Genomic DNA, 144,179 nt, shown 5'->3' on the forward strand with positions numbered 1-144,179 from the left:
GACGTGTGAACCCTAAAGGGATGCCTGAAGATGAACGGATGGCACTGCAAGTCAATGGGGCTGTTGTGTTAGTCTTTAGATTAATAGTTGTGTGTTTGTATTGTTCTGTTATGTAGATAGTGGGGGGAGGCTTTTCATTTGATATTTTTTAGCTTTATTTTATTTAGCTAAATCATTAAATCTGTGGTTGTTCTGATCAAAATACAATATAAAAATTCCTATTGGGACCCTCCATTCCAAACTTACTTTACTCAAATGTTCTCTTTGAATTTGCTTTGTGGCTGTAATGTCAGCATTACGTCCAGCAGGGGGAGGAGTGCTTCCATACTGTCATGCTCTGTTTCTTTTCCCTAGATATCAGGTTTAAACCTCTTTTGAGTCTTTCTGTGTGTGTTTTTCTGCAGTAAGAAGTGACAATCCAACTGTTCTTTTTTAAATAACTCTCCATGTCAGTTACTCCAGCTAAAACTAACTGCAAACACGATTAGGTCCAAGCAGCCTCTTCAAACCACCTTCATCTCTTTAAATGATGAATCCTTCCATGTGGCCTTAATGAATTGCCAACTCTGCACGTTTAATAACTAAAGCTTGTTTATTTCTGTCAAAACGAGCAGTGCCAGCTTCTTGAGATGACTTGCAGGCGTGCGCGTGTGTTCATGCATGTGTGTAGATGGTTAGCCAGCTGCTTGTTTAGTCTGCGGCACACTCAAGCTCCTCACGCTGTCATAACTCACCTCTGTACAGAAAGCTCAGGTTAGCGCTGCTCCTGGGTAACATCGCTTTGTACCAGCTGGGGTTTTTGCTCCGAGGTGTCCTTTGATTGATTTATTTCCATGAAGGTAATGCAGGGGGACACGCATAAAGAGAGGAGCAAGTAAAAATGTGCAGGTCAGATGTGCCTCCATAATGGAGGCTTTTTAGACGTTGATCTATCAGAAAGAAAGGAGTCGACACTTTGAGTCAGATAGCAAAACCTCTGGAGTTTATGAGCTGATGAACATTTGACAAATGCTGAATATAGACAGACAAGATTGCTTTTTCTTTGAAAGAGTCTTTTAAAAAAACTGAATGCAACCACATTAGGTAGTCTGACATTCGGGAAACTTTTGTTTCTTTTTTGTGTTTTTTTTTTTAAGCAAACTTGAAACCAAATGCAGTTCTCTCATACTTCCACTTCAGTCAGGTGTAATTTTCACCTTCACTGCCTCCCAGACATCAGACTTCAGCTTTGTGCTACAAAGTTGTGGAAACTCAACCCATCTGCCAGCCATTTTCCATAGGATTTGGTTTTAGAGGTCATTAAAGGTCATGCGATGCGTGGCACCTCTTCCCATCTGGCTGCTCCCTGTCTGAGCCGACCTCCGAGCCTTTTCCAGGAAATCTGTGGTCTGATCACCCGTGAAGAAACGAAGGGCCGCTGCTGGAGACTTTTCCCTCCATAAAAACACCATGTGAACAAATGCTGAGACGGCCAGACCCCGTGAACGCCAAACTGCGGCGCATGTCGGTGTTAACAAGTCACCCCGTCCAGTGGTGAGTGAGGGTTTGTTTCCTCCAGCAGAAAACGCCTGCCAGAGGATGGAGTCCACACAAAAAACCTTTCTTTTCATTCAGGGATTTTTTTTCAGTCACTTTGCAGCTAAATGATCAGAGTTTGGACCACTTTCACATTTTTAAAAGATGTTTTTGTGCTGAAGAGCAAAAGTGGACATAAAAATGTAACATTTGCAGCTTTTTACAGTTGGAAAAATGAAACTACAAGACTTTTCGAGGCACTTCAAAGCCTGCTTGAAGATGAAAAATGATTTGTTAGTCTCTTATTAGACAGGAATAAAGCCAACTTTGTTTTATTTTTTTCAGTGAATGAGGTGGTATTTACTTCAGTCTGAACTAATGCGGCAAAAATATTATTTTAAACGTGAAAGAAGAAAGAAATGCCAGTAAAAGTGGAAAATTTACATCTATTGAAGATCTGGCAGCAGCATGAAAGAGCAGATTACCACTGTGAAGGGTGTCTGCTTCAACAGAACTACCAAAGTCTTTAAATCTTCACCTGAACCGAACAGAGAGGCCCGGCTTACATGTTGTGGAGCAGCTGTGTGCAGAGAATCCAAACAGGCCTGCCTGGATCCTCCAGATGCAGATGATGAATGGACGGGCGGCATGAATAACCGCAGTGTTAAATCACGTCTTCATGCTGCTGCATCTTCCTACTGAGGTGTGAGACGATGAGTTGTACCATGCACTACCTTCACCAGCCTACAGAAACTATGCGTGTTTGGTTTATGTCTCTGCCTTCCGTGAATGAACAGGCCTGGCTGTGTTCCCTCTTCTTTTCTTCTTTTTTTATTTTAAATTTCTTTCCACTGACTTTAGGAGAACGCCGGCTACAGTCGGCTTTTTCTTTCACCTGCCTGCTGCCGCCTGAACGCCCTGAGGCCTTTCACCACCCAGAGGCTGGTGGTCAAACCAGAACAGTGCAGGTCTCCAAAGAAGGTGCAAACCTGCATCAAACCTGTAGTGTAGTGAGTGATTGTATTTATTTATTTTTCCCTCCTGGCATATTAAAACTCCTTCAGTGACGGAAACCATCAGGCCGTCATAAACGTTTGGATCAAAGTGGAGCTGTCGCCTTCTTTTCCTCAGATTTGACATAACACTTGCATTGCTGTTTAGTTATTGCAGCATGTTGCCTCCATTCTAAAGTCAAAACTGCATATTTTCCTTCACAGAAATGCATTTGTTTGTCATTTGGACCCTTTTCATTATAGAGACTTTTGGAGATAACATCAAATGTTAAAAAAGCCACAAGGGTTCCAGTTAACTGTCTTACCTTTCAGTGGAATCTAACCTTTCTTTGCTAAAAAAAACTGCATTGGAAAAGCGGGTCAAAGTATTGGCTCTGTCTTCCCGAAATATGTTTAGATTTAAGTTTAGTTTACAAAAAGACCCTGCGATGAATCAGTCCAAAAGGGATTTCAAAACCATTTCCAAAGCTTTTGGACTTCACTGAACCAGAGGCTTTATCCACATATGGAGAAAACCCGGGACTCACGAATATTACTTACAATGTATGGCCAATTCATCTAGGAGCTCATCAGAAAAGTCATGGTTTAACCTCCAGAAGACTAATCAAAAAGGTCTGCTAAAGGAGAGTTTCAAATCCTCACTGATGAAAACCGTGTTTTTGGTGTTTTAAACATGTTCTTGCAGCATTTTTCTCATGATGGAGGACATATGGAAAGAAAATTAAGACTAAAATTGCATTTTGGAATATTTCTTCAATAAAATAGTTGTGAATCAAGACCAGACAAAGAAAGGCTGTAAGAAAAAGTCTGTAGGTGTGACGTAGAAGCTACAGTCAGCGGGGCCACAAGCTCCCTGCTCTGCTCCATTCTGATGCATCCATTTGCAGACAAACAGATCCATGTAAATCTTTGTTTTCCTCATCTGAGCTCCCATCTGGCTCAAACTGTACGGCTGGATTGCTTGAATATTGCTTGCAATTTTTTGTTGCACTGGTAGTATTAGCTTGGGGTTGTGAGGGGCTGTAAGCTAGCTGGGGAGTGCAGCAACAGATGGATGGGCGGGATGTGGGGACGGGTTTACTCTGCGCCCCAAAACACAGAGGAGAATTTCTAATGTATGACTGCGGCTCTGCAGAAACTATTTCCTAGAAAATGACTTCTTTTTTTTTTTGCATTAAAAACGGCATAGTGATAATTAAGAGACCACTGGGAACGATTTTAAAGTAGATCAAAAGATGATCGGGGAGGGTATTCATGGTAAAAGATACTGATGGATGAGCAAAGACTTTCAAAAAGAAAATATCTCCTGGAAAAATATTCTATGGAACTAACTAGATAAAGGTTAAACCATCTGAAAGGTGTGAGTCATTCTACAGTTAGCATAAATTCAATATCTAATCAAAAAAGATGGCAGAAAATCATAGGCATGTCGGTAACAGGAGAACATTCAGTGCAGTTCTTCAACCAAAGCTGAAGAATGAAGGTTGTGAAGTAAACTAGTCCAAGTGTGGCCGTAAAAACGTGTTTGAGCTTCTAAAACTCTGCATCGAATCAGTGAGACTAAGATATGAAAACTCAACAACAGTAGTTGCTAATGCTTGATTCCAATTGATGCTGCAGAGAGAGGGACAGCTGGTAACTTCAAGGGAGGCAAATACTTTTTTCTTTTTTCCACACGTGGCTGATTAGATTTGGGCATCCGTCAATCATCTAAATGAACTTCAATCCCATATGGAGGTCATGGGGTGGCTGGAGCCTTCCCAGCCACTGAAGGTGGGGTACATGCTGGATGGTTACCATCACAGACAAACACCATCACACTTATACCTAGAAAACATTGTAGAGACACCAAATCACCTCTTTTTGTGGTGTGGGATGAAGCTGGAGTGTCCCACACACTCCAGCTTCATCATCAGATCATGCAAACTCCACATAGTGAGGACCCCCAGACGGGTTTTGAACCAGGGTCTTTAAGCTGTGAAGCAAGAGTGCGTACCACTACACCATACACCTCTAGGTTTTGACAATTTTTTATGTTTCCTCAATCTTAATGAGAATTTTGGGAAAATTGAACTAATGATTTCATCTTAATGTTAAAAATTCAGCTTTATGTGGTAAAATTCTGAAATTGGTGTGGTAAAAATGAAAAGTTAAATAAATGTAACTTTAGGCTTTAGACAAATCAGGCAACAGAGCACATACATCTAAAAACGTTCTTGTGTGGACATTTCAGTGAAAGCTAGTGTAACTCATTTTTTTCTTGAATCTTTTCTGATGGATGTTCTTGTTTAGTTTGATGCTGGTCTCCTCCGAGTTTCCTCCACACAGTCGACGCTTCCCTTCCACCAAGAAGAAAAACCGTTTGCAGGTTTTAAGCAGCTCGCCAGCTGGAAAACCGAAGTTCACAACAAAGAAGCTGTGAAGTTTAGCTCTCTGATTGAACACAGAGCTCACTGCCACGTGTCCTGCTCTGCTGCTGCAGCTGAAACGCACCGTCTGCAGAACGCTCCACATCCTGGAGCAAGCCTCACCTGTCAGGAGATCAGAGAGGTCAGGTGATGACCTTTAGCAGCATCGGACGCGAACGACAGGGTTTCGAACAACCGATGACTTCCTGCAGTCAGACAAAGGGGACTTTCTAGTCCTGACACTCTCACCACTTTAAAACTTGCTTCTGTCAAAACATTTGTATAACATTTAACAACGAGGACAAACTCCCTCAAAAAGTAAATCCAGAGCACAACTCACTAAATCCAAATATTTTTATATTTTTGCTGAATCGAAAGAGAGAAAACTCACTGTTAAAGAACAAATGTCCTTGTTGTATTGGGTTTATTTTAAAAAATGTAAGAAAAATAAAAAAAAATAATGTTTTGATACAGTTAAAACATTTTAGACGTATAAAATGAGAACAAAATAAAAACCGATGGAAACATATGAGAAATTTCTAAATACGCAAGGACATTGAGCAAAACAAATAAAGTATAAATAGTATTAGAAATATGGAATTCAGACACACACACTGAGAAGACTCCGGTTCAAATCCCAGCTCGGACATTTTTATGTGGAGTTAGCGTGTTCTCCTCCTGCATGCGTGGGGTTTCTCCAGCTTCCTCCCAACGTCCAAAAATATGCCTCAGAGGTTAATTGGTTACTCTAGTGTCCCTTGGTGGGACTTGGAGTGTGTGACCCAGTGATAGACTGGCACTCTGTGAACCCCACTTTTGCCCAACAGGAGCTGGGATAGGCTCTAGCCACCTTATGACCTTAACCCTTGTGCTATCTTAGGCACCTAACATTGGAAGTTGGGTCATTTAGACCCACTAGACAGTGCACTGAACCTTTTTTCTTCAATGATTTGTGATCTTCACTGGTGTCCATGGATTACATGAAATTTTTCCACCTTTATCCACCTTTGTCATGGGAGGGAGAACACGTCAATGGTCATCTTGACCCCATAGGATAGCACAGGGGCTACAACAGTATAAAACAAAATGTTAAGAGATAAGAGAGAAATATAAAATTATAAAACACCATAAAGACTCACATTTAGCAAAAAGCCCAGTAACGCAAAAAGGTCTTTAAATGCTTAAAACCTCAGCTGAGTCAGTGGAACGCAGGAACAGAAACAGAACATTCCAGAATTTGGGAGCCATCATTTGGAACAGTCCATCCCCTTTAGTTGTAACCCTTGTGCTATCTTAGATGACCCCACCCTTACATTGACGTGTTCTCCCTACCATTACAAAGGTGGATAAAGGTGGAAAGATTTCATGTAATCCATGGACACCAGTGAGGTTCACAAATCATTGAAGAAAAAAGGTACAGCCCACTGTCTAGAGCAGGGGTCACCAACCCTGTGCCCGCGGGCGCCAGTGCGCCCGCGAGCACCCCTTGTGGCGCCCGCAGGGAATGCACCCAAAAAAAATCTTTTTTTTTTTTGTTGAAGCAAATATTCAACAAACAACCACGGCATGTCTGTCAATGACAACAATATCAATTCTGAGATAAAGGTAGACAAAGAAAACCCAAATATGTAAACAAATATAACTTAAAAAATAATCACTAAAAGTAAGGGTCTATTAAAAAAGTTTAAATAGATCAAATAAATTACACAATTTCTGGACATTCTTATGATTCATGTAATGTAAAGATTTTGAGAATAGGTTGAGGTGGTTGAGTAATCCATTAATGTGAGGATTAATATTGCTGTCTGTTTTTATTTACATTTATGTTTAAAAAGTTAAAATGAAGTTAAAGTTCTAAAGGTTTAAAAGTTTAGCTTTAGCGTGTTCAATAAATATTTATCTTGTTCGGCTGCAACCTAAAGTCTGTTTTGAAATTAGGCTCCCTCTGCAACTGAGTTTGACCCCCCCTGTAATACGAGTCTAGAAAATTCATGCATGTCTTTGTGTGTAAAATGAGCAAATAAAAATAGGGCACACAAAAGGAAGTCCTCAAATTGTGTTGTTTTTTTTTGGGGGGGGGGGCTAGGAGGTTTTTGTGGCGCCCTTCATACCACTTGGTGCCCATGAAATAGCCCTCGGTCTCAAAAAGGTTGGTGAACCCTGGTCTAGAGGGTCTAGATGACCCAACTCCCAATGTTAAAGTGCTTAGGATAGCACAAGTGTTACATGAGATTTTAGTCAAAATTATCCACAAAAAAGTCAGCAAATACTGTGACTATTATGACATTAGGATTTTAAAAATATGGATAAAACAAGAAGGTATTTAAAAATCCAAAACAATCAAAGGTCATGTTTTCAGAAAACTAATTTTATTCTTATCCAGGAATAAGAATCTATTTAAACATCTGTTTCAAGGAAATGGGAGCAGCTGAGCAGTAACATGGCTCCCAGCTCAAAAAAAAAAAAACACACCTCGAGGATGAATGAGACAAAGTGGAAGAGGAAAAAATGCATATTACACAAAAATTCTACTAGAGATTAGGAAAAATGGATTATCTGCTGGAGCCAAAGTCCACAACCTCTTGGGTTTGTTTGCAGATAACGTCCAGAGCTCCCTCATGGACCACCGACGCATCACCGGTCAGCCAGTCCTGCCAGGACATCTGCAGGACCTTGACCCGGTCTGCGCGCCACACACCAGCTGACCTGGAAGCCCTCCGGTTGGTCTTTTTGTTTACTTTACCAGCAATGCTAATCCTTCGTCCTTTCAGCAGTCGCACAGGGGCATCCGCAGACGATGACCGCATGCGTCTGCTCAGCCCGCCGCCTCCTCGTCCCTTTGTCCTCCTTACAGCGCCTGCACACGTCCGGATAACCGCTTTTTTCCTTCTACGGACATTTCTGGTCCTCAGTAGTGCGGCACAAGGACAAAAAGTAAACATCTTTGCTTTTTACTAGAAAAAAAGATTACAGGAATCGTAATAAATCGGTGAAGTCAGAAGCATGAATGAAGTTTGCGTTTTTTTTAAGAGGCCACACATTCATGCCGGAGTGGAAAAGTCAGGAAGAGACCGGCCCTCCGTGTGGAAAACATCTTCCCAGCTTCCAGTTTGAGGGATTCATGGCAGCAGGTGGAGAGGAAAGCAAACGAGGAGCCTCTCACTCCATCACACAGGAAGAACGGAAAGTCTGACGTGTGCTTTGAGCAAAGGCAGATGTTCCACATAGCTGCAGCTCAATCCACCTGAGATTTATTGGGATGTGCTGGAGGTGAAGGATGAGGCAGACAGCAGCTTGGCTGGACTTGGGGCTGCGAGCGTGACCCAAGTTTCCTACTTGCCTGAAGAGACGGCGCTGCAGAATCTTCAGGAATGTTGTCCCAGAAAAATGGAATTTTTTTTTAGGATGTGAAGGAGGTTCTCGTTACTTCAGGGTAACAATGGATCTCAGGAGGAGCCGTTTTCCCTCTTCTGGGTTGGGACATGAACTTGGAATAGTGAGAAGAAGTCACAGCATGATGATAAAGGCAGCTGCTCTCCACCAGGTTTACACACGGAGCGTTAGACGACTGCCGTTCCAGAACATGATGCAAAAAATAAAAAATGTCCACCGTTTTATCCGCCGTCCCCATAAACCACTTTTCCACAGGAAGCTGGTTTTGCCCAAACAGTCAGGTGTGGGAGCTGGCCCTCAGAGACAATGAACTTGTTCATGTGTGGAAAACCAAAAACCACATTCCTACTCAATAAATTCCTCTGCAGCTCAGGTTCTATTTACAAACCGGACGGTTCGACATTTTTATTTGCCATGGATTTCTAGGAAGTTTGGCGCAAACTAAAAATCCAATCCTAGATTCTGTTCAGAACACAGAAAAAAAAAAAAAAACTAAAATCCCATTTTACTAAGAAAAACTCTTGCAGAAAGCAAATCCCTCACAGTAAACCCGTCCATACCGAAGCACTTTAAAATGAAGCTGCTTTGTGAGATTAAACCTACATTTGACCTTTGGTCCTGAAAGCAGGCTGATCTGAATGGATGATCAATGTTCAGGCAAACAAAAACTCACACCTCTGTAACATGTATAGTTTTTTTATTGAATAGACTGAGAATTTTACATTAGAAGATTATAAAACAAAGCTAGAGTGACAGAGGAAAATCCAGAACAGAAGGGGGGCGGGGCTTGGAGGCTGATACAGATGCTGAAAGGAAACCAAAGTGTTGGATCCTCCATCTTCTGATACCTAAAGAGAAGAAAAAGTCTGTAAAAAAAACACAAAATCAAAAGACATTCAATTCCCGCTCTGAACATTTTTGTTCCATTTGCGTTGGTCTTAAATACATTTGCCTTTTCTACTCAATCAGCGTAAGGTTTCTGCCTTCAGGCTCTCAATTCTATATAATGGAGAAAAACCATCATTGACAGAAGAAATGTGGACAAATGTTTTTCTGAATACTTTCTTGCTGAGCAATGCTCCCCTCATATCAGCTGGGAGCATCCCTCCGTGAGCCCGGCTGCTCCTGCTGTTTGTGTTGGACCTAGGCAGCCATGCACGTAATGAGATGGATGAGGTGTCGACGACCAAAATTAAGGCCTCGGCGTTCACCGCGTCTACCCCCCGCCCCCCGAGACTGAAGAGGTGTGTGACGGACGAAACGCTGCACAGGCCGACTACAGGGCGTCAGTTTGGGAGCTGCAGACGGCAGAAGCTGCTCTGATGATGGACTGTTTGCTCTGAACTCACAGAAGTCAAAGTGTTTCCAGAGTTCCCGTCGCTCTAACTTCATGACTTGCTGACATGAACTTCACTGCTGCAGGTATTTGGAATAATTGATGGGATTCTGGTTTTGTTTTTGTATTACAGACAAATCTAAGAAAAGTGGGAGGAGTTTCTGTGGGCTGACCTTTGCTGAAGGAGTGTTTCTACTCATCGATGTACTCAAACGGCTCCGGAGGCTCCGGCTCCTGCTCTTCCTCTTCTATTTTGGGCCCATGTGCCGAAACTGGTTCCACCAGCTCTTCTTCCTCCTCACTGGTGTCCTTTAGGATGATGATCCCACCAGTGTGCAGCTGGAGAAGAACAGGATCAATTAGACACGGTGAGAAAAAGAAAGACCAGGATTTCTGTGAAATGTGATGCTTGTGACGAAGCAGAAACGGCTCTTTGACAGCTGGGGTTTCAGTAAATCAATAAGTGTCCCGACAGTGAGCAGACTTCCACACTAGTCAAAAACAGGCCCTTAAATCAAAAACAAACCCATAAAAGGAAACTCAACTTTAGACAAACGACAGCAGCTTTCTAGCGCTCGACTGAGATGGCCGTACGATGTCAGACTGAGCACTCTAACAGGACCCAAATTCAAACATTGCCTCCTTTTTATGGGGCAGGGCGGGTGCTAGTGGAGGACAGCGTGGCGTCCTGCACAGAACTGTACACATTACCAGCAGAGCTCTCTGTTCAGGCCCACTGGGACGATCTGGGCCAGAAAAAGAAAAGACTTCCACCAACGTGAACCCTTTAGGAAGAAACCGACCAACTTCCTTCTACTGGGTTTTTAGTCTTCCCTTTTGAAGGCCTTTTCAGTGAAGGTGAACAGTTGCAGGCCGGATCAAAGCTGTGGGTTCTGTGTGGGCCTCATCTCACTGGATCGTACCGGTTTGAAGGGCTGGTAGCGGCAGGCCTCCGGCATGGTGAGGACTTTGAGCTGAGCTGGCATCGCTCTGGCCGGGTTCTCCATGAGCTGGAAGTTGGGCTCTGCCTCTTTTTTCTTCTCCTTCTCCTTGTCTTCATCTTTCTTTTCTTTTTCAGTTTCTTGGACTTCCTGTGAAGAAGAACAGAAAGCTGAACTTTTCTGCATCCACATTTCTAAACCTTGACAAAAAAAAAAAAAAAAAAAAAAACTATTGTCAGAACAAATTTCCATCTTTTGCAGGATTCTCCTTCTGGTAATAATACTGACTCGTGCTAGTAAATGCTTGAGTTTAAGATGAGTCAAAATGTTTGGTGAAAGATTTGCTGTCTGCTTCTTAAGCAAAAGGAAAAAGCAGAGTGGAGAGTGAGCTGCCATCTCTCAGCGCCCAGCTGGGACAGAAAAACACTTACGGACTGACAGAGTCTGTTGGAAAAGCCGGATGTGTGCGAGTGCACAGATGAAGAAACACGTGGAACAAAAGCAGGCCAGAAACTCAATCATGACAATACCCCAATAACATTCAGCTTAGCGCCGTCTGTGCTTGATTGTCAGAAGATCCTAAGTTAAGCCATCAAAGCTGTTCTGCAGCCAGCAGAGTGTAAAGACACTTTCAGGTTTCCACACTGCAGCTGCTTTTGGCTGCAGCCTCAGAAAAGTACATTTCTGTGTGTTGTGAGGGTCATGGAGTGTGTGCTGGTTCACGTCCCTCCACAACAACAATAAATACACTGAGAATAAAATTCTCAAAAGAAGCTTTTAATTTGAAAAGACCACCCACAGAAGGTCAGACCGTTGTTTTTTCCATTAAATCTTTAAGTTTCAGAAGAAGAAGCTGCTTACTTCAAGCTTTTTGTGCTTATTTAAATACACAAAAACAAATGCATTAAAAAATGAAAGGAGTGAAAAGAAGGTTGGAGGTTGAGGGCTTTTTCCACTCACCACTTCCATCCTCTCCTCCTCCTTCTCCTTCTTCTCCTTCTCCTTTTTCTTGGCTTTGGCTGTGATGGAGAGAACGGCGGTGGATACCTGCCATGTCGAGACACGTTTCAACAATGTAAGTTAATACTGTCGACATTTGGGCCTTCTGCTTACATGAACTGTATGTAAAAGACAGTCAACCACAACATAAACAACTTGTATTTTGTTCTTCAGGAGTGGGGAAAGTGAAGCAGCTGAGAAAAAGGCTAAAATAATAAATAGCACCAGCCAGAAAGCGGGTTGAAATGATTCACAAATCAATTTAATGAGGATTTTCTCTGAGAAAGAGGCTAAACACATGTTAGCTCTCACCTTCTCCTTCTCTTTCTCCTTGGGGACCTCCAGAGCAGGAGGGTAGGCGAAGGTGGACGGCTTACAGTTGGAGCGGTACTGCACCTTTGGCATCTAAACAGAAAGTGGGACATGGCTGTTCAGAAGCTCCCTGGGACCTGAAAATACTAGTGATCATGAAAAGCCCTTAAATCGTGAGCAGAAACCTTAGAAATCCACTTTGAGAACTCCTTTCCTCTCACAGCCACAGACTCCTCCTCATGGAGTTGTGACGAGCCGCTTTGTCAGCTCTTTATAGACAAATGTAAAAGAAGATCTCCAGCTACGGCTGCAGCGGTGCAGGCTTTATGTTTGGTGTATTCTTTAAGTTACGACTCTCTGCTGAAACTGCATGATTTAAGGGACAACGACCAGGAGAACGCTGAAGATTAGAAGCAGGAATATCATCCTAAAGCTTCAACTACACCTTCACTTCTTCAGTTAAGACGATGTAAAGATTCATTTGTAAGACTGTAAAAGGTCAACTGCATTCAGATCAAAGCCCAGCTAATGTTAGTTTAAGGTTAATGCTTTGTTCATGCCGCACTTCCAATGGAAGGTCTTTGTAAACGCACGTATATGCGTGTTTCAGGCTCGCGTTCAAAACTCATCACAAATTTTTGAAGCTCTACGTACTAAACAGCAGCCATTGAAGGTTAAAGCGGTTGAACTTTGACCAATCAGGGACTCAGATTTGGTAGTGACGTATGGGTATCATTCCAATTGTTTGAAGATTTGTCAGGGAAGAGAAATAAATGACTGATTAATGATTTGACACCAAGTCTTTCGAATATCAGAATAGAGCTGTAAAATAAAAGGCCTGAAGCAGGATTCATGAGATTTGCACCTACAGTATGGTGTGGACACTGTGTGCTAAAAGCGCGTTCAGGAACATGTGTTCAGTGTGTTTTGAACACATCCCCGGTGTGAACTTAGCATAACATTAGCTGGGGGTGTTGATCCCACAGCTACACATTTTTGTCACTAAAATATTGACTGGTCGTTTCCTTTTACTCAAACTGTTTTTTTTATACCTTTAAAAAATGTCTGTTTGCCTTGGGGAAAGCTAAAGACCTTTCAGTACCTTCAGGTCCTTGTTGAGGCCGATTATAGCCGTCGGTGTGAAGGACAGTGAGAGGAAGTGGGAGAGGGGGAACCAGAACCAGAACTGGGTGAAGACCAGCAGGCCAACCACAGATGGCATGTGAGTATGCCCGGTTCTGGACTGCAGAGAGATGGTCACGTTTCTTCCACCTGGAGGGCAGACAGGAAGTGAACAAACAGAAACATCAGAAAACAGCTTGGAGCTTGAACAAAGCACCAAGAAACCAACAGCTTTTGACTAAAGAGGCCTCTTTTAGTTTGAAGAAAAACTAAAAAGCTCAGCTTTTCCAAGGAAACGAGGGTGTGGGGGTCAGGACATTCACCACCCTAGGTATACTGACTTCAGTCTGAGCTGATATTTTTAAGGCGGGATTTGAAAAGACAATGAAGGGAGACCGTCCCACCCAGCAGCACATTGTTTCTCTTTGAATGTGCATGTCAGCTCTCATTTATCATGGAGTTCTGGATCAGACACGACTTCATCAGGACATGAATCAACCAAAACGCATCATTTCCCAGCTGCACCATAGTCGCAGATGACATTGAACCTAGTTTATAAAAACATATTTAAAATCTGGATTTACGTGTCCAGTTTGATTTGCCTGAACTGGATATAAATCAATTCTGCAAACAGTAGCATTTCAGTTAATGATTTTAAAGAGTGTAATCATTTTGTTGTGTATCACATTGTCCACGTTTTCTTTTATTATAAACCGAATGTATTAGCTTGGGCGTCCCAAATTCTATTCAAACCTTTCAGATTGTATTTATACACTAATAATTAGGAATACACATCAAAACAAAAAGGATTTTTTTTTTACTTGTGAAGAAAACTTCTAAAAAGGTCTGCATGAAGTGACATTTAGAAAATGTGGTTATTTATGGTGTCGGGGGGGGGGGGCATTCGTGCGTCTGTGCTGATTAACGGGGGTCAAAGTTGCAGCAGAGAGAAAATGTTCTCCACCCGGCTTCCTGGAACTGAGGACAGGACAGAAAGCAGATTCATGAGGCATCTCTACAAAGGTGAAACAAAACAAAAAAAGAAAAGAAACACACACCCAAGGAAAAGCTGCAAGGGAGTAGCTCCAACTAAAGAGGAATTCAGTCCAAACAATCCAATCTAAATCATCAGCTGTCTTCTTGATTTGGATCCACTTTGATCTGAGAAGGGTCCCGACTTCATCACGGGAGCCTCATCTCCACAGCTAAATCAGAGCTTAAAGCCTCCACGTCCTTCAAATTAGCCGCCGGGCCGAGTGACTAAAGAGCAGCCGACTGACGGAAAGTCTTTTAAATACTTAGAGAGGTTGAGTGCTCTTGACCCGCCACCCCCACCTTTCCCGCTGTTTTTGCCAACTCAAAGCATGGTGGTGGGCCAATTTTCATTCCAAGGAGTTGTCAGGATAGCTGCGATCCCTCTGAGGTGTAGCGTGACTATAACAACAACCAGCTTGCGTGCTCAAACAGAAAACACCGGAATTTAAAAGAAACCCACCGAAGAAAAGATGTGAATAAGAAAGAAAAGACGAGGATGAAGAGAGAGAAAGAGCAGAGACAGATATTTCCTGTGTAATGAGCAGCGGTGGTCATGGAACTGGGCTCTAATCGCTTCCGCCAGTCAAATGAAACACAATTACCGTGCACCTCTAACACTCCTAACGCCCTGCAAGAACCAGGCTAGTTACGCATTCGTACAGAGGGAGTTTGAGAATGTCTGACACATAACTAAAAACCTTCAGCGTCATGCCTAATAACCCGTAAAGACGCAGATGACCACCAAACAGTGGAGTTTCAAAACAGACCAACCGTGGGGTTTGTACAGGGTCACCTTAGAATAAAGCAAATCTGGGAATCCAGAGTAAACAGATTCAGACAAAAGACAAAAAACGACCACATACATCTCACAGAAAGCTTTCAAGAAAAGTCTTAACGCAAATTATTGGGTTGTTTTTTTGTATGAAAAAACAAAAACAGTGATGGAGACCGCAGTATAAACTTTTTTTCATGACATCTTTGTTGTTAACAGGTGTTTAAAAAGTCTCTGAACTTTTGATATTCATATGAATCTAAGAGCTTAGTTATTCATTAATTGCATATGTGGCCAAAAAAGAAAACAAACATTTGAAAACCGTTAATATCCTCTGCTGATGATTTTGTTTATTTTTTATTAGCTGAATCATTTCTCTAGATATCATGACAGGACCACCTAACAGGAAACAATGGCCAAGATACACAGGATCTGGATATTTGCTTTCTTATTCAGAGGCTTAGAGACATTGATAATTATCAATAAATAATAAAAAAAAAAACTAATGGATCACCAAAAGGGAGTAGAGGACAAAAAGAAAATGTAGACAAAAACTAAAAAAAAGACATCATAAAAGGTTATGTTCTCCAGAAGCAGGAACCAAGAAAGGTTTTTTTCCATGTAAACACGGGGCAGCAACCCAAAGTGTTTCTGCACACGTGTGAATGTACAGTTTGTGTGCATTAAGTGGGAAAGCCTAGCTCGGCCTGGGAGGGTGTGCAGCTCTCTTGGACCTCACACACATTCACACACACCGCTTGTTTGAGTCCACAAACAGCCACGCAGACACACAAACATAGAGACAAACAGTAATCACCAGGAGGCCAACAGGCCATGTTGTGGAGAGCAGAGCGGCGCTGAGGTAGGACCGCCAGGCGCTAATGCACCTTAGCATGATCTGTTCCAGAGACTGAGTTCACGGGTGGTCAACCTAAGGAGGTCTATCTGTGTTTGCATGAGTGTAAAGGCGATCCACTTAGGGTGCAGACATGTACACACAAAAACCACAAACCCACATAACATTTAGAGGAGTTCACTTCAATTACAGAGTAATTCAGAAATACAGATCTCCTCATACTCCACTGAGGAGCGGGGGTCACATGGGCCGTGCAGGACCACATACCCGCTCTATCTGGTGCTCTGTGACAGACAGGGTAAACCCAGCGTTGCCCTTTTCGGAGACTGACCTGCATCCAGAATTCCCTGGGCCAGGATGGCGCCAAACTTGGCCATGACATCATCATGTTTGTCGTTGATCACTTTCGAATACAGTTGCCTGAACTGGTTGACCTATAAATGAACACGAGCCGTTTAGATATACCGTAAAATAAGCAAGTACTGGATGATCTGCTGACAGAAACTAACAACACAAAAGCCCCAACATGGCAATGATTCTGGGGTGTGTGTGTGTGTGTGTGTGTGTGTGTGTGTGTGTGTGTGTGTGTGTGTGTGGGTGTGTGTGTGTGTGTGTGTGTGTGCACTAAGCAGTTCCTCGGTTCATTAGGGTAAAGTCCAACACCTCCCACACCGTTTGGTGTAGAAGAAAAAAAACAAAACATATACACTATTACATAACAACTTGAGCTTTAAAGGCAATTGCTGGGCAGATTGAAATGCTTCTGTTTGTTTTTTTGACTACCTGTGTCAAACTATGAAGTTCTGTGAGTGAAAGCATGCAGGTTCGACTGATCTAGGCCCAAGTGGACAACTTCCATGACAAAAACGTTCTACCTTTACAAGTCTTATTCTCTTTTAGAAACGTCTCGTGATCCTTCTCATATCTTAATCAGAACATTGTGATTTGAGAGGCATCAGGAATCATTAAACATTCACTGAAGCATGTTGGTATTTAGCACAGAACCAGACGGGGAACATGACAACATTGTTCTGAGCTCAATGCTTTGTTATATAAAGTCTGGATCGCATCAAAAAAAAAATCCTCTACTTTTTCATGGAATCTACAGGAAAGTCTTTGATCCACGATGATGACCGCACAATGCACTCACCTTGGGACAGGTGACTTCAGTCTGTTGGATCATGATGAGCGCTGAGGCAATGAGGGCACCCTGCCTCACATAATTCACCGGATCGTTGGTCATGGGCTCCAACAAATTGATTGCTTCCTGCACAGCAAACAAATAAAAGCAAAGTTAAAAAATTCATCTAAATTTAGTCCTTTGTCCAGAAACTGTAGGAAGCTAGAAATATATTCAAAGTTGTGTGAACTTCAGAAACGCCAGATTGAATGCTGGATTATTCATTCAAACACATTGGAAAGTATTCCTGCAGAAACACAAAAACAAAGATCCCTGATTTTACAGATTCTGTCTCCTTTTGGTGCTTTGCACTGCAACCATGTGGCATTTATGTGCTTTTAGAATGAACAGCTGCTGCTCTATTTACCAAGTATCTTTTTAGGTAATGTTTATTGTGATAATGGAGTCTGGGTAATTGAGTTTTTTTTTATTTGGTTTAACCTTAAAAATATAAGCTTCGTACAATATTTTCAGTTCAACTAGGAATTTGTTGTAATTTAAATATTTAATCAAAAATTAGTTTTATTTCCTTTAAAAAAAAATTCATTTATTAATTAAAAAACTATTTTATTAACATTTTGCAAAGAATTCTTGGATTATTTTTTTTTTTGTAAAATGCACATTTTACAAAAAAATATCTCATTTCTGTGACAAGTCAAGGTGGGAGTGTCTTGTAACTGTGTCAGAATGTAAAAGTCAATGAAAACAAAGGTTGTTTTTCTTTTCAAATCAGGAGATGACTGATGATGCACTTCTGTCTGGTTAAATACAGGAAAAGAAATTATCAACAGAGGCGAACAGAGCTCACAAATTAATTACATTACTGTCATCCATATCTGGTTGCCGCTGACAACAGAGTTAACAATCGCCATCTTCCCATGATTACAGTGAAAGGAGGAGAGATTAAAGGAGGACCACCTCCTGGTCTTTTCTGTCTTGGCTCATCTCTGCTGCTCTGATTTGAGCAGAGCTGGAAAGAGCCGACAGGTTCAGAGGGAAGTGTCATCTGTGATAGAAGAGTGATAACGGCGGAGGGAAAAGGCAGCAGGTCTCCAGGATAAGTTAAAGTGTAAAGAAAGTGTTGATAAAACCACATCCCTTCTACAATGGGCTCGAGGGGGGGGCGCAAATGAGGGTAAGAAAATGCTGGTTCAAAAGCCTTTCTGGGGTTTTCCGTCAACTTTCTGCCCAAAAGTGAAAAGACCTTTAACCTGGTGTTAATTCAAGATGTCTAAAATCTGTCTGGAACATTGTGTAAATAAAGCTCTCACTCTGAAACAAAGCAGAGAACGTCTAACCTCAACATCATTTCCATTTAAATGCACATTTATAAAAAGGTATCAGATGACAGGTTTGTGAAACAAACATTTCATTTCCACAAAAATGTGTTTGGGAAAATTGCTTCCATTCAGTGAGCTGGGCTGAGATGACTTTTTTAATGTTATTATGGAGCAAATATTAGGGCAAAAGTGCCAGAATAATGAGGAGGATCAGTGAAGGTAAACAGAGTGCGGTCCTGCTCCACATCTCTTTTCACATCATCATTGTCACTGAGGGACGGCTGTCCTGAGAAAACCAAGCAATGCAGCACTGGAACTATCTAGCTGAAATATAAACGTTAGTGGGAAAGAGTTCAGATTACAATGGTTCAAAAACTGTGGCTGGGACTTTGTCGTGTGACACTCAAGAGCCAACTTGACTGAGATAACACTGGAACTGACAGCACTCTTGATTTCTGCCCCTACACACTAATATTTAGACTTCACTGGGCTCGAATGCAAACACAACAACTCTGACCAGTTTCTAAGAAAACCTACACTGAACTGTTAGATTTCAAGGTCCCTGTGCCTCCATAGGTTTATAATTAAGGCAAATGTGTGTTCATGAAGAATTAAAAAAAATAAATAAATAGAAAATATTTGACAATCTGCAAGGGGTAAAAAGAAGGTTTTGGGGTTTATTTAAAAGGTAATAGGGTTAAAGCTACATTTGTTCTCTAAAAATGACCCAAAAATGTCAAATAGAGCTTCTGATAATTAATTTAGAACCAACAACCTTCTTCTACAGCCCTAAATTAAACTTGATCCAAGAGATAAATGCAACAATGTAAAAATATGTCTTGAAAACCGTTACACTTAGAAAAAAAGCCTTACCTTGTTGCCAGTTCCTGCACAGCAGATTCCCAGAGCCATGGCAGCTCCACAGCGCACGTGAGGGTTGTAGCTCTCGGACAGCAGAGACACCACACTGGGACACTGCTCCGGGGTCCTGGAGAGACACGAAGAAAATAATCAGAACTGGAAAATAAAAACACACCTGTTACTCATGCTGATAAGCTCTGTTTTCATTAAGGGAGCAATTGGTGTAAGCCAAAATCTTATATATTAAAAAAAAAAAGACTTTAAACATCTGATCATGACAAAACTACTTCAGGACAAAAGTAGATTTAACCTTTTTCCCTTTCTGCATTTAGATGAAAGAACAAAGAAGTCAAAGCTTTGCTTGTGAAAACACTCCATACAAATAAATGAATTCAAAGTAGAAACAAACACACAGCATGTAGTAGAAAAAATATACATAAGAAGCAAAACATTAGTGATGATAAAAAAAAATGCATAATATTAATACTGATGCATGGATGCAATAAAATAAAATACTAGTATTATTTTGTAGCCATTACGACAAAAATGGAGCTCAGTTTTTCCTTTAAAAAGCAATAGTGTTGGGGCTCCATGTTATGCATTTTAATTACAATTTTGAAAATACAAAAACATTTTTGAGCTTAAGTCCAAAATCTTTGGTCGGATGATCTGGCGGTAGTGCCAATAAAACAAGATTCTGGAAAAAAGAAATTGGACGAGGATTGTGTTCAAATGTACAAGTATAACAAAAATCAGATGTCAAAATTGTGTAGATGGACGTCACGTCATCCATACAGGACAACGTCCACATTCACCACAAGTTTTTGTAGACCAGCAAAGATAAATACTCTTTACTTCTGTCCGTAAAATCTTCCAGCTCAGATCCTCGCTTCTTTATAAATAGAAAAAAGTAAAGCAACAATCGCACAAAAGGGTTCTCCCCATGAACCATTTCTACCTCACCCATAGTGTCTGGTTTCAAATGGGGGAGAGAACAGAGAGTGACAAATGTAAACAGTGGGGTGGCTGTGTTGAAGGAAATTACCTCCCTGAACTGCTGGCATGTGGCCAGCGAGAAGACATTCATCTGTTTTGTATAGAGCCTGACTCACTGGTAGGACAGAGGGGAGGGAGTTGAGGAAAGAGTGAGACAGCGAATGAGACAGGAGAGAGTGAGGTGGAGCGGGCTGTGAAGAAGAAGCAGTGATTAGGAATGGGAGCGAGCTGGAGGCGCCACAACATCTGAAAGTTTTAAACCTGTGATTGCAGCAAATGATGTGAAGCAAAGACTCCAGTTAGTTCCGACACGAGGAACCAGAGCGCAGTGCACGTGGACTCCACCATCTAAAGAGATCTGAATGCAGCTACTGCACAACGCTTAAGAGAATCGGGGTGCGAGCAAAGAATAGAGGATGTGGAGTAAATAATTAAATACAAAAAGTGCAAAAAGATTGAAACGGACCGAGCTGTTATCGTATTCACCCCAAGACTGTAAACATCAAGGAAAAAATCTTAAAAACAAAGACAATTGAGAGGCCCGACACACAAGAAGGTAAGAATTTGTTTTAATAAAGCTTTTTTTTTTTTTTTACTTTAAGCTAAGTTCTTGATGTTAATAAAACAAACAGGTAAGAAGTTATCATTGTTCCTTTAACAGACCTTTTCCTAATGAATGGATAAAAGCTCCAGCTGCATGGAAAATAAGCGACGTGCTGTGGAAGTACCACTCTGGCTGGGATTATTTTAGCATTGGACGGCTTTATTTTTGACCCTTTCAAACGGTGAATCTTCAACCAATTGTGAGCTATTCATTTTGGTCTGTGGACAGTGCAAAGGAAGATGCATCTTGTGCTCAAACCTTGAGCCATCCCACTACACTCTGCACCCTTGCCTGTGGGACCCTGTGACCATGCTGACCGCCTGTCCATCACCACAACAATCAGAGCCCCAAACCTCGCTCAGGCCCGCTGGAATTTCAACAGCAACATGTCTCAGCCAGTCGTGGCACAACTCAACACTAACAGCTCACGAGCGGCTGAAGCGCCTGAGATTCAGCTGAAATGGGCCGCCCTGCTCATCATCATGGTCATCATCCCCACTATCGGAGGAAACATCTTAGTCATTCTTGCAGTGTCACTTGAAAGGAAGCTGCAAAATGCCACCAACTACTTTTTGATGTCACTAGCTGTAGCTGATCTGCTGGTGGGACTCTTAGTGATGCCGATCGCCCTGGTCACGGTGCTCTACAGTAAGTAAAGTCTGGGACTTTAAGCCCTGACAAATGAAATGCTAAAACATATGCAGTAAAATAGATATCAGCCGCTATTTCAGATATTAGTTGCCATGATTAAGATAAACACCAACAAACCTGATGCAATGGATAAAAAAAACAACAGTTACATAAGTGATTTCTGCAAAAAAAAACATTTCATATGTTTGCATAAAAAATATCATTAAGGAAGCTTTCTAATTTAATAATTCTATGGAGCACAGGTAAAATAAAATGTTGTCAAACACAAAAATAGAGGTAAATGCTAATAGCTTTTGAGTTGTAGTAGATATAATCAAGGCCAAACGAATTACCATTAATTGAATGTAACAAGGTAGTGGACCTTAATTGCTCTGGTAATGGAGCAGCAGCTGCACAGCTTGCACTGGGCTCATGTCTTGGGACTTATAATAAATGTCGACAAAAATGCAAACAAACAAACAAACAGAAGACTTTTGTTAGCTCTTGTAGTTGTGCTGTGTATAAACACAGGGATTCAAGTTTGTTTCATCTTTGGAACGGTTGATTTATTACAACTACACTTCTCTGTGACAGCGAAGCCATCATTCTCCATTCATTTAATTAGAGGAAAATGAGCCCGATCATTATGAGGTCTCTAACAACAGGCGCACAGGGGTGAAGGATAGTGTATTGCAAACTCATTTGTAGTCATGCCTCCTTCACTTTTTAATGGTTTTCACAAGAACCGCATGAAATACTAAAGCTGTGGCAAAGTTTTGTCATCACAACAAATCTGTTTAAAATTAGGCTGAGAAATCACAGTTATGTAGAGCAAAATTATTTGTTATAAATCAACCTAAAGTATCTTACACAGACTTTTTTGTCAATTTTTATACAATCTACCAATTTTTTAATAGACCCTCCTTTCATGGAGTAATAGGGCTTATAGGAACAGATTAAATCTGTTCTGGTGCTCGTATTAAACTTACACAGATGTCATTATTAAACGGTTAACAGAGATGAAACTAAAAGGACCTTTGTAAACACACAGAGTAAATTATCAGGAGGTGAAACAGCACAGAGTACATGAGTTACAACACAGACGGGAGCAGGAGCAAAGGCAGCGCCTCATCCCTTAACTGAAGGACTTCAGACACTCCCAACCATACACACGAGGACAAAGTATGACCAGATTTCAGCCAAATATATGCCGCTTGTGTGAAGCTATGTGAGACAAACATAAAAAAATGACATGATACATTTAAATTTAAAAATAAAAGTGTCCTTCTATGCAAGTCAGTAAAATTTTTGACATCCTCCCTCATGCTGCTCGTCTGGTATCACCATTCAGGCCTTTGTAACTCAATGTGCTGCAGGATCCAGTTAACGCTGGCTATCCAGGATGCTGTTAACTTATTGACCCACCTCCCTGTAGTCCTGCAGTCATCTTTAGGTTTTGATAGTAATTACCAAAGATGATAGTCATGTCCCTTGACAGGAATTTGAAAAAAAAAACTGCCTTTATCACTTGTGCTCTATGGTAAAAAAAAAATTCCCAATAATATTCTTGGTTAAACGTTTCTATTTTTTGATTACAACATTTAACAAAAACTGCTTTGTTCACATTAAAATGTTAAACGTTTCGCAAAGTAGTGCAGCAAAGTAGGACTAGTGTAGCAAAGTAGGACTAGTGCAGCAAAGTAGTACTAGTGCAGCAAAGTAGTGCAGCAAAGTAGTACTAGTGCAGCAAAGTAGTACTAGTGCAGCAAAGTAGTGCAGCAAAGTAGGACTAGTGCAGCAAAGTAGTACTAGTGCAGCAAAGTAGTACTAGTGCAGCAAAGTAGTGCAGCAAAGTAGTACTAGTGCAGCAAAGTAGTACTAGTGCAGCAAAGTAGTGCAGCAAAGAAATACTAGTGCAGCAAGGTGCACTAGTGCAATAACCTTTCCTTATGCTGTTTGCAGTAACTGAATATTAGCGATCCCTTAAAAAGAACCTGTTCCTTTTCTGTCACTGCCTTGGTAATGCTGAAAACAACCTTTATGTCTTTAACAAAAACATTCAAGGAGGCAAAAAACCTCCATAATAACATTTTCAGGCATAAAAACATTCACTTTTTTTCATTTACTACACACAGAAACTTTCATTTATTCAACACTTAAAATATGTACAAACCATAAATGTTTTTTTTTGCTCTTTGATTGACTGGGCAGCCACAGGTATAAAAAAGCTGAGGAAACTTGAGGACTGCATCATTGGGATCCCTTTAACTCATTTCTTTCACTTCCCAAACTAGCCAACATGAAGATGCTTTTCTCACCATCAGCAGATCTGCATTAAGCATCAAATCTGTTTATAAGAAGGTTCTGCACTAATCCAAACTCATCTACAAATTTGACCAGGTTCTATGGGAATTCATTTTAAATATACACAAACGGCTGTGCTTACATGGCCTGTTAGAAGTTACACAACTAATACAATAACCTCCATTTTACTAATGACACCTAATGGAAAGAACTTCTGCTCATGAGTCCCATTTTTATGCAAAACTATTCTATTTGCCACTGACTGGTTTTTGCAGTTAACCAGATAAGCTGCACATTGGCAGGAATAACAGAGGAAAATATCTTTCCACACTTGTAAACCAAAGGATTTCTGTACTTAAAAAAATCTTAGATATCAGCTGGTCCCTAAAGATGCTTTACCTTCATACGATTATGTAAAGAAACAGTTTCTAAGCTCCAACAATTAGAGCCTTTTTAGCATTTCATGAAACAAACTTTTACAATTTCTGAAGAATAAAATGACATGCATTACATTGTTAAACCTTAGAGCTAAAAAAAAAAAAAGATCTTATTTGCAATTTTCAAAGTAATTATTCCTAAAAAATGTATTCTTCTAAACTGTGAAAGATTACATAAATGTTGTGGTAATTTAAAACACTGACAATTTAAGTTGAACAAATTTAAATGTAATGGCACTAAAAAATAAATGAGATTATTCAAAAACCATGCAAATTTATTCTATAACCTATAAAATAAAATAAAAAAATTTAAAGAAATTATATTTAGTGTAAGGTTGAGTTTTTACTTAACTTTGCATACAAGTCATCTTTTAGAAAACAGATCCAGAAGGTTTCTCTCGAGACCAAACTCAATTGTTTGTTGAATAATCTTCACAGAAACATTAAAACTGTGGCTCAGAAGATAAAGGGAAGGGAAAAAATAGTATGTTGAAAGCCTATGAAAAGAGGACGGGGGAGAGAGGCAACAACAGAGTAGTATTTTATGAAATATTTCCAGCCACAGCCTTTTGCAATGTTAATAGATGGGAGACAAAAGCCAGATTTCTTGCCAGTTTTAAGCCTGAGACTCAAAAATAAACATTACTGTTGAGGATCGTCTCAGCCACAATCTACATAAAGAGCTTCTAGTTCCATAAACAGTCAGTGAACCCTCTTGTTTCCAGTAAAGTCATTCCTCACAGAGATAAACAAACACCAATCTTTTGCACGACTGCTACTTCTAATCTCCTGCCATTCTGCTATACTTAAGATCAAGTTCTCTGACATATAAATCACCTTTACAAACTCAAACTGAAGAAGTTACCACTATAAGATTTGTTGACCGATTTCCGTCTCATCTTCTCTGCAGACTCTGGATGGCCTCTTCCGGATTTCCTTTGTCCCATTTGGCTTTTCCTTGACGTGCTTTTTTCTACAGCGTCCATCATGCATCTATGTGCCATCTCTCTAGATCGTTATATAGCCATCAAGAAGCCAATCCAACACAGCCAGTACAAATCCAGAGCCAAAGCAATTGTCAAGATTGCATTGGTGTGGCTTATATCCATTTGTAAGCATCAACTAAGAATTCTACAACTAAGTTCTGAATATTTTATTAAATGTTTTTGGTTTTCTAACGCGAAAGCACACAAATATAGTTTTCCTACTGATCACCTGTTTTCGTCACATTTCAGGTATTGCAATTCCCATTCCAATAAAGGGGCTTACAAACTACCATCCTTCCAACAACATCACTTTCAACAGCAACCACACCTGCCTGCTGAAGACGGACACCTTTCGGGACTTTATTATATTCGGTTCCCTAGCAGCGTTTTTCATCCCACTCATGATCATGATGGTCATCTACTTACTTACTGTGCAGGTGTTGCGTAAAAAGGTGTATTTGCTCAAGTCAAAAGTGACTCAGCGCTTTAACTCCCAGATAGTCTCCTCAGTTTTCCAAAGGGAAGCAGCTACACCACCACTTCAAATGGAACCAATGGACATGCTGGATACCAAACTTCCAAGGATGCAGGACAAACTGAACGAAGGGATGGGGACCCCCCCTACAGAGGATGAACTGTCTTTTCGGAGAATGTCCACAATGGGAAAGAAATCAATGCAGACTCTGAGCAATGAGCAGCGGGCTTCAAAGGTGCTCGGCATCGTCTTCCTGTTGTTTGTAGTCATGTGGTGCCCATTTTTTATTACAAACATCACATCTGCTTTGTGCACTAGTTGTAGCGCGAGCATCGTTTCTCGCCTTATGGAGATCTTTGTTTGGGTGGGTTATGTGTCTTCAGGTATCAACCCGCTGGTCTACACACTTTTCAACAAAACCTTCAGGGAAGCATTTACCCGTTACATCACCTGCAATTACAGCAACAGCGCAAGCAGCAGGACAGGGCCACATCTAGCAGCACCACAGGGAGACTGGAAATTAACAGGGATTTCATTCAAATCTTCCATGACGGAGAACTCGAAACTGCTGGTGAAACAGGGAATGAAGAACGGCATTGGAGCCATGGGCTGCCAAAGTCCACTAAGGTGTCGCCACACGCCTGTGAAATCAGCTAGCTGTGTTATGTTAGACACATTACTGCTGACAGAAAATGAGAATTCTAAGGAGGAAGAACACATAAGTTGTGTATAACGATTAGAAATTTGGAGAACTTGACGTGTATCAGATTAATGGTGCAAATTTAATATCCAAAGCCGAAATATCTCCTCACTTAAAATAAAGATGATGCCAACCCTGAAGGCAATAATGTGAATCACCGGCATGACAGATCACACAAAAAGACAAAAATGTCAGATGCTATGAGGAAATAACTTAAAGACTGGTCAAAGAAAAACTGTCATGCGAGCTTTTCTTTAATCCCCAAAAAAACTCAAGCTGCCAGACACGATTATTTGAAAAATCTGTTGTACATAAAATATGCTCTTCTGATATTTGAAACTTTACCTGCCTGTATGCTGTAAACCATCTCAGACCACATGCTCCTATTAACTAAATCTTTTAAGCAAAATAAAAAATAAAATCTTGCACTTTTGAAATGATATTTCTTCCGTCAGCTGGATTGTATAAAAATATTTTTGGGTTCATCAGCGTGGAGTTTTGACATGTTCTAAGAGATAGAAGAGGAAAACAACCTCAACATGCATATTGTTGATGTTTTTAAATACTTTAAAATCGAAGAAAAGATTCAAGTAAGTTTTTAAAATCCAGTGTAACATAGCTAGTGGTAATATTATTGTGATATGGGCTCATAATCAAATGGTGGCACAGGCAGAAATAAGAGGGTAAAAAAAGACAGAAAAGGATTAAAAAATCTCTTGTTTTAGTTGGTTACAATTTGTATGGACTTACATTTTACACATTAAATTTGAACAAATTAAAAAAAGGAAACATCACATCTGAGGAGGGTTATACAAGCTCAGAGTACAGTATGTCATTACTGTATTTTGGTTTGAAGCCATTCAGTCCTAAATATATTTTGGGATCAACGGTGAAGAATGACAAAAAGTTTGAGATAAAAATTTGGTGGATGTCCAATTTTTATGTCGATGTGCATGAGCGGGAAACGTAAGGGGTTATTCCTGAAGCCATGAGCACTGGAAAGTGTAGACAAACTGTATTGCTCTGGTTCACGAGTCTTTCTAAACAAAGAAGATTTACATAGAGTTTATCCAGCAGCCAATTGATCAAACGGCCCATCAAAGCCTTTTTTGGTTTAAACATGTACACCCTGGTATGGTGTAATGGCTGAGCTGTTCATGAAGCAGAGCTCAGATCTATGATGAGTAAAGTCACATTAAAAGGGATAATACTTAAAAATAAAAAAAAGGATGGGAAAAAGAAAAAAAGATTGTAAAAATTATGCAAAAAACGTTTTTAAGAAAAGATATTTCCTTCCAACAGAAAAACCCTGGAGGTTGTGAATATCATTGCATTTATAGTGATACTTTTTTTTCTTTGTAAAGTCACAGTTTATACTCTGCTGATTTATGCAAGATGAGTGTAAAGACTGATGACCAAACTGGTAGCAAAAGTGAACTAATCAGAACAAATCCTTCAGTATTAAATCTAGGATACCTAATAACCTTGAATACATCTATGTCAACCTTTTGCACAATATTTGTACAAAATTAGATTAAGCATGATGAGTATAATGAATGGATTTTTTTGTGTGTTTTTTCTGGGATGACCTAAGGTGGCTCCTACCTGAACAAAATGAAGCCAATGGACTCCACAGCAGCTCTTCGGACATCATCATTGACGTCACTTACCTTTAAAAAAAAAAAGCAGGCAGACAAATGAGAAAAGATTGCTCTATGGCACATATGTCAAACTCAAGGCCCGGGGGCCAAATGTGGCCCTCCATGTCATTTTATGTGGCCCCCGAGAGAATAAAAGTTTTTGATTTCTTAAAATAAAAAATAAAAATTGGTGTGTATTTATATATATATATATAGGGGGAATCTGCCTTGAAATATCAGATTGGGCAACTATACATTAGGACTTAAATACTGTCCATATAACCTAACCTGACAGAATCAAATTTAAAAGGATTTATGATAGAGTAACAAGCAAACATATGTTTTCTATGCAACTGTAATTGTCACTTTCAAAAGTTATAATAAATAAATAAATTAGTTGTTTAACATTAAGGAGTAGTTACATGTATGTTTCATTACATTTAGTTACATGTATAAGTTATATCCGGCCCTTTGAGGACAGCTGCTATACTGGTGGCCCTCGGTGGAAATGAGTTTGACACCCCTGCTCTATGGCCTCCTGACACTGATGACATCGTATGTTTTAGATGCTAAAGGAATGGCATCCTCAAAAACAGTCTCTCCAATTTAGTTTTGCACACAGTGCCACCTACAGGGCAACAGGTAAACACATTCAACAGAAAACAAAGTTACTGGAAGAGATGTGCTTTTACTATTACTTAGCTTGTCTGAAAAGAAATAATAAATGGTAAACTCAAAGAAAGGAATCTAACTTTGAAACATTTTTTCATAAATGTCAGGAAGAAATGTACAAAAAACTATTTTATGACAGAACTTTTTTTTCCAAGAGTTAAAAAAGTTCAAATAAACGATGAAAGCAATTGTAATTCAACAACAAAACAAGAATTATTAAATAGGAGGGCATATTTATCCTGCTGGCATTGCCAGCAGGATAAATATGCCCTCCTCATCCTCCAATTGATTATACTCTACAGAAGGGTAAAAGGAAACACTCACAGCGACATGGAGCAGACGTCGGATGGCCTTGTTGTTCCCAGAGCCGCAGTAAGCCATCCCAACAGTGTACATACCAGATCGCCTCAGAATGGGGTCCTATGAAATACAGTGAAAGAAAGCAGCGCTTTGAGATGGTGTGTCTGGATTCACAGCAAAGATCAACACAGGCTGAGTCATTTCCCACGTCTCGCTCTTAAAGAATAAATCCTGGCACCCAGAACAGAGAAGCAAGCTCAAGTTTGACATGGTATAAACACAACTTGCTTTTGTAAGAATACTGAGAGCACTTAATACATAAAACATTTTCACATTACAACTGTAAGCATAATGAGGATTTTCTTTTTTTGGTGGATATCAACTAAGCTATTTTTTTTAAATAGTAAAAACATTTAAGCACTTTTCCTACTGAAGACTAAAACAATTTTGCGTTTATACTGTCACAATATGACAATCTGTAGCTTGCAATAACAGTGATTCTTCTTCCACTTTCGGCTTCTCCCATCAGGGGTCGCCACAGCGAACAAGTCGCATGGTAAATTTGGCAATGTTTTACGCCGGATGCCCTTCCTGACGCAACCTTCTCAAACCGGGCTTGGGACCGGCACAGGGGTAGAGAAGGGAAAGTTGCAATAACAGTGATTAATAATGTAAATTAAAAATGCATTACTGCATTTTGTTTCCAAATTTCTTTTTGTTTATACCTTATCTCTACAGAGACTTTCAATTAGAGCATCCGCCTCTTCCATCCGTGCATACATGACCATGGCAATTCCCACAGCCAGGCCACGCAAGATTTTCTCATGTTGGGTCTCCTGAGCATAGCCCACCATGTCCTCGATTGCCTGAGCTGATTTGGAACCAAGCATCACCAAACCCAGAGCCAAACCTGCAGCCTCACCTGGAATAAAACATCACTAAATGTCACATATTTGTTTTAATATTCTTGTGCAAAAAATGAAAGAGAAATAGAAAGTCATTTCTTTCGAGCAGATTTTAACAAATTGAGAAAGAATTATTTAAATGCAGACCGGTGACAGCATCGTCCTGGTAAAGGTTTGACTTGAGCAGGTCATAGACATCCTGCCTGGCTGTGCCAAGGGCAGCCAAACCCAGACCAAGGGCACCACCATGGCGAACAATCTGTGACAGAAAACCAAACCATCAAGAAAAGCAGCAGTGTGTTTAGCAAAAGAGATATTTAAAAGTTAGACAGTCTCAGATAAACCACCTTATGACATTCCTTCTAAATTGGGCTGTAGAGAACTTTATTTTGTAAACCTGGCCTTTTTATTATGGGAGCCTTAGAGAAATTTCTCCGCAGTGGCCAGTGCAATGTAGACGCTTGGCAAAAAGAAGAGAAAGATTCTCACGTCATTGCTTGCATTCTTGAGCTGGCTTAGCAGGTAATCAATGATGTCTCCACCATGATTGGCATGAATAAGTCCCAGAGCATAAAGGCCTCCTCCTTCTTGGTATGCAGAGCCGGGTGATGTGTCTTTGGGCAGATATGTGGCCATCAACTGGAGCGCCTCTTTTTCGTGGCCCTGTAGGAAAGCACAAGAAACAATGGATATAAAACAATGTAAAGAAAACTGACTAGTTTCAGGATTGTTTTGCAGAGAAATAAAAACAACTTTACCTTATGGATGACACCAAGACTTGCTGTAGCTGTAAATTTTGCCCAATTGGTGGCTCTGGCTAGCCATTCTAAGTTCTCTCTGTAAAATCAATTAAAAGAAAACAATTCCCTTTTCTCTCTCTCTTTTTTTTAATTTGTAAGAATCCTTCTGTCTCCATTGTTACCTGAGGAACTGGTCACTTGTAGTCCCTGAGTGCATAAAAGAATTGGCTATGACCGTGGCTGTGTGACACACAGAATTCCGGACTGCGTCCTGAATGGAACAAAAAAACGGGAAGAAGAAAGAAATCTCTTTAGAATTACAAAGCCCTCTGGGTAATTGATGGATCTCCATTTGTAGCAACTTTGACTACCTTTGTGTTTTTTAGAATCATTAGATCTGTGTTGTTATTTCGAATTAAGAACTGCAAGTGCAGCTCAATAGCCATCTCCCCGCTAAGAATCTTGATCATCTTGGCATTCTGGTCTTTAGGTTCATCCTTCTGCATATAATTCAAACAAGCAAGAAAAATACAACAATCAACAAATATTTATCAAATAAATGCATCATAGGTACAATATAAAAAGTTACTCGTCGTTAAATGTATACCATTTCTGCTGGCTTTCCTGCAGGAGAGCTGCCAGCCTTTTCATCAGTCTCCATTGCCTCACTATTAAAAGAAAAATAAAAGCTCCTTTATGTCATCCTGGTAAACCAATATAGTGAACATTGGTTAGGCTTAGGGCAATTTTTTTATTTACATTTAAGAGTAAGGAGTTTTTTTTCATTTGGTAATGTATTATTTGATATAGTGAATAGCTTTTATTGTCACATGTACAGCTTTTACACTGACATACGATAGCGTGCAGTTAAAAGTACTAAAGTCTTTTTTTTTTTTTACATAAAGCGGTATTAATATCCATCCTGGTTTTTCATCATTAATAAATAACTCAAATCAATTCAAATATGGAGAGGAACTGGTAGTTAATTGTTTTTCTATCCAGTCATACCTGTCTTTGTCTGCGGTTGGAACAGTGCCTGTGTTTGTAGAGCCGGGAACAGCAGGGATCGGTGTTCCAACTGTGTGCAAGTTCTGAATCACAGATGAAAGGAACTGCTGGCTGGCGCTCTCATAGAGGTCAAAGCAGATCTGATACGCCATTAGCAGGTTGTCGTCTTTAACCAGTTTCTCAAGGATGTCACTAACAGCTTGAGGGTCATCCAGGAAGATCAAGCACTTTGATAGAAAAAGACAAAAGTCTAAGTGTAAAATAACGCTTTAACCTTAATTTATCAATGACCTGTTTATAATGACTGGGTTTTGTTTACAATCATGTCTCTTCATAACTAGGAAATTACAATAAAATGTATGTAAGATAGTTCCAAATAATTCAATGTAGTAAGTAATTATTTACTCCAGGCCCATTTTTAAATAATTATTTCATCAAAATGTTATAGAAAGGAAATAAATAATAAAACCTGAAAAGATATAACAAAAAACGAAAGAAAGACACTTTTAAAAGTGTTGCAGTTACCTGGCAGACATTAATGAAATCAGGCTTTTCCAAGTTCATATAGAGTTTCACCAAAACCCTCAGCACTTCGTTGCGGAACTTTTTGTTTTGCATCAGGGACATGCACACCTTCAGACTGTAAGCAAGAAGGCCACTGACGTCATTCTGCATTTTGGGAGAAGAAATGTATGAAAAAAGAGACATGACACCAGAAAACCATTAAAAACAAGTTATTGAAATCCTAAAATGTTGTGAACTTCTTAAAATGTACATATTAAAAATTCACTGGCATTAAGGAAAAAATAATAGCCATTATTTAAGCAGTTGTAAGTAACTGTCATACCTTTAGAGATTTAGGAAATTCGGATAAAAATTACAATCAAGACAGAAGGCATTTTTGGTCTTTAAATAAAATTTGAAATGATTATTTTAAATGTACTACTTTTCATATACAACATGACCACAGAAGATGCTGACCGATTCCAAAATGGTTTTCTCAAAGATGTCAAGACGTCTAGTTTCCAAGGCAATTCCAATGGCCTGCTTGTACTTATGATCATCAAGACAACGCAAGAACATCTTGTTGACAATCCCCTCGAGGCGGGGGTCGATGCTCTTCTTCTCCTCATCTTCTGGGAGCTCTGCATTCTCCACCCGCAGCTTGGTGTAATGATCGATGCATTTGGCTGCAGAATACAAAGAATGGACCATAGCTTTTAAAATCTTTTCTAAAAAAAGATATCAGCACTGCACCCTCCATTCAAATTTGGGGCAACATTAAAGCATAAGCTTGGACCATTTTTTTGAGTAGATCCATTTAATTCATAACTTCACATACACTTACCAATAATAGTTTCCACATATTCCGAGTCATCTGTGACACTGAAGAGATCTCCAGCACCAAGAGCATAATTCAAGGATTCCTCAAATGCTCCAAGGTGGTAGAAAACCTTTGAGGCCACCAGGGCAGCAAATGCTCTGCTCCGAAAAGTCTCATCTTCATACAGAACTTCGCTGTAAACCGAAAGGAATTGGTAAAAAAAAGACTGAAAAGGAGTACTTGAGAAGCATATTTAACAAATATTTACATATTTAATATTCAATACATGATCTGAGACTTTATGAGCTTTCGATTTTTAATTAAAACTACAAGTCGTGCTTTTCTATGCTTGATTTTTGCCTAGCTGTGTTTCAGTGGAGTCCTGATTCTCTGGAATATAACTTAAGACATATGTACAGCATACATAATAATTAAAGAAATGATAAAACTAGGACAGTAGAGCTTACATTTTATCAACAGATCCTGAAATCTCAGCCCAGAAGTCATTTACAATGGAGTCCAGCTTTTGAAGAGCAAACTCCTGCCAATGAAATGGAATGTTACTTACACACTCATTAACACAATTTAACATACTGAACACATTTTTATTTCACATTCCACTCTTCAGTTGCTCAATAGATTTGCCTTTAAAAGAAAGTCCAGAAAAATAAAGCTAAAACACTAAGATTGTTTAAAGCCCATTCATTCAATATAACTCTTCATTGCAGATGTTCACATCTGTAACTGAGTACTTTTTTGGTTATTATTTATGTAAAGCACTTTGAGGTGTTCTGTATGAGGAAAAGTGCAATATAAATGTAACTCAATTTGAATTTATTTAAAATGGGAAAATCTTATTTTACAAAAGAAGTTGCATTTTTTTTCTTTTGACTTCTCCTTACAGGGCTAACTACAGTAAATCTTGTGCCTCTATTCAATGCTTTTCTCATGTCCACGGCATCCCATGGGCCTCCTCTAACCCTCATTTGTTTCATCTGCATGTAATTCAAAATACTTTTGCATACTTAAAGATTCAATGATCTTTTTTTTTAATTGTCATTGAATTCTCTACAACGAAATTTCCAATGGCACTGAGTCACACTACAACACTAAAGCTCCACCATCGTATATATAGATTTTTTTTTACCTTGAGTTGGGGGTCCTCTTCATCAAGGAGTGAAATTATTCCAGCTTTAAAAAACGGGAAAATTATTGTTTTATAACTTGTATCCGTACTTTAACATTTTTTTCCCCAAAAAATATTTGGGAATGTAAGAAGACCATTCAGAACATTTAAGTTAACCCAAACAAGACTTTATTCAATATCAAAAGAACAATATTATAATTTATAATAGGGTATTTGCGTACAGCCTTACGCTGTTATGAACGTTTAACGGTGTGTAATGCAAATAAATTACAAACAAATGTACCAACTTGATAACTGCTGAGAACATTGTAAATAACGTAAATGTGCTTTTAAAAATTATTTCACTCAAGAATTTAATTATCGAAGCTAGCAAGGTTGTGGTAATGCAGTAGATCATGGCACTTAGCCTAGTCATAATATACAGTATGATTTGTTAAAACATCTAACAACTGGAGAATGGCTGTCAATACGGGTTTTGTGTAGTTTAAGCAAGGTAAAACGGAGTAAAATATCAGTTTTCATATGTTAACGGCTGGTTAGGGTTGTTACCGCTGTGTGTGACTCAGCTAATTCAATGGCAGCTAGCTTAAGTTGCGGGTATCAAATACAGACTTTCGTGACTTACCCGCCGAAGTTATCATGACTGGTTCTTTAATCGCACCTTAAGAATGCCTGTTTAAATTTGGAATTGGGTACGTTTCTCTGAAACTAATGGTAGAAAATACTTATTGTATGTTAAGAAGAACCAAACCAGTAACTCTGCTTTTTGTCCGTCTCTCAAGGACCTTAACCGTAGCTGGCCTACGCGCGCCTGTATGACACAGTAGAAATATTTACAAAATTATTCGTATCATTAAATTTTAATTAACCTTTGGTAGTTTTTATTCAATTTTAAGAATTTTCAAAATAAAATAAAATAAAAATTTACTGAGAGAAAAACATATTTGAATGCCAAGGAGCGAATTCTAGGCAGGCAATTTCAACTTCATTCAACAACTTTCAGAGCGTGTGCAAGTGTGCTTATGTGCTCCTGTGTCATAGTAACCATACCCATTTTGATGATAACCCCCCCCCCCCCCCCCCCCGTCCTGTTCGGTTTTCAAAATGCAGCCACATTGATTACTTTGAGTCAGTACATCATGTTCTCCACCGACTACCTGCATTTACTAAATGTTCAGATCTATTTCTTGTAAAATTATAAAATTTCAATTCATTTCCCAGGCTCATATTCAAGACGTGAATGCACACAATGTCTATCTTCACACTCAAGAATCCAGTCTTCAAAGCCTCATTTAAGGGATGTGACGTTATGTTGGTTACTCTTCCCTAAAATCAACACAAGAAAAAAATATCTTAGCAAAAATGAATCTAAACTTCAGACAAAAATACATTAAATGAAGATGGAATCGAATGAAATGTTGAGGTTTATCCTTAGGAGGTCTAACTTTAAATGTTCATTGGATTAATTTAGAGAGCAATATTAAAATGAAATCTTAAAACAGACAAGAGTTGTATTACATGTTTATTACAAATATTAGTAATCTCAACATTACATTGCAATACTTATCAAATGCACTAAAATGTGTAAAAAACAAACAAACTAAAATAAAAATAAAAAACCTTAATAGATTTATTTACTTTATATTCCTGTTCAGCAGGTTAGGCTCCTTTTGCTCACAGTTAGCTTGAAATACAGCAGTTTGGCAAACTTCAGGAAGCTGATGCTTCTAGCACTTACCTTCAATATTATTAAGTCAGTACTGAAACCAAACTTTATCTGTTTAAACTGACTAAATTCAGATAATTTTAAGGTCAGAAAATATCAGCTGATATTGTGCTTTTGTGTAATCAAAAGTAAACATCAGGAATCCCTAGGCAGTAGGCTTGGAAGTTTTCTGTTCACCACCCAACTTTTTAGAATCTAATTAAAGGCTACGTTAGCTTAAAAAGGTTTTTAGTTTTCACAGTGAAAACACGATTGTCCACAGTGATGGTCTGCAGCCAGTCACGTTTCCCAGGATCCGTATCAGCTGACTATCAATTCACATCAGTTTCAGCAGAAATGACATGGGTTTTCAGTGGGATTCCTTCTTCCGAGTTTTCAGTTTCACCTGAAAATGAATTGAAGTTGAACTTTAGAGAAACTACATGTTATACAATACATTAAAAAGCTTCTGACAAATTTAGATATATAATTTTGCTTTTTTGCAAAGGTTTATCTGAGCTGTGTCACTTCTAATTAAAAAAAAATTAACAAAATACAAAGAATCTGTTCTACTTCTTCAATAAATTTCTATATTATAGCATTACATGTGACCTAGATTGGACTGTATTTATTTTGAACATCCACTGTTGACCATGTTGCATTATGCCCTGCTCCAGTACTCTAACTGCAGCAAGTTAGTTATTAAAAGCAGAAAAAGTGTTAAAATAAATCAAAAGACATCAAATAGGAAAGTAAATCCTTTTGCCCGGCTCTGCAAAGTTGAACACTGCAAGGATATTTCTACCTTTCTGCTCACAGGTTGAAGATTTATTATTATTCTTTCTGCTGGATTCCCTTCTCCTGAACCAGCACGGACACAGAGGCTGGTCTCTTTTATCTGTGGTATTATCTGAAAAGCAAAAAATGAACATTCAACAAATTGGCAGATCAGTTTCAAGGACCAGAAACTTCTTTGAAATAGCAAACATTAATAGCTCATTTTGAAATTAAAGTGACATTCAATGACAAAATCAGCAAATATCTATACAATAACTTTAACTGGACATTAAAGCATTCTAAAGAAGCTGTTGGCAGATTTTGTGGTGCAACAGCCCATCTGCAGATTTTTACCATCAACCAGAGAACCAACGTGATCTTCATCACTGGAAGCCTTGTCTTAAACTGTATCTTAATGAAAAAAATAAATCTTGTCAGAAACATTGCCATTGCAGGTCCAACTTAAAACTGGTTTGAAAATGGACATGTAAATGTCCTTGTTGAAACAAACTTTAATTAAAAATGTTTTCCTTGAGAAACTTTTAAAATCTTTGGGAAAGCTGTGTAAAATAGGATTTTGATATCAGTAGTTTCTAACTGATTTTGCTGTTAATCTTTTAAATAAAAAATGATTAAAAAAATGATTTAAATTTGTAATGTCAGCTGTTATACCTTATTTGCTATTAAAAGTATCACTCTTGTTTTATTTACATTTTATTTCCAGAGTACTTTTTTTCTATTTCAAAGCCACTCTTTGTCTTTCACGGTCTAAGAACCCATTTTCCTTTAATGAATACATCTTTTGTTCAGAGGTATTTGGCTGGGAACAAAAAAAGAAAAAGAAAAAATCTGTGGCCTTGTGAGTGTCATAACCTGACCTACATGCCAGAGTGTATTATCACACATCTCTGACTAAAGATCAGCTATCATTTTAGCTATGCAGATTTTCTATGCCAATGGGTCCAACAACCAGTTTTTCCACAATATATTTTAAGTATTATTGCACCTGCTGACTGAGATGCGCAAACAACTTTGCAGGCATTTTTCTTGATGCTGACAATTTTGGCTTCGGTCTTCGGGAGGAAGCAGCCGACCCACACCGCCTCAGAAGGATGTTTGTGGAAAACTGCGCCCAGGAGACTCTCCAGGACCTGCGCGCACCTGTGCGTCTCTGCGCTCTCCTGCGTGGTGTGGACTAATCCAATCAGAGCGGGCCGGGGGATTGACGCGCCTTTTGTGCGCGCCTTTACGTCCTTTAGGATCTCTATCAAACAGCCTTCATTCGGGCCGTGGCTGATAAAAGTCTGCGTGAAGATAAACACGATGATGCGGGAGTCTATCGCCCGCTTTTTGCTGTAAATGTTCGCCCTGCTCGCTGACTTGCTCGTTGGCCGCTCCTCCTCGTGCGCTTTTGACCCTTCATCCTTGGACTTCACTCCACTACTTTTACCGGTCTCCACTTTGCAGTCCTTCTCATGTGCGTGATGGGGGCGCGGCGGCTGTTTCTTGCTAAGCACCGGGACGTTTTTGTTAAACATGTCACGGATGAACTCCTGAAAGACCAGTCCGGTGTCATCTCCGTCCGTCGCTTCGCCTTGGCGCGCTTCACCGACCAGATAAATTCTCTCTTCACCACCGATCCGAGCTATCATCTCCCTAAACTCTGTCTCTTCTTCGGGCGAACTCGTTGAATCTGCCATTTCTGCCGTTTAAATTGCAAAGGAAGCTTTTCGTAACCTACATTCATGCGACTCTTCCTGGGAACGTCGATGTGTGGCTGCAGACAGGACTCGCCGATTGGTCGATGCGTTCAGAGGGCGGGGCTAGCAGCTCAAATGGGAGGTTCCAATGGGATGAAGTCAATCTTTAATGAACAGGTAGACTTGTTTATAACAATAACAAAAAACTGTCATAAACCTGACATTAATTAGCACACCGTTAATTATCAGATCTATTCATTTATAATTTTAATTTGTGGAATGACGAAATATTGCATCGTTAGGGAGTCACTTTTTTTATTCCAATTATTTTCATGGAAAAAGTCCCAGATGTCTCTCCAGTCTTGTACAGTCCGGGTTTCTAAAAGAAATATAAAAAAAGAAGAAAATTATAAAATAGGACAAAAATGATAATTATGTTGAGTTGCTTTTTTTTTAACATCAAAGCTCCTCCACCCTTAAGTCCCTCATCACAAGTGGGCTGAGTTTTCCAGACTCTAATCCTTTAATCCACTCATGCCAGATCTGTAATTAAATGCTGAAAAAGTCTAAAATGTCATAGCGTCTGTGCTGAAATTCAGAACTTCAGCTGCAGCAGTTTTTATCAATGTTTACTGAAACATATATGATAAAGTCTAACTAGTATCAATACACTGATTTCAGACACTGATCTTTGGACCCAGGGAGCACTGATTACTTAGTGTGATACTTTCACAGTACCACAAAATCTGCACATTACGTTGCTTCATTATGGTAAAGTCTGGCACTGATTTTGATAAGTTAGAGATTTATACATGGAAAGATAATTACGATTGAGCAATAGAAGTTTTATGGTTTTGGTGATTCTGCATTGGTTTTAAAGTTTAAACCAGTGCCAAAATACTGACCTCACTGTTGAGCATGAGCTGCTGAGGAACGAGAAACTCCTTTGGACCCCAGAGAGAGACACGGAGACCCAAACGAACTAGAAAAAAAAGACATATTTATTCTTCTTGCTTTTGGACAAAAAATATTTTAAACTTTTTTACACTTGCCAAACTGCCAAGCCACAATTGAATATAATGCGTAAAAAGCTAAGAAATTGCAAACTTTTGTTAAAAAACAGTTTGACATGGGCAAATAATTGCAACAGAATCATGCATTCATTTTTGAGAGCTTCATTGACTGAATTTGCAGTTTCTCAAAAGATAAAAATATGACAGATGAAGGACACATGGGCTCCAAAACCTCTGCATATCATATCTAAGTTATCCCGCTTGACATGTTTGTTCTCATTACTGGGTCTCCCTGACATAGCCTTGAATCCCCAAAACAAATCTAATTGCAAAATGCTTCATTATGTGTCATTGAAGGTGGCCAGAGAGTGTGCATAAATCATGGAATATTCTGGAGTTTTATTAAACTCCACATATTTAAGCTTGATTTTACTTTAAAAAAAAAACTAAAAGCAACAACAAAATAATATTTTCTTAACCGTCGTTAGAAGGTGAAGTCTATTAAGTTGAGGTACTTGCAAAGAGATTAATCAGATTGCAGAACATAAACTGAAAACAAATAAGACTTTGTGTCCTGATATGCATTTTTGTAAAAAAAATTGCAGCATTAAAGTTACAGAAAATGTGAAATTAGTTTGCATGCCATTGTTCCTGGGTGTTGTGAACATGTTTCAGCACCTGTAATTTTTTTTTCTGACAACAAATCTCTGAGGGAAGAAAGATCAGAGGCAGTCAGAATCCTCAGAGAGTCCACGTGATCAGCAGAGCCCAACTCAGAGCTCCTTCTGGTTCTGTTGGCATTTTGTTCGGTCACACTGATGTTATTTGAAATCTGCAGGGAAGTATGTGTTCCTATGACAAAGAACATTAGACATTAATAAATAATTGTTGATACAATACTTAGTTTATTACCTTCATTTTCATAAAACCAGTGGCACAGCTGCAATGTAAAAATGATGTAGTGCAAACATTGCAGACCTTGTATGAGAGGTTCGTCCCCTTGATTCCTGTAAAGTGGATGTTTTTCATAGCTTGAAATAAATTCAGGTGTCACAATTCAGGTCACATTTAAATAACCTCCGCCTCACATGCTGCAGGCGGAGGTTACATCTTTCACCTAGTTTCCAAATGTGTTTGTGCACATTAACATATGTGCATTCAAACATTTGCAAATGGAATAAGATTTGCAAGTTTCTGGCAAAAGTCACAAGTGTGTAATAAAGGATCTTTGAAAAAAATATGTCTTATTTAAATTGTTTTGAGGGTTCACATCCACAGTTCTCAGAATTCCCTGATTGTGAAAGACAATTTGGCAGATTTAATCTTTGCCCTCCAAATCTTCAGGCATACTAAAAAACAATGGAGTTATTGTTTAACTAAAATTCGCACATTTTATAGTTTAGTATTTGAAGATATTTTAGAACTTCATTGATGGAGTTACTTCCATTCTGTGCAGTTTGGCTATGGTTGAATATAGCCTATAGAAAACTGTAAAATATTATGAAAACAACTAATTGTACTTCTTATTGTCCCAGTATATCATGTCAATCTCTGTTGAGTCTCATGGAAAAAAAATCACATTAAAGACTCTGAAAAACCCTCACTGTTAGTGTTTGTGACACCGCCCACAAAAACGATTGTGCCCAAAGAGCAAAATAGTTATTGAAGATACTTTCATGTGTTTCATTACTTAAAGGAATTCAAGAGTAATATGAGAGAACAACTTCTTCCTGAACAACAAATCACAGACTTGTTAAAAAAATTTAAGAAACAAAAAACAAAAAAATGCGACTTTTAATTTCTAATGTAAAATGGCATTGAATACAAAGAAAACACATTTCTATTAGTAACTATACATCTTGTAGACAAAATACATTGTTTTCCCTTCTGGTCAGACTAAACATAATCGATCATTTTAAGAGTGACTTGCTTACCAATGAATACGCTTCCAAGAAACAGAAAATTCAGACAACTCCACAAAACCCCAAAGCAAACTTTAGTCTTTGCCATAGTGAGCAGGTAAGCAAGAACTAGGGTGGTTCTGGGAAGAAAAATGACAATGCTTCTGTGTTATACACTACACAATAGGAATGAACAGAGAATGAGAGGTTTTATATTTCACACAGGTGCTGACTGTTCTCATAAAGCTCTTTATATATAGGGGAAATGTTTCACATGTTAATACTAATGCACACATTTGGAAACAATTATCGACTTAACTTCATGACCATTATGTATGTTTGAAAGAAAATATAGTTTTATTTATTTATTGTTTATCTTTTAGGTAAAATCAGAAAAATTCATTGTAGTTATGATGATAAAAGTGAAAAATAACATATCAAATAAGCACCGACAGATTTTAGCTCTCATTTCTTATAGCAGTTTGTTATTTAACAAAAGATGACATGATACAAACTGTGGTAACAAAGTCTACATAAAACAAAGAGAGCTCTGGAATTTTACCAAAGGCACCAGTACTGGACTGTCACATAAGCCTTTGTTTAGTGAAAATAAATCCTTCATATGAGCACAAAAACTCCTCAAAATGTTTCATTCTTCAGCTGAAGGGTGTAGACTTACACTGGAGGAGGTAAGAATTTGATTCCTTAGTGATTTTGTAGGTTTTCTCACTTAAAAAGACAGTCTGTCATCCTAATAGTAAATTCATTTTAACAGTGAGAGATAGAGTATCACAAAGATGATCAAGAAATTGACTTAAAAAATGTATACAAATTTATTTGCATTTCATGGAGGTAAATATTTGATCCTCAAGTAAAAATGTATCTGGTTCAAACAGACCAGTCAGACTTTTCGTCTTCTAAGAGTTTCTGGCAGGCTGTACCCTAGATTGTGGAACGCTGCCCCCCACAGGTTTCAATCAAATCGTAAGATACAGACCAGTTCGACAGAGGAAATGAATGACTGCTTGTCTAAATGATAAATCAGAAACACATGATGACAAGGCACCAGGGACCTTGCGACCACAGCTCCAAGCAGCAGTAGAGACAATGCAAGTGTAAAACATGGTCCACTCTGACTCAATGTCCCCAACCTCCCTCTGTACCTGTTTGAAGTTTTCCCGGATGTGGGAGTGCCACAGATGCCACAGAAGGCCACAGATGTTGCAAGTTTTGAGGGAGCGTGCAATTGGCATGCTGATAGCAGGAATGTCCACCAGAGCTGTTGCTAGGGAATTGAATGTCCATTTCTCCACCATAAGCCGTCTCCAAAGGCGATTTCGGGAATTCGGCAGCACATCCAACCGGCCTCACAACCGCAGACCACGTGTAACCACACCAGCCCAAGACCTCCACATCCAGCATGTCCACCTCCAAGATCGTCTGAGACCAGCCACTAGGTCAGCTGCTGAAACAATCGGTTTGCATAACCACAGAATTTCTGCACAAACTGTCAGCAACCGTCTCAGGGAAGCTCATCTTCATGCTCGTCGTCCTCATCGAGGTCTCGACCTCACTCCAGTTCATCGTCGTAACCGACATGCGATGGCGTCTGGCACATTGGAGAGGTGTTCTCTTCACGGATGAATCCCGGTTTACACTGTTCAGGGCAGATGGCAGACAGCGTGTGTGGCGTCGTGTGGGTGAGCGGTTTTCTGATGTCAATGTTGTGGATCGAGTAGCCCATGGTGGTGGTGGGGTTATGGTATGGGCGATATGTTATGGGCGAAGAACACAGGTACATTTCATTGAAGCATTTGGAATGCACAGAGATACCGTGACGAGATCCTGGGGCCCATTGTTGTGCCGTACATCCAACAACATCACCTCATGTTGCAGCATGATAATGTGCGGCCCCATGTTGCAAGGATCTGTACACAATTCTTGGAAGCTGAAAACATCCCAGTTCTTGCATGGCCAGCATACCCACCGGACATGTCACCCATTGAGCATGTTTGGGATGCTCTGGATCGGCGTATACGACAGCGTGTTCCAGTTCCTGCCAATATCCAGCAACTTCGCACAGCCATTGAAGAAGAGTGGACCAACATTCCACAGGCCACAATAGATCAACTCTATGCGAAGGAGATGTGTCACACTTCACGAGGCAAATGGTGGTCACACCAGATACTGACTGGTTGTCTGGGTCCCCTGACCCCCTCAATAAAACAAAACTGAAGGTTTCAGAGTGGCCTTTTCTTGTGGCCAGTCTAAGGCACACCTGTGCAATAATCATGCTGTCTAATCAGCATCTTGATATGGCACACCTGCGAGGTGGGATGGATTTTCTTGGCAAAGGAGAAGTGCTCACTATCACAGATTTAGACAGATTTGTGAACAATATTTCAGAGAACTGTTTATTTTGTGTATGTGGAAAATGTTTCACATCTTTGAGTTCATACCATAAAAAATGGGAGCAATAACAAAAGTGTTGCATTTATATTTTTGGTCAGCGTATAAGTCTGGGGCTCTGAACAAGAGCTCACCTGGTGGGGGTTCCATGATCATGAGAAACGTGAGACATTGGCCAAAAACAACATCGCAGCAATTAATTGTTGATCTCAAAGCACAGATTGCCACAGTCTTTAAGAAAAATATTGGTAATATTTTACAGCGCAATGGTTTAACAAGTTTCAGTGCTTGTAAAGTCCCCTTGATTAAGAAGGCCCATGTGCAGGGCTGCACGAGGTTTGCCAATGAACACTTTCATGATTTAGAGTGGTTAGGATGAGGTGCTGTGGTCAGATGAGACCAACATTAAGCTCTTTGGTATTAACTTAACCCGTCGAGTTTGGAGGAAGAGTAATGCTGCCTATGACCCTAAGAACCCCATCCTCACTGTCAAGCATGGAGATGGAAACATGCTTTAGATGTGTTTTTCTGCACAGGGCACAGGTTTACTTCATGTAACCTTGAGTGATAACCTCTTTCCCTCCAGGTGTCTTAAAATTGGTCGTGAGTGTGTTTTTTCAACAGCATAATGACCCAAAGCAATCAGCCAAGGCAACCAAAGTATGGCTTAAGAAGCATATCGTGGTCATAGAGTGGCCCAGTCTGTGTCAGGACCTCAGTTTGTTCTCATGACATTGACCTCAGTCCTGAAGCTCAGAGTTGCAGAGTGACTGCCACCAAATCTAAATGATTTAGAAGTAATTTTTAAAGAAAAGTGGACCTACTTTTCTTACTTTTACTTTTACTCTTACTTTTCTTTTCCTACTGATATTTCCAGAATCCTATTCATTCATCAATTATGAGAAGCATCTAACCTCTATGCTGCTAATAAGGGTTTTGTCTTTGGTGTTTATGTTACTAAATGCAACAGCATCTGGGGCCTGTTTCAGAAAGGAGGTTCAACCAACTCTGAGGTTAAACTTGAACTCTGAGTTGGTCAATCGAGAGAACAACTCTGAGTTTTCTGTTTCAGAGAAGCTGATCGGAGTTAGGTCAATCAATTCTGAGTGGATTGATTCGGAGTTAAGCGTGCGCACCGCGGCTATAAGAAGCCATTATCAATGGAGCGCAGATATTACAAGTCACCAAGGCAACCGTGAAAAAAAAGAGGTCTGCGTATTTTTCGCCAGCTGAACTTGACGTGCTGCTGCAGAGTTACAGTAAATATGAGCACATATTACAGAAGAAAAGCAACACCGCTGCATCTGCAAAACAGAGACAGTTAGCGTGGGAAAACATAGCTGCTCAAGTTAATGCCTAAGTTTGCATTTAAATCATTGTTATAAAATATTGGCTGTAATAACTTTTTAAATAGCATAAGGTGTGAAATAAAAATGGCGATATTTAGGTGTACTTTTGAAGTGTTATTCCTGGTGTAATTGCATGAAATGCTGCATAGTGTACAGAACCAATCTGGGGGAAAATGCATTTAACGTCGGTAATGTTTAGAGTGTCATGGTATGACTATAATTCGGAGTGACCCAGATGCTGTAACCCAGAAGGAGACTCGGACATTAAGGTGAGTTTAGAAGTTTTTATATAGGAAGGTGAGTTTTGGCTTATTTCCAACAGAGGCGCGGCGGCTGGCTGGAGGAGAGCAGTTGCAGGATTCCAGAGGTGAGACGGCGTGAAACCAGAGGACTGCGACCAGGTGAGATCCAGAGTAGATTATTCCTGAGGCAAAGACGAGAGGAGCAATAAGTAACACAGAACTTGGTAAACAGAGCAAGAACATGAGCGAGCCTGACTATGCACCGTGGGAGGTAAAACGAACTGGCACCGACTGAAGATCCAGGAGATCCTTAAGAAGGCAGCGGTGATGAGGTAAGTGGTGGCAGCTGGTCGCGTCCAGAACAGAGCAGACGGGGGAGGGGGAGAGTAGCTGGCAGAGGCACCATGTCAGTACCCCCCCCTCAACGACCGCCACCAGGCGGTCCAAGACGACGGTCAGGATGGGCGCGGTAAAAGTCGTCGATGAGGGTATGGTCCAGAATGAGGGAACGGGAGATCCATGAACGTTCCTCCGGACCATACCCTTCCCAGTCCACCAAGAAAAGCACCCCCCGCCCACGTCGCCGGACATCCAAAATCCTACTGACCGTAAAGGCCGGGGCGCCGTCGATGGTACGGGCGGGCGGCGGGGAAGTGGACGGCGGGCAAAGCGGACTCTCAGTGACTGGCTTGATTTGAGAAACGTGGAATGTGGGATTGATCTTGAGGGCAGCAGGAAGACGAAGCTTGACGCAGACAGGATTGATGACACGGTCAATGATGTAGGGTCCAATGAACTTAGGAGCCAGTTTCCGGGACGAGGCCTGTAGAGGAATGTTACGAGCAGACAACCAAACCTTCTGTCCAGACTGATAAGTGGGACTCACCACCCTATGACGGTTGGCTATCTGACAGTTGCTCTCCTTGGTGCGGAGGAGAGCCGCCCTGGTCTGCACCCAGATGTCACGACACCGCTCGAGGTGGAGCTGGACCGAGGGCACTGCCAGATCCAATTCCTGGGAAGGAAACAAAGGGGGTGAGTAGCCCAAGGAGGCCTCAAAAGGTGATATCCCGGTGGCAGTGGATGAATGAGAATTGTGGGCATACTCCACCCACACCAGGTATTTGGACCAGTCCTCCTGATTCTGGGCCACCAGACATCTGAGAGCCGCCTCCAGTTCCTGGTTTGCCCGTTCGGCCTGTCCATTGGCTTGAGGGTGGTACCCGGAGGTAAGGCTGACAGTGGCTCCGAGGGCGGAGCAGAAAGCCTTCCACACTTGGGAAGTGAATTGCGGTCCACGGTCGGACACGATGTCGCTGAGAACCCCATGATGACGGAAAACGTGGTGGACTAGGGCATCGGCAGTTTCCATGGCAGAGGGCAACTGTGGCAGGGGAATGAATTGAGCGGCTTTAGAAAAACGATCAATGACTGTGAGAATTACCGTATGGCCTTGTGATGGCGGAAGCCCCGTAATGAAATCCACCGCAATATGTGACCAGGGACGGCTTGGCGTGGATAGGGGCAGTAGATGTCCAGAGGGAGGCCTGTTGGAGGACTTAGAACGGGCGCAGGTACTGCAGGCAGAGATGTACTCCCTGACGTCCCGCTCCAGAGTGGGCCAGAAAAAGCGTCGCTTTAAGAGGCGGATGGTCCTGTAGACTCCCCCGTGGCAGGCAATGCGGGACGTGTGTCCCCAGGCTATGACCTCAGACCTGAGGGAATCAGGGACATACAGAGTGCCAGTGGGACAAGATGTTCCGGCGGGGATCTCACCTTGAGCTTGCTGGACTTTGCTCTCGATCTCCCAGGTGAGTCTACCAACGAAACAGGACTTAGGAAGGATGTAACAGTCAGAGTTGGAATCAGTGGTGGAATATTTACGAGACAAGGCGTCAGGCTTAACATTACGGCTGCCGGGACGGTAAGAGATAGTAAAGTGGAAGCGGTCGAAAAACAAACACCACCGGGCCTGGCGGGAGTTTAAGCGTTTAGCGGAGCGGAGATAGGCAAGATTCTTATGGTCTGTCCACACTATGAATGGTTGTTCTGCTCCCTCCAGCCAGTGGCGCCATTCTTCCAAGGCCAACTTAATAGCCAGTAACTCCCGGTTGCCCACATCATAGTTTTGCTCGGCCGGGCTTAGTTTGCGGGAAAAGAAAGCGCACGGTTTGAGCTTTCCAGAGCTGTCGTCCCGTTGCGACAGAACCGCCCCCACACCGGAATCAGAGGCGTCCACCTCCACGATAAATTGCTTGGTGACGTCTGGTTGGATCAGGATGGGGGCTGAAACGAAAAGCCTTTTTAGTTTCTGGAATGCAGAATCGGCAGCAGGGTTCCAAGCGTAGGGTTTATTAATGGAGGTGAGTTGAGTGAGAGGCGCCGCTATGCTGCTGTAGTTCCGGATAAAGCGGCGGTAAAAATTTGCAAAACCCAAAAACTGTTGAAGCTTCTTTCGAGTCTGCGGTACTTCCCACTGAACGACGGCCTCAATTTTAGCAGGGTCCGGGCGTATGTTGCCAGCTTCAATTATGTATCCCAAGAAGGGGATGGTGGATACATGAAAATCACATTTTTCGGCTTTAACGTATAACTGGTTGACCAATAATCTTTCAAGGACGAGGCGAACATGGTGTTCATGCTGGATGGAATTTGCGGAGTAAATGAGGATGTCGTCCAAATAAACAAAAACGAATCTGTTAAGGAAATCCCGCAGGACGTCATTTACAAGGCGTTGGAACACTGCAGGGGCGTTGGTGAGGCCGAACGGCATAACAAGATATTCATAATGGCCTAGTGGGGTGTTGAACGCGGTTTTCCATTCATCCCCTTCACGAATGCGCACAAGGTGATATGCATTGCGGAGATCGAGTTTGGTAAAAATCTTGGCCTGTTGGACAGAGTCGAATACAGAATCAATTAAAGGGAGAGAATATTTATCCTTGACCGTTATTTGATTTAACTCGCGGAAATCAATGCATGGACGTAGCGTCTTGTCTTTCTTCTCTACAAAGAAAAAACCTGCGCCGACAGGAGAGGACGAGGGGCGAATGTGACCTTGAGACAGAGCTTCTTGAATGTAGTTCTCCATGGCGACCTTTTCAGGTCCAGAGAGATTATATAATTTCCCCTTGGGGAGAGGAGCACCGTTTAACAGTTCAATGGAGCAGTCGTAAGGTCGGTGCGGTGGAAGTGAACTATCCTTAGCTTTACTGAAAACAGTACGAAGATCGTGATAACAGACTGGAACCTTAGACAGGTCAATTTCTTTATCTTGAGCAGAATCAGGAGCGTTGGGAATGGGCAAGGCGGAATGGAGACAATTAGCCAAACAGTAGGTGCTCCAGTTAGCGATACGGGGCGAACTCCACTCTATGCACGGGTTGTGAATCTGGAGCCAGGAAAACCCCAGGATTATCGGGGTCTGTTGACAATGAGTAATGAAAAACTGATGGTACTCCCGGTGATTTCCATTGGTGAAAAGGAGAACTGGGCTGGTGCGTTTAGTGATGCGAGTAAGTTGTTTGCCTCCTAGGCCGGCAGCCTTAACAGGATTAGCGAGAGTTTCAACAGGAAGAGAGAGTTCCTGAACGAGACGTTGGTCAATAAGACTATGTTCTGCTCCTGAGTCTATGAGAGCCTTGACTTCGAAGACTTTATTTCTGTGACTGATCTTGACAGGAACAAATAAAAACTTGGAATTGTGGATGAGTTCCGAAACTTTCCCCCGTGGCCTGTCATCTACTAGCGGGGGGTTTAAACGTGCGCGGCATTCGGAAACCATATGACCGGCTTGGCCACAATAGAAACATAAGCCCTCGACGAGCCGTTTTAAACGTTCTTCGGGGTTTAACTTAGAATGACCGATCTGTATGGGTTCCTCAGAAACATTGGCAGGAGTTTCATGATTTGAAGGTTGAATCACATACACAGGAGGAGATGGAATAACCGGAGGAAGCGGAGGCTTACGTCTTTGTTCTGCAAGACGTTCTCGTAGTCGGACGTCAGACCTTAGGGCAGCGGTAACGAGATCTTCAAATGAGTCCGCCTCTGGCTGTGAACATAAGTGATCCTTGACACGTTCGTTTAGTGACTGATAGAAAACTCCTTTAAGAGCAGGATTTGGCCAACCCGTTTCGACCGCTAAAATGCGGAAATCTATCAGATGATCGCTTACCGGGCGGTTACCTTGTTGGAGACTTAGTAACCGTCGGACTGCTTCTTCCTGCTTTCGAGGCTGATCGAAGACTAGTCGGAACTCCGCTATGAACCGGTCGTACGGAAGATGAGTGATGGGATGAGAGGCCAGAAAGGCTTGGGCCCATTGTAGTGCCTTGCTGCGGAGAGAGTTTACAGTCAGTGAAATTCTGCTATGATCCGCTTGGTAGTACCTGGGAGCCTGTTGGAAAATGAGTTGGCACTGAAGTAGGAACCCTCCACAGGTTTCAACATCGCCGTAAAAAGGTTCCGGCTGGAGACGGACATTTTCCGGGATATCGGCGGAAGTGATGTTGACGGGAACTTGAGCAGCGGCTGCGGGATTAGCATGTTGGCTATAAGCAGCACTGAGTATTTGCGTGATGCTGTCGAGGCGACGAAAAAGATCCCACTGGGCCGAGGACATGAGAGTGATGGCCTCCGCTTGACGTGTAAGAAGATTTCCTTGTATGGATAAGGTGTGTTGGAGCCCTTCAGGGTCAGCTGGGTCAGGAGTTTGGCCAGTTCGTTCTGTCATGGTATGACTATAATTCGGAGTGACCCAGATGCTGTAACCCAGAAGGAGACTCGGACATTAAGGTGAGTTTAGAAGTTTTTATATAGGAAGGTGAGTTTTGGCTTATTTCCAACAGAGGCGCGGCGGCTGGCTGGAGGAGAGCAGTTGCAGGATTCCAGAGGTGAGACGGCGTGAAACCAGAGGACTGCGACCAGGTGAGATCCAGAGTAGATTATTCCTGAGGCAAAGACGAGAGGAGCAATAAGTAACACAGAACTTGGTAAACAGAGCAAGAACATGAGCGAGCCTGACTATGCACCGTGGGAGGTAAAACGAACTGGCACCGACTGAAGATCCAGGAGATCCTTAAGAAGGCAGCGGTGATGAGGTAAGTGGTGGCAGCTGGTCGCGTCCAGAACAGAGCAGACGGGGGAGGGGGAGAGTAGCTGGCAGAGGCACCATGTCATAGAGGACTTTTTTGTTAACCTTCCCCTCTTGCAAACGTTGATCAGTTTAATATTAATACATGCAATTGTTTTTTTAAAAGTGAACTTATGTCTACCCTTGTATTGATCAAGTAGTATAGGTTTATATGGGATTAAGAAAGTAGTTCTAGCAAATTGTGTTTCCAAAAAGTAATTGTTTCATTAATCTAATTCAATGTCCCTGATTTCATTTTCATGTAGATGCAATCCTGCAGGAATTAAAAGAACATGGCAGCAGCTAAAAATGAAGTATAAAAACATAATTCAATCAGGTCAAATTTGAGCATGTCATGGATGTAGGCTTTGTTGACAATATTTGACATATGAAACATCTACATAGCAATACATATCTAATGTTGTTTTCATTGTATATATGTAATGGACTGCAACGAAAAACGGTAACGCTCAAACAAAAACGTATGGGGAAATGACAAAAAGTCGAGGCTAGGTCTCAAAATCCTCGCACGACGTAAATGTAATTCTCTACGAATTAATGCAGCCTCCTCGTCTACTGGGTCTTTCAAAAAAGGACAAGCCATTCTTGTCACTTGTCTCTGTGTGACGGAAATGTGGGCAATGAAGGTTAAAGCGAAAAATACCGCTTCATCTTTTAAAAGGGGAGGGGACCGGCAGAAACCTTGAGTTTAGAGAATAAAACCTGCTCCCGACCAGGTTAGGTTCACAGCGTAAGTAACCATGGACACTGACTCTGAGTATAAGTTACCTCTCTTTCAGAAACGGGTTTGACTTACTCTGCTTTCTCTGGTTTAACAAACCTCCCATTCTGAAACGGAAAACCCAGGGTTTCCCTGATTTCAGGCTTAACGCACTCAGAGTTTACACTTAACCTCCTTTCTGAAACAGGCCCCTGGAGGAGTCTTGAAGTTTTCCGCCCTGTAGAATCAACAAAGTTTTTATTTAAGTTACATGTTGAGTTGTTGAAAGCATTTAAGTCGAATACCTGTAGCATGGGAGAAGTAAACCATTTCTTTTGGTGATATTTCTCAGATTGAGACATCAACTAAATGAGAGTAACTGTTGTGCCATCCTAGGCACTTTAACATTGGGAGTTGGGTCATCTAGACCCCACAAGACAGTGCTCTGAACCTTTTTTCTTCAATGATTTGTGAACCTCACTGGTGTCCATGGATTACATGAAATCTTTCCACTTTTATCCACCTTTGTCATGGTAGGGAGAACATGTCAATGTAAGGGTGGGGTCATCTAAGATAGCACAAGGGTTAAAAATATGAAAGTATTTCAACCACATGTTCATCCCCCCATATGTAAATCTGTTTTTCTCTAACACCAAAATGCGTAAGTATTTTTGCGTGTTTAGCTCTAAAGGTAGGGCTATTTCTGTATTGGGAGGAATCTAGTAAATAAGTCTGGATCAGTGAGAGCATGTTATTAAAGTTCTAAGACACAACAAACGGTATTTGAAATCTTCAAATAGAAATAATCATAATTATATCAGCTGGAAATTTTCTACCAGAAGCACTTAAAGAACCACTCCAAAAGACTTAGTGTTTTTGGTGTTTTTACCACGTGTTCTTGTGGCATTTTTCTCATAATGGAAGACATATATAAAGAAATTTACATTAAAACTGTGTTTCTGAGTATATCTTTATTCAAATTGTGAATAAGGAGCAGATGAAAAAATACAATTTGAGAAAGCTTGTAGCTGTGATGTAGAAAACTACAATCGCATGATAATCAAATGGTAAAATCATAATTAAAAGACCACAAAGAGCAAAAACAAAAAGGCATTAAAACACAAAACACGACTGAAGGAGTTGTTGCCAACAATGCACTTCAAATGTAAGGCTTTTTGATTTCATCTTAGTATTTTCAAATGTGGATTCTTAATTTGTGCCATAATCTTATAAAACTGTAAAAACTGAAGAAAAAATAATCATAAACTTTGGAAAAATTAAAATGATAAAAGAAAGATGTGCATTTATGCCTAATAGTTTATTATGTCCAAGTAGTTGTAATAGATTTTTGGCTTTAACCCTTGTGCTATCCTAGGAACTTTAACATTGGGAGTTGGGTCATCTAGACCCACTAGACAGTGCGCGGAACCTTTTTCCTTCAATGATTTGTGAACCTCACTGGTGTCCATGGATTACATGAAATCTTTTTACCTTTATCCACCTTTGTCATGGTAGGGAGAACACGTGAATGTAAGGGTGGGGTCATCTAAGATAGCACAAGGGTTAAAGTCAATGTTAAATTTACTGGAACCCTCAGGCAAGGTTTCCAGTGTGGCAAGATAATATTGAAAAAGGTTAAATCATCTCAGCCAGAGCTTTGAAGATCATAAATATCAGTTTAGTATGCTGTCCACATGAGGGCGCTCTCAATTTTCAAATCTTTGTGGTCGCAATCAAGTTTTTTCTCATCACTCACTGTTGCTTGATAACCTTCAAATACCCATCATATCTAGCTCCCCACTGCTCCCACACAAAAACCCTTCATTATCAAACACTTTGTCCACCAATGTTCCCATTCATGTGCAAACTGTATTAAGACAAAAGGTTTTTTGGGGAAAAGTGCAATTGCAAGAAACAAAGATTCCAGTCCAAAAAAAACAAGCATTGTCCACGTATGTCATGATCTCATTAGAGTTTTGTGCTGAATAATGAATCAAAAACCAGAACCAGAAACAGCCCTGTTAAAAGAGCAATGCCTTTAAGGCATGAAAGTAATGTCAAAGCACATTCCCAATGGTGTGGAGAAGGCCAAAAAATTGCTAAAGAGATATTTGAAGTTCATAAATGACCGGGAAAAGCTGCAAAGGAAAATATAACTGGCAGTGTGTTCACATTCAAAAGGAAAATTAATTTTGTCCACCGCCATCCATCTTTTAGTGCATTTTCAGGACGGGTTACTGAATTAAATTAAAGGTAAAGGTCAAAATACAAGATCTTATGAGCGACTGAAATAAGGAAAACTTTCATTCAGAATTGGAAAAAAGTGACCTCATGGGACTAGAAATAAATTTATTTTTTTTATTGATTATTTGATTTTGGTGAAATAAAAAAAGTAAAGTTTTTTATAAACTCACTTTGTTAGGTTTGTCTGCCTTAACATTATCTGCTGAAACGATGTTCGATATGAACTTGTCATGGTGCCTCTGGCAGCTCTCCTCCCCCTCCCCTCTCTGCTCTGCTCCTGAGGACTCCCAGCGGTTTCCACTCAACTCATCTACCTGCAGCCTTCATAAGGAGATCCAGATCCAGCTTTCATCGCCAGTTGTTTCTCTTCCTACCCCTTGGTTTCAGGAAACAAACCCACTACGAGTGTAAACCTGGGAATTGCCTCTAGAATTTTCGGACCTCCTTGATCACGCCATGATTCCTGTTCATGCCAAACCTCCAGCACAGCCTTTGCAGTAATACCTTCAAGCCAGGGTTCCTGTTTCTCATTCTGCTACTCACCTGCCGCCATCAGCCGTCATCCTCGCCTACGGATCCACGTCCTGCAAAAATAAATCGCCTACCTTACGCTCTCCTGTTTTCCTTCCGGGTTCCAGCGTCTGGGTCTGTCTCGGTTCTTGCAAATCATGACAGAACTAATACTATAGAAGAATATTTATCATAAACACTTTGGTTTGGATCTTAGTTTCTAAACATATTTATACTTTAGTGCAAATGGTTTGGGGAAAAATGAATGAAAACCAAATTCCGAACACAAACAAAACAAGAAAAATGCAGACTGGAAACACAAAGCAAATGTTTAAAATCAAACATTTTTGACATCTAAAGAAGCTCTTCAAAACAGATCGTGTATAGTCTGGGTGCTATCAAAGCAAAACGTCTGCATATGTAATACTTAACAGGCACAAACTTTTTTGTAAAGACATAAAAAAATAACAAAGCTGCAGGATTTTCCTCCCTGTGCACATAGGTATGGTCATTAGCAGCCCTTTATGTCAGTCTGGTGTCTAAGGCTTTATTGAAACATTCCTCAATTTTTGCTTTAGTGAGGGTTGATTAAAATAAAGATCAATTAAAAGTATTAAAAGTTTTCGTCATGCTATTAAGAAATGTTACTCTTAAGTGACACTTATGTGTAAAACAAATCAAACCTTCATGATAATCTCTAAGGATAAACATACCTGTTAAAAAACTTTAATGGCAAAACAAATAATAAAAAAATAAACTACTGCCCACTAGATGGTAGTACTTCCTTCTCCAGAGCAACACACATTCACATAATTGTTGATGTTATCACCATACATTATCAGAGGATACATCACCAAATCCACAACCCACTCTACTGTTTGATACATGTCTGTCAAAAATACTGACTTCTGAAATAATTTAGGTTAACCCTTGTGCTGTCTTAGATGACACCACCCTTACATTGACGTGTTCTCCTTACCATGACAAAGGTGGATAAAGATTTCATGTAATCCATGGAAACCAGTGCAGATCACAAATCATTGAAGAAAAAAGGTTCAGCGCACTGTCTAGTGGGGTCTAGATGACCCAACTCCCAATGTCAAAGTGCCTAGGACAGCACAAGGGTTAATAAAGATCTATCGTAAAGATATGAAGCACTCTTTCTGAGGAATCGCTGTATAGTTGTGGTATTCTGACGGTCACATGACGCCTACCACAGCTTCATCTGCCATGGATTTGAGAAATGCTTTATCTGGTTAAGAAGGCTGATTTGTACATTGATCATCTGACAGGATTTTAAACCACACAGACGTCACAAATTTTCCTTCAAAAGACATTCCTGAAGTTTATGCTCTTCATTGGGTGTCGATGACAAAACGGGGGGCTGAAAGGGAGGCTGCCCGCTCTGTTTGAGGCCTGTTTCAGCTTAAGCACAAAACAAGTGTGATGAGTGACATAAGCTTGTCCACATGCTTTAGAACCCACAGTCCAAACAAGGAGGGTTTGAATGAAAAGAACTACATCCTTTACCTTTACTTCCTCATAAAATTTTTGTGTTCTCAAGACAAAAAAAAAGAAGGTCCAGGTGCTCTCCTGTGTCTCTTCTGCTTAAACTTTCTCCATCCCCTGTAAGAATCTTTTCCAGCCCAGTGGATCCGGACACTCGTCCAGGAGAAACAAGTGATTGGGGGTGGGTGAGAGGGCACAGATGGTTACATCTAGAATACGTCAGACACAAATCCACAATGCGTGAAAGGTCAGGGGTCCCCAGAGACGACAAGCTCCACAAACCTGAGTGAAGGATGACTTGAGGTTTCTAAAGGTTTTGGAACAGCTTTTTAAGGCCCCCTGTGCTAAACTTCAGAAGATCTGTTAAGACGTGGAACATGAGAAACTTCAAAAGGATGTCAGGAGGATAAAAAATTAGTTTTCTGATGCACTCTTTAGAAGACTTTCAAGATAAAAATTTGGAAAAAACATTTCACACACTTCACTATAGTTTAATTATCATGATAAGAACTAAATAACTTTGCTGAACGACTTGAGAAATTTCATAAAACCTTCTCACGATTTTTTGATTGAACTCCACTTAAGGAGCAGCTCAAGTAAGTCAAAGCAGTTGATGCTTCCATTCTCCAATTTGACGTCTTCTATCCTTAATTTTTTTCCTGCTGCATGGTAGACAAAGCTTTTTTTTTTCAGAGTTTCTGAAAGACACATTCTTTCAGATTTTTATTATGATTCAGGGACCAAGAATTAAAAGTAAAACTTTTAATAACCATCAGATTGAGCTGAATTGAAGATCCAAGTACATGAAAACAGAAAGAGGACGTTCTGGCCTTGTCTGCCGCCTTAAGATTCATAAAGTACAAAAGTCAGAGAACCTTCAGCGACGCGGTGAAGTTTTATGATGCAAATCTCTGTGATGAAAAAGGCTTTCCAGCTTTTGGAGTCCTTGGTTGCACTAATTGAATTATCTCTTTTGTTGGCTCCAGGCATCGAGCGACATAAAGAAAAGCAATAGAGAGAAATAACAAGTGTCTGTCACCAACCTTCCTGTGTGTATAAAGTTATCTGCAAGTTTCTTTTTTCTATTTCTGAAGTGGCTTAAATAAATCAGCAAAATGGATATTTATCATGAGATTGTGCAAACTAGAAAAGTGGCAGAGGTTTGATGTCATCGGGGTAGAAACAACCTAGATAAAGTAAAAAGAAGAGGAGAAAACATGCAACAACAAGGCTAATTTCCCAATTACTTCCACTAATTGCTGCCTCCTGAGGAGAGGTTAAGAGAGACAAGTCAGAGCCTTCATGGGTGCTGCCAAATTGTAATCCATCCTGCAGTCTAATCAAGTTATATCAACCATTTCCCCATCAGGGGGCCCCAAAGCTGACACTTCCAAAAAGATACCCAGAGAGCGACAACAATTTTTAGCAGCAGGATACAAGAGCAGGGCAACCATGAATGCTACCTGCAGCTGATGCTCTAACTGGACACTCCACCCCAGTTGCCCTGGATGTGGCTTGGAGATGAAGGCAACATTCCCATCATTCAGCTCTGCACACAAGAGTGGAGGGGAACACTTTGTTAGTAACTTTTGTGGTGGAGATCGGAGACTGCAGACCCCCTGTGGTGGTGTAGGGGGACACAAGGTCAGGTTTTAAGAGTTGTGCAGTCTTGCCTGGGGAGTAGGTTAATGTTCTGTTATTCTGGGGTCAGAAACACTCCTTCACTCCCGCGCATCATCAATCAATGTTGACTACCAGCTCTGTCATAAACTCTTCACGTGGTATAGTTGAATTTGCTCACACATGTCTTAAAAATTTAAGAAAAATAGAGTTACGCTGTGCTATCAGTTTAATTCGCTAAGAAGAAACATTTCAAGGAAACATGTACTGAATTTGAAGGTTTACAAGTAAAGCCGACCTTCAAAGGGCCGACAGAGTTCACAGGTGAGTGCAGGCGGTATCATTACAACCTGACACAGTACGGGCAATGTTTAGCTCAGCAAAATTACCACATTTTCCGTCCCTATGCATGCAAACTCAGAGTCGTATGTATACACAAACCACCCCCTAACAGCACCAATAGCTGAGATGTTATCAAAAGGCTGGTTTTGAGTTTATGAGTAGTTTCATTCCCACTTAAGTGCAAAGAAGAGGTTTTCACAGCAGCTCATAAATGCAATTATGTATTCATTGACAAGTGAGGAGTGTGCTGAATTAATCCCTCCGCTCCACTCTTTTCCTTATCTTAAAACTCTGCTTAATGGCGTGATGACTGGTTTCTATTGTTTGTAATTGGGGCTGTCTAGGCTCGTGGGGGCAGTGTGGAGGGGTCGGAACTGGGCAGGTATGGAAGAGCCCACCGGGGGGGCTAACCTTTGAACCTGTTCTGGAGAGGGACCCGGATCTTTCCAGCAACACAATACTTATAGCATCCAGCCTTCAGTGGCTGCCTGCTGCTACCCATAATGAAGCTCTTTGCCTGGGTCCCTGTAGGCAAAAAGGCCCCCTGGAGCGCTGACTGCCATCCGGAGGTCTTTCACCACTTTTCCCCCTCTGCCTCCGGCTGCCTCCTAGAAGAGAGGAAAAACTCAATACGAGAGAAAGATACAAGGGATACAATGGCCTTTGGAGGGCATCTTAACCCGCAACCAACAGTGTCAACATCTGTGGCAAGCGGTTTGCTGGATAGACGCCGTGTCCACCATGCACAAAAAAGGACCTTTTCCTTGTGGGCAGTCACACTGAAAAGGCTACAGTGTTGTTTTCTATGAGAGGGATTTGGTTCCCGTCTCTTTTCAACTGCAGTTGAACCGCACTGTGGCCCGGGTGAAGCAATTTTGTGTCAACAGAGAGTTGGGGGGCAAAAGATAAAGCAAAGTCTTCAGATCCAAGCCTTTTTACCCCGGGACCAGTTCTTTCAGAGGGGGAAAGAGATCATTGTCGAGCACGAAGAAAACGCATGCATCAAAGTCGGCAGGAAGCGTGGCTTGGATTGAGAAAGTGAGAAGTTCATGTTGAAAGGAGGGCACAAAGATGGACACGTGTTTTTCTGAGTGTGTGAAGGCCACACACCAGCTCAGATGTGTGGGAGTGTGTTGGATCCTCATGGGCTGTCTTGGAAGGACAGTGTCCTGTTCTGTGCTCCTCTATTTTATCCCCTGTCAAGCGTGTGGTCTCCTGTCATGTGAACACACTGCCAGCATAAAGGATCTCTTCATCTCTCTTTTTGAGCTCTCTTTTGCATCCTGATGTGAAAAGGGTTCATTCACTGAGGCTGTGACTTCTAACTCCCACTCATCCCAATTTTATCAGTTACTGCCAATTGGATGTAACTGGGAGCTTGTGGGAATCCAGGTGCTTATCATTAACGCTTCCTCTATGTGGTTTGTGAGGATACGCTGGAGGAACTATGTGTCATGTTCCTGCTTGTCTGCAAGGGATTCGCCAAACCGCGCTCACCCCTTTGGTGCACAGCATGCAGACACTCACGCAATTACACACATGCACACATGCATGCCTGCGGTGAGGCTGCAGACTGTTGTCGGGGCAAAACATTCAACAGTACTTTATATTAAATGTCTTTTGGGTGTGTAAGTTGAATTGCCACTGTATGATGATCCAGCAGTCCCATAGTTCTTTTCACTGACATGTGCTTTGGGTCAGCTTATAATATTTCTTTCAGATCAGTAATCGCTTTCAGCGTCACTCAGATAATCACACAGCTTCACATTTGAAAGCAGGAATTCATAGTACTTGAAGCCCTTCAAAGAAAATGGGCTAATGACAAACAAAGGCAGACTTTGAGGCACTGTATCATCTGAGAGCTAAATCTTCCAGAAAACCCACATCCTGAAAAGTCACTGCCGCAACAAATATGTAACTCGAGTTGGACTTCCTCTGGACGTTTCAGAAGTGACACAAATAGACACATTCATGCTGAGATCAAAGTTGTGTGCATGTTGGTGCAGACTGAGGGAGCAAAGATTTACTTTAAAGGCTGCACCCTTGGATGACTTTCAAAACAGGCGTGTAGACCCAACAATCCTAATTTTTAATGACCACACACCGACAAATGAGGTCAGACCACATTTTTATTTGGTTGAAATTGATTTGGAGGAGCGCGGGAAAATACAACAGAACTGTGGGGCTGAATAAAGAACTTAAAAAAAAACAACCATACAGACACTAAATTTCACACAGAGTAAAAACTCATAAAACAAAACAAATCATCAGGGGGTGTGATGGTATAAACAAGATATCTTTAGGCTCTCAGTCAAATATCAAGTTCTGTTCATCATCACACCTGGAGAGGACCAGAGCACAAGGTGCACCTTTGTTCTGCAACATTGTACTTGGAGATGTTTGGTAGCATTAGACATGGCTGAGCTAAGATGAATGTCTGTTGAGGTGGGGGTGGTGATTAAGGACGCAGAGGTTACATACTCTTAACTGATCAGGTCTTGCATCCTTTACCCCCCTAGAGTTTCTTATTTCCAGCATATAATCCCTTTTCCATTCCCTTGCTTGTCAAGCATTTAATGACTGTTACAATAATTGCTTCTGAATGACCCCCAGACCCACCTAACATGACTGGCTTTAGGACCCAATCCAGTGAAAATAGTGTTTTTAACCCTTGTGCTATCTTAGATGACCCCACCCTTATATTGACGTGTTCTCCCTACCGTGACAAAGGTGGATAAAGGTGGAAAGATTTCATGTAGTCCATGGACACCAGTGAAGATCACAAATCATTGAAGAAAAAATGTTCAGCGCACTGTCTAGTGGGTTTAGATGACCCAACTCCCAATGGTAAAGGGCCTAGGATAGCACAAGGGTTAACATGTCCATGTGGCATTTTTCTGATGATGGAGGACAAATATAAAGAAAACTCAGATTAAAATGGCATTTCTGAGTATTTCATTATTGAAATTGTTGTGAAGCAGGAGCAGACGAAAAAAAATGCAGTTTGAAAAAGCTTTAAACTGTGACGTAGATGCTATATTTGTCAGTCCGCAAGCTCCCTGCTCTGCTCCATGCTTATGCATCCACTTGGAAACAAGTAGACCCGTGTACGTCTTAGTTTTCCTCATCCGAGCTGGCATCTGGCACCAAAATGTATGGTTGGAAAGCTCCAATATTCCTTGCCAATTGTGTTGTATCTGTAATACTATGTTGGGGTTGTAGGAGGCTGTAAGCTAGTGAAAACAGATGGATAATTGGAAATCGGGGTGGGGTTACTCCACGTAAACAGTTTCGCCCACAACTCAGAGGGTAATTTCAAAGACCTACTGCTGATGTGCAGAAACTTTTTTCTGGAAAGCGTCAGGTTCTTAAATTTTGGCTTAAAACGGCACAAATCGTAAATAAAAGACCACTGGGAATGATTTTACAATAGTTTCAAAGATGATTGGGGTGGAACTTCAACAATTTTTCTGTAAACAAATATTACTAAAGAGTGATAAAGTCACCATTAATTGTTCCTCTTGTTAGCCGAGTATTAAAAAAATGACTAAACAGAAACCCATCAGGGCTGCATGATGCAAACGGATTTTCGTGACTAAGAAAAATGAACAACACATGGTGAGTTAGGTCCAATGAAGAGAAAATAAAAAGAGAGCACCGTAAAAGGTCACTTAAACAAGAGCGCAAATTTGTAGGGAAACTGTAAAACACGGCAGCGGTGGGAAGAAAAACCATAAACGGGCCAGTTGTTTCTGGGGGTACTTTATATGCCACAACAAATGGCAATCTGAATGGCTGTTTCTCCTTTCCTCCTTCAACTCTCCCAGGACGGCAAAGCATGCTCAAAATACACCCTGGTTCAGTTAGAAACCACAAAGCACCCTCCTGTTAGGATCAACCTTAACGAGGCAGGAGGTGTGTCTGCGTTTAGGCAGAGGATAACACCTGGACCAGCTGCCAGCCATAAAGTGTGAACGCTGTCAGAGACCATTAAAGCGCCTCCTGGGCAGCTTTCTTGCTTCCTTTCCTTCAAACTCCAGCAAAGCCTCCAAAATCACTTAACAGCATCCTCCTTTTATAGACCTTCAGCAGACTTCAAGCTGCATAAATTTGGGCATTTACATAGCGGGAATGCTCGTGTGATACCACAAACAAACACACACATACACAAAATAACGCATATGTCTGTGCATTAGAGGCTGAGAGAGGAACTGCAAAGTGTAATATTTGTAGATATCACGAGAGGCTTCTTCATCCAGTCAACTCTTTTTGATTTTTCTGTGTCGCGCGTCTCTTACGTCATCAACCCACGTCCGTGTGTGTAATGACACCGGATGTTACATCCCCCTTGTTTTAAACTTTTAAAATTTTAGTACATTGTCTTTGTCCGTATCTTTACAACATGTAGTAACAGAATCGACGAACAGTTCTGGTTGCTGCTCATCCTCCATGACCGTATGCATCTTTCTGGGCTTGTATTTAGAGTTTTTTTACTGTCTTTGTGTTCTGCACATCTTCACGAAGTGGTTAAGCTTCTTACATATGTTGCACTGGTGTCCCTTTGCTGGACAGTCCTCCATGTGGCTGTGTTGTCTTCCACATGCTCCACATTCTGTGTTTGGAGCAGTCGTGCTGCCATTATTACCTTTAAAACCGAGGATGAGACGAGCTTGGCGTATAGTTTTTGACTCATTGCATGAGCAGACTGGGTGGAAGTGTTGGGAGTGGCACCTGCCATTACTTTTAGTTGCTGCTGAGACAGCTTATGTGATTTCACGATGTTGATCACTTTTACTCGAGTAAGGTTGGCTTAACAAACACTGTTCTGTCTCTGATCATCCCAACGCTGTTTTGATAATAACAGTATTTGACTAGGAGCCTTAAATTAGTTAAAAACCCTGATGAAAACTTTCACATTCTCCCTGTATCTTCTCATGGAATTCGTAGCGTGCAAAGATTGGGTTTGCTTTGGGCGTGACATATTCTTCAAATCTATCAAAATAAGTTTGCAGTACCTTTCTTTCATCAGATGTGAGAGTCCACATACTGTACACATCTCTGCCTTCTTTCCCAATCCACAACAGCAGATAGCTGCATTTCTCCTCCTGCGACTTATTACGCAGCAGGCCTGAAAACATTAGCTCCACGTGCTGGCGTAATTTCCTCCACGTGTCAGGTAAATTGGTGGAATCCCAATCCATCCTCAGCATCGATGCTCCATGCGCTCTCCATCGTCTGTCGTCAGGTCGATGTGGGCACGATCTGTTCTGACACCATGTAATATATTGTCATACTTTGTGATATTTGCAGAGATTACAAGAGGCTTTTTCATAAGTCAACTCTTTTTTATTTTTCTTCGCCGCGCATCTCTTACGTCACCAACCCACGTCCGTGTGCGGAAAAAAACAGATGTTACACAAAGAAGGCTAGTCAGGCTCAGCATCGCTGTTAGGACGGTTTTCTGACAATCCTGATGAGGAGAACATGTCGTTGCTGTTCTATGAAAAGCAGACAACAATTTGCTCAAACAGTTACTGGTTCCACAAAGCAAAGTTGTTATAGCCTACAGACTTTAAAATGAGGTTTTAAAAAAACTTTTTAACAGAAAATAAATGCATAGTTTCTCTGCTACATGTCTACAATCTGTGTGCAAAAAAAAATTGAAACTTTATATGAACTAATTTTAAAAATAGTGTGACCTCTAACAAAAATTGCTTTCAAAGTTAAATAAATGCTCATAAACAGAAACATTTTTATGAGTTTTAATTATTTAAATTGCAAAACAAAATTTTTGTGAACTCTAAAATGCTGCTCTTTTAGGTACCCTATAAAGTTTTCTATTCATGGTTATTTAAGGTAATCACAGGTAGGACTAGTTGTAAGTATTTCATTTAACCCCATTTTTAAAAAAGAGAAAAAAATAATCTCTTTAGGGAAGGCAGGAAATAACGTTAAAACTAGAGGCCTAAACATTTTATTCTGATGTCTGACATTTGACCTCCAGTGAAATGTGGTAACTCCTGCACCTGGCTCACAGTTAGGAAAAAACAAACCGTGAGAATGATTTGCAAATGTTACTTGACTCTGATCTGCTCAGCAGCTCAGCTGGGTGTGTGCCATCCACAAGAACATGTCAGCGTGAGAAAGATTTACAGCCTCGGAGGCTGTCATGGTGAGGAGTGAGATTCTGATTAACGGAGTATGTGCTGAGGCGGAGGACGTGTGTGGAGGTGCGCTTGCGAATGTGAAAGTGGACACCAGTGCGAGAGAGAATGTGTTGTCTGCTGATGATGTGACATCTGTATATGCACTCGGACTGTTTTGGATTTTTTGGAAGGCCGTGCATTCCTTTTGGAGTTTTCGAAGCTGTCTGTTTTTGTGTTGTCTTGGAAGGTGTGCAGCAGGCAGTATTGCTCTGTTTGGGGTGGAGCTGAGTTAACAACTCAGTAAAAGCAATTCATTACGGGCCACTTCTACTTTCCACATAGTGATCTGTTGTTAGACACAGCAGAATTTTACAGGCCCATACATCTCCTCTCCCTCTTAATTACAGGTTACAGGTCAATAATGTAATCTTGTTGTATGAAATGGATATGCAAGATTATCCACAAGTGCAATGATCAACTGGAAATTGGTGACACTTAAACATGCATTTTTGCAAATTCCAGTCTGGCTTTTTTATGATTTCCTTTCAACAGTGGTGTCCTTCTTGGTCGTCTCCCATGAAGTCCACTCTGGCTCAAACAAGAACGAATGGTGCGATCTGACACTGATGTACCTTGATCTAGGAGTTCACCTTTAATGTCTTTGGAGGTTGTTCTGGGTTCTTTGGATTTAGTTCCAACTATCCGTCTCCTCAATTTGTCATCAATTTTCCTCTTCCGGCCACGTCCATGGAGGTTGGCTACTGTCCCGTGGGTCTTAATTTCTGAATAATATGTGCCACTGTCGTCACAGAAACTTCAAGCTGCTTAGAAATGGTTTTATAGCCTTTATCTTTACGATGTTTGTCTATAATTTTGTTTCTAATGTCCTGGGACAATTCTCTCCTTGGCTTTCTGTTGTCCATGTTCAGTGTGGTACACACCTTTTCACCAAACAGCTACGTGACTATTTGTCTCCCTTTAAATAGGCAGACTGACTGATTATGGGTTTGAAAGCAGCTAAGGAGGTACCATCCTTTTTGTCCAGCCCCATTTCATTAGTTTTTTTTTTAATTCTGTTATTCAACAACTCGAAAGTAATGGCTGATTTTGATTATTTAATTTTCACATTTTTTTAATTTATTGTTACTTTTGAACGTTTCAAGTCATTTCAGTGAGCATTGTGGACTTTCTTTCTTTAACTGAGGCGTACCAACAATTTTGTCCACCACTGTAGATGTGGCTTATCCCATTGACACATAAATAAAAGCCACAGAAGACAGCTTTATGGTTGTCTTCTGTCCAATAATATTTTCTTGTCTTACAGCTCTCTTGGCATACCCAAAGAAAGGACCAAAGGACAGTAGACGGGCGCTCTAAAATAAAAAAATGGGAAGAAGCAGAAAAGAAAAGTCCTAAAGGCGATGACCTTAAACACTTCCCAAAAGAGAAAAGGAAATAGAATTTGATGGGGCGAAGAACAAAAGAGCCGATGGAAGATACCAACTCACAAAAAACTAAATAAAACTGTAAACACATAGATGATTTCTTAAAAAAAAGAGCTTCCTGAATAAACAGGCTACAGAAAGTTCCTGTAAATTTAAAAGACAATTGCTATTAGTTGAATTAAAACAGGGGTGTCAAACTAATTTTCACCGAGGGCCACATCAGCATAGTGGTTGTCCTCAAAGGGCCAGACATAACTTATACATATAACTAAATGTAATGTAAAATAAATGTAACTACTCCTTAATGTTAGATTACTCAATATTGATTAATTATATCTTTTTAAAGTGACAATTACAGTAGCATAGAAAACACAGCTTGTTACTCTAGCATAAATCCTTTTAAATTTCGTTCACTTATTGAAACCCACATAGCTCCATTAATGAAGGATCAAACTGTCCAAGTGAATAAAGAAAAATAACATGAAACTGAGCTGCAAAGAACATGTATTATACATGTAACATTTTCCAAAAAAAGGCTGCACACAGCCTTGCATCCAATTGATGGTTTAATGACAACAATTTGTCTGCATACACACAAGACCTGCAAACATTGAAAAATAACAACAGCAGCTACACATAAATAATATGTAATCAACAACAAAAAAATATAGTAAGAAATTAAAAACTTGAATGCTCTTGCGGCCCACATAAAATGACACGGCGGGCCACATTTGTGAATGAAAACAATAGATGTAACTCTTAGGCCACAGACACACCAGGCATGTGAAGCGCGTTTAAGAACATGGGTTCTTGAACATTCATTCAGCCTATGGTGTTCACACTGGACAAGCAAGGAGGGGCTTCTTTTTCTTTTGCTACTGTTTACTAGCGCATGTCTGCCACCTACAGTTGGAAGAGGCTTGGTGTGAAATGTTGAAGCGGGGCTAATCGTCAGGCTTTTTCTACAGATATGTATCTACTATTCAGATATGTGAAAAACTTGGTGTATATAATTAATACCGGGCACAAACCTCAAACATTAATTTCTCCTTCATTATCAATTTTTAAATGGTTGGCACTTCCGTGAATTGAAAGGGTCGCCGTCTGTACGTCACTACCATATCCAACTCCCTGATTGATCAAAGTTTGACCTGTTTTAAGTTTCAATGCACATTCCGTGGCCACGTGTTTTGCATGTAGGGCCCAAAAATGGTTGTAGAAACTTGCTTGAATGCAAGTTTTGAACATGGAAGCCCAACACGCATGTTTTTTTATTGGAAGGGGCCACTTAAGCATGTGTTGCTGAGGACGGTGAGAATGGAAAAAAACGAAAAATTAACAACTAGCATAAAATAGATGTATCATAAACCCCCCACCCCACACACACTCACATGATGTGATTTGTCAGACAGCTGCAGGTTTTGGCACATGGTTCTCAGAGGGAGACTGCCTGAAGCACAGCTGCTAGAGGTGTCGAGACGCGCTCAGGGACTATTGGTGAGTATTTGTATGTCAGTAATCTGGCCCTAAATATTCTGACCCTCTCAGCACCTTCATTTGTAACTCAGGACAGGTCTGTACAGACAAAGAGCTGAGAATGGAGATCAAAGAGACCAAGGAGAGTATCAGATACAAAGATATGCAGACTAGAAATTATCTGCAGCCTGCAAAGGTTGTGACCCTTGACCTTAGTAGCCTTATTAGTTTACACTGCAGACTAAGAGGCAATAATCCTTACACACTTTGTTAATACAAGTATCATGTAAATTAAGTCATTTTTTTCTGATTTTACTATTGGAAATGTAAAAAGAAAATAGAGGGTAGGTTTTGTTTCTCTCTTATAAATCATCAACTGAAAAAAAAACCAACAACTACCCACTTTTTGCCCACAATCACTCAGGGCTTTGTATCACTGTCATCAGTCCTAAATTCAAGGACATCTCTCCGTTACGACAATGGCATCTGATGGCCCTCTGGAGGACTATCGTCTGTCCTTGATTCAAAAGCTGCCTATTGTGGACAGAGTGAGGAAGAAAGGAACTCAATCCTCTTATTATGGCACTAATAAATGGAAGCATATGGACTTGCAGCTCACAACGCTTTCGGAGCGTCTTTGTTCTGTGCTTTGGGCACAAATTCAGTCCTAAAAGGTATCTAGACTTTAGCAGAGGGGTTGATGAGGTGAGCGGTCGTTACCTTCTCTGCATTTTTCTTTTGAAGCCTCCACATCCCTGACCTCCAGAAATGAAAGAGAAGAAAAGCCTTAAAACCTATTTTCCATTACGTCTCTTTAAAGTGGTGCCCGGGAGTGAAGGGATGGAGGGACAGGGAGAGAAAAGAAAATTGGCTTCTGGATGCTGTTTACATCACTCACTTGTCAATGCGAATAAGGCCATTTTGCTGTTCAGAACTTCGTTTGCTCCCAAAACAGACAAACCAACAAGCTTCTTTGTATCCTAAACGATGCGATGAAAGTGTTTGTGCCCATACATCTCCTCTCCCTCTTAATTACAATAAGTTGGTGCCATAATAGGATTGTCAACCTTCAAGGAGCGACAGTTTAAAAGAAATGCTTTCCAGCTGAAATGTGCCTTTGAGGGCCGATTTTCCAGAGCTTTATTGCTTCACTTTAAAGCTCCATCCAGTTCAGCGCTCCTTTCAGTGTAGCTGGGATACAAATCCATGCCACTGCAGCTATCACAGGGCCAGAATGAGCATAAAAAAGCTGCATTACATCTTGCTTCATTTTTAAAGGTTCCCTTTGGCTTCTCATGTGCGGGAGCCTTATAAAGTGCCCCACTTTGCTCTGCCAAGTGTCTGTGTTACCGGGATTCGTCATAGAGGAGTCAAAGAATTGCTACGTGAACAATGCTAGAGGCCTTCATTTCTTTATGGTGTGGGCTCTACATCTTATTTCAGAAATAGCATTGTCATGCTTCCTCATGCCAGGATGAGGACCTTCTGCAAGCTACCAGCCAGCTGTCCATTTCTTTTTCCTGTGAGCCACTCTGCTGTAAAGGTTCTTCATTGTGTCCTCATCTCCATCAACAATTTGACAGGTTCCAGGAGTGCTTTTTTTAAGCCAATGTTCCTGTAAAGACTGTGGCAGCAAGCGATAAACATCCCCAGCCAAGGGCTACTGCTGTGCTTTCAATCCCTTTGTGGTTGATTTCAAGGCATGCAATCATGCACCAGCCACCCTCCAAGTACCTCTCCACAAAGGGGACACATTTTGCAACCTTTACTGCAGATGTGCCAGTACTTTAATGAAAGAAGAGAAGCAAAGCAGACCCTGCTGATGATTTTTAACTTGTTTAGCAACAGACTGGGCCAAAATAGAGACAGATGTTAGGAAGGAGAGGTAATAGGGCAAAGAAAAGAAGCCCTGTAGCATTTCCTGGTGCCAACAACACAAACGCAAATTGTAGAGAACATCTCGTACCTGTTAAAACTGCTGCATCTGCACTTGCTTTTTTAAAAAGAAAAATCTGCAATCTAAAGATAAAAGAAAAGATTTATAAAATATCCATTAAGATATCATTTAGCCCTTCTCCAAACAAAAAAATAAAAATAAAAAAGGAAAGAAAACATTGTCTTGAATTGAATTGAACTTTGTTTATCTCAAAGTAAGAAATCCACTCATCATGGCAGCAAAAAGAGAAAACAAGTGATTACAGCTCACCAGATATGGAATCATACAAGCAAAAAAGCAAATAGATACATAAATAATTGTGCATAATTTGTGCTAACTTCAACTTCACAAAAGCAAAAAAAAAAAAAAGAAACACTGGCAGTGTTAGAAGTAGTTGCTGGCATTTAGTGCTGCTCTTAGACTATATTAAATTCCAAAAGAAAAAACAAATGCAAGTTTGCTCAACCTACTTCGTGGACTCTCATATACCACATGTTTAAGATGATGTTGAAATCATTTTAAAGGACAAAGAGGATTTGGGGGCAAAAAGTTGCCAACATGGCCCTAAAAAAGAGGGAGGCTCAACTATCGCTCTACTCTGTTCATTGATATAAATCTGGGAAAGAGGGGAGACCTCGTAAAACATAATCCCACTTTACATGGACCCCTTGTCTGTTTCGTGTTATGCTTTAATAAGTAGATTAGTGTCCATCAAAGATCATGAGGATTAGAGGGCTGGAGGGGACGGATGACAACTAAAAAAAAGGGAAATTTATTTCATCATCTTTAGCTAAATTCAGATCTAGATTACAATGAAGGTGAAGGAAAAACGGATACACAGAAAACACTTTGAATTACTGAGTAACTGTGTTTGGAATCCAATGCAAATGTTTTCTTTTTCCAATGCTGTAAAAAAAATACATTGAGTCACTTTTTAAAGTTAAAACAAGCATGATTGCGTTTTTATGGATTGACAGTCTTTGATTGTAAAATGTGAGGACAGTTTATGATTTCCACCACAAGTTACACAGTTTTTACCATGAAATAAAATGTAAATAACCAGTTCACCGGATGAAAAATAATTTTATAAAATGCTAATAAAGGAAAATTGATTAAAAAATGCAAGGTCAACCTTTTCATTTTGCTTTATTATTTATAGTTCATCATAGTGTGATATTAAAACCATAAGAGTTTTATTATGCTGTTATTCTGTTTTTTCATTTTTTAAGTTTTTTTTTGTCAGTATTTATGCTGTGTCAAAATACAAAGGCAGGATTTAAACTAAACAAAACTGTTTAAAGAGCTAAATATCATTGGCAGCACCAAGCAAGTATCAGTCAGTTAATTTGCATTAAGATAGGCCCACATTTGATCCATAATGATAAAAAGAGGGACAAAAAAAGATGCAGAGGACAAAAAAGGAACAAAAACTGTATGTTAAAGTCAGGAAAACCGAAGAACTTGGTGGTCATGCAGGAAGCAGTAAAAAAAAGAGGACAAAGTTGACAGAGAAGATGAGCCAAATTCTGCATCATAACCTCAACCGCATCTTCACAAGCTGCAGATCCTCCAGGCTCTGATTTTGCTATGAAATTGTTTCCAAAGACAAACATCAGGTAAGAAAACAAGAATGAGAAATAGTGAGGAGAGGAAGAGGGGCAGGAAACAAACACAAAATGTCCTGGATGACACCTTTGGCCAAAAGATTTCAATGTGCTGCAGAAAAGACCTTGGCATTATGCCCCAGCACTTGCATGCAGTTAAATGAATGGCTGGCTCCCTGCAGCCAGTAAGACATTTAAAGGAGTCCAAAGGTGCAGCAGCCAAAACTTTGATGGACCACCTGAAGTGAAATGGGATCTTTACTGGTCGGACTGCAACCTGAGCCGCACACAGATGAAGGGTGGAAACAGTCACGGAGCATGGCTGCCAAACTCCAGGCACGCCGCTGCTGTGGGCTTTGAAGAGGAAAACATGTGGCTGTTGTCAATATAATGTTGATGTTAGTCCCACTGGATAAACGCACGACATTGGAGACCCATGACAGAGTCTGTGAACAACAGCTGTCTGGATTTGTGTCTGGGTTCACCATTAGTGAATTAGAAGTTTATCCCCCCAAAATTAATGCTTTATCTTCCAGGTTCTTCACATCATTTGGTGGTGAGAAGGACAAAGTAACATGTTTTAAACAGGAGACTAAGATGTGTAGTGAAAATATGCCCTCATGTTTATGTGCTACATCAGATCTTCTTTGTTGCCCAAATATGAGCTGCTTTACTGGGAAGAAAATCAAACGATCAGTTGAAAACAAAAAAAAAGCAGAGTTGCTTTTTTGCCTATTTAGAACCTGATGACCAAGCAGAGATGTAACAGATACTGCCAACTTCTTTAATAGCCGAAGGGTAAAACAGACAAGTTAGCTGGTTCAACTAAGTCCAATATACTGATTCAAACAATGTGGAAGAAGTTCTTGCAGAAAAAAAAAGCTTGTCCCTCAAATGCCTGCATTTTTATTTTTACAAATAATCTCATCAAAATTTAATTTAATTTTATGTCTTATTATCCTGAGTTTGATATGTCTTTGTATGAATGTATAACTCCTGATTTCTTTGTTTTTGTGCATTATTCTTATTTGATAGCTTGAAATAAACCATTTCAAATCAAATTCAAATGAAATCACAACAACACAGCACTAAATTGCTCCAAATTGCACGTTTGGGGCTGCTTTTATTTGAATTAGTTTTTTAAATATAATAAAAAAAGTATCCTATTTTTTAAGGTAGTATCATTTGTGAAGTATTTATTTATTTGTTAGATTCATTTGATAGGGAAAGATGTAAAAATATTGACTGACTGTTAAACAGTAGTCCCATGCAAGGCAATGCCAGAGGGCTAGCCAGGTCCACCCATCCACAAATCAGGACCCCAGGACAAGTAAGTCACATTCAGCATTGTTATACCCTAACATTTCTAAAATAGACAATGGAACTTGATGCAAATAAAATAGATAAGGGAGCCCAGAATGCATAAACAGTAATTAAACAATGAAACTGCAGAAACTCCTTCAGCATCAGCGAGGCAAATGCAGCCAAGCACAGCTTCGCCTCTGCACTCTGCTGACTAAAGGCCCGTACACACCGGGACGAATATTCGCCAGGCGTTATTCGCCAGCGTTTTTCGCCACGTTTTTTGTGTTCACACCCAGGCGATTTTCGCTGACGATGAGTGGAGTGAACATGCAATTTCATTCCCTGACATTAGATGGCGCTTAATGTAAAACCGAAATACTCCTGTACACAAGGTGGCGCTGCGCAACTTTACGCTTCTTAAAGTCGCTTTTCACTCAGAAGAAGAGAGCAAGTATTTACACGCTTGTCAGAATCAAACAAAGAAAACATGAATATTTCAAGCACCAGTAGCTCCAACTGGTGCTTGGTTCGGGGATGTTTTAGAATGTCCGTCATTATTTCTTTGCGGCTGTGTAGACGCTACTTGGCGTCTATCTTCTTCGCTGGTATGTGTGCTCAGCAAGGCAGTTTTGTTTGAGCGCCCCCAAGTTGTGTTTTACTGTAACTTCAGAAGCTCCAGACACGTGAGCAAAAGCGCCGTTCTCATTGGTCGAGTAGATTTCGACGCGACGCGTCGAAAAAAAAAAACGAACCCGAGGCGTTTTTTTTTTTTTGACGCTTTAACGCCTGGCGTTTTTTCGCGTCGGTGTGCACACTCTCATTGGGGCCCTTTGTTTAGTCACGAGGCGTTAAACGTCGGCGAAAATCGCCGGCGAAATTCGTCCCGGTGTGAACAGGCCTTAAGAGTGTCAGCCGCTGCAAGGCGGCAGCAGCTCTTGGATTCACCCGTCGGATTCAGTGGTTGTAGTTAACAAACCCAATTATCCAGAGCAACATTTTTCTGGAAAGAAACAGTTCCTCCAGTTCATGGTAACACAACATTCCCTGGTGAGAATATTCAGTACAAAGTGATGCTGCATGCTTTTCCCATAAAGACAATTCATCACAATTTGATTTGATCTCAGACTAAAAATATTTTTGTAAAAAAGAAAAATCAAGGACATCTCACTTTGGATGATTTGCTACAAAAAACAAAAAACAAAACTTTGACTAAAACATTTCAGATGAACATAAGGAACAAGCTACATTCCCCATAGGAAAGCAAGCTTTCGCTGCTGCAACGTCAACACTGGTCATTGGGGATAATGCCCACCATATGAGCTCCTGCAGAGAAGTCAGTGATGAATTTGTCGGCAGGTCCAGTTTCTGCATTACAATGCAGAGGACTGCCTCAGTCACATAGGCTGTCACTCTGCACCGCCCAGGGTCACGGGCTCTGTTCTGTGCGCCCGTGACTGCTGCGGTAATTACCTAAATTTGTGTGCAAAATAAAAGCCTCTGCATTCCATCCGTTTCACATGGGCTTGGTTTGTGTGCACTGAATGTGCGTTAGATTCCCTCAATCCCGGGTAGATGCAAAAGGATTTTAAGCACTCAGGAATTTTCCTTTCTTTATATTCTCCCCTGTCACCATCCCACCAATCACCCCACCCATCCCTTGATCTGCTTCTGTTTCCCAACAGGGGCAGAGAAAGTTAGTGGGAGGAGAGAGACGCAATGGAGGTCAAGTGAATTATATGGTCTGGCCTCCCTGGTCAATACAGGAAGGTTGGACAAACTCTGGCTCAGTCAATAGGGGCTGGTACTGTCAGACAAAAAAATCCCTCCAGATTCAGATCAGCGCATTGACTTGTCATAAAACAAAGGGTTTACATTGGCATAATGAGCTAAATGAAGTATGTCTGCTTAATTTTTGGTCTCAGATTTTTTATTATTTTCCCCTGTTTCTCTCCTGCCTCCTTGCAGCCAAGCATGCTACCCAGATATGACAGCCTCGCGTCACTGGTACTAACAAGGTCCAAGCTTTTTCTTTTTCCACCAGGCCTGCCAACAACTCCCAGGCAGGGCCTCCATGTCATGCCTTCCTGCACAAGGTGTGTGACTAAGTGTGGGCCTCTTGCTTCATTAAGGGGGGTATGATAGAGGATTAATGTGGATTTTCTTGCACAAGACTTGTATGCATCCTCTCTCTGAATTGTCGGAGCACTGTAGCTACTTATGTGGTCGGTGTCAAGGGTAAAAGGAGGTTTCTCAGTAAAAGTTTCATGTCGTTTTCTCTTTATCCAATCAGAAGGCAGTGGAAGCCCCCTGCCTGGTCAGGCAGGAGATTGTGGGAAATGCGGTCAGACTGCAGGAGTTGATGTGATTTAGGCCTCGCTGGAAGGGAACACACAGCTATTTTGACAGACGCTGGCCTCCTGCTCAGATTGAGGTCCGCAATTACACAGGACATAAACGCGGCACGCCGCAGCCAGGCTGGAGCAAGACAGGCTGGAGCTGCAGGGGCCCATGGGAACACAAAATGATCAGCTCTGGGAAGACCGCAAAGAACTTGGCAGACATGGCCATGGTGTGATTGTGGGAGTGGGATGACTACTATAGATTGTAACACCTGGGATCTCTGCAATGAATATTATTAAGTAGAGAAACATACAAAAGGATATCCAACAAAGTTTAGAGGGACGGTTTCAATACACCCAGTAGTGTCTAGTTCATAGCTACCCTTCACAATTAACCATTTAAGTGGGCTAAACCAACACAGCTTGCAAAAACAAAACAAGGGCTGTCAATGTTATTTACTATGATGAGTTGGATCTTATTGAAAGCATGCTGCTCTCTGAGAATTTCACACACCTGAAAGAAGCAAACCTGAATGGATGTCAGGCTTCATAAAACTTTTTAAGCAACTCCAAGAGTGTTGCCTTGTGGATAAAAAGAAAAAGCGTGAGATCGTATTTACCCACTATTCAGGCTGTTTTATGCATGCCCATCGACCGCATCCTATTCGGATAAATCAAGGAAGGAAGGCGAGGCCGGCAGACGAGAGTGTACTCTCCACAGTCAATTCATACTGAGACCTGACACAAGCATGGGAAAGCAAATAACGCGGATTAAGCTTCTTCAAAGACCTTTTTTCCGTAAAAGATGGGAGTGGGAGGAGAAGACAGAGGTGGGAGTTGGCGGCACACACACACACACACAGAAGTATGGGATTGTGCACAACAGCCAGTTCAGCTGAGGTGTGGATTTCTGGGCCGTATTTGACCTATTCTCAGGTGGAACACCAGCACAAGAAAAGGCTGAGGGTGCTGTCCAAACAGATGCTGGTAGAATGAAGCAGAACAAGCTTTAGCTCATTTTGGATCATCTGTAAGCTCCACATTTGGTTGAGATCTCTGCGGCACCACAGCTGGCGCGTTTGTAGATGAGCATGGACATTCTGCATCCTTGCTCAAAGTGCAACGAAAGTTCAACATTGGAAGTCTGTGTTTTGTTAAAAGCACCAGGGCTCCTGATGCTGCAAGAAAAATATTATGAAATGGGTTTCCTCTCCAAAAAAGTGAGGGAATCTGAATGCTGCAGCTTTGTAGGATCACTCCACAGCAATTGAGAACATACACAAAGTTTAAAGGCACATTATTTCACACCACAATAAAATGAACGGTGGCGCGCGGTAATCTGCTTGTTACAGGACTATTAGGACTGTCAATTCCATGTCACTGCAAGGACAAGAAATCCTGTTGCACACATACGCTACATACCTGCATACAGCGTCTGCAGTGTTGACATGAGTTGCTCTTAAAAATCTATTCAGCTGCAGGAATGTTCACAGCTGGGTGTGTGTGTCTGTGTGTGCAATAGGGGTTTTCAGAGTCACTTCCTTTTCTCTCCATGCTTCAGTGGAAGTTTCCCTTCTTCACTTCTTATCTTTTCATATCAAAAAGCTCATCTTCTTCTCTCATCACGGCAGTCTCCAGACTGTAGGCAAGCACAAACTCACAAAGGCATGTGGAGGACACATACACACTTCCACATGCAGGCACGCTGTGCTCCACTCCCTCCGGCGGTCTGGCTGTAAGATGATACTCAGTCTATGAGCATTTCACACATGCCTTCCTGGACAGTTCCCACACTCCTGGCTGCCTCAGCTCGTCTGACCTTTGTCAAGCTTGCCATCCCTCCCTCATCCCCCCAACCCTGATCCTCCTTCCTCCATCCCTGGTCTTTCCTCCTCCTCATCTTCACCCAAGGCTTGCGGTTTGGACAGCTGCAGCCAAGCTGGTTGCTCAGCTTGTGGAAAACATCCGCTGCACATGCGGCCTGTGGTGATCTCCCTCAGTCTCTGCTGGCTGGCTGGCTGGCTGGCTGGCCCGGGCCCTGTGTGACTTGCTGCCTATCAACACATCATTTGAGCTGTGTGCACATCTGCATTTATCCCAAAGCCCCAGTCAGCTTTGAGAAAATGAACATACAGGATGAGAAACATGTCATGAAACAATTAAGGAAGAATAAGCTAATTAACCTCTTTTGTATTTGATCACTTTTATTGTTTTTAGTATTTCCTTACTTTTGTGCTACTTTTACTGGTGATTTTATTCTATTTGACTGTTTTTTATGTTTCACTATTTTTTATATATGGTTGTTGAGTTTATATTTGGACCTTGACTCTGTAAATAAACAAACAAACAAACAAATAAATAAATAACCTAATTTAATCTTTAGTCATCATGTTAAAGTTAAAAAAGACACAGAAGACACATTTCTTATTTAAAGTCCCGCTCCAATCATGTTCTGATCTATTTTAAAAGCATTCCTAGTGGTCTTTTAATTATGATTTTGTAGTTTTTGTCCTTTTCTAGGACATAGTTTCAGTAAGAGCGCCAGGAGTTGATTAGAATCACCTCTGAGTTGTGGGCAGGGCTGTTGGCGTGGAGTGAGCCCGGCCCCTTCATATCATCCGTGCATGTCCTCTCCAACTAAATTACGACCCCTCACACCTCCGCCAAAAATTAGGATATTGGAGCAGTATGAGCCACTTGTTTAGGATAAAGTTTGTGACTTGTAATAACTTTGGTGGATACTAGACAGACTGTTGACTAATAAGGACCTAATCCCCTGCAGCATGGCTTCAGTTTAAGATTTCAACATGGACACAGTGCAGTGAATCACACACACACACACACACACCCACACACACACACGCATACTGGTCAGACCCTTCTATCAGCACCCTGTCCTCTTCCAGATTCACATATGAGACTGATTTTGTTTTGGATCTGGACTCTGGCCTGTGCTCAAGGCACAAAATAAATACGCAAAGTTATGCACGTTTCCTGCGGACACACACAATTATCATACTGTGGACAAAAAAAACAAAAAAAAGACCAGACTAACTCCGACTGTGTAATAGTGCAAGAGCGTCCTTTAGCCTGGCTCTCTTGTACTGAATAAACATCTATATTTTCACTGACAGATATAGATTCTCTCTTTTCTCTTCATTGTGATTATGTAGCTGGCGACATTCTCTTTGTTGCTCATTCAAACAGAGCAAAGTCTTTCCTCCAGTTTCCTCACCTTTCCTTGTTCACACAGGGATGAAAAATGAAGTGTGATGAATAGAAGAAATGGTGTAAGATGCAGGATTACACCCCTGGATGGAAATTTGAAGGGAGTAGCTTTACAGTAAAGACAGAAAAATACAATCCTTATGGTGTTGCAGACACCTTGCATCACATTTTCTCTCTGTATGAGGTGGGATTACAGTTGGGAACTAGAGTCTTTGCAGGGTGCTTGCATCCTGACCTGAGAATGAAGGATTCCTCTGTTTCTGTCTAAATGAAAGACATTCTGTCAACAAAAAAAGAAACACCTAATCTACTAAGACTCTCGGTTAGTGCAAAGTTGTAGAATGCCAGATACAACATTCATGAGTTTGTTTTTTTTGCAGGAATGAGAAAAATGCATCAGAAATATTGTTACTAAATTTATTTTAAAACCAGAAACTGTGCAGACTGAAACATTTTATAAGTAAAGGGGTTCCACACACTTGAGTTGCTTTTGAAATATTTGGCCAAAGTTGAGCTTTAACATGCTTTTGCCCATCCTAGCCAGAATGTATTCACTAACTGCATTAAGAGGCGTTCAAAGGTTTTGTTTATTTTTTGTTATTATGTTTAAAGCCCCACTCCAATCATCTTTTGATCTATTGTAACAGCATTCCCAGTGGTATTTTAATTATGATTATGCCATTTTGAGCCCCAAAAAAATCAAGGTCGTTTTCTAGGAAATCTTTTTTGCAGAGCGGCAATAGTTCATCAGAAATTTGCCTTGGAGCTGTTGATGGAACTGTTGGTGCAGTGTAAGCCTACCGTCACTTCTCATCATCCCTTTGTTTACAATCTCTCCCACTAGCTTACAGCCCCTCACATTAGCGGTGCAACAACAATGGTGAGCAATATTGCAGCTATCCAGCAGCAGAGTTATCAGCCAGATCCCAGCTCAGATAAGAATACGTTATACTTCTAGTCATCCGCAAGTGGGTGCATCAGAATGCAGGGGAGCAGGGAGATTGTGGCTTGCCATTCTAGGTCCTAAGTCACTGCTAAAAGCTTCTTCCAACTGCATTTTTTATCTGCACCTGATTCACAGCAATTAGAATTAAGAAATGGTCAGAGACACAATTTTAAGATAAATTTTCCTCATGTATGTCCTTCATCGTGGGACAAATACCACGAGAACATATTAAAAACACCAAAAACACAATTTTCATTTAAAAACATAAAATCTGATCCAATAAAAACCCTATCTAAGGATCCATTCCAAACTTCATAGGTGATGTTATTTTTCGAATGAGATGGTTACTCATTTGTGCTTTAACCACAAAACTAGAGCTGGGAAGCTGGAAACATGAATTCTCCCATGATGGTGTTCTCTCAAATCTTGCAAGAATCCAGATGCCTGTCAGAGTTTAGGAGTAAAGAAAAGTTGAGACGTAAAAACAACTCAGAAATAGAAAACACATCAAACGGAGCAGTCAAAAGCACATTTTAGCATTTAGGACAGAATTTGCATCTCTTTCGAATCACCATTTGTGCAAGAGTGTTATGAGTGTTTTGTCTGCGTAGTGTGAGGAAAACTGAAGACCGAAGGAGCTATTTGTGAATATGATTAGAAATAGTAATAAATGAAATACAGCACAGCCACATTTCAAATGACACACATGTACACCCACAAAAGCACGGAATACTTTGCTCAGACTTCAGTGCCAGCCAGCAGTCTTCTCCAACAAAAAGCTCCTGCTGCATGCATTCATGAAACTCGTGAAACTCTAAAACAGTATCCCTCAAAAAAGAAAAAAGAAAAGAAAACAACAGCGGTTTAAAAAAATGTGTTAAGTTGAAAAGTGAGCATTTTCTACAGCTTTGAGCTCTTGGTCCAGGCCCAGAGCATCCCTGGATAACTGAGTCTTTCATCATTTGGCAGCTTGGCTCTGCAGTTCAGTTTTACCTTCTGGCTGGAGGCAAGTGAAGCATCACTCACTCTCCACAGAGCAAGCGAGAAACAAAAAAGGAAGCAGCTGAAACAAAGGACAGAAAGAAAACCTTTTCCATGCAAAAACAACCTCTGAAGTCCTTCTTAGCCACTCCGCTTCTCCATTTGGTTGCTCAGTTTGCTTGATTTTCTGATCTCCTTTTGCATGTAAAGTAAAGCCCTTATCATTATATAATCTGCAGCAGTGGATTGCTCCCAGTGATGGATATGTTGAAAGCCAAGTGGGGGAGGGAGATGCTGGCAAGGCGGAACACTGTGACCTCTGATGGTCTCCTGCTCTTTTTGGAAGGAAAAACAGTCTCGGTGGTATCATCTCTAAAAACCCGAAACATCCATGTTTGGAGGCTTGAAGACAGTGAAGCCTTCGTAGGCGGGTTTCAAACAATACCTGCCGTCTCGTTTGGCCCATTCTGAGGCTCTGTAAGACTCAACTATACTTCAGGCTGCTTCATTTTTTTCCCATAACCTCTCTATTTGCGGTAAAGTAATGAACCCCTCAAACTTATTCTCAGGAATGATTATTTATATGTTTACAAGAAACCTGAGAAGTTATTGACAGCATGCAGAATCAAGTGGTTTTATAAAACACACTCCAAACTACATAGAACAGTTATCCAACTGCACGCATAGAAGAGAAACCACACGCAGTGAAACAAGATCACAACCTCCTGCCAAGCGAGTAAACTGCACCGACTGTGATGAGCAGTCTTTAAATGCTCTCCACTGCTGAGAGTGAACACAGGTTCCCACAGGGCTTCATAAAGCACCCCTACCACACACATTCTTCTTCCATGGATGTGCCACCATGAACATAGACATTTGGGCATGTCAGGGCAGCCTGAGAGGAAGACTGATGTGCTTCATCATTAGGTCTGCTGGCCTTTCCCCGTGGCGAGTTTGTGTTCCTACTGTGGCAGCACAGCGGGATTTCCCTGGCACCCCGCTAAGAGTTCTGGGAGTGGAGGCATCTGGCTGAACTGACCACTCAGACTTACTCATAGATTCTCAAAAACACACAGATCTCCCCTTATGTGTACTGTGATCCTCATTTAGGAGTGCACACATACATATGCAGACATTTACACAAAAGCCTGGTGCAAAATGGGTGCAATCTGGTCCCCGGGGAGTCTGCCCACCGCCCGTGGCCCCTGCTGAGTCAACCCAGTGGGAGCTCCACAGCTAGCAGATAACTGCACAGTGGGGTGCCTGGGAGATGCAATCCTGGATATTATCGGGGTAGGATTGGTGTAGTGACCATGAAGGCCTCATCCTTCAGACTGCCCGTTTTTCAGACACATGTGTGAGCTCTCAGACATAGATGATTGTGTTGAGCTCTTTGCTGCCTCTGTTCCCATGGCCTCATGCTAAAGGGTCCTGAGAAATATTTTTAGAGGTGTTGATCATTGCTTTCGTCCAAAAAGGTTCATGGAAAAAACCTCAACATTAAAGAGACACAAGATGTCTGTTTTTTTTCTGCTCAGAAATGTCTTCCTTTATAAAATATTTGGAAAAACGATTTCAATTCAGAGACCGAACTTCTAAATGGCTAAAAAAGAGAGGGTTTTCTCATTTCTGTTGCATTCATATTATATTATAATGAAAAACAAGAATTAGCCTTTCCTAAAAAGTTACAGCATTGACATAAAATTAGAAAATAGGATTACAAACCTGAAAAAAATATTGATGCCAAAAAATATTTTGTTTTCCAAAAAAATGTAAAACTCACAGAGACTAATGTTTACAAAGACAGATGAGTTCTACATGGCTCAGTGAGTTCGGTTTTGTATTCATAAACCCACTCTTTAACTAGAGTAAGTTTATGAGGAACATTTACTCTATGTTGATCATTTACTCTTTACTAAATTAGTATCCACAGATAATTGCACAATAACTATCAGAGTTGTCCAGTGTAAAGTTTTCTGGTTACAAGTCTTCATAAGTGTTTAGCTTTAATTTGGTCAGGATTATATTCTTTGTAGTATGTTGAACATGTTGTACTCTTGAAGCGGACAGGACCCCAACTTCTTTTGGCAACTTTATTTGTCCCAAACTGTGAGTATACAACTACTTTGTATACTCACTGCATTAAAATCCCAATACATAATAGCGCAAAGATTAAAAACATAAATAAACATTATAAAATATACTTTAAAAGAAAGAAAAGAGACAAGAAAACAAAAATGGGTGAATTTGAACCTTAACACAGTTGAGGCCTGTCTCACAACCTCAGGGAGACTGTTCCAGATCTTGCATGCTTTTGCATGCAGCTTTGCTGCTTTGTTTAGTCTTGACTCTGGGAACCCGCAGGAGGCCGGTCCCTGAGGTCCCCAGAGTCCAAGATGGTTCATATGGTGCTAAAATGTCAGAGATGTACTTTGGTGCAAGGTCATGGAGAGATTTGTAAATAAGCAGAGCTACTTTAAAGTATATTCTTTGAGCCACAGGAAGCCAGTGCAGAGACCTGAGCACAGGACTGATGTGATAGTACTTCCTGGTTCTAATCAGGACTCGAGCAGCAGCGTTCTGGATGTACTGAAGCTGTTTTACAGCTCGTTTGGGGAGGCCAATGAGCAGGCCGTTACAGTAATCTAAGCTACTGGAGAGACAAATGCATGAATAAGTATCTCCAGGTCTGGCTTACCACTATGTTTTTGATTTTGGCAATGTTTTTCAGATGGTTAAATGCTACTGATGTTACTGACTTGATACGGCTGTCAAAGTTTAGGTCAGAGTCCATGATTACCCCTAGGTTTCTGACTTGATTTGAAGGTTATAGAGACAGAGAGTGAAGGTAACTGCTGACACTTTTTCTTTTTTATGTGGACCAAAGACGATGACTTCAGTCTTGTCTGAGTTAAGCTAGAGAAAGTTGTTTTGCATCCAAGCACTGATCTGTTGGATGCAGGAACTGAGTGAATCCAATGGCCCACATTCACCTGTTGTCAGTGAAACATAGGTCTGAGTGTTGTCTGCATAGTTGTGAAAAGATATGTTATTACTGCAAATTAACTGACCTAGTGGCAGCATGTAGAAGTTGAGCAAGGGTTCCCAGGACTGATCCCTGGGGCACACCACAGGTCAAGGCCATGCAGTCAGAGACACAACCCCCAATTTCAATTAAATATTTCCTGTCTTCTAGATAGGACTTGAACCAACTTAGAGCAGAGCCAGAAATGCCAACCATCTCTTGGAGTCTGTGTAAAAGGATCCCATGATCAACAGTGTCAAAAGCAGCGCTCAGGTCTAGCAGGATTAAGACAGAGACTTTGCCAGCGTCAGTGTTTAGGCGGATGTCGCTAGTTACATTGATAAGAGGAGTTTCCTGATGAGAGCAGTTTCAAAGTGGCTCAAATCAACAAAAATCTCACCATTACTAGCCATTTAAAGTTAACTTACTCACTGACATAAATTTAATTAGATAATTGTCTTAACTCACATTGTAGGAAATACATTTAAGCCAAATTTACATTTTAAAAAGAAATAAAATACACGTTTAATCTCAGTCCAGAGAGGCTGCAAGTGTATTTATTGATCATATACGCTCAACATGATAGACACACACTTCCTCTTCAGATCAGAGATTTTTTAACACTTTTATTGCTTGTGATCAGTCTGGATTATTTTGAGGGGACAGCAGAGACAAACAAAGCTACAGGTGCACCTGAGATGAATCTGAGCTTGTTTTGAATACTCCTTTTGTCAGGTGGTGAGACGAGCGAGTGTAATCCCAGAGGAGCAGTCAGCTAAAGCCACCAATGGTCATTAATTTTAATTTAATTTAATTTAGAGCTTTTGGAGAGATTACAGATATTCCTTAAAGTTCTGTACCTTGAAATCAGTCATTTAAGTGCATCTAATCTTTCTAAAGACATAATTTTTTCTTGTTGAATATATCAGTGGTTGTTTCAGTAAACTGACCAAAAACGTTGTCTTTATAACTCCTGGCATGTGTAAAAAAAATTTTTTTTATTTAAAAGTAGACTTTTATTTTATTTTAGCATCCGACTTGCTGGTTGGGACAACGTTCCTGACTAGTGAGGATTTGATGTTGATGGATGATCCATTTTATCACAGCCACAGATACCTGCCACTGTTCAGGACAGACAAAACATTTGGGCCGGGCCAGAACTAACTTAATTCTTGTCATCCGCCCCTTTGCAAGGTATGGGAAAAATGGTAAGAACAGAAGAGCTTCAGAGATGAGAAAAGCAAAGCTTGAATGAAGAAAAAGGGAGAAACCAACTGAAAGGAAAGGGAACTTGGTCAATGGGAAGGGGCCAACAGAAGCTGAATGCACCCGTTCTTGGTCTACAGTGTTGATATTTCCCTCAATGGTCTGGTCTAAAGTGAGTGCTTAAAACCCCATCGACACACTAAATTTGCCCTTTGTGCACCAAGAGGCCCCTAGCTGCCGTGATGCAAGGTGAGGAGGCACTGGGGGCAGATGGAACCTGCTTGTCACCTCAATGGTCTCCAATCTCCCCCCGTATGCCCTTTCTGGCCCACCCCGCCCATCAGAACCATTCACCCAGCACTCCAGTGGGAATGTCCAGAGACCGTGCATTTTGGGACAGCCCCATATAATGAACCCCTCTGGAAGGGTTGAATGTGGTGCCATTGTTCTACCCGGGGCTATTAAACCACCTCCTGGGCAAACAAGAGCGTCCCTCTTCCTTTATGGGGCCCAAGAAGCCAACAAAGAGAGAAGTCATTGAGACAGAGAGGGGCCGCCCTTTGTTTGGTGTCCTTTTTGCTGCTCCTCAATGCTGGGGCTGAGAAGGGGAGGCTCCTGTTGGTCTTTAGCGCTCCTCTTTTTACCACAATCTCTTGTTTGGGCAATGTGGAGATGTGAACTTAATTGACTTGAGTGGCCTCAGTGCACCATGCAACAAATAAGATAGAAGAGACACAGAGAAGGTATCTGTCACTGTCCTAAAAGAGGTGAAAACCTGTGTGTCGAAAGTTTTATGGCCTCTGCAGTCCAATCTAATCAACCCTGGAGTATTTTGTTTCCTGAACTGCAATCTCTTGTTGATGACAATGTATGGAGATGATGAGATGAAGAATTTTGTAAAGGTCAACATGTAATATGGAATTATTGTCAAAAAAGTTAGAAAATGCTCCTTGCATGATGAGCTTCATTAAAATGTGCACCCATACACTTTTTTTTTGTTGTTTAAAATGTGGAACATTGGAAGAGATTTTCCAGACGGTTCAACACAATCTTCTGAAGATCCAGAGGACAGGAACTCACAGTCCAATGTCTTGTAACATCTCAGTTTCTAAACCTTTCCATTGGCTGTAATCAGTGAAGCTGATTATCCGAGGGCAGGTGCAAAGTACCAGGTTCCTGAGGAGAGGTTAAAGAGAGGAGTCACCACCTCTCTGTCAATTTCCTGTCTGGCTTGTTGCCACCATGTCATCCATCCTGTAGTCTAATCAAGTTATCATATCAACAAATCTCCCATAGGGGGCCCCTCAAATGACACTCGAAGAAAGAAAAGCCAGTGGGGGCTAACAAATTTCTAGCAGCAGGACTCTGGGGAAATGGCTAACATGCCAGGCAGCAATGAAAGGTACCTGCAGCCTTCGGTCAAGCTCTCTTCTGGGGACGGCACTCACGCTGGGCGCCTTGCTGAGGCAGTTATTCGATTAGGTAGTGTGCTGTTTGGGCAAGTCCATTCAAAAAGAACCACCCACTGGGAAATAAGTTTAAGCTGCCATGGGGAGACAAAGAAAACAGCCTGGGATATTAATTAAGTAAACATCAAATCTGTTGAAAAATTGCAATGCAAAAGTATTAATGCAAAAAAAGATAACAGTTAGATTGTTCATATTTTCTAAGTAAGTTGGGTCTTAGTTCTAAAAAAAGAGATTCTTAACATTTTTAAAAACAAAAAAGTAAAAAAAAAAAAAAGCATGTTTCAAAGTATGAAAAAATCGAAAAGCTGAAAAACAGAAGTAATTGTTCTTTTTCCCTTTTCCCCTGATCCTAAGTTTTATTTTGAAGTTCTCTCTCATAAACACCCATTCTGGATTTTAAACTTTCACTCCTGCACAGAGAAAATCTCAGCAGGGGTCAAGGGGATAAGGGGGTTGTGGTGCTGGCCCGGGAGTTGACCTGCCGCTCTATCGCTACCTGCTGCTACTGCACAAAGGAATCCCGTGGTGTGCCGCATCAGGAAATAAAGCCAAGCAAAGAATGAGTCAACCTCAAAATGTGCAAAGAAGAAGACCCTCTTCCATCCTTCATGGTCACTCTGTCATCCATGAATACTACTTACGCCACAGGAAGCCTTTTTCTTTTTTTTAATAGACCCCTCCTGCTCCCCATTTTTCACTTCACACTCACCACATTCACGAGTACCGTTCTTCTGTGTTCTGTCTCATCCTTTTCTCTCACTTGTTCCCTTTTTTACAGGCTAAATCAGCAGAGATGCTCCCCAAGCATTGCAAATTGATTAAGACACCTAACATTTATTACATGACAGCTGGGAGTCGCCATGCCAGAGGTTCTTGGGAGAGGGAGTGTCTGTGGTGCAGCATTTGGGTTCATCCTGGAGGAACTGGTTGTGATTTCAGTGTTGGAGGGAAAGAGGAGCACAAGAATGCTTCACAGGGAAGCTGGAAGACAACTAACTTGTCTTTTTTGTGTATGAAGCTGGAGGTACAGATCAGACAAATACAATTTTTGGAATGAACAAAGAAGCTCAAGTACTTCTTAACACAAAGCTAGAAAACATACTTGGAACAGCACGACCGTGTAGACACAATTTATTTGTTGTCAATTTTTGCCTCAAAAAGATTATAAATTATAATTCTAATTGGCAAACAAATGAAATGTTCAGAAAACTATAATGATACACCTTCAGTATGACACTGAGGGTAAATCAGTATTTCTTCAGTCAAACTTCCTTTTTTTTTCTTCTTAAGTACAAAAATTGACAGTGGTGCGTGTAATAATGTCATCATGTGTTGTTTCACCAAACACTTTTTCCTGACACCAGTGTCTGTGCAGAGAGTTAAAACGGCGTGGGTTGAGGACGAGAGCGTTCTCAAGGGTTTTTCAGGCACTTGACAGTCTCAGGATCCCTCACAGAAGCTCAAATAAGCCAATACCACCGCAGCATAAAAACATTTTAAAGACACGATCTGCAAGATTCATAAAACAATATAAAAACTTTTGTGAATGCAATAGTTTTATATTGCACTTTACAAACTTTATTATTAATATAGACTCATTAATTCATAAGAGTTATTGTTTATTTTAGTTTAGTTTATTGTTCTTATTAGCATAGTTTATTGTTTAGGCGGAACCTTTTTAATTGATCAAGCTTTTGCAACATGTCCTCAGTGGTCTTTTGATGTACTTCATAATTTGGAACCCAATTACTAGCTATCCTATAGTCAGTAAGCTATAACAGATTTAAGTGCCCAATGAGCAACAAAAAATACAAAAATAAATACAATGATATAATATCCATCCATCCATCCCTCCATCCATCCCTCCATCCATCCATCCATCCATCCCTCCCTCCCTCCCTCCCTCCCTCCCTCCCTCCCTCCATCCATCCATCCATCCATCCATCCATCCCTCCCTCCCTCCCTCCCTCCATCCATCCATCCATCCATCCATCCATCCATCCCCCCATCCATCCATCCATCCATCCATCCATCCATCCATCCATCCATCCATCCATCCATCCATCCATCCATCCATCCATCCATCCATCCATCCATCCATCCCTCCATCCATCCCCCCATCCATCCATCCATCCATCCATCCATCCATCCATCCATCCATCCATCCATCCATCCATCCATCCATCTTCAGAGCCTGGAAAATCCTTTTCATGGATTTGCCGGAGCCAACAGCTACTGTTTGGGGAAGGAGTGCACCCTAAACAGGTCACCAGTTTCTTGGAGGGCCAATATGTACCGTAATATCAATATTTACAGTTAAAAAAAAATAACACTTGTGTGCCAGAATTGTAACTGTACTGTTTTAAGAGTACAGTAAAAAAAATTACAAATCAAGTTATTGCTGTTCAGTAATGCATTTGTGAAAGATCAGTCACTGAAAAGAACAAGTCTTCGTGCCTTTCACCACACCAAAACATGTTTCACTGATTTGCACAGGTGGTTTGGCAGAGATTTTTAAGTTGGATTCCCTTCCTGACACGAGCCTGTATTTTAACTGGGCTGGGAACCTGCATAGGGAGCCCCAGACTGAGTCCCCCTTGTAGCAACATAGTTCGGCAGTAACACAAATAGGGAATAGAACCTTGATTACCATGTACCAGTCCTGCACTTCATCAGCAGGTATCAACAGAATTAAATTAAAGTTATAGATTTTACTTGGTAAATATTTATTGCTATTCAGAAAAATATTCAAACTGAGAGGCTACTTTACATAATTAATTCAAAAGAATGTATCAAGAACTCAAAAATACACAGCTTGATAGGAAGTTTGCAAAAGGCTGCTGAAGAAGAAAATATGCACTAAAACTGTATCAATGAAGTGTGATTCAGAAGTGACAACCTTTTGTGATGCAGAAATTGAAAGGGGAAGAGTTTTTTCTGATGTGACCTGCATTGTGACATAGTTTTAATGTGAGCGGTGGCACATCCCAGCCACATAAAGGAACAGGAGCGGTAGATTTTCTGTCTTGAGTTCCCCTGTTGATGCACACAAAGCCACCGCCACAGCATTATGATAAGAACATCAGTGCGGCCTGCAGAGCTGTTGCTGGGAAGGACGCAAGCTTAGACCCACGCCAAGCCAGGACTCCGACTGCACTTTGAAGAATAGATAGAAGGTGAAAATAAAGGCAACAATGAATACCTAAAAAAGGCCCATTCAGGGAGACCTTGAGAATCACCGGTTTGCTCAGTGGTCGGCCATCCTCTGATCTATCATTCTTTCTGTTCTCCTCCTTACCTTGGCTGCAGAGTATGCTGAGCTCTGCAGCTTTCTTGGGATGCTCTTTATAATAAAAAGAAGGAAAGGATGGGGGGGTCACTTTTGCAGGAATCCTTTACAAATCTGTTGTGACAGAGACCTGATCTAATGGCTTACATCAGCAAAAATAGACAAAGAGACTCTTTAATTATTAGATTTGTTTAAAAAGGAAAGTCCAAATGAAGTTATTGTACCAGGATGGAAGGCTTGGAGGCTAGAGTAGGTTCATCTACAGACCAAATGAACAGGCCTGAAATAATTAACCAGAAGGAGCTATTAATCTCACCAGATGACTGTGCCTGAAACAATGAGGACTAACCGGTCATTGAGCTCATGTCCACGCTTGGAGACCACAGCTGTGGGACCATCCATGGCATCAAGGAGCAGAAATTGAAGCAATTTAACCTGAATGAATCAGCTTCACAAAACACAGGGAGCAATGATGGATGAGAGCAGTGCCTTTCAAAGCAGAAGCTGTCACAAATCTGCAGGGAGGGGCTATGCTGCAATACTTATGCTGATGAAACAGACTCAAAAATATGGAATCAATTAAATCCATGAAGACCATATAACCTGTTTTTTTTATGAAAGCATGGAGATGTAACACTTTTTCCATTAAAAACTAATTTGAAGAGTGAAATCAGTAAAAGTGAACACATTTTGCTCCAATGCAAGCATCCAGTAATTTCCATATAGATATAACTTTAAATTTGTCTTTTTTTTTATACAGATTTTGTTGCATGTAATTGGGTTTCTGTGGTGGTATGGTAGAAAGGGCAGGAGGAGGACAAGGAGGAGGACTGGACGTTTCCTGCGAGGCGGCAGTTGGGAGGTGGTACAGCATGTGGCAGACCCATGCCACGCACGCCACCTTCACTTTCCACGCTGCTCACTTTCCTGACGCGGCGCTCCCCAGTGCCGTCCCGGCACCTCTTTGTGTGCCCGCATAATCTCCCAGCAAAAGAGGGCGATGCAGGTGGTCCCATCTCAGTGAGGGCCCACCTCCCCCTCCGTCCCTTATCATGGTCTTTCTTTCCCTGGCTGTCTCCTTGTGTCTCCTGGCTGCCTGCATCCTCTTCTTCTTCAGCCCCCGGCACAGTGACACAAAGAGACACCTCCCTGGCAGAGATAAACCTATTTTAGAAATGCTAGGGGTGGAGGGGGGGGGGGGGGGACTGACGCTCTCACACCTCCTTTTTTCCTGTGTCTCTCACTTTCTTGCTCCAAGGGAGAGCTGAGCTGCACTGGCCTTCAGGCACCATTAGTGCGACAATGGCGTGTGCATTTTCAGGTTTATGTGTGTTTGACTTTTCAATGTGTTGACGGGGATCAAAGGACTCAGCTTTCATTCTGCAGCTCATCCTGATCCAAAGGAAACCAAGAAGGCAAGGGAACACTTTCAGAATTAAAGCTGAGGTCACAGAGGCTTCATCATTGGTTTGAAATACAGTGAGGTGTAATCAAATCATATTCAAATTATCCAATCAATGACTGAGTGTAAAGATCTTTAATCAAATGAGTACATAGTAAAACTTTCTACTTTTCTGAAACCTTTTTAAATAAAGTTTTTAATTGTTATGTATTCAAAATGCAGGAGTTTAAGATAAAGTTAGTACAAGGCAATTTGCAAATTAATTTTTTTGCAAGCCAATATGCTTTCACATTGAAACCATCCAACAATTCCAGAAAAAACGGCAGAAATCACATCTTAAATGTGTGTAGATACTACAGCAAAACCGACTGAAATAGATGAAAGGTGGAGCTCAGATGCAAAATGCAACACATTTGTTTGGGAACCATTTGAGAAAAAAAGTATTTGCAAGAAACAAACCAGAGCATCAGAGGGACTCGGCATATTGCTCATGTTAGTTTTTTTGATTCCAGGAGGTTGAAAATGTTTTAAAAAGGAATATTTTAAAGAAAGACATCTCCAGCTGGGTATCTACACTTCGTGTTAAGTATTAAAAGTAACTTTCAGTCCCTGTTAAATACTGCTTGGTAAAACAGTCCCATATTTGGGTGTAAATCTTGAGATTCTGATCATGCAAATTGAAATTAGAAAACTGCTAAACTGTTGAAAATATATTATATTGTATTAAAGTCCCACTTCAATCAACTTTTGATCTATTGTAAAACTGTTCCCAGTGTCCTTTTAATTATGATTATGCTATTTTTAGCCCAAATCAATAAACCTGTGTTTTTTTCTAGGAACACAGTTTCTGCAGTGCGGCAGTATTTTATTAGAAATTCGTCTTTGAGTTGGGGGTGGAATGGTTTGCATGCCCTTTCCATCATCCACCTGCTTTCTTGCCCTCTCAACCCCAAGCTAACATTAGCGGTACAACAAAAATGGAAAACAATATTGAAGCTATTGAGCCGTACAGTTTTGATCCAGATACCAGCTCAGACGAGGAAAACGAAGACGTACATGGATCTAGTCATCTACAAGTGGATGCATTTGAATGGATGCATCAGGCCTACTATAGTAGCCTCTGCATCACACTTAATTGCTTTTTCCAATAGCATTTTTTGCCTGCTCCTGATTCATAATGATTAAAATAAAGCATAATTTTAAGAGACGCAATTTTAAAATTACTTTTCTTTATACATGTTCTCTGTCATGCCAAAAATTGCCAAAAGAACAAGTTAAAAACAAAAAAAACATTATTTTTTTTTAAATCAGAGTATAGGCCTCTAAATTGTTTAAAAAATGTACAGTAGTTTCTTTTGAACAGTCGGATTAGGGAGTTACAGACAAATTAAACTAATTTTGAATTGAAGGAGTTTCATCAAGTTGAACAAAACAAAACTGTAGGAAGTTTTATATCTGCATCAGCATTAATACGGATAAATTGATTTAAAAAAAAGTGAGTTGAATAAACACTAACATTGTTTCTGCTACATCTGACATCATTGTCGTATCCCACCCAACCCCTCCCTCCTTTTAGACCAGAAAATTGTCTGGTAGTCTCCCTTGGGTGCTCCCAATCACAGCATCAAAGAAATGACACATGGCCAGAGCAAAGTAGAAGTCATTATGGCTAATTAGCCATTGCCCTTTAAAGTACAAGGACCTGCTTGCTGCTGGAGCAAGTCAGAGCAAACCCTACTGACAGCTCCCACGCCACAGAGGGGAGGGACGACTAAAAAAATCTCAGTTCATTCCTGAGAACGTCTCCTGTAATGATGGAGGAAGTGCACAGGAAAAATAAATGAGGGAACGCGTGCTTGGTCACAGGAACATCTGGGGTGGAGTTAGGGGCACATAGCTTCATGTGATGAAAGGAGCTCCTTCTTTCCCTTCCAGAATCTACATGGGCATTCTTCAGGCTCACCCAAGCAGAACTCCACTACACACACACACCACCCACAACCATAAAATTCACTTATGCCCCACCGTATCCTTTTCCATCCCACCTCAGGTTTATCACACACCTGAAGCTCTCCCCGTTGCCCCATTACCCATCCTGCTCTCCGCTCTGCTCATCTGTCATCGTGCTCCTGCGGTTACAACTCTAAACCTCACACATACATGCACTCACAGATGGAATCAGATAAGCAGCGGACACACATGGTTAAACACACAAACATATACTCCACCAAACACATGCACAGTTAGTTAAACACAGCATGCCTCCGCCGGCCACCAGCTCGTCTCAGCCTGCAGGTACGCCAACCGGGGGTGGCAGCCCTGTGCTCGAGTCTTTTTCCATCTTAGTCGCATCAGTCAATACAGCGACAAGATATCCCTTATTTTAAAAACAATGTTTTTGTTTTTGAGGCTTCAAAATATTTAAAGTTCTATTATTCAGCTCAGAAATTTGAGACATTTTTTCACTAACTGCACCCAATTTTTTTTTATTTTAAATAAATACTTTATAAGTATTATTTTAGAAAACTCTAACCTCTAATCAGATCTATTTTATTTTTCTATTTCTCTTACTCAACACACAGACTAGTTTGTGCATTTCATTCCAGGCTCAGCCTCAGGATTTCTAAATGTAACGGTTATGGAAAAGAGCAGAAGTCAAGGCCTTGTCCACCCACATAACCAACATGTCCTCCTCCAAAGAGCGCCGACGGATAATTTCCTGCACGATGAAAAACATTAACCTCTCATTTTAATCCTCAAGGCCACGCAGACACTTTTGTCTTTTGGGGTTAGAGGTCCAGCATCTTTTCACACATCTCTGCTGACATGAAGAGCAAATAAACCTCGGGGTCTCTATCAGTGAAATCTAAACCTCTTGGCTGATTTGTGTAGCTGGGGCATTCAGCGATGACCACCTGTTCTGCCTTTTTCCTCATAGTTGCTTTTGTCATGGGCTTTACATTCTTTCAAACCATTACAGACCTGCTGTGAAACTTAAGCTTTTGCCAATTTCTCCTTCACTACTTCATGTATGAGCACCTATATAGTCTTCTTTCAGAGGCTTCTAATGTGTCCTTTCTCATTTGGAGGAAATGAAAAACAGAGAAAAGGGTTATCTTATAAGTCTATAGGTCTTACAGTTTCAACATGACTACCACAAGAGCTTTTGGAGGGCTCTTTCTTCTTTTTTTCAAGAAAAGCCCCAATTTACAGGAGGCTGTCCTTTCTTTGACTCCATTCAAATAAACCTAGTGGTTTAGGAATTTACTGAAGAGGTTTTGGAGTTTAACAAGAGATAGTAACAGGAGCCACTTACAAGTAAAGATTCCATCAAGCATCTATAAAATTTGAAGAAAAGGGAGTCTCATTTATGGAAAAAAAAACAGCGTCATTTAACTGTAGTGTGGTGGTGGTGGTGGTGGTGGGGGGGGGGGGGTCAACAGATGGACCCCTCTTTGTGCACTGCACTACAGCAGACAATGATCCTGCAGTGGAGCATAGGAATGTCCTCAATCTTGACGCTCTCAGAAGTTGGGTCTGAGTGTGCGTCTGTCTGTTTCTTTGCCTATGTGTCAGTGTGTGTCCATTTTCATGTCAGATAGGACTGTGGGAAAAATGCCCTTACAAACAGCTCCTATTGTCTGCACACCATTTATTTGCAGAATGGTTCACTGGACTGATAAGTAAGCGATGGAGAGAACCGTAGATGAAACAAATTCAATCCACCGCAGCATTGTGACTCGCTTATATGAATCACTTCTGATTAGCTTCAAGCTGGCATGGCCGAGCCGTCAGTGAAGCCGCACAATTACACAGAGGGACTCTTCGTTCCATTGAACACCAGTCACTTTTCTGCCTTTTTTTGTCTCCCTAAAGAGAACTTGGCTAAGCATTGTCAGGTCTCGCTGTCACCACTGTCACTTTCCAGTCATAATATGCCCCGACCATTATTAAACCACTGCCTTCAGCACTTCCAGCTACTTCGTAGAGTTCACCATATAATATGTTAATCAAGTCAGGCCCCTGGGGGCTTCTCGAAGGGAACTTTAACACAAATTGAATATCAGTGATGGCTCCGTACAAGGCTTCGGTCTCCGAGGGGAGGAGGCTCTAACCCTGTTAGTCACACGGGTGGGGCTCAATGATGCTGCATATTTCCAGTCACTGTCAATTATCCTGATATCGTCTGTGGAGGGTCGCATGCAGCCTGCGCTGCAGGAGGAAATAGGCTTGCAATCAAATCGAGGGAGATTGTGGGAAAATCAGAGCAAATGTGTGCAACTGTGTGTGAATCAGACAGATTTTGTGATCCTCAGAACCAAACAGTGACCTCAGACCAGCAAATCCTGCTTCTGTTTTCTGAATAGGAACTGGCATGCAATCGTAAAATACTTATCTTATTGGATTATGAAAAAAGAAGTTATTACCAATAACAGGTACATTGATTTTACATCCTCTAAACAAACAGAAAATACATTAACTAGATAGCTGAGTGATTTTAATAAAAAGTTTTAAAAACAAACCAAAAAAAGATCTAAAGTCAAGAATGAACACAATAGATCAACCTGATTATGACTGCTAAGTTGCGACTATAAGACGTGGTTCCTGCAAAAAAGGCTTTTAATAGTTAATTTCAGGTTGAACTGAAGATTAATAACTCATGCCTAAAGAAGTTCTTTTTATCGTTGAACTATGCTAAAGCAAATGCCAAGTGGAAGATAAACTAGCTGTTGATACACTAGAAAAGCTACATTTTGTTAGAGCCTACTTATTACCACAACTGATTAAACAAAGCAAAGAAGCAGAACAGCTGTTTCAACATTGACTAACATTGGGCATTACAGTTATCTTTTATAAGAGAATGCTTTCTGTATTTGACCACAGAACACAATGCCATTGGAAACACTTCTTCTTCTGAGGTTTCATTTCCTCCACCCACAGCGTGTGGCTTCATCACAGTCTCCGGGATAATCACTTCGGGCCCATTTCCCAGAGAAACCGGGTTTACATGCTCAAACACCATGACAGGCTTGCCAGAACCCCTCTTCCAAAAAGACAAACATACGCTGTGCACACAGACGTGGGTCTCATTTATGATGCAAACCAAAGCTGAGATAACAGGGTTTTTTGTGGGAGTGTTTGGAAACACACGACACAAAGGTGAGGCTATAGAGAAAGATAAGGTAGGAGGCATGGAGCACACACACATAGAAGAAAAACACCATCAGTCTGGTGAAAAACCCACATTTTGGCTTGGGCTGTTTTTGGAAACAAGATGCCCACTGCATCATACACCCAAACTATCCAAATGACATGGACTAACTCCTTATTATGCAGCGCATCAAGCAACACATTCACAGGGGCTGCTTTGTGTCTTCGGCAACTTGTGGTCGTATCTCTGCGACCAGCTCCTCTGCAGTTCCCGCCACTGCCTCCAAAAAGGGAAAGAGGATTAACTGCAGGTCCACGTCACACTTTTACAGCTTTTGCTTGGATGGAGTAGAAGGAAGTGGGATAATGCAATTTCATGTCTCTAAATACCGACATGATGCAATGGAACTCAATGGAGTAAAGTCCTCAGGAAACAACTGGCAACCAAACAATAGCAAACAAAAGAAACTGAGAAATCAAGATCCAAGGGAAGTCTCTGTCAATAAAAAGTTAAGAATCAATAATAAATTTACGTAAAAGTCTCTCCAGACAATTGTAGACCGGTATACCTAAATGTCTGCAAACATGTTCAGTTGAGAGTTCAGATATCATCCAATGTTGTTGTGCAGAAAAAAGTGATAATGAAAAAAATCAAGAAAAATTTCACAGTCACAATCCTTTCTTACACTACTTGTGTCAAAAAACGTTTTATATGTATAGTTTTATAACATTAAAAAGAATTTGATATGTGAGACTACTCCACCTTTCAATTACGGTAACAAGTTCACTGGACTGGAAATATTAAAATTAACAATATTTAAATTCAACAAAACTTTGTGTTAAAAATTAACTTCAAGACTTTTTCAACAAGGTCAGAAATATTTTGACAGTTGTTTTAGGCCAAAAGAAGTCTGACCTAAAAACCAGCAACAAGATGCTAAGCATTTGAATGTAAAGCACAGTGGTGGGAGAGTAATGGTTAATGCTCATTTTAGTAATAATTTACTGAACATCTATGCATGATGGGAATCAAAGTGCTACAGAGGTTCAAGTAAACCCCATTTCTCAACCTACGTGAGCAAACATAAACAAATGTTCAGAAAATTAAGAAAAAAACATAAATGCTTGTCTTTAACCAAAGCTGGTTAGAGCCCTTGTGGACAAAATGTTTGACACAAAGGAATAATAAATCTCCAGCAACACAACAATCCAAACAAATTTGCTTGTTGTGTCCCTAACGCTGACTTTTCATACCTTCTAAATCCAGTTTGAGTCATTTCTGTTGTTTTAAGCCGCTCAATTGTTTATATTTTTCGTCACTCAGTAGTTTAGTTGTGCATCACCAACTGCAAAAATGACTAATAAGATAGATGGAAATATTGATGATGAATGTTAGACTCCGATTATCTTTTATGGGAAAATATGGGGGGGGGTCATCCCACAGTTGGAATATTTGGCTTAGAAAGGTAAATGAGTCAAAGCTCAAGTGTTCATGAAGGGCGTCTTTGTGCATTATCAAAACCAACCAAACTGTCACCGTTGGCATTTGTTTGGACTCGAGTTCGGTGGGAACTTGTTTGCCTCATATTTTTGCTTGTTGTGATGGTCTCTGAGGGGGGAGAGGGTCCCTCCCACTCAATTGCCCCTGGTTCCCGGGATAGGTCACACAAAGGCACAGTGTGATGGGGTCATCACTGTCGCCGCCCAGAGCTGCAGGATGTGCCAACATGTAATTGACAGCAGCGTATGGTTGCCATGTCCTACTCTCCTCAAGTCACAATGTTCTCAAACCATCCACCAAAATCTAAATAAAAAGCATGTTTACAAACAAAAAAAGGTGGACTGGCTTCAAGAAAACCCGTCTAAAGGCTGCAAATTAAAAGAAGCACCCTTCCAGCATCTCAGGACCACCTTTGCTGTAGGCTTTTGTTCTGTGTGCATTTGAGTAGCTGGGCTGGTGAGAAACACCGTGGATTTACATGGCAGCCTGTGACTTCAAACGAGGTGGCTGACATTTGAATGGGCTGGTGGTGGGAGCCTCTGGTGGGGGCTTTGTTTTCGTGGAGGGTGAGCCAAGGAAAGTGGGCACACAGCTTGTCCTGTTTCCTGAGCCCACGGGTTACCATAGGAGCATGGCTAAAAGTGAGTTTTTAGAGACAAAGACAGAGTATGGGAAAGAACGACAGGGACTCTGGGAAATGAAAGCATGGAGGAACACTGCAAGATGTATACTGAGTTGGTACAGTAAAGCTGCTAGGGGGCCAAAACTGTAAGGAGTGAGGCAGTAATAAAGGAACAGAGGGTTGACTGAGAACTCTTACAACTGGGTCCCCTTTGAATAAAACCTAACATAAATTTGAAATGTCTGACTGCTTTTAAACCAGAACAAGCACCACAAAGTCTATCATTATCCTAATGCAAAAGCAAATAGGAATGTAGAACTTTAAGTCTACTTCTTCCATTTACAATGTAAATTAGCCTATACGGGTAATTTCCTTCATTATTAGAGCACTTCCTGTTTTTGCTGCTTTGCTTTGAGAAACATAAAAAACAAAAAATTTAACCACCATAAATGTGTGATTACATTACACTTGGTAATCATTGCTAAACAACTGAATCAATAAGATTTTGATTCATTTCAATTCAATTCATCAGTTCATAATTAAATGTTCAAATTCAGATATTGATAATTGATTACTAAGAATTGATTAACCTTTCTAAATTCCACTCTGAACAAAATGGAACTCCTTTTCATCTGCCTGCCTGCCTGCCTACAGAGAGAGAGAGATAGTTATGTATATATGCATATAAAAAGCATTAAAGCATTTTTGTTTTACTGTTTTGTTTTAATCCAAGCAAAATCTGTTCGTTTTTTGCCATTAAATTTTCTAGAGGAAGCTTAATTTGATTAGATTGGTATTTTGTAAAGATTTATCTAATCAACACTTTTCAAAAGCTGCTATGATCAGGAGTCAGTGAGCATGTTTACCTTTGCACTTGTTTTTACAAGGCTATTAAGAGAACGGGCTTTAATTACTTAATCTCAAAAATGTCCCAGCGATGAAGAGATGTGATTTAAAAAGACCCTAAAATACTCCCGGACAGGTGTGAAAGAACATCAAACCACATCCAACCAAAGCAGTGTCAGCTTCAGACAGAATAAATGTTAGTTCAGCACAAGGAGATCCGAAGGGGGAAACCCTTTTCTCTTGACACGGAACACCTGTCTGAGTGAGTAAATGTGGTGGAATGAATGGGAGCCTCTGGGACAGGGAGAGGAGCGCATGTGAGCAAGTGTGCACACGTGTCTGTCCGACTAAAATCTGTGCAAATGTGTCAGAATGAGACAAAACTAAGTGAACTTCAACAACACATCTCATTTTCTATTGTGGTGCTTTGCTTGTGTTGCGATTCAAACTTCACAAGCAGTCTGATCCAGCTGCAACAATTTCTTCCAACTCCTCCCACAGGTTCCTGTCCCTCCGGCTCAATAGCTGACAAGTCGCTCAGCCTGGCTTGGTGGCGGTTGCCCTGTTTGTCAGTCTATTTCCAGGCTTGAGGCCCAGCGCTGAGGCAGGCAGGCAGGCAGGCAGGCGGTGTGGTAGAGGGCAGAGGGGTTGATGCGTGTGTCAGAGAGGCGCTCTCCCACATTCCCCCGGCGGCTGGCAGCAAGCCGGGCCTGCGGAGGGGGGTTCGCCTCTTTCTCACGACCTCTCAGGTTCCTGCGCTCATCTGGGAGCTATTCATTTCCTGCCAGAAAACAGCCTTCCCCTGCAACTGCAAAAGGAGGAAGGGGGTGGAGGGAGAGCAGAAAGGGCTGGGAGGGAGAACAGTTTGGCTTCAAAATAAGTCCAGGGCTTGGTACAGCAAGCCCTGGACTTAAATCATAAAGCTCTTGCTTGTCTGGGCCGCAATCAAAGACAGCCCCAGTGATGGGCTGGGAGAGAGAGGCAGAGCAACACAGGATGACTGTAGTAGGGAGAGTAAGAGAGTGGACCATATGGTAGCACTTACAGAGGCAAGGAGGAAGCATAGGATCCCCCCACCTCCTCTTTGCGCTCCCTGCATGCATGCGGAGTGTGGGAAAAGTTAATGGACAGGCTTGGCGGCTAACCCCCAAGTCGTGTTGTGACATGTGTGCGGTCACTCCAACAGCTCGGCCACTGCAAGGGGAAAATAAGGAGGCTCGTAAAGCTGCTCCCAGGAGGAGTGAGAGACCAGAAAACGTCTGGTTGTGTTGGGAGGGCGGCTCAGCAGCTGGGTGTTGTCCGGGTCACAACACGTGCCTTCCCAGACGTCCTGTGTCCAGCTGTGGCCCCAGGGGCAGGAAGCTCTGCATTGGTGCAGCTGGAATGCTGTGGGAGCCTCGTGTAGGGCTCGTTCGGAGATGGGATGCTGACTGCTACCTTGTATGGAAGACCTTTCCTCAAACATCTACCCCCCCTTAATCCATTTTACCTCCCCCGTGCCTCGTGTCCACACGCCGCGTCCCGCACGCACAGAATCACATCCATGCATTCGGGCATAGGCGCACACATGGTTTCAATCAAACAGTGATGCGTGGCCCCCCTATAAAAAGGTGTGATGGAAATTCAAAATGATGGCACTTATCCACACTTTTTGCCTCTTAGCACACTGATAATTGCAAACACCTGTGCCCCCACACCCCCCACGCACACACCACCTTCAAAGGAGGGCCACACTCAGATAGCTGGAGGGGGCATGCACACCTGGGCAGAGCAGAGCGCTACCACATGGCTCAGTGGCAATGTGTTAAACATGTATCCTCTTCTGTCAAGCCCCTAACCAGCACCAAGGACCTCCCTAAGCTCTGATTAAAGACACATCCTAAGGCTTCTCTTTGTGGCACACAGCAGAGGATCAGCATTGTTGCCACAGTGGCAGCTCGGTTATCAATTAATGATGATCCAAATGAGATTACAAAAATAAAATCATTTAAATAAAACTTCAAAACTGTCCTTTGGGTATATTTACACCACAAAACAAGTCAAAAAGCCCCCGCTGATTATAAAACATCCACTCATCAACAACATTGATCCTCCAACACCCCTATTGTTGCAGTTCTTTTGTCTGCTGCTAGATGGCGCCAGTGACTCCCTTAAAAGTCCAACATTTTTCAAGAGACTGAACAGCTGGAAATCAGAGGGAAACACCGCCAACAGATGATCTCCCTCCTGTTACTGATTACATGCAGTTCCTCTGGTTCCCATTCATTTATGCAGCCAATGGCATCACCGAGCTTGTTTGCTGGCACTCCAGGACAGTCTAACTTAAATTATGTTTGTCTGACAGTAAAAAAAATGAACCTTTCAATAAAACAAGTTTCCTGATGTCAAAAGGTATCTATGCATAAAGAAACAAAAACTTTTGTTAAGTTTGCTTTTGATTTTTCAAGTTTTACTCAATTTCCACTACCTTATTTTTCTACAAGACTGAAGATGTCCCTAAAACATTTGGACATTCTTGGTGCAGAAACGCCCCCCAAAATCCACTTTTTAAGCTCCTATATGCACAAATGTAACAATATTTTACATTTTTGTCCACAGATGTGTTTTATGGTCAAAAATATTTAATTTGGTTGATGTCACGAACTAAGATTTCATATTTTTAACTCAAGTTTTGTCCTGGAAAATACACTTCAGAAACTTTTTCCATGCACAAAAGCAGTACTTTCACATTAAAATCTCAGCTTTAACTTGGAGTAATGGACAAAGAAGTGAACTTAAAGTCTGTTCCATTTGATATGATAAAAAACTGACTTTTCAACATTTTTTTTTTTTTACAAATTTATTTGTCTTCCAAAACGAAGAACAGGACAGCATCAAACATGTCTTTGGCGTCACACAGTAGAAAAGACAACTCAAATATATATATTTATATAGCCTATAAAAATGCAGTGAACGAACTTCCACAATACAAATCTCATTTCAATATGAACTTTAGTCCCTTGTTAGCTGTACAAATATAGTGCATACTCTTCATTTTACAAGAAAAAAAAAAGAAAAGTCTATCATGATGACATGTTGAACTAGAGAGTATGTTTTCAGTCACTCCTCCACCTCTCACCACGGTCTCCACACTGAATCAGTGGTTCCTGACGGGGCTCCCGGGGAAACGGCAGCCGGGACAGACACCGGCGTGCTGACGTTGTTGGCGTACACGGGGATAACGGGGCCGTTCGGCGCAAACGCCGCGTTGGGAATGAGGAACGCAAACTGTCCATCTGTGGCTGGCACGATCTGGAAGCCCCCGTAGACTTTGGTGGCGTCCGAAGGCAGTGCGGCCGGCGAGGAGCCGCCTTTACAGGACGCCGGGTTCATGGGCAGGATCTGCGGGGACGAGCTGGGGATCTGCACCATGGGCTGGCTGAAGGACGGGTGCGTTGGCCCCGCGGTGGATGGGAGCGGATGCTGGTGCTGATGCTGGCTGGGGTAGTTCATGGCGTTGATCTGGGTCATGCAGTTGGCCAGGTGGCCGAGGAGCCGCGTCCTCACTTCGGTGTTGACCCCCTCGCACGTGGACAGAAAGCGGGTGACTTCATTCATGCATTCACTGAATCCGGCGCGATATTTCCCCAAAACAGAAGGGTCTGTGTTCAGAGCAGCTGCGGCGAGACAAACATCTGAGTCAACACAGGCATGTAGAGTCTGGAGTCGTGTTTTCTAGTCCAGATGATTACGTTAAGCAACAGATCGGATTGTAAAATTAGACCTACCGGTCATCTGAGCTCTCTGGAGGTTCCGGAGATGCTTCACCGTCATCTCCAGGATGTCCGCCTTCTCCAGCTTGGAGTGTCTGGAGCTCTGCAGCGACGGAAACACACCTGGTCAGCATTACGCGCCAACTATCTGACAAGAAACGCTTTGAAATCGACCGATAACCGGAACACTTACATCTTTTTTGAGAGCATCTAGGATGAGTGTTTTCAGTTGACCCAAGCTCTCGTTGATCCTGGCTCTTCTTCTCTTTTCCATGATTGGCTTTGAGGACTAAATAAAACAAAATAATATACGTCATGATTCGGATCCGAACATTTCTGGATCGATGCGCACCAGCTGAAGAAGAACGAGAGCGCATTTCTGATGAAATGTACCAACCTTTCTGTGCTCCGAGGCTGTCTTGGGTTTGTCGGGAGTTGTGTTCATGCTTGCCGGGGTTGCAGCGACCGGAGAGGATGAGTTTTTTTCCATCATATCTGCAGGCATCTTCTTATTAGAAATATCCCACAATTAGGATCCACTGGTTTAGGAAATGAGTAAATTGATGCGCTCAAACTGGCAAAAAGTCCCTTTTTCCTTTGAATTAAAAAAGGACAAATAAAAATCCTGAGGTATGTATCCGTCAGAGCGATGCGCGCGGCGGCTGCGCCTCAACCAGAAGCAGATCTGTCTGATAGACTCTTCTTGTTGCATGTATTTATATCTCACCCTGCACGCGAACGGCTCGTGTGAAACTTCCCAAACTTTCTTTCCCACAGTAACTTTCTACCAATCAGGGCGAGGGACACGCGGCCCGAGAGAGGACGGCTCGTGGTCGGCGCCCTCCCATTGGTTGTTTGGCTGCCGGAGCTGGCGGCCAATGGCGCACGGCCCGAGTTCAGGGCGCAGCCGAGGAAACTGCCTTCAGTCTTCAATCATCGCGCCGTTTCCATATTAACAGTGGAGCCGCTGACTGGGCATGACTTTTAGTCTGCAAGGCTTGTGATAACAAGAGAAACATCTTTGTGTTTAGACACATTAAAATGACTAATAACTTTATGTTTTTAAACATGAAAAGTGGTGCGCGTTTTTTTTAGGGGAAGAAAATAGGGCTCTTATCCTGGCTTTAGGCTGCGGTTATAATCAATTTAGTAAAGAAAACATCTCCAAAAGCCCACGAGGGGAGCACATGAGGGGGTGAACACGCACGCAGAGACACGGGATCATCATTTCTCTGCAGAAACATTTCACTGACAAAAGTTTGCCACTTAATCATCTGTCCGTGTTGCGAATGTGGAGCACGTGCCAGGATGTTTTATGAGCGCGGTGGTTGGAGGTTTGGCCGCCGGGCTGCCGGGGGGCCGCCGGGCCAGGGGAGGGCATGTGGCGGCGGCAGTGGTTTACATTAGAGGGGAAGGTAAATAGCAGCTGCTGTTTTAAAAGCCTGGGAAAACCACGCCTACGGAGAGAGCTGGATCGGGCTCCCTTATCGGAATGTGAGCCAGAGCAGAGATATTTCTGAGCCTGGAGAGCTCACACGATCACACCGCTGCCGCCGCCGCCCCCCCCCTTTCCTCCCCCTTCCCGCCTGTAGCCGCCCCACGGCGTTCAAGGCTTTTGAAGATATCAGGTCATAATTTCATTTCCTTATCTTTATTGTTAGATAGACGTAAGAGCAGACGGGCAAAAGTGAGTGAAATAACTCCGACAATTGCCTTCTGAAGGTTTATTGACGAGCAGCAGCTTTGTGTTCCTAAAGTTGTGCAATCCAACACAATAAAGTGTAACCATGAGTTCAGGGGATTTGTGAATGTTTTAACCAGCTTCCCTGGGAATAAAAGTGGAACAATAGGAGGCACTGTCTGGGCTTTTTGTTGTTGATGTTGCAGACCAGTCAAGTGAAGTTATCAGTGACACAGCAACAGTCACACATTGACGTTCTGCGCGCGGCTCTGTGCGCTCGCGCACCTCCAGCTGCTGGAAAGACCGCGACACGTGGCGCGCAGGCGACCGGGGGAAGGCGCTCTGCTCGCCGGCTTGCCGCCTGGATCTGCGGGGCGTCGCCAAGCGGTTGCCTGCAAGATTTAACAGTGATAGACAACACTGCTGCGCACTACAACCTCTATAGTTAAAAACAACTCAAGATGGGCTACTTTTAATCCAACTTCCAACATTTTTCTGTGTTATTTCAACTCCGGAAAAATACAACAACAAATAGATTTAAAATGAAACCAATATAACCGCAAAAATATAACCCCAAAAATGTGTATTGCTTCAAAAAGTATCCTAAAAATATATGCCAACATGAATATCCAATAATTGGGTTGAACAAATGTGTTTGAAGAGTACTGTGAGGGGCTTTGAAGCCTGCAGTAAACTTAAGGAAAAGATGATTCAGGGTCATCTTCAAACTGAGATTACTTCTATGCTAAAAAGATCCATCAAAATTTTCTGTATGAAGGTTGACTTGACCGCCATAGCTATGATTAAACATGCTGATTTCATGTTTCAGCCTCAAGTTTCAAAAGGAATCTGGATGTGCTTTAATCTGCTGTATTTCAGCCAGATGAAGGCAGAAACATCACTGAGTCCACCAGTCTTGTGCATAAATGCCAATTTTGGCAGACTCCATGCATGAGCCTCTCTGTCCCACACATCACAAACATTCCCTTTTGTTGTGGACTGCACACCTGAGTCATTTAGTCCCACACAATGGCACTGACAGAGTTCCCAAACAAGCCCATTGATGGTCTGTAGACAGAGTGCAGGTTTTGAAACTCTTTTCGCCTGAATGACTTTCTCACGCTCATGTTGCAAGAGGTCTCCAGCAGTGAACTGAGTCAGGGTGCTCTGTCCTTTTCCTTGCGAGTCTTGTTGGGTGCACCTGGGCAGGTCCCGGGAGTTTTCCTGATGGGTGTCCCAGAGAAATCTGTGGGAAACGACCGAAGCTGAACTCTGCTGTCTTTTGTTCAAGCTTTTGATCACATGAAAGATAGAGTTTGATGCAAAACACAATCTGGCAGCTGTAAGGGCAGCAGTGTAGGACCAACATGCTAATTCACAACAATTGCTTTTTTTTCTTACTCTTTTTCTTATCCTTATTAACCCTATTATATTACCCTTCCTCCTCTACTACTCTTATCTCCCGCTTCCTCTTTTTTTTCATTCCTCTGCTTCTTTCCCACCCCTCATATCTTTATTGGCCTCTTGTTAATGCACCGCCATGCACTGCAACAATGCAATCAGTGAAAGAGATAGTGGGGCTAAAGTGTGACTATGTGCATTTGTGAAGATGAGATAAAAAAAAAAGTGTGGCATGCCATCACCCAATTCCCTCTGCCTTTAACCCCATTGGTGGATACCAGGAAGTGCTGCTGGTGAACCAAGAGTGGCAACACTGATTGTGTTCAGTTGAAAAGCAGAGTAACTTCAACGTCCAACATTGCATTGCTGTATGACCTCTGTCCTGGATGTTTCCCGTAGATACCATTACTAAACTGAGGGCAGCACTTTCATGACATCACTGTTGAAAGAGGTTGCAAAGCTGCAAATGACCCATCTACAGTGACGAGTCAACACTGATTAAGAAAATTGAAAACACTCCAGAAATCCTTCAATCTCCCCTTTGGTTCTTTTTCTGATGAGATTATGACATTTGAACTTTTTTTTCTTGGTGACAATCATAAGTTTACCTAACAGCTAATGACAATTACATAATTGCATTCCACACACTTTTGATTACTACAAGAGAGTGTTAAAGACCCACTCCGATTAAAATAGTGTGTGTGTTTTTTTAACATGTTCTCGTAGCATTTTTCTTACGGATGAATTGTAAAAATAACAATAAGCTTAAAATTGTGTTTCTGAGTACTTCTTTATTCAAATTGTTGTGAATCACGAGCAAACAAAAAACGCCTTTGGAAAACATGTCTAGAAGGGACGTAGGTGCGACAGTCGGTAGGCTACAAGCTCCCTGCTCCCTGGCATCCATTTCAAAACTGTACAGCTGGGTAGCTCCAATATTTGCTGCCATTTTTGTTCCATTGGTAATGTTATGTTGGGGTTGTGAAGGACTGTAAGCTAGCAGTAAACTGTGTAAAAAGATGAATGATGGAAAATGGAGGCAGGCTTATTCCACCCCAACAGTCCAGCCCTTAACTCACAGGCAAATTTTTAATGAACTCCTTCCGTTCCGAAGAAACTAAATCCTAGAAAATGGCACTTTTTTTTTTATTTTTGCTGAAAACGGCATAATCATAACCAAAAGACCACTGGGAACACTTTTACAACAGATCAAAAGATGATCGGACTGGGACTTTAGCAATACAAAGCTAAAAGATAAAAGAAACTGGATTAAGAGTTACATTTCCTGCAGCACATTTTTATTCTTAGTTGTGGACTATAAAGATCAGATGTTAAAAATATATATCATAAAAATCCTCAAAATTCAGAATATTTTAAACTCCCATTGTATTTTAAATTAATTCATCTGGCTTTTAAGGCTTAAAATGTAGTGACATGCTAAGAAATTCAATTACAACTTACAAGCTTTCCCTTTGTTGAAAGAAAGAAAGAAACAAACCTCAGAGTTCCTAGTAATAATCGTATAGTTCATTTAAAGGCTTAAACACCACCTACAAGGAGCCATACTGCAGTAACCCATCACCCAACTGCTTGCAGTGTGAACGCAGGGTTACAGTTTACAGAGAGCCGTGTGAAAGCGATTAGCTCTAAAACTTACAGAATATGATAGCAGAGTCTGCTATTACTGATTCTAGTGTGTGTGAGTGAGTAAAATGAAACAGCAAAGGAGACTATGTGTGTGTGGGTGTGTGTGTGTTCATGTGCATGGTCTGAAGCACTGATGTGTGCCGTTTGTGGGAGTGGAGTAGGACCTGTGCTCAGCTGCTGTTAGCGAGGCCAGCCAAGGCTTGGAGAGCAGGATCAAAGTAAGGACAAAGAGAGAGAAGGAGAACTGACAGATCCTTCGAGCAGAGAAAACAGTGAGAAGAGGGGATGAGGGCTTTTTGGAGGCATTCCAAATACAACCGCACACATCGTTTGGTTCCCCTCGCACACACATACTGAGGAGCCTGGAGCAGCCTGGGAGCAAGGAAAACAATAAGTACAGCAAATGTACTCACACCTTCCGTTTCCCCATACAAACAGGCATACACACACAGAGAGATCAGCATGGGTCACTGTAAGCCTCGCAGACACGGGCGCTGGGGTCCGATTGGGCTGGCTGAAACGGAGAGAGATGTTTTAAGGCCTCATTGCTGGTCTGTAGACCAGAGGTTCCCCAGACGGCACTCACCGCTTCCCTCCACTTCAGAGACCAAAATGCTTCCTTTAGGGGTCTCCACCGCTCATTGTACAGCCTCCCCCTCACTCAGCCCCACCACCACCAGCTCCCAAGCTTCCATCCATCCACGTCATTCTCTCTCTTCCTTTCCTCCGTCTTTTTTTTTCCCAATGCCTCCTGGACCAGACCAGTGCTATTTGCATGTGTGGAGGAGGCAGTGTAGCGTCGAGGGTGAGAGGTCATGGTGAGTCAAAGCCAGCAGCAGTGGAGAGGAAGCAGTTAGGGAGAGGACCAGCGTGTTGGCCTGAGTCTCTAGTTAGTGCGCCGGAGGCTGGAGCAATCTGGGAATACTGCTTCTGTTGCTTTTGAGTGATGTGAGTGGGGGTGAGAGCCATTCATGCAAATGAGCCAGCGTTTACTGGATGCTCTGACTATGGCCATGCTTCTGCACAGAGCTCACACTGTTGAGAGAAAAGGGAGACCAAAGATGTTGCCAGATTTGGGCCACATGAGGAATATTTTCACAGTTACATTTTTGAAATTTTTGTGTTTTCAAGGATCAAGCAGTGCAAAATTCCTCTTCAGTTTTACACATTATCTGAACAATTCAGCTTTTTTGTTTAGAATGTTTGAGATTTAATTTCCATTTTTTGACATTAGGTGCCTTGTAGTGTCATGTCTGAAGATTAGATTCAAACACCACAAAAACAATTAAACATACTGATATATATTCACTCTAAATTGTCCCCAAGTGGGAATGGGGTTCTGTGTGATTGTCCTGGGTGAACTTTGCTTTTGCCCAACAGTAGCTAGGATAGGCTCCAGCACACGCCACCAGCCAAAGAAGATTAAGCGTGTTTGGAAAATGGATTGATGGATGATATATAAATATATGCAGGTCAACAGAAGTTCAAAGGAGGAGTCTGGGTGATGCCAGAGTCCTTGTCCTTTATTAAATTAGTTGTATCCAAAACAAACATGTAAAAAAAAAAAAAAAATCAAAGCTGCAGATATATATTTTATGCAATTAGATCATATATTAATAATAATCATTAATTTTAAGGTTTTCAAACCACATGTTTAATAGCGTTATACTCTGTGTTAGTGCTCATCCATTGCTTGTATACGTTTTTCAAGTAATGCTTTTTTTAATTGACTTTTTGTTTGACATTTTTGGACGCTTTGCAATGTCAGAAAAAATCAGTTTCTCTTCTAATCCTGGGCTGGTCATCTCATTTTAGTTAGAATCAAAATATAAATTGTATTCTTAATCAACCATTAGATTGAGTTATTGTGTTTAGAGATCATTCTTTAGAGATCCACAAATGGAAATCTGGTTGTTTTGTTGATATTTTTTAGCATTGTCCTATTATGTCTTTAGAATTTAGGGTGTACCCCTGTTTATATAAAGTGAAGATTAAAAAATTCATTGGCAGAAAATGGAAACGCAGTTCTGATGGCTAAAGGAGCAGCCTTTCCCATCTAATAGTTTAAAATCTTAGGGGCAGTGCTGGGTGAGGAAGGGGGTGAAATCTAAACTGACATTATCAAACATTTCATCTTAACTGATTACTAAATATTGATGGGAAAAAAACAATTTAGGGATTCAAAGTTAAGATTTTGCTGGAATGAATTACGATAAATGCAAAAGAAGTTTCACTAAAAACAAAAATACAAAAAAATTCATTGAAACAATTAATTTGTGTTGTTCAGAGCGGTTGTCAGCATCTTTTCTAAAGTGTCATTAGCTTACCCTTCAAACTGTCGAAAAAGCTACATCTCATTGTTTGCAGAAAGAGTTTTTGCAAGAACTCAGCAGGGAATACATCGTTATTAGTTTAATGAGGATTTAATGGCGAGAGTTGGATTGTGAATTGCAAAGTTTTCACCGCTGTGCTGCTAAGATGCCTTGAGAGGCCTAGGAGCCATTTTTCGTTTCCTACCTGGGCCAAGGCCAACCTTATCAGACGAGACGGCCCGAGGAATACTCTCCCCCTGAGCATTAGCTCTCATTCTGGGGGGAGAAAGGCCAGCTTTCTCTCCCTCCTCTGTTTCACCTCTAGCCCCCCCTCCTCGGCCCTCAGCACTGCACCTTTCCCGTGGGAGTTTGCAAAGCCAGGATAACCTTGAGACCTCAGCTGGTCGGCTGCCAGGAACATTAAAGGAATTCCCTCCTTTTCTCTTTCTATCCTCACCTCTCCTGTACACCCTAACCCCTCCTCAATGCCACCCCCCACCCACAATGATCACCAACACGCTGCTCCATTTTTTCCTCCCACACCCTCTTTTCTCTCTTCCTTCATCTTTACATTTCTTCTATTTTTTTGCCTTCTCAGCCTCCTCTGATTATTGCTAAGATTAGCCCCTTTTCTCTCTTTCTCCCTCCCTCATTTCCTCCTTTCTCATCCTCGACAGGAGAAAGATGGTGGGGGGGCCTCGTGCAAAGCGAAAGAAAGGGCTGTTCACATGATCTCCTGCGTAGCCGACTATTATCTGTAAATTGCTGAGCTGCCAATTTCAATTTAGCCAGGCCTGTTATCAGGCCAAAAATAAACGCCTCATTTGAAAAGTGAAAATCAAACTGTCCCGACAGGAGGGATGACTGACATTGATTGCAAACTAACTGTTTCGGTGGCAGCCGGCACTTAGTGCAGCTTTGTCTCTTGCTCCCTTCTCCCCCTCTGCCACTCTCCCCATTTTCTCCGTCAGCTTCACGGCTGTCATATTCCTTTAGCGCTGGAAAGGTCAAGTGCTGCTTGCTGCATGTGAGATCTAAGGGACCCCAGGGATATTCAGACACCACCCCCAATCTTGCTTAGAGGCAACAAAGCATCTGCCTGAAGCCTCCCTGCTCCACCGCACCACCAGCCAACAGCGGTAGCAGGTCAGGTTGCAAAGGAATGTGTTTATCCCATGGTGTTAGCCCGCTTCTTTCATTTTACCAGCTCCTCCAAGTTCATCTACGTTTCAAAGCAGCGCACAGAGAGGGGGCCAGTGCTCCTGCAGGACAGCAGCAGGGATCACTTCACAATGTTTACAGTCATGGGAAATGATAAGTGATGAAGACAGGAGGGAGACGCAGACCAAGGAAGAAACGGACGAACATCAAAGGGAATGTAATGATTTACGTCTTGTCTGAGCAGGAGAGCCCCTGCTTCTCAGAGATTCCCCACAGACGAGACGTGTTTTTATTCAGGAGTTCAAACTTTAGTCCGTCACGTGGCTTGCAGATTTCTACAAGGAAATGGAGACAGTTTACAAACAGCTAAGATGTTTCCCATGACATCATTAATGATGGGGGCCTCATGGGGCTGTGAACCGAATCCTCTCTGAGGCCACACACACAAACACACACGCACACATGACCTCATCACTGGCACATTCCAGGTTTCATCTTGCTGCACACCCATCCCAACAAAGTACTGCCCTCAGCCGCATTAACACCCTTTCAACCCCCCACTGCCACACCCAACTCAGGTTCACTCTCAACTTTCAGAGATGATCCAGTCCACCCCCTTCTATGTTTAAGTTAGTACATTGCAGAATCTAAGCCTCACACTGATTTCAGTGATCGGTATCTCATCTCCACCCACTCAGGTCTGCACATGTAACCTCTGACCACAGAAGTTTAGGAAAGATCATGGAGATTAAATTGCCTGCTGCTGTGCTCCTTTAAGTTATTTACCGTAGATAGTTTAAAAATGGAAACTTTAGTTGAAATGTTTGCTCCGCGTTTTGGGTCCTACACCCAGGCTTTACTCTAAAAAAATGAGAGAAACTGAAAAACTTGAAAAAACTGACTATATAAATGATATAAACAAACAAAACGGAGCACGAACAGCACCTGACAAAGCTGCACAAAACCAGATACTGAGGAATGAATGACTTAACTAAGGACAGCTGTGGATGACTAGCAACTTAAGCCTGGTGTGACTGTGATGGGGGGCATAATCAGAAACAGAACAAGGCATAAACTGAGGAAACATAACTAATCAAACTCACTAAAGGCCATAATTACATATATGTATCTACTGTCTTGCGATTAATTCTTTTGAGAGATTAATTAATTATGCCCTGAAATTGATTCATCTGATTATATCACAGACCAACCTAATAATTGCTGTCAAAGCCTCATTTTGAGGTATTTTCATTTACATTTTTGGCATTGTGCCACAGCAAAAGATCAAAATACAATTTAAAAAGTGGCTTTATTAAGTTTTTTATTATAATACACTTCCAACCTTAAGCTTTACATCACCCAGGGGGATCAATTTCAATTTTGAACAATAAGGAAACAAAACAAACATTAGGTCTAGAATGCTCCAATTTAACACATCAAAAAACAACAGGAACACTTTTCTAAGCATTTCAAAAACTACTGACCACAAACCTGTTATTAAGAGGGCCAACGACACATATGCTGACATACCTTATTCTACACTTTATCGCAAGAGCAAGACAGCAGAGACATGAGTGATTTTATAGTTTCCTTTACCTTTTTTGGAATTCTTATCATTGCAAAGACTGGGATGGAGCAAAAGAGAAGAAGGATGGGATGAGACATGAGGATTTTGGATTGTTTCTTTGAAACAAACTTTTCCTTCATCATCTGGACAAAAACAAGCGTTAAAAGGCTCACTTTCCATCTGAAGTGATACTTTATACAACTTATGATGTTTCGAATATATAAAACTTTCCTCTGCTGCAGCAAAGTGAGGTTGGTGCAGGCTTTGTAGCCGTTACCATGACAACGCGTTGCACCGTGTATGAAATAGTCCCCTTCTTGTGATTTAATATCCATTTCTTATGTAATTGACCATGATATAAGTGGGATTATAATGCCCCTCAAGGGGCCCATTTTCATAAATAAACAGACTTTGCAGAAACAATAGCCTTTGCTTTGTCTTTTAATTTCTGATAACTGACATTTTGTCAGGAATTATCCCTTACACAATAGATATAGATTAAAAATGAGAGTAATGCAATAAAATCATTTTGCAGAGCTCATGTTATAAAGTTACAATTGCCTCAATTTCTGATGATGACGAGAGCATAATCAAAATACTTAATTGAACTGTTCAGAACAAAGAAACCCATATAGTGGAGTATAAAGACTAAACCCACTTAAAAGGCATTCCTTAAAGCCGTGCTTGCAGATGATGTTGGGGACACATGTCAATTAATGACTATTAACCTTCTGTTTGTGGCAAAAAAACTGCCACTTCGGCACCATATCTAGCCTATGTAAACAAAAGCAGCCAAGATTTGTTTTTTCTTTTCAAGGCCTTTTTTTCAATATTTCCATGGACAGAGGCACCGCTTGTCCTTGCTCTGCTTGACCAAGTAATAAGATTTTCTCATTTGTGGTTGTGCAGCTTTTCTGCCTGTGGCAGATTGGGCAAAATGCAGAAGGTATATACATTCCAGAAATCTCTCCAGCATCCCCATCTAACCCTCATCTGTACCGACTCACCTTGACTGATTATCCATCCATGAACCGAGTGATGGCTTGTGAACAAGTGTAGTTTATGTCTGCATGTACCACGGTGTAAACACTTAAAAATACTTTCAGCAACTGTAAACGAGCGTTTGAAGACTAAGTGTAAAGCTTTCAGCTGAAACAAATTAAAAATCCTTGCCTAAAGTTAGTAGACTAGATTTACGAATAATGTTAAAGGAGATTCTAAACAAAATCATTAAAATAAACAGCTCAATCAAATATGCTAAAGAGATCAAGGCTTGGAGTGGTGCAGCTTGTTAGTCTGGGTCAAGGGTCCATAGGAATGACGTTGCTGAGGAGGTTCGCATCCTGGAGCAAGGTTCCTCAGAAGGATTTATGAACAGCCTATCAGATCCATTTGAAAAGCCCTCAGCCAAATGAACCTCTTTTCCGACTGATCTGATAAACTCTCCTCCCTTCACTTGTTTTGCAGTTCAGTATTCATGCCGCCAACAGATCTGGAGCAACTGGATTTTCCTTTTTCTTTTTATTTAGCTTTGTAAGCTTCAGAATGTGGTTGTATTGAGGCAGAAGGCACGGGGCAGGGACACAGTTTGCCACGTCACAGCAGTATACTTTCATGCTTTCCCCCCCACACCTGTTGAAGGCAAACAATGCATCACAGGTGCTTTCAGCAGAGTAAGTCAAGCTTGGCAGGAAATAAAAAGCATGTCAAACAGGATTTAGCCAACGCCACTAAAATATTCAAGTGGTTATCGCAAACCCTGAAGAGTATTTCAGCATTTTTACATATAAAGATAAATAAGATCAAATACATGTATAAAGAAAAACAAGCATTTGAAACATACACATATATGTATATACATATATATATATAGAGATATGTATATATATATGTATGTATATATCCCCCCTTAAATTACTATGGTGTGGAATCACAACACAGTCATGTTTCCCACAGGTTGTCAAATTACTCCTTGGAGATGGCAGCTAATCTGCCTTCAGCCCCGACACAGGCATTTGCCCACCCAGACCTTGTGCTGTTAAATCTTCAGCTGCATGGCTTATGCTAAAAGCCTCACTTACCAAACAATATAAAGGCTCCAGCACCTGTGACTTATCCTTTTTTCAACTTGAGTTTTTGTGTGCATTTTGTTCGTCTTACCCCAAACTCCAACCCTCTCCTCACTAAATCATTTTAGCACTCTTAGATGTATTCTCAGTCAAATCCTCTGACTCTACTTCCCTCTTTTCTACTTTATTCTCCTTCTTCTTCTGAGGAACTTTAATTGTCCTGAGAAAGTCGCAGCTGGTGTGTAGGGCACAAAGCACTAGTTTATCATTAATGTTGTACCAGGGGGATTACAGAAAGCTCTGCATAGCTTGATCTTAGCGGCTACGACACAGAGTGTGTGATCTTCTTGCCTGTGCCACACTCACAGGGCGTCGTGCATTTACGCCTCTGTGTGTGTGTGTACGTGTGTGTGTGTGAGCCATCAAAAAAACGGGGATTCTCCTCTTATCCACAGGCTAATTCAAGTCCTCATCAATCAGGCCATTTCATCTCTAAGCGACTGGAGTCGGAGCAAGTTTGACCTGGTTGGACAAAACAGACGGTTCTGTCCTTCTCTGCCAAACTGGGGGTTAAAGAAGGGCGAGAAGAGGATAGGTGGGATCACAACTCTCATTTGGCCAGGTGTGATGCTCGGGGCTATGCATGTAAAAACTTGAAGCCCTCCACCGGTGGAGGTGTTTCATTGAACTGTTTGTGTATGTGGTGATTTGCTGCACAATAAAACAATTCTATTGATTATTTCCATTGAAAAGGCTTCATTTCCTTACTTCAGACCCCTTGAGACCTACTGATTGTCTTAGTCTGCTGGATTACTTAGATGGCAAGTGCAGAATAGTAACTGAGAGCCATTAAAGATAAGAGCGGTAAATAGCAACAATACGATAGCAGTTAAAGCCGAAATTAATTCAATGAATATGAAGGTGGAAGAGGCGGAGGAGGAGGATAAAGAATCAGCGCGTTCAGGTCTGGCCCTCTGGCACTAAGACAGGAGCCCGGCTGCCTGTCTTTCATCATCAACATGCAGGATCAGAGCGCGTCTTACACAGCAGCTCCTCCGTGCGCCCATAAATGTGTGCAAATACATTTGTGTGCAAAGAGAGGGCACATAGGAGCCCAGACTGCCTGTAGGGCCCCCCCACGCAGATGAGCAGAAGCGCTCAGTAAAGGAAGAGTGTTTGCGAATGTGTGTCTGTACATGTTCATGTGTGCTCAGGGGAGACAACACATGTGTGATCTAAGTAAGGGGGTGGGAGGGGGGGGGGGACTGAGTCAGCCAGCTTTGGCATATTTTGTCTCTTCTCTGCTCTACCTCTTCCTCCCATCGCATTTTGTTTCCTCATGACTCCCTCTACTGCTCTCATTCCCTCCATCCTCAGCACACACACACACACCCTGCTGCCTCTCATTGTCAGACAGTAGCAGCCAGGGGCCAGGTGCCTGCTGGCGGATGCTGCATCGATCCTTTCCCAACAGTGGGGGTGGCTGAAAATGCACACACATTAAAAAGAACAAAAGAGCAGCATCTTCTTCACCTTCAATTGATGGTAGCGGATGTACTGTTAGGAGGATCAGACGTGACTGTCTTGATCTGCTATGATTTTTCCATAGCCCCTGTTATGGTTCAAAGCAGTTCATTGCATTCATGCAAATTTATACGTTCATACAGATTTGAAAGGTTCAAGGCAGAACAGGGAATTAATTTGTGGACACCAACGACCTCACAACTTAGAGGCTCATTTCTGATGTACTTATGCTGCTCTGCAGAATGTATGTCCTAGAAAATGACCATTTTTTTAAAAGTTGGCTTTAAATAAGATTTAGAAAACTGAATAAACTTTATATTTAATATGGTGAACTGTAGACAAAAATGGCAAAACTGATAAGTGAATTAAAAAATAACTACAAAGGTAAAACAAACAAGTTTGGCAACATTTGTTGAAGGTATTGTTGAGCATTGCATGAATTAAACTTAAATAGTTTTAGTCTTTTTGAAACCAACAACAATTTGCATAAACCCATCTGCCTCTCACAAGTCATCTCAAAGAAATCAAAGAAGCCACATGGCAGCAAGCATCATTTGTAGAGTGTGCTGCCATGTCAATAAAAAAAGGGATAATGGTTGCGAGCAAAAACAGTACAAAAGAAGTGCATGTATGTCACAGAAGAACGCCAATAGCATTGTCTAATCGTTGCAATATGCTCTTCCAATGATCCACACTCATTCACGGTGCACAATGTCAGAAAGCGTGCTTGGGGTACTTGAAAGGGGGGGGGGGGGTTCTTCTATAGCAAAGCTGTAATCAAAGTGAAAGACGTGGGCAAGCCAAAGCACGGAGGTGGGGGTGGGGGGTGGAAAGAGAATTGGATGAAAAGCCAAATATGCGGCGTTAACAGTAAGGAGGCCTCTGTTGATGCGCGGCACCTTTGAAGAAGAAAGGAAAATGGAAAGTCTTTATGTGTGCATGGAGGGTGAAGGGGGGGGGGGGGTTCACTGTATTGAGGCACATTATGTCATGGCAGTCAAAACAGTGTAGAGTTGACAGGACTGGACCCCCGCTGATACCACACTCATAAGTCTCCCCTCTCATCCCCCCCTCCCTCCCTTCCTGGCAATGGAGCATGCAGAGTGTGGGAAACAGCAGCCGAGGCACGCGCCAGATAAGATCTCGCCTCTCTGTGCCTCTCTGGAGATGCAAACAGGACCCTGTTGGCACGTATTAGCCTGCCCCCACCCCACCTCTACTTCCATAAACACTCACTAACCTTAACCCAAATGCACACACTCAGAAACACACAACCCCTTTGACCGTCCTAACCCCACGTACCCTGTACATGCTGTCATCCACTTCCCTCCTCTCTCTTGATGAAACCATGAATCCCTCAGGTTTCAGCTTTCAGTATCAAAGCCACCCGTACAGGAAAAAAATATAAACAAAATCTTTTATTTTATAGAAAACCTCTAAGAGCTGCATCAGACTCTTGTTATGCCTGTGCTGCTGAATAGTGAACTGGTTATAAAGCTGGTTAGTTCACTCCCACAATCCAAACAATGAGGGCATTTGGAGACTTCTCTATAAATCTAAACATTCCCCATTTACGATGAAGTCTTTTGAAAACCTTATGTCCTTTTTACTAAAACAATTATGTGTAAAATATTTTATCTTATTAAAAAAAGGTTTACTTGAGCCTTTTTGACTGCAATTTGACAAATTTCTCCCCTTTTAATATGATTTGTTTTTGTTGATCATTTAAGACAGTGGGGAGTATTTGTCATCAAGAGTCTCATCAAAACAAAAAACTGAGATGAGCAACTGAAAAATAAAGAGTTTCACCAACAACAAAGGAGGGTTGAGTTACATATGAGAGGAATCAGTGGTCTGCAGACCCATAATAATAATAAATATAGTAATAATAATAACAATACATTTTATTTGTACAGTATAGCGCTTTAAATGGCACACAAAGACGCTTTACAACACATCAGTAAAAGATAGTCAATAAAAACAAGAGCTAATACAGTTAAAATAAAACGTTAAGATGGCAGAATACAGATAAAAAGCAATTTTAAAAAGATGAGTTTTTAGTGATTTTTTTAAACATTGGGAGGTCAGTGCAGTCTCTGAGGAGACAACATGTAACATCTTTTGTGTCTGTCAAGTTAAACTAAGCTATTATAAAAGCTAACAGCTGTTTAACTGTTTTCCGCTGAAGCTTCTTTAAAAAGATTCAGTTGTGCTCACAGTCGGTTAACCTTCTAACACCGCAGGTTTAGCTACTGTGTTGACATTCAACTACCGTAACTCTTCAATCTCATATGGATGGGCTTTGGATGAAGCCCGTCTGCTGAACTATTTAAACATGTAGCTGTAGAGTCAGATAAGCTATTGTTGTAATATTGGGCTATATAAATAAAATTGAAATACGTTTAAGTGCTCACGAAATCAATGCTGGAAAAAGCAGGTTTTCACCAATAGGCAACACTACATTTGTAAATGGCACAAAACGCACAATGGCACAAATCAGTTTTTCTCCGTGATAGAATCAGCTGATTAACATTGATTGCGTGAGCACTTCACTAATGTAAAGTACTGCATATAAGCACAAGGCTGCTTTTTTCTGCTTCAGAATTACCTTAGTTCTATCTACGGGTGAAGAGTCAGTGCCACAGTAATATGTTGAGCCACTTTTCTGAATCAGAATCTGCTGATTAAGGGTGATGTGTAAAGGGTCAAAATGAAAAAAAGAAAAAACAAGTAAATGGTCAAAATGTTATGGTATGTCAAAGAGCAAGTGTTATTTACAGTCAGGACCATAAATATTTGGACAGAGAATTGTTTAGTGTGAAAATCCCAAATTTGTTTGCTAGTGTTTATTGATGACGTGACACAGGAGAGAAGCAGCCCAATGAATTCTGAGGTGTTCAGAGACATGCTGTCTGCGCAGATCCAGGTGAATGCAGCCAAACTGATTGGGCGGCGTTTCAAAATACAGATGGACAACGACCCAAAACATAAAGCCAAAGCAACTCAGGAGTTCATTCAAGCAAAGAAGTGGAATATTCTTGAATGGCAAGTCAGTCACCTGATCTTAACCCAGTTGAGTATCATTTCACTTGTTGAAGATTACACTTCAGACAGAAAGGCCCACAAACAAACAGCTACTGAAAGTTGCTGCAGTAAAGGCCTGGCAGAGCATTCAGAAGGAGTAAACCCAGCATCTGGTGATGTCCATAAGTTCAAGACTTCAGGCTGTCATTGCCAATAAAGGGTTTTCAACCAAATATTAGTAATGACCGTTTTGTTTTCAGTTATTTCATTTGTCTAAATACTTACGAGCCCATGAAATGAAGGGATTGTGTTTAAAAAACACTTTAGTTTTTCACATTTTTATGCAATCTTTTTGTTCAACCCATGGAATAAAAGCTGAAAGTCTGCACTTCAACGGCATCTGAGTTGTTTTATTTAAAATTCACTGTGGCAATGTACAGAAACAAAATTAGGAAGAATGGGTCTCTGTCCAAATATTTATGGTCCTGACTGTAGGTGTTGCCAGTGACATCTCTGGTGTTAAAGGGATAAAAGGTGCAAAGTGTGGCAGGTCCCTCATTATTGAAAGACATTTGCAGTTTGTTTTGTCCTATTCTTATTTAAACAGTGAAGAACAATTCTGTTTTACAGACTGACGACACCCATAACAACCGCAACTCCTTCCCTTCCCACACGCCAAATATTTACTTTTATTCAAATATGTGCCTAAACGATTGGAGAGCTTTTGGTCCTTTTTCAGTCTTAAACCGTGTTTCTGTCTGTAGTGAATTGTTTTTTGCTATGGTTTGTTTAGGTAGACTAACACTGTCACACATAATTTTCCATTATTTGAAAGGAAATGGAAAACTATTGAAAATGCCAATAAGCACTGCACCGGTATAGAAGTAAAGAAGTAAAAAAATGACTTTTTGACTCAGGTTGGATTCTGTCTTCTTTGACTTTGTTTTATTATCTTTTATAACTGAATGAATCAGTAAAAACACAGACATACATATCTGTATATACATAAGGACACAGTGTCAACAGGAAAACTTGCTTTAAAAAAAAGAGTACCGTTCTTTCAGGAGTTGGACAAATTGTTCTGGCAATATTTTCTGTTTCCTAAAAAACTAAACTTCACACAAAAAAACATATGAACATATTACAACAAAAGAAAATTTCTTGGACGAAAAATATAATTATTTGCCATTTTGTTGGTTTTTGTTCATTTTCAAAAGTACAAATAAAGAAAATACACAAGTGAAATGATTAAGAAATCCTCAATAAAGCTGTTTAGGTTTACGGAGGATCATTTGTTCAATTGGGAAATGAACCTAAATCATTTGTAGACCTTTGCTGTGCCTCCAATCTTTTGAATTGTGCTGCCTCAACAATTGGATATTTGTGGTAGAGCTGCGTAAAAACAAACTTTGCTCTTTGTGATTGCTACAGACTTCTTTCTGGACAAAAAGGGAAGCATCAGTCTGCAAGACTGCTTTAAACAACGGCAGCTTATATTAGCACCACTCATTCAGGTCCCTGGCACTTGGTTATTGATCCAATTTTTCTTTTTTTATACATTTCTTTGTGACCTTGTGGAACATCTTCAACAAAATCAAATGACTATTCAATGGTCTAAGACTTTCAAATGATTTCTAGTTAACCTTCTTTTACAAAAACTGATTTTGTTATTCTCCATCTTACCTTATAACAATCAAGGACTAGAATTTCTCTCTGAATGCCCAACAATAATCTGGCATTGGACAAGAGAAAATCTCACCAAAGCGGTGGTGTAAATGAGTAAAGGGGTAGACGGCGAGGTCATCTCTGTCACAGAGGATGAACCCCCTCCAACACTGACTCAAACCTTCTCTCAAAGCTCCAATACGGTAATTGGGTCCTCACATCAAACAGGCTTCATTAGAAGAGCTCCAGAAGCTGCTAATCTCTCGCCTTTACACACAGGGGGTAGAATGGTTTTGTGTTCTATGGTGTCTGCCTGGTCGAGCAAAACAACTTGAGAAAACATCAAAGCACTCCTCAGCCAAATCCCCCAAACCTAAAAGTTAAGTGTGTGTGTGTGTGTGTGTGTGTGTGTGTGTGTGTGTGTGTGTGTGACTGTGTGCGTCATTGCTATCACTTTATGGTGACGGTGAAAAAAGTCAGACATTTTTCTTTGCTGTCAAGTCATCTGGAAAAAAAAAGAGCACTTGGGCTGCCTCTGAAAACATCAGAAATCACTAGAAAGCGGTTGGCACTTGGCTACAATGAAGCCACTGTGATGTTCCTTCTGACACCATGGAAATGACCAATGCTACCACTCCAACGCCGACACACCGAGAGACAATCTTCTCTAAGATTTCTGGTAAATCGCCTGTCCGTCCTGGGGGAGGATCCCTCCTTCATGTGGGCACCCCTGAGGTTTCTTCGTTTTTTCCGGAATCCGTTTTTTTTTGGGAGTTTTTCCTTACCGCGAAGGGGGGTCTAAGGGCAGGGATGCCAGTATAGCTTAGTCAGTTTGTTAGTTCATTTTAGTATTTTTCTATTGAACTCTTTGTATTCGTGATCCTTTTGATTTCATGTTTTACTTCGAAGCCCATCGAGACGACTGTTGTCGTGATTTTGGGCTATACAAATAAAATTGAATTGAAATTGAATTGAAAGTCCTTTTTTTTTTCTTAGAGACAAATAAGAGGAGAACTTTGCATTTTTGTTGAGTTAAGTCATGGGAATTGCCATATGTTGAACAGTCAAGTCTCTTCACTGCCCATTTTCAAACATCTTAAACCAGTGCCAAGCTTATGGTACAACTTTACTCCAGTTTTTAGTTTATTATATATATATATATATATACATATATGTATATAAAAAAAAACGCCCCTCTCACCCTCCGCGGGTGGTTTCTCCTCCAAGCTCGGGTCCTCTACTAGAGGCCTGGGAGCTTGAGGGTCCTGCGCAGTATCTTAGCTGTTCCTAGCACTGCGCTTTTCTGGACTGAGAGGTCTGAGGTCTTTCCAGGTATCTGTTGTAGCCACTCCTCCAGCTTGGGGGTTACTGCCCCGAGTGCTCCAATTACCACAGGCACCACTGTCACCTTCACTTTCCATGCTTTCTCCAGTTCTTCTCTGAGTCCCTGGTATTTCTCCAGTTTCTCATGTTCCTTCTTCCTGATGTTCCCATCTCTTGGCACTGCCACATCCACCACAACGGCTTTCCGCTGTTCTTTATCCACCACTACAATGTCTGGTTGGTTCGCCATTACGATCCTATCAGTCTGGATCTGGAAGTCCCACAGGATCTTTGCCCTCTCATTCTCTACCACCTTCGGAGGTGTTTCCCATTTTGACCTTGGGGTTTCCAGTTCATATTCTGCACACATGTTCCTGTATATTATTCCAGCCACTTGATTGTGCCACTTGATATATATATATATATATATATATATATATATATATATATATATATATATACATACATTTTTTAAAGCAATTTTTAATTATTAACAACTTCTTTGTACATATTGAATCAAGGGGTAATGACTGTAAAACTTTACATAAAACAGGATAACAAATGATGAGAAAGAAAAAGTGGCGTGGGGATTTTGGGACAACCCAAAGAAGGCAAAGACTGGAACATTTTAACAGTTTTATTTAGGAAGCTCAGCTGATGAAGAGAAGAAACCAAGGAAGTTAGTCTCTAAAGTGTTCTGGAGAATAGATGAATCTAAGATGGGAAAAAAGTGCAGGTTAAAGAGCCACTGTGGGCTGGGTGGTGGTGAGAGGGAAATCCAATTATACGTTCAAAAAGGTAATCCAGATCCAAAAGCAAAGGTCAGAACATTTGTAAATCCACAGGTAATTTCTAAATCCAAAGTCAGAAAATCGCTCTGCAACAGAAAGGCAACAGGACAAGAGAGAATCACAGCTATGTGCACACCACCCTCGGCAACGCAAGTTCAAGCCACTACTTCCAATTAAAGGTCTAGGTAAACATGTGTAACATGCATTTCGGGCTTCGCCGTTCAAAACTTTTACATTCACGAGTAGCAAGGCAAGTTTTTAAGACTGTTTCCAGCTTTACGTACAAAACATGTGGCTTTTGAATGGCCATTGCTTGTTAAACTAGGTGGAATTTTGAACAATCAGGCATTCAGATTTGGTAGGGAAGAATGGACTTGGTTTATCTGGTGAACCCAGAAATGTTAAAAAGCCTGGCGACGTCTAATTTTTATTTTTCAAATTAAGATAAACTGGGGACATGGCCTGACATGATGGTAATCCAATCCACCATTGCAAGGACGCCAGCAATGAACTGAACCGTTTCCATTTCATGACCAAATCGTGAGATTAGCACTAACTTGACATTTTGCGGTTAGCCTCTTCCAACTGTTGGTGGCGGGCATGTACTAGTAAACAGAAAAAATATCTTTAGGCTTTAGGCTTGATTGTTTAACTGAGTTTAGATGTGAGATGATCATCATGTCATAAGACTCAGTTTTAACTGAGATTCAGCCGTCACATTGTGTGGCTGCCTCTTTTGCAAACAACGTTTCATAAATTGCTCAATGCCATCGGGGGTTCTGACTGGAAAAACAGCCTAAAATCATCAAACCTCCTTTACTGTGCCTAACAGAGATGCTAGTGCTATTAAGATTTGTTATTTGCTAAATACAGTAATGAACAATGAGGCCAAACATCTCCAAAAATGAGCTTTGTATTCCTTCGAAGTGCAAATCTGCAACAAGTGTGCCATACTTTTGCCAGTCTTTTTCAACATTCATGACATCACCACAGTCTCACAAAAACTTTACACACACACGTGCATACACACACGTAGACAAAACTCAAATATTCTTTCCCACCCATCCTTTCCTATCTTGACTGCCCTGGCTCATTAGCCCAGCTGACCTCTCCAAACTCTGACACACTCACACACGCATAAACAAAGGCATGCAGAGGATGTGCTGATAGGCAAAAGGCTGTCAGCTCTCAATTAGCAGGAAATTGCAGTGTCAAGGTAACACAAGGATGTAATGCGGAAAAGCATGGGCAGTCCATCCTATTCATTCCCTATAGGCAAAACTTGATGTCAGTCTCCCAACATCAAATGTCTGTGGATCCAGATGTTTTCATCTGTGATGAATCTCTAATAAATACGAAAAACAGCTGCTGCAAGAGTCAAGTTTCATTTCAAGTCATGCATGGAATGAAAAAATAACTGCATCTCCCACAACAACAAAGACAAAGTCTGTTTTTTTTTTGCATTTCAGTTTCTTGTCAATTTAGAAAAAGGAGAGAAACAGACACATAACTAAGTCCAGCAGCCCAAGACTAGGAAGAAGAATAGGAAGAAAACTCAACATCCCTGGAACATCTGGGTGAAAAGAAATGCCATTGCAGCAGTTATGAATGAACTAAATCAACAAATATACTGCAAGATCAATAGAAAAGGGTAAAACACACAAAGAAACCTATGGACTTGTTTGCTGCAATGCGTTGCAAGAATGTTCTTGTCCAAGCTTGTGGCAACCCCCCACCCCCTACCCCTTCACCTCCAACTATGAAATGTTACGACAATGATGCACCAGCCCCCCCAGGTGAAAACAGACATTTCAAGCATAACTGAGTCTAGTCTGAGCAAACTATGCAAGTAAAAGGCAGCCCACAGAAAGCCATCTGTACGTAAATAGCTAAAAGGAGATGGGAGGGAAAAGCAGAAAAAATAAAAATGTGTGCTATTTAAAGATTTGTTGAAAATAAAACCCTCTATTTAGATGAGGTATTTAAGTTATCTTGACTGGCTTGGTGCATCTTTTCTCTTTGTGCTAAAGTTTGGGTCAAAGTGAAATCAGCAGATTTTTTTTGTTTTTGTTTTCTAAACAAAAGGATACAGATACAATTGTAACCATATTCACATAAGTTACGTTTCAACAGCTGGACTCTAGTCCTTGAAGGCCAGTTTTGACTTCTGCGATTTACAGTTTGAAAAATATCATGAATGAAAGTTTTCCGAAGATAATCAATCATTTTGTTACTTGAAAAGAATCTATCGGATCAGAACCGGATTACAAAAACTGTAAAACTATGAAATTAATTAACTCAGCAGGGGTGGGATTATATAAATTCTCTTCTTCCCACTCCTTTTCAAGCAATAAATAAAGCTCTACTTGACTATAGGTCATGATCACTGTATTTAATTAAGCAAAATGTGATTTAAGTGACTTTTTTGTTGTGTTTTGTTTTATTTTCTGTCTTAAACTATGCATTTCAACATTTCTGTAATGAGTTTGATAAATATGTGTAAAATCTTTATTGCTTTGACTACAATGCTTGAAATAAATCAATAAATCAATAAATCAAATCAAAAATATTTGCAGAAAATGAAACATCTTTCAAATTTCTAAATAAAAATGAACTTCTTTAGAAAAAAGATCATCGTCTTAGAGATACACCAACTTAACTCAAATATACTATAGTAACTTAAATGTAGGAGATATATGGAGATATATGGCTCTGTTATTTGTAGCTTTGTAGTTTCTTGGTAGCTTTTCTCCTCAGTATTGTGTTTTGTTGTTTTTCTCTGGGTTTCCTCATTTTCCACCTGTTTTTTCCTTTGTTTATGGAGCATCCTGGATACTGGCAGCATTCCAGTGTGAGTTGGATAGGTCTTTCCGTCTTCTGTCTGTTGCCCTCGTCTGTGATGATCCCGGTCTGTTCTTAAGGTGTCCTGACAACTGACAGTTTGTGTACAATGGGATGTTTTAATGACCATAGCAGGTACGGTCTGAGTGTGTGGGTTTCCTTTAAATTATTATTTCTATGCTGCCATCCTCTTTGTTGGATCTCCATATCCAGGAATGTTATTGTGTTTTCAGTTTCTTCCTCGTTGGTGGAGTGGTGTAGAGTCAAGAGTGTTGAGATTATCAGTGAGCTCTTGTGTTTGTCCTAGTTATTTTTCATGTCACCCTTATGTCTTTTTGAGTCATTTTGGTGGTTGTTTGTTCTGTCTTCCATAAAGAAAAGGCAGAAATGGGTGGAATTTGCCACGAAACCTTAAAGAAAAGATTTGTAATCCACTATAAGGCATTGTTTGATGATCTCATCCTTTCAAAGTTTTTCTGAACAATTTCAGTGTGACATCTACCGAGGCTTAAGTATGTAAGTATCAGATAACATCATGTTTGAGGAGGATTTCCTCTTTTTGGTTTTGCGTTCTTGTGCCAGCAGATTAGAGTTTTTGCAGCAGAGTTATTATTTCCACCATTGGCTTTAATGAATTGAATTTGACCAATCCAATAATATCCACAATAGGGCACAGGGGAGCATGGTTTTTATGGATCTTGGGTGTAGCTTTTTCCTTGGAGTTATTCTGCCCACTGACATGAAGACAACAAATGTATTTTTGTTATGCTATTAAATTTTAGCATTGGTTCTCTGTCTGCTGAGGGACACTTTTTCAAATGTTTTCCTTATGTTTTTGTGTCCAGGACAACAGTGGCTCGGTCCTCGCTTCCTTTCCTCATTGGTGGTGTTCTTTGCTGATTTTAGGATACGTATGCATAGCGTAGTTCTACTTGCTTTCCCTGATCATGAATTATGTGACTACAGAGTTCTGTTGCCAGTACATAATTTGGTGTTTTGATTTATTTGTTTATTTTTGGTGTGATGGCCAACACTTATTTCTGGAGTTTTCTTTTTTTTAGAAAAGCTCAGCTATAATTTGACAATTTACCTTTTATATATATATATATTTTTTTTTTTTTAAATTTCCAATCAATTTTAAACTTTACATGCTGTTTAATACCGCAACTTCTTGACTGTTTGTGTGATCAACATGAATCAGCTGATTCTGACACGGAGAAAAGTGGCTATGCACCAGGTAAGGCTTGATGGTTGACGAAGCAGAAAAAAACGCACTACGTGGAAGCCTGAACCGTCCGACGTGTGCTTCCGGCTGAGTGCGTTAATGCTGATAGTGCATACTTCGAAGGCTATTAACCTGTTTATACTATTGTCACTTACTTTATTTTTTCGGTTTGGATCGCTTTTTTCACAAAAAGCGGACCATTTTTTACGTGGTGCGCACGATACTGTGACAAGGTGACAACGCCTTTGCCGGCTCCGCTGGCGCGGACCTCGGGTTCGGTGGCAAAGAAAGCGATATCTATGCTGATAGTCACGATGGGTTAAATAAAGTATCAGATCAGAGAGACAGTTTACCTCATACCACTTGTTTTGTCCAGATGATGAAGCAAAAGGTTGTTTTAAAGAAGCCAGCTTGGTGATATGGAAAATTTCAGCTATGTGACCGGAACTTCTTTTTTAGGCGTGCTATTATTACTATGCATTATCACTTTTTAATGCACACCCAGCAGCCAATCAGAATTAAGTATTCACCCGGACCATTGTATAATATGTAACAAGTAATGTAAAGTGTTGCATCACAGCGCAAAGCTGCTTTTTTCTCCACCTTAGAATCAGCTGATTTATGTCAATTGCGCACTTAACTGTATAACAGTGTTTCATAGCGCAGAGCTGCTTTTCTGCATTCAGAACCTGCTGGAATAACGTTAATTGCACACACAGTTGAAGGGGTTACTGTGATTGAAGGAATGTCAAGACTAGAGCGGAATCTCTGGCATAAAAGGGTTTTAAATGTTTTTAAATGAACAAGAAGTCATTGCTGTGTTTTGATTGTTGATAGTCTCTGTTGTGTATTAGCCGTTCACTGTCTTTATTTCTGCATGTGTCTTTCCAAGTTTTTTCACAACTGTCCTTGTCATCTCCATTATGAAAGTTTTCCTTGCTTTGTTTAGATTTTTTTGTGATGGGTTGTAAAGTTGGTGGTGTGATATTCTCCTGTTGGTACTTAATTGTTTTTCTATCCTCTTTAGCCTGTAGATTGATGTAATGCAGACGTTTCCCAAACTTTGTCACAGCAGAGGAACCAAATTGTTTTCGTCTTTCATGTGCAAATGTATGCCAAAGGATATTTCATATATATGTATATAGAGGATAAAAATAACTTTCTCTGTAGACAGAACAACATTTAGGAACTCCCCCTTTGATTGGTTAATAGAACTCAGGTGTGCAGCCAGATGAAGCAGATTAAGATTCCATTCACACACATGTGGAACGGAAGGATGGATGAATGAAAAGAGGAAGGAAAGAAGAAATTTAACATTATGGTGCTCGGAAATCCATATTAAACTCCCACTCTGATCATCTTTTGATCTAATGTAAAAGCGTTCCCAGTGGTCTTTTAATTGTGATTGTGCACTTTTCAGCCAGAATTTTATAAAACCTGTGTCGTTTTCTAGGTCATAATTTCTGCAGACCAGCAGGAGTTCATTTGAAACTTGCTTTTGAGTTGTGGCTGGGACTGTTGGGATGGAGTAAACTTGCCCCCCCACTTCCACTTCATCCATCTATTTACACACTCTTCCACTAGTTTACTGCCCCTCACAACCCCAACCTAACATTACTGGTGCAACAAAAGTGGCGAGCAATATTGGAGCCATTCAGCCATATAGCTTGGAGCCAGATGAGGATGAGGGAAAAACAAAGACCTACACCAGAGAACTTGTACCTGGCCACAGTAGCGTAACCCTTGTGCTATCCTAGGCACTTTACCATTGGGAGTTGGGTCATCTAGACCCACTAGTGCACTGAACCTTTTTTCTTCAATGATTTGTGAACCTCACTGGTGTCCATGGATTACATGAAATCTTTCCACCTTTATCCACCTTTGTCATGGCAGGAATAACACGTCAATGTAAGGGTGAGGCCATTTAAGATAGCACAAGGGTTAATCCAACAGTATTTTTTGTCTACTTCACCTCGATTTAAATAAATAAATACTCAAAAATTGAATTCTAAGCTTATTTTATTATACATCTCCTCTGTAATGAGAAAAATGCCACTAGAACATCTTAAAAACACACTTTTCATTGGAGTGGGTCTTTAAACATATTTTTTGTGCATTTTAGATAGATATCCTTAATGCAGAGAATAGAGAGGGCATTTAGGATGTCTCAATAACAATATCTCTGACAGAATTTACCAAAGACATTCTAGTGAACCACAAACACCAAAATTACATGTTGCATGACAATCCCACCACACAGACGGGCTCTGAGGAAGTCTGAAAAAGTCATTAAATTAACTTCTTTGTCCTTTGGCTGCGGTAACAGGCTAAACATCGAAACAGGTGCAGGTCACTAAAACAGACGGCTGGTGTTTGGTCGCTGTCTCAGACGGATCTAAACACTGGTGCATGAGGCCAACACATGTTGAAACACACACACACACACACAGACGTGAACACAATCCTCCACAGCAACATTCTGCATGCAAACACCAAGGTGGGAGCCCTTCTTTCAGCCAGTCTGTGTCTCTCCCTCCTTCCCGTCAGTGCTGGTGCTCGGCCGGCCGCAGGGCTGTGGAATGTGTGAGAGCCATGTGTCAAATCCCCAGACTGTGGGAAAGTGCTGCTCTTTGCTGAACTCCCTCCTCCCTCCCTCTCTCTTCCCCTCCATGCCTCCCTCCGTTGCTCTCCCAGTATGTTGAGCACTCTCCAGGCGAGCGCCCTGCCCCACTCCAACCTTTTGCGAGGGTTTGCATGTGTGTTTGAGCGTGTTTATGTGCGTGCGTGCCCTGCAGCACACAGGAAGTGAGTAAAGAGCGGCTGCCAGCGGCATGGAACTGCGGCTTCCTGCAAAACAGTGTCCATGCCAACAGCAAGCAGACATTCACACAGGCAACCTCCTCAACTCCTCGTGAGGAACTGCCAAGATGTCAAAAGATGGAGAGAGAATGCTCCTTCTTCACTCTTTTGCTGTAGGTGTTTATCACTTTATCGCGTGTCCCTTGCCCTGCATCGGCTTCTTCCTCTTGAACACAAGCATTGACATCTCGCTCAGTGTGTACACTGCGTTCATCCCTTTGAGGATAAGGAGCTGCTCTCAGGGTTTCTCTGCTGCTTGCCAAAAACAACCAAATAGTTGCTTGAAATAACAAATCCAGCTACAAACTGTAAATCAGCTCATGATCAAGTACCAGCGTCCGGCTGCTCTCACATGCAAGTTTATATTCAACATGCACATAAAATCCAAGACTCACCTCCTTAAACCCCAGACTTTCAACCTGTGTGGTCACTTTTATTATTATTATTTTGTTTTATTTGTGTACATAAAATCATTTCAGTTTTAGAAGAATTTGAAGAATTTCCTAAGAATTATTTTAAACAATTTTTTGTTTTTGTTTTGTTTTTTAGCATTTTTAGTCGGATAGGCATTAATCCCAGACGTTTATTGTTTCCTGAAATCAGCGGATACCCAAGTAACTTGATGGAATATTATTCAAAGCACTTTTTGGGTAATATGGCCATTCTGATGCTATTTTAAATATTTACTTAAGAACTAACCAGTACAAAGTACAAAGTTTTAAGCAGACACTAATTCAGTTTTACCTTGTTTTGTAAGTGTGTATACAGATACTTCTTTGTAACACGGACTGAAAATAATTCTCCTTACACCTGATACATTGTAACCCTTGTGGTATCCTGGGCACTTTACCATTTGGGAGTTGGGTCATCTAGACCCACTAGACAGTGCGATGAACCTTTTTTCTTCAATGATTTGTGATCTTCACTGGTGTCCATGGATTACATGAAATCTTTCCACCTTTATCCACCTTTGTCATGGTAGGGAGAACACGTCAATGTAAGGGTGGGGTCATCTAAGATAGCACAAGGGTTAACCAGCCTACTCACATGTCAGAAAGATGTCTGTAAAGAAGCTAATGCCATACAATTTTCAACTCTCATGATTTAAACTGAAAGACAAGGAGATCCACTGTATTATATCTTTGACACTTCTGCTCTCTCGCGTTTGACTCATTGACTGTATGTGAGAACTGGACTGAGTGAGTGTGATTGTCGCCCATAGAAAATGGCTTACTTCCTGCTCCAATGAAATTAACTAAATTCAGTTACCAGCTTTTCTTAATACCAAAGGATGTCAGTAAGCTCTTATTGGCCTGAGTCTTTCTGAGTCATCATTTCCATGGCAACCACTCTCATCCATTAGGAATGAGCTTTTTGTAAGTCCACACCCGTACCACTTGAAAGTGGGCTCAGGAGAATCTGTCAAAATGTTTCGGACCAGCAGGCACCTCATACTTTCATCTAGGCATCTGATTGGCCAGTTTATAATTTGAATAACTTGCACTACAGAATAAATATCATAAAAAAAATATAGGATTAGCAAGAACATGTTGGAAATAAAGGTTGCAGAGCCAGAATGGCTGTTCTGATAAAAATAATGACAGAGTAGTACGCTGTTTCTTTCTCAATAGAAGTCTATGGGGGTTTGGCTTCTTGAAGCCGGTTGGGCAGTTCCCGTTTGAGATGCAAAGGGGGAGGGACCACTCAGTCCAGTTCTCCCATACAGTCAATGGTTTGATCCAAGCTTTTCAAATTAATACCTTATTCCGGTGGATACTTGAGGAACAATCCCTCTGTCCTTTTTGGCCTGCACCTGTTTGTTTTCTTTGGCAATTCTCTTTGTTTGACAAATGTAGAATTTTACCTCAACTTGGGGAAGAAGAAAAAAAGCCAACCTTCGTCTGCCAGAAAACTAACTACAGTATACATATTCCAGCCTACAGAGCAAACCCAAACCAACAGTTGAGAAAATGCATCATTGGTCAACATTGAGAAGTGAAGTAATGGGATCTCTCAATTTGGTCTAAAGCTTGCAAAATTAGCAGGGTTCTCTTCCTGTATGATTTTCCTTCTCCCTGCTCAGTTCTCAGTTTGGGTGATACTGCAAACAAACAGCCATTGTAACTGTGTGACATTTGCAGGCAGTGTGGTTTGTCAGATGTGAAAGTGAAGCTAACCAAATAAATGTCTGATTACTTTTGACATTCCTTGTTCAACTGAATGAACTCTACCAGACTGTCCTTGCGCCATTGTCAAGCCACTTACTTGATTTTCTCTCTTAAATCATCATCAAGCACTGAAAGAGCAGCAACAGCTACATCCATTTACCCATGTTAAATGCCAACACCTTTATTGAATAATTTGAACAGATTTATCAACAGAAGCAGTTTCCTCATGTCCTTGTAAAAAAAATATGTCTAAGTAATCCCCAACACAAACACATACAGCCATCCTGGGTCATAGACAGGCGCCAAATGCGGATCCACAACCTTTCTAAATCTTCCTTCTCCACATTAATGCACAAACTGTGCCAAATACCTCCACTGTAGTAAAATACAAACATCCCTGGGAAAAAAAGTACAAAAAAAGCCCATAGAAGAAAGTGTGTGTGTTTTTCCACTACAAGATGGGTGCAATTTATGTGAATCCGTTGAGAAGGCAAGTGGTCAAGGGCTTCACACACAATTGCACACAGACACACACGCAGTCTTGGCTCTTTTTGCTGGTTGAATAAGCAGTCTCTGTGCTATATTGGTTTGGGCCTCCCACTTCTGTGTTAGACCTGTTAGCCTGCCAGCCCTCGGTCTCATTCCCACACTCATATCTGGCTCTGTGACCAGTGCTGGGAATCCCCATCATCACAAGCAAACACGAGCACACACACACATGGTCATGTGCAAAAGAAAGTTCAATCAAAAGGTTTGACATACCCCAACCCAATATTTAACATGATAATATCTTCACAAGGCATTGTTTTAAGACAAAAAATAAACCTAAAACATCAATTTACAATAAAAATGTTGCTAATATATAGAAATAGTGCGTTGACAACTAAACCCATAGAGTACGAAATAATGTGTATGAATTATGAACTATAATCAAATAGTGATTAAAAGGGAATTATTGTGTGATATCTCAGCCATTCAAAACAGCAAAACTAACTGTGCAGTAAAACAAATTGGCACTACAGCATAGCTTCTGAAGCAAACTCCAAAGTAATATTATTGATTACTTAACAACTTGCTAGTTAATTTGTTTGTTTTCAGGTAATGCTAAGAAAATAGGAAATTGCAGAAAGGCTTCAGGCTTAATGTATCAGAGGGCAAGGAATACCAATGATGACAATTAACACAGAATGGATTACATCCCTTGTTAAAAAAATATGAGTCTGAGTAATCAAGAGCTTTTAGTTTTATGAAAACATAAATTACAACTTCTAATTACAGCATCAGTCTCTGCAGATGAGTTCACAGCATTCTTTCTAAACAACTCTATCTGCAGATATTCTTTTCCAGGAGTTAAAATGTTTCTTTCAGCAAAACCTTTGATGAGGCACAAAATGATATAATTAAGTCTCACACATTCATGCACAGAAATTGCAGTCACACACAACTGATGCCAAAAAATTCAGGAAAGAGCAGAGCACCTTTGATTTATAAATCTTTGTTTAGTCAAAGCAGAACAAGATTGACCATTTAAAAAAGTCATGGTAAAATAAAAGAACCTTTAAAGTACTTTATTACAGTAACAAGAGGTAGTTAATAAGCTAGTTGTAACTTTTTCTTTCTGCTGTAAAGCATGTCATTTTTACTTCTTGGTTGGCATTTCCTTTTGATTAACTCTTTTTTTCCCACTTCCTTTCACTGTTCCCCTCTTGATCAACATAAACAGCTTGTAGCAGGTTTTGTGAAATCCATTGAAAATCTGTGGAGATTCTCAGTTCTCCATGTCATGTTATCACTGGATTTTGCCCTTTGGGGCAACCAAACTTTGAAGGTTGATCTAGGAGACACTGCTCAACAAAAAATGTTCTTTTGGGTTTAACTGTTATTGGGGAATTCAGGGCATTAATGTGCAAACTCCTTTAGTTGTGTGAGCTGATACAACTGTCAATGATCTGAGTGGTCGGCCAGTCTTCTACAGTATTACCTGGTGGGAGTCTTGGTGTGGCTCAGCTGTAGTTTGCTGTGTTGTAGGTGTGAACGAGACCGTAGTCAACCGTCCAAAGACATAGGAGACAGCAAATGCCCCCATCTCTGTTGAGAGAAGGTTTCTCTGTGTTGACAAAGAGGGCTTCCTTCAGTCCTCTTCAAACCATCTGTTTTCTTTGTTCAGAATGTGACTATTATCGTCAAAAGGTGGAGGTGAACCGGTGAGTTTTGGTCTGATTGTGTGGATTGTGTTCTTGGATTTATTTTGTGATCAATTCTTTGGTTTTTGTCATGTTCTTGTTTTCTTCGTCAGTCACTATGTGAAGATTGGACGCTCAAATTTGGTTTTGTCAGTCATGTTTCTTGGTTTTGATTGTGTTCTGTTTTGAATTGTCCCCCTGTCTGCAGGTTATGGTTCATGACAAATGCCTGGCTTTCAGTTCTTCGTAGTCAAGTAAACTGCTTTTCCACGCTTTTGCTCCCTTGATTTTGTCATGTGTACGTTTATTTATTAAATGTTTAAGGTTTTTCCACCAAGCCTGATCTCCTACATATCGGGCCAGAGGTAATGTGGATATTTATTCTCTGTTTTCTGCCGAGTGCTGCAATATACTAAATACTCTTAGCTAATGTTCAAGTGGGTGATGGAAATCAAACATGTTATGTTCAGATTCCTGCCTTCCTTGCTTTCTACAGAACAGTCCAAAAGGTAAACAATAGTTTTTGGTGATTTCACTAGAAAACCTGAGGACTTTGTACACTGCAATAGTAGTGAGTGGAAAATTGTTTAATTCGAAGGAATTTCTTGATTTCTAACATTATGCACTTGCTTTAATTCTTAGTGCATTAGGTCTTTGGTGTTCTTATGGTTCTGGAAATCTTTGTCATTATATCGTCAATCAACAGTGGCCCAATAAAAAAGTAAAGTGGCTGAAGGTGTAAAAGGTTAATGGACTTGTGTCCCTTAGATGAAGGCTCAAAAATAATGTGGTCACTTACTTTGGCAAAGAAAATTTAATTTCAGTTTCATGTGAGTTAAGGAACCGACTTAGATTTAAATTGCATCCTTTCAGAACAACAACCTTTCTCTTGATGTACATTCCAATTTTACCCAAATGGCAAATAATACCAAGCAATGTTTAAGGACCAACCCACACCCCATCATTTGTACCAGTGTTCAAAACATGATAGAGGGTCAATTCCTCGTCACCTCTGGATGCACTCAGAATACTCCTTTATCCTCAGTGCCTGGACAGTTACCACATAGAACTGTAATGTAGTCGGGGGTGTTGCTGGCTGAGGGATGTTACTGCTTGCTCACAACACACGGTTAGATTTGTGGTGTATTCAGGACTAGTCCAGTAGATGCTGTTGGTCCTTCAGTTTCAGCTTTTGATCAGACTCGTTTACTTTTTGTCAAAAACCTATTGTTATTACAGGATCAATAGATTGTGTGTCCAGTATTGCAAAGCTTGCCCAATTAATATGATAATGCACCCCTGCAAGCTGGGTGACTAAGCATTCTGCTCTTGGAACAGAACCAGAGTGATCACCTAATCATAATCTGCCACACTTTAAAGAAAATTTTACCCTAGCTTAAATCAAATAGTGAACCATAGTGGTAGACTCTAAATTTGCAAGGATCAATAAAAGTTGAACTGTCCCACAAACAGGTTAATTTGGGAGACCAAATGCAAACAGCAGTAGGATGAGTAGCAGCAATGGTGCTGATTGCAATAATACCCCACACTTGTTTTTACTGCATATGTTCCTGATCCTATTGTAATGAAATAACTTATTTATTCAAATTTAGCAATAGATAATTAGTAAACAAACACTTGAGCTCCCTTTACACTGAGTACTAATAAAATTCAGGTATCTGGTGCATTTTTTCTTTATAAATACCTTTGTATTGTTCCAGACCTATACATTAGCCCTTAGCAAAGTTGTAAGCAAACCAAACATGACTAAAAGCATAATATCTAGGAAATAAAAAAGAAAACATTTTCAAGGTTTATTTTAACTTTTAAGTGTGTACATGACATTCTACTTTTAGCAATTTACTGTTTTGATTAGCTTCCATACAAATGTTTGTTGTTTTGATAGTTTTTCTTTGCACCAATCCACAAAAGAAGAAAAACACAAGCTGTTTCCATCTACTCCCATAACTCCTGCACTGAATCATATCACACTTATAAATAGACTAATAAAAAACAACACCAGTTTTGAGCAATTCACTTCCAAACCACAATAAATTACAGATTACTGGTTTTTATTGTTTACCCCACAGTCTTTATTTCTCAGAATTGATTTGTGCTGTAAGACATTTCTTTTACTATTAAGTTCCTTCCTTAGAAAAATCTGCAAGAAAAAAACAAATACTAATGTTAAAAATTTATTTCAGAATTAGTTGAGAGTTGACATGGTGTAAAAATGTTTGTACAGTATTTGGGAAAGTAAAATCATCAGACTGGATGAAAGGACCCTGGCATGAACAGGCTGAAACTTGAACTGCAGTTTCCAATAAAGCCCACTTAGCTTTCTTGCAAGAGCAAGTTTGGCTTTTTAGTGCTACAGAGGTCAAGTGAGGGCACATGATTTATAAGTGGTAAAGAGCTGAACACGTTCAAGCACCAGTAAATAATTTTCCAAGCTGAGTTTAAACAACATTAGATACCACTGTTAGCCATTAATTCAACATTAAATCATGACATCATAGAGATAGCTGAGATATTTCAACTTCTAAATCCCATGGGGAGGTCAGTTCATGTCAGTATGAGCAGAAACTTATTTTTTCTATGAAGCTGAGGTCATGCAGACTATGTGGCAATGAGATCAAGGAAGTAGAAGAGTTATAGCAGGTGATGCACACCACAGCTTTATATTTACAACATTGACAATTGCCAGCATGATGTCTGGTCAGTTTAAGTTCCATTTTGGAAACAGTGGAATACCAGGCTGGCAGTTATAGCTATGCAAAAGCTTCTAAGAAAAATGTTGAAGAGAATGACAAAAGAGTGAAGGCGAGGCAGCGATGAGAGGAGCAGTGCTTGAGAAGAGGCAGGAGTTTCCATAAAGGGTTAAGGGAGGAACCATGGTTTTCTTATCAGCTGCATGAGTCCTGTGTGATCTAAGTGGGCTGAAAGATGAGAGGAGGGTCTCTGTTGTGCCCTGCAAGACTGCTTTATGGCATGCTCCTGATCTCTATCAGTGTGGGAAAAGACTGGGAGGCCAAATGAAATGTGTGTGTTTATGTGCAAGTGTGTTTGAACTCCTGTTTGTTTAGGTTGTGTGCAGTTTCTGCCACTAAAGCAATCAAGAGGGCAGAGGCGTGTGTGTTTTGAGCATGTGTGGGTATCTGTGCACTTAGGTGCTGTGGAGCCTGATAAGGACTATAAACATCATTCAACAGCAGGCGGACAGGTTCACGCACACTAGACGATAAGACAGAACTTTGACCTCTCACAAGACTAACCGACCATTTAAAATCTCACACACACACGGTTAATATGAGCCTACAAAGTAAAATGTGCTGCTTCAACTACTCAAACACACACTGCTCACCAGGAGATTTAGTCATATAAATGTCCCATCACCAGATGTCTGTAAAACAGACAGATCCCTCATTAGCTGTGCCTGGTGTTGAAGCCTCCTGACAAACAGATCATTCGTGTCTGCTAGATTTAATTACTATCACTAGATTTTCAAAACAACTTTGCATTGCAACCTTCAAAAAATCTAAAGTGTTTACACGACTACAGTAACTGAGTCCTTACTGCTCTATAGATGCCAACTGAACTGAGATGTCCTGCATTTTTTTGTATCTCATACCTGCAAGCGGGTTTATAAGGTGAGAAGACCAAAGCTAAATTTGTGGCAGATTTAGTCATTGAGTCACAGATGAGTTCATATGGAAGATGCACTCTAAGGGGTCGCTGAGTAAATCATGCTCCATTTCACCAATGTATTCAGCTGTACTGACGCAACACGCCCAGACTCAGGCAGGCACCAGACTCCAAAGTTACACACTCCATCAGGGCCACAATGAGTCACCTGCACTGCCTGGTAGACAAGCGACCAGAGGCGAGGCAACGCAAGATGAGTGTGCACTCCGCATGCCTGGCTCCAGTGATATCATCATTAGGAGACAGCCAGGGCCCGGCAGTCTGATGGACGGCACACTCCTCTCCCCTCGTGATCCGGCCACCTTGCACCCAAAGTGACCATCTCTACACTACATCATAGAACAGAAAGACAAAGAAAGGGATAAAGGGGCATAAAAAAGCTGAAAGGAAGAAAATTGTGGTTAAAGAAGGTGTATAAAAAAATAAAAAGCAGGTCCTGCCCTTGTGTTGGAGCAGCCTGTGGATGCATCCTTGGGGACGTGACCTGTCCTGAATTTGGCAATCAGCAGCCATTTACAAACTGAACATTGGGTGGGTATAGGCATTAAACAACTATTACATCAACCGTACAAATGTGCTCTACTATAAAGGAGTACTTAAGGTTTTATGGCTAGCCATAACTGCAATGAAGAGCAACCGTTCATATTTCTTCCACAGACTACTGTCTGTCCAGTCATATGTCTGTCTGCACACACTGTTTAAAGGCAGATCTGGTACGTTTTTATTTGGGATAGATCCACACACCCAGCTTCAAATCTTATCCTGTAAATCCATATTTCTCACACATATGGCACAATGAAAATAATAATAATTTAAACTTTTTCAAAGAAATATCACTCCAAAATTCTAAACATTTGATCCAGCTATTAATGCCAAATTTGATCAACTTAAGCATTTGTGTATGTTGTGAAATATGAGTTTGGTAGACAGATCAATGGATATTGAGTTCCAACATTTCCAACATGATTGAAATGCAGCCAGCAGTTAGTGTGTGGGGGCAGAGACAGGTGAGGTTTAATTGCTGCAGGTGTGCGTTAGTATTTCTGCCCCTCGAGCTCTCCTTCGAAGATACATCTATGCCGGCTGCAGGGAGGTAGCTGTTTACACTTGCAAATTAAGACGTGGCAGTAGCTAAAGAGTGATGAGGTTCCTTGAGGAAAGCCAAATAAAGCTGATAAACTATTTATTCAGCCTTCAATACCTGGACAAATTGTCTTATGTATTTATGTCTTGGGATTTCTTGACAGTTGTTTTTCATAATTAGTCTTGTTAGCACAAATATAATACCAGAGAATGTGCTGAATCACCAAGGTGATGTATCAGGTCTCTAAAATAATATGTAGGGTAAAAAAAACCTTTTTTACACATAAGTTAAACCCACTTGCTTTAGAAAACAGCAATTTTGGCACCCCCCAACCCCTGTTTTGTTTCGTCTTGCTTGCATCACAACACCAAGCCGCATGACCAGACCCTCTTGCCTTCAACCGCAAGGGAAGTAAACCTCACGCTGGAGCATCGCCAGGGGGAGGCCATAAAGTAGCCGCGTGGGTCACAGGATTCAGCTCATCATCCAAATGCTCATTACTGCAGATGTTATCACACTCTAACCCCTGCCAGTCACATTACCATGACATACAAGTCAGCTGATACAGCAAAAGAGCATGATGGGGCACAATACAGAGCGGCTCGATTAAATAAATGCTCATGCTGCTACATTATTGACTCACACAGCAGTGTGTCACTGAGCTTAAGATGTGTTAATGTGTTTCACACCTTGGGGCTAAAGGCAGTGGTCTGCGTCACAGCATCCTTTTGCAAACAGTGGCACACATCTTCTCAATTGAAGCTTTGTTCATATCAGCAATGCCCTCAAGCTGCCCTGCAAGCAAAGAGTCACAGTTGTAAGCCTGACTAGAGCCATGATCTCACATTCAACATCTCCATTACCTATTAATTACTGCATCTTTTATGAACTATTATTATATTATGTTTTTGAGAGGATGTGGGATCAAATATGTAGTGTAGTTATCATTTGAGCCTGTTAACACATCAAAAATCCAGTTAGCATCTGATTTCTTAAGTTATCAGATTTTTCATGTGATTGTGTAAACAGGATAACCCTGTGTTCTAACTGAAATGCAGATTTCTCCCCAAAAAGGTGATATTTCCCATCACATATCAGAGTGTATGTTGTAGTTTTAGATCTGGAAATGTGAAGAAAATGCTGGAAAGGAAAGAACCAGGATTTCATTTTTACCCACAGAGTAAAAAGGAGCACAGTGATATCGTGTTATCTATGGTGGCCCTAAAGTGAAAATAATATCAACAAATCACTTGACGCGAAAACATTTGAAGGATCACAACGAGAATTTAAAAAGCAAAACAAAACAAAAAAAGCATCACATTTTAGAAAAAACAAAATTCCAGAAACCAAAACATGAAAAAAATATCAAAGACAGGTACTACAGGACATTACTGAATCAATGATGACATGCAGTATTACTTCATGTCAAAGAACTCAGTTGAAACGATGGATTTATGCCATCATCCAATCTGTGATGTCCCACAACCTATCTTTCCGGTTTCTTATTTCTTACTTTTTTCATTCAATTTTCTACCAGCCTGCACGCTCCTGTCATAAACATAAAATCAATAATATGCGGCTACCTGAACTTTCTAAGAACTACAATTCCATGATTATGATTGACCAAATTACGCTAGAAGCTGTTGTAAACCTGTGTCAACTACCTGTGGTCACTTTACCTTCAGAGCCTTAGGCCCCAAACAGAACAGATTTGTTTCCGTGATCTGAACCACAACCGTTTTTACTACGGAATAATGATCATTTGTATTTAGGAGATTACACTGAGCATTTAACAGTGTAAAGTAACATTTCAAAACCAGGCTTAATGTTGACAAACAGGTTTTTTTTCCCCCCAGACGGTCTTTTTATTTTGTTTTATTACTGGTCTACAAACAAGTAATTCACAGTAGTTTGGGGTAAAATGTATTTAGATGTATTTCTGTTCTATGTGAATGAATGAAAAGTAACAGATAGCAAAAATGTTCCATTAAATAGTTCGTTTTCATTATACGTGCATTATATATGTAAATAAGGGTTCACAGAATGCTGGCCAAATAGTTGGCCCGCACACATTTTCACCTAAGCAAATCTGGCCCTCTTTGCAAAAAGTTTAGACACCCCTGACAGAGTTTTTATTGGAAGATGCAGCTTGACCGCGTGTTTCCAAGGGAGATGTGAATGTAGTGTTACACTTCTCCATCTGTATTTATTTCTTATTTTAGCCTTGGGCAGTTTTTTTTTCACCTTGTATCTGACATGTGTCCTATTCCAAGTGCTGTGAAACTGACTATATTCATCCACAAAATACATCTGAAGTCCTGAAAACAAAACTTTTTGTTTCCTTTTTTCATATTGTTCATGTAAAACTGCATAAAACAAGTTAGCTATAGCTGAAGCAGATGAACCTTACACCCCCTTGTAAATGCATCCAAACCTACCTCTTCATTGAAAACCATCTTCGGGACACAAATCTGTGCCAAAAGCAAACTAAAGAGTTCTTGTTTAGAGCACAAATCAAGGCACAGTCAGGCCTTTCTCAAACAGCATCAGGAGATCAAACGACCCCCTTTGACATCCACCCATCTCAATCTGGGGTTTGCATTCTCCATTTAAACTCTCCTTAGACAAAAGAACACCGCCTCTTATTGTGCAAGTGACAGAGAGACAGAGAAAGCAGCGTGTTGACAGAGAGGATGGAGCCAGCAAACACCTCCGAGAGCAGATTGGCTCATGTCCCACATCTGCCCTTCATACTTGGGCTGCCAATGTAGCAGATCTGAAGAGGGCCGAGGTCGTTCTCAAGTGGGCTGAGGGCAAGCTGAGGTCAGTGCGCTCAAACGCAGAGCGATTATGGGTTGGAATTAAGGGAAGAGCAGCAAACATGTGAACCATGAAAACGAATCTAGTCTGGTGAGATTAGCTGTCCTCTGTGTACTGTATTTTGTTTGTACCCTTCACCCCTCTAATACAAGCTAAAATAGCTTGGTGGTGCTTTCAAAAAAGAAAAGACCTCCCTGGTAAATTAAAAAAAAGGGGGGGGGGGTCTTTTTTTTTTCCCTTATCCCATATCTTTTCTGTGGGTCAGATTGTACCACATGGGGACATTTGAATGCAAATACATGAGATCCAGCTCTGTCTGAGGCTTAAGTAGACCTTTGAAGTAGCAGTTCAGGGGGGTGCATTTTAAATCCAACTGTTACCACAAATAAGAATGTCCATTTTTCTTTCTCTATATGATTTCTTTGTTTACTTTTAAAGGCTTCAATTCTTGTGTGAAAATGAATAAATCTATAATTGACAAGACTGTTGCTTTTAACCTGATTGATTGCTCTGCCCGCTACAGCAAGATTTACAAAATCTTGTGTTCAGAATGCACCTCTTTCAAGAAAAAGAAAAATATTTTACTTCACCTTTACTGATGCCTTCCTGTTATATAGTTCTGCCTCTTAGGGATGCACCTACCGCCTAGCCTTTAAACTTAATTGCATTGTTTCTAGCAAGATTTGCACTGCAACGGTTCTTTTACATTTCTAAGAGCACTATGATCTCCAAAGTCTGTTTTTATCAAGGAATTGAAACAGTGATACCCCTAATGCAGCTTTTAGATGCAATAATGAACAGATTGGCTTTAAGGTTGTATATTAAAAACCCATTTTTTTCCACATTAAATACAATTTGTTTTTGAGGGTTTTTATATATTCATTTTTCAAACGACCCTCTGTTCATTTGCAAACCTGGAAAAGAAACATGCCACAGGACATTCAGTTAACACAGGAAGTTCTTCTTTAAGGCTGATCACTCCTCATAAGTTAAAGCACCGTCTCACAGCAGTTGTTTCTGAAGGACTCAGAGGGAAACTGGCAAATCCTGAACAGCTCAAGTTTTAAGTTTTGCTTTTATTTGTGTTTGATAGAAGTGCCTCTCTGGGAATCCTGAAGTACGGCCGCTCAACAAAACCTCCTTCTGAACTTCCGTTTACCTCAGACTTTCCTCTAATGACTTTGTGCCCCTTTCTGTTTCATGCCTCAATAAAATCTCTCTGTGATATAACAGGACTCTTTGGCTGAATTAGCATGGCCACAATAAACAGCAGACAAAGTGGTTAGACCTCTGCACCCTTCAGTCCATCAGGCCCAATCAGCAGGACAGCAGCTCTGCCTAAAGACCTACCTTTTTACATTTCTATGAAACAACTCATTAGCTAAGTAGAATTGGCTTTTTCTGACTGAATCTTGCCTTTTTGTCTAAAGACTACTCTTTGTCTTTTCTAAATGATCCCACACAAGGCACATTTTCTGGTTAAAACAATTTTACAGCCATGTCAGGTTTTTGTGAACATCCTGTAGTTTTATTTAAAAAGCTATCATTCCAGACGCCATAAACTCATTAACTAGATGTTAAGGGTAATTGTCTAACTGTATATATGTGCAGGGAACCGTGTGGATCACCACCCTTAGGTGGAACAGATGGCTTATTTGGGAATCCCCTTGCATTTGAAAACCTGGTCATAAATGTGTCTTTGTAAGTGAATAAAAACTTTTCAAATGATGTTTGTGTTTTTAGGGTGTCTGCGGGTTTACAGTAGCCTGCTGGGGGGTAAAGTCACATGATGTCCTGGGTGAATTAACAAGGCCAGCTGTGATACCACCTGAAAGGGACGCGGGGGCAGACAAAAGAAGAGACCTGTGCACCCCAAAAAGACAAAAGAGACAGAGACAAGAGGCTGATACCACACAATCATCCGGCTTCCACAATGGGCAAGCTCCTCTAACAAGCAGGATCAGGTGGATCTGCAAGCAGCTAAGCCAGCTGAGGCCACAGGCCTTAGTGCAAGCCATTAATTCCACCATCCTTAACACACCATTAATTTCACTCAGATGAAAGGTTTCCAGATAAGACGGAGGAGGATTTTTAGACAAAACTTTAAAACTGAGGCAACAGAAGCTGTGCTGTATAGAGCACATGTCCTGGCAAAGAGGTAAGAAGAGAAAACACTAATAAGAAAGAAATGAAAGGGTACAAGTGTTTGGGCCAAAAAAAGAAAAATTAAAAGTAAACATCAAACTTGATCAGTGTTTACTACTGGCTTTTATCTAGATATGCATGACAGTCTAGCATAAGTACCTGGAATGTCTACGTTAACTTTCTTTTCTTTTTTGAGAACACAATCAGAATTTGAATGTTATTAAAGTCCCAACAAAAACCATGAAACTTAAATGTGACTAAGCCAAATAATGAGCCCCTGCTGATCTTTTTGTTTAAACTGAAGAAGCCAAGCTAATGCTGACCTGGGTTTAAATTGGCCTCAAAAGTAGCCAAACCATGGAGGAAAAAGAAAACACCAGCTGGAATCCAACGAAGCTCTGAAGTTGCAGAACTCATCTACTTCTAATCAGAGGCTATGGCACCAGATTAGATCCCTGGAGTGCGGACATCCTCCCGACTCCCCCTTGTCTTGTGCCCTAATGACACCCTGCTGGGTACTCCAATTCTGTCTATGGCAAGTTTGCCCCATCCCCCTTTTAAGGACATCTGACTCAACACAAAGAACCCTGTCGGACATGTAGTTTTAGGTTTATCTGGTTGTAACTTGTACAAACTTAGATGTATGGATTTACTTTTTGCTGCGCTGAGGTGCTCTGATCACAGTGACTAATGACGGTTGTAGTTTTTAGCATATTTTAAATGGCAGCTTTACCTTACACCCTCTGACTACAGTGACTTTTATTTTAAAGATCCACTCAAAAATTGTAATTTTGGTGATTCTAATATGTTCTTGTGGCTTTTTTCTCACGATGGAGGACTGCATTTCTGAATATTTCTTTATTAAAAATAATAATATTGGATTAGATTTATCTGCGCTTTTTTTGTTGCTCAAAGCGCTTGCGTGTCCATTATTCATTCACCCCTCATTCATACTTATTGATGGTAACTTCAGCTGCCCTGAGGCAGACTGACAGAAAAAAGCTAGGTCTTTCAAATTGTTGTGAATCAGGAGCATGCCTTTTAAAAAAACTTGTAGTTGTAACATAAAATCTGCATTGGGCAGGGTACCAGCTCCCTACTCCTCTCCATTCTGATGCATATACTGGCAGACAAATAGATCCATGTACTTTTTTGATTTCCTCGTCTGAGCTGGCATCTGACTGAAAACTGTATGGCTGAATAGCTCAATTATTGCTAGCCATTTTTGTTGCACCTCTAATTTTATTGGTTGTGAGGGGCTGTATGCTATTGGGAGAAATTGTAAACAAATGGATGATGGGGAAATGAAGGCGGGCTCACTCTGCACTATCTGTCCCGCCCACAACTCAGTAAATTTTTAAACAAACTACTGCTACTCTGCTGAAGCTGTCATGGCTAGCGGGACAAAACCGACCCAGACGCTGGAACCTGGAAGGAGACACAGGCGAGGTTTGAGGTGAGTAGTAAAGGTTTTAATTTTCAGATCGTGGTTCAATAGGCGAAGCAGAGTAATCCGAGGCGATCCCACGACGAGGATGGAGGATAGCGTTGGCTCGTGATGTTACTGGTGGATTCGACCGTGGATCGTGGCGAAACAGGAGTATCGGCAGAGGCTTGTGGTCGACTGGAGAATTCGGCAGAGGTTCGTGGCTTGACAGGAGGTAATGACGAGACTGGAGTCCGGAAGTGCAGCAGACTCAGGCGACCACTCATGGTAATGGATTCCTGGAGACAAGGTAAGAGCGAGACTTTAGGCAGAGGCTTGGAAAAAATAACTAAGAACGTGAAGACCATGCTATGCACCATCAGGGGCAACGAACTGGCGATGAATGCTGGTCCAGGATCTCCTTAAGAAGGCAGGCAGGTGATGAGTTGGGTGGTCGCAGCTGTGTCGCATCAGGAGCCAAGCAAAGAGGGGAAGGGGAGGAGAACTGACAGAGGCACCGTGACAGAAGCCATGTCCTAGAAAATGATATAGGTTTTTTGATTTTTCCTAAAAATGCTATAATCCTAATTAAAAGACCACTGGGAACAGTATTACAATAGATCAAAAGATGATTGGAGTGAGACTTTAAGAGGTACAGTGGTCAGTCTCTGCACAACTTATTTAAGACTTTAAAAAGTTTAATAAAACGGTCTTCTAATTTAATAAGAATTAAGTAAAAAAAACAAAGATTGACGCTTCAAGCAATTAAGTTCTAAAGGTAAAATAATGATCTTGATGTTTATGTTTTCAGGTCAATCAAAT

General features: G+C 41.0%; 4 protein-coding genes and 1 long non-coding RNA gene across 6 annotated transcripts; 1 reads left to right on the forward strand and 4 right to left on the reverse strand.

Moving 5' to 3' along the window:
- Positions 1 to 9,009: 9,009 nt before the first annotated feature.
- psmd1 (proteasome 26S subunit, non-ATPase 1) lies at positions 9,010 to 34,690 on the reverse strand. Of its 2 annotated transcripts, none has more exons than XM_004067894.3 (25): positions 34,517 to 34,690; positions 33,892 to 33,935; positions 33,212 to 33,285; positions 32,769 to 32,938; positions 32,402 to 32,610; positions 31,946 to 32,089; positions 31,421 to 31,647; positions 31,020 to 31,080; positions 30,784 to 30,912; positions 30,595 to 30,683; positions 30,431 to 30,509; positions 30,162 to 30,335; positions 29,820 to 29,931; positions 29,493 to 29,689; positions 28,792 to 28,887; positions 27,761 to 27,825; positions 19,036 to 19,150; positions 16,853 to 16,969; positions 16,034 to 16,136; positions 13,020 to 13,189; positions 11,918 to 12,010; positions 11,567 to 11,653; positions 10,589 to 10,756; positions 9,839 to 10,004; positions 9,010 to 9,177 (listed from the first exon to the last, which is right to left on the reverse strand). In XM_004067894.3, exons 1-24 carry the CDS (start codon positions 34,530 to 34,532, stop codon positions 9,858 to 9,860), a joined length of 2,886 nt encoding a protein of 961 aa, XP_004067942.2. In that variant the 5' UTR covers positions 34,533 to 34,690; the 3' UTR covers positions 9,010 to 9,177; positions 9,839 to 9,857. The 2 variants fall into 2 exon arrangements, with proteins under 2 accessions (XP_004067942.2, XP_023809989.1); XM_023954221.1 differs by having other exon boundaries at positions 9,010 to 9,195.
- Positions 19,526 to 27,373, forward strand: htr2b (5-hydroxytryptamine receptor 2B). Its single transcript, XM_011473985.3, has 4 exons — positions 19,526 to 20,575; positions 20,681 to 21,271; positions 24,905 to 25,105; positions 25,230 to 27,373. Exons 2-4 carry the CDS (start codon positions 21,010 to 21,012, stop codon positions 26,186 to 26,188), a joined length of 1,422 nt encoding a protein of 473 aa, XP_011472287.1. The 5' UTR covers positions 19,526 to 20,575; positions 20,681 to 21,009; the 3' UTR covers positions 26,189 to 27,373.
- Positions 34,691 to 35,400: 710 nt separating the features above from the next.
- On the reverse strand, positions 35,401 to 38,179 carry LOC101162592. The gene is made up of 3 exons (XM_004067897.4): positions 37,380 to 38,179; positions 36,402 to 36,506; positions 35,401 to 36,002 (listed from the first exon to the last, which is right to left on the reverse strand). Exons 1-3 carry the CDS (start codon positions 38,071 to 38,073, stop codon positions 35,929 to 35,931), a joined length of 873 nt encoding a protein of 290 aa, XP_004067945.1. The 5' UTR covers positions 38,074 to 38,179; the 3' UTR covers positions 35,401 to 35,928.
- Positions 38,180 to 45,015: 6,836 nt separating this feature from the next.
- On the reverse strand, positions 45,016 to 45,367 carry LOC111947361. The gene is made up of 2 exons (XR_002873179.1): positions 45,251 to 45,367; positions 45,016 to 45,169 (listed from the first exon to the last, which is right to left on the reverse strand). It is a non-coding gene; the product is annotated as an uncharacterized LOC111947361 (long non-coding RNA).
- Positions 45,368 to 100,098: 54,731 nt separating this feature from the next.
- hes1 (hes family bHLH transcription factor 1) lies at positions 100,099 to 101,241 on the reverse strand. Its single transcript, NM_001104843.1, is given in 4 exon segments — positions 100,099 to 100,640; positions 100,752 to 100,839; positions 100,930 to 101,025; positions 101,134 to 101,241. Coding segments are annotated over 4 exon segments (834 nt in total).
- Positions 101,242 to 144,179: the final 42,938 nt, after the last annotated feature.

This window comes from Oryzias latipes, chromosome 4 (assembly GCF_002234675.1).
Source record: "Oryzias latipes chromosome 4, ASM223467v1".
Taxonomy (NCBI): domain Eukaryota; kingdom Metazoa; phylum Chordata; class Actinopteri; order Beloniformes; family Adrianichthyidae; genus Oryzias; species Oryzias latipes.

Bases quoted from the DNA above. Each gene is read 5' to 3' on its own strand.
- htr2b (XM_011473985.3), top strand. From the start codon at position 21,010: ATGTCTCAGCCAGTCGTGGCACAACTCAACACTAACAGCTCACGAGCG. The intron at 21,272-24,904 runs GTAAGTAAAGTC...TCTTCTCTGCAG, and splicing joins CCTGGTCACGGTGCTCTACA to ACTCTGGATGGCCTCTTCCG. The intron at 25,106-25,229 runs GTAAGCATCAAC...GTCACATTTCAG, and splicing joins GGTGTGGCTTATATCCATTT to GTATTGCAATTCCCATTCCA.
- psmd1 (XM_004067894.3), bottom strand. The intron at 32,611-32,768 runs GTAAGTGTATGT...TGTATTCTGCAG, and splicing joins ATATGTGGAAACTATTATTG to CCAAATGCATCGATCATTAC. The intron at 31,081-31,420 runs GTATGACTGGAT...TTCTTTTAATAG, and splicing joins CCAACCGCAGACAAAGACAG to TGAGGCAATGGAGACTGATG.
- LOC101162592 (XM_004067897.4), bottom strand. From the start codon at position 38,073: ATGGCAGATTCAACGAGTTCGCCCGAAGAAGAGACAGAGTTTAGGGAG. The intron at 36,507-37,379 runs GTGCAATAATAC...TTTGCTTTTCAG, and splicing joins TTGCGCATCTCAGTCAGCAG to ATAATACCACAGATAAAAGA. The intron at 36,003-36,401 runs GTAGAAATATCC...ATTCATTTTCAG, and splicing joins TTCAACCTGTGAGCAGAAAG to GTGAAACTGAAAACTCGGAA.